The sequence below is a fragment of the Nothobranchius furzeri genome, chromosome 4, assembly GCF_043380555.1.
Source record: "Nothobranchius furzeri strain GRZ-AD chromosome 4, NfurGRZ-RIMD1, whole genome shotgun sequence".
NCBI lineage: Eukaryota > Metazoa > Chordata > Actinopteri > Cyprinodontiformes > Nothobranchiidae > Nothobranchius > Nothobranchius furzeri.
In genome coordinates this window covers 65998892-66143070 of record NC_091744.1, presented here as the reverse complement: position 1 = coordinate 66143070, position 144179 = coordinate 65998892, and the positions used below count along the sequence as shown (strand labels likewise).

General features: G+C 41.7%; 6 protein-coding genes and 4 non-coding genes across 18 annotated transcripts in view; 2 read left to right on the top strand and 8 right to left on the bottom strand.

Moving 5' to 3' along the window:
- Positions 1–21664, bottom strand: part of megf11 (multiple EGF-like-domains 11) — a 128970-nt gene extending 107306 nt beyond the window's left edge. For all 6 annotated transcript variants that reach the window (XM_015964392.3, XM_015964394.3, XM_015964397.3 and 3 more), the window contains exon 1: positions 21487–21664. The gene's annotated coding sequence lies outside the window, so the exon portion shown is untranslated. The remainder of the gene's footprint in view (positions 1–21486) is intronic.
- A 22599-nt stretch (positions 21665–44263) lies between these two features.
- On the top strand, positions 44264–66545 carry map2k1 (mitogen-activated protein kinase kinase 1). The gene is made up of 11 exons (XM_015964390.3): positions 44264–44497; positions 60619–60829; positions 62383–62529; positions 64597–64674; positions 64820–64871; positions 65045–65169; positions 65484–65691; positions 65763–65827; positions 65891–65949; positions 66017–66062; positions 66130–66545. The coding sequence occupies exons 1-11, from the start codon at positions 44415–44417 to the stop codon at positions 66241–66243; spliced, it is 1188 nt and encodes a 395-aa protein (XP_015819876.1). The 5' UTR covers positions 44264–44414; the 3' UTR covers positions 66244–66545.
- On the bottom strand, positions 66543–69786 carry rpl4 (ribosomal protein L4). Its single transcript, XM_015964391.3, has 10 exons — positions 69456–69786; positions 68759–68930; positions 68561–68667; positions 68224–68362; positions 67850–67974; positions 67580–67709; positions 67331–67487; positions 67056–67139; positions 66761–66881; positions 66543–66680 (listed from the first exon to the last, which is right to left on the bottom strand). Exons 1-10 carry the CDS (start codon positions 69456–69458, stop codon positions 66591–66593), a joined length of 1128 nt encoding a protein of 375 aa, XP_015819877.1. The 5' UTR covers positions 69459–69786; the 3' UTR covers positions 66543–66590.
- Positions 66954–67021, bottom strand: LOC129153700 (small nucleolar RNA SNORD18). Its single transcript, XR_008559675.1, has one exon. It is a non-coding gene; the product is annotated as a small nucleolar RNA SNORD18 (small nucleolar RNA).
- LOC129153698 (small nucleolar RNA SNORD18) lies at positions 67207–67277 on the bottom strand. Its single transcript, XR_008559673.1, has one exon. It is a non-coding gene; the product is annotated as a small nucleolar RNA SNORD18 (small nucleolar RNA).
- On the bottom strand, positions 68046–68145 carry LOC129153701 (small nucleolar RNA SNORD16). The gene has a single exon (XR_008559676.1). It is a non-coding gene; the product is annotated as a small nucleolar RNA SNORD16 (small nucleolar RNA).
- Positions 68422–68520, bottom strand: LOC129153702 (small nucleolar RNA SNORD16). The gene has a single exon (XR_008559677.1). It is a non-coding gene; the product is annotated as a small nucleolar RNA SNORD16 (small nucleolar RNA).
- A 203-nt stretch (positions 69787–69989) lies between the features above and the next one.
- Positions 69990–74450, top strand: zwilch (zwilch kinetochore protein). The gene is made up of 18 exons (XM_015964389.3): positions 69990–70194; positions 70313–70355; positions 70433–70525; positions 70620–70744; positions 70825–71015; positions 71091–71170; positions 71247–71402; positions 71498–71569; positions 71636–71729; positions 71802–71854; positions 71947–72049; positions 72147–72226; positions 72329–72485; positions 72577–72605; positions 72696–72832; positions 72923–73018; positions 73708–73823; positions 73910–74450. Exons 1-18 carry the CDS (start codon positions 70145–70147, stop codon positions 73996–73998), a joined length of 1764 nt encoding a protein of 587 aa, XP_015819875.1. The 5' UTR covers positions 69990–70144; the 3' UTR covers positions 73999–74450.
- lctlb (lactase-like b) lies at positions 74210–79966 on the bottom strand. 4 transcript variants are annotated; one of them, XR_008559551.2, is made up of 16 exons: positions 79403–79966; positions 79130–79307; positions 78229–78389; positions 78052–78139; positions 77864–77973; positions 77649–77777; positions 77437–77532; positions 77299–77353; positions 77063–77224; positions 76108–76385; positions 75899–76025; positions 75624–75823; positions 75482–75545; positions 75158–75231; positions 74771–74815; positions 74549–74626 (listed from the first exon to the last, which is right to left on the bottom strand). XR_008559551.2 is itself a non-coding variant. In XM_015964388.3 (15 exons), the coding sequence occupies exons 2-15, from the start codon at positions 79257–79259 to the stop codon at positions 74511–74513; spliced, it is 1761 nt and encodes a 586-aa protein (XP_015819874.1). In that variant the 5' UTR covers positions 79260–79307; positions 79403–79966; the 3' UTR covers positions 74210–74510. The 4 variants fall into 4 exon arrangements, 3 of the variants coding, with proteins under 3 accessions (XP_015819874.1, XP_054588997.1, XP_054588999.1); XM_015964388.3 differs by lacking the exon at positions 75158–75231 and having other exon boundaries at positions 74210–74626; XM_054733024.2 differs by lacking the exon at positions 74771–74815 and having other exon boundaries at positions 74511–74626.
- A 206-nt stretch (positions 79967–80172) lies between these two features.
- snapc5 (small nuclear RNA activating complex, polypeptide 5) lies at positions 80173–82749 on the bottom strand. The gene is made up of 4 exons (XM_054733025.2): positions 82566–82749; positions 82174–82288; positions 81424–81504; positions 80173–80737 (listed from the first exon to the last, which is right to left on the bottom strand). Exons 2-4 carry the CDS (start codon positions 82261–82263, stop codon positions 80552–80554), a joined length of 357 nt encoding a protein of 118 aa, XP_054589000.1. The 5' UTR covers positions 82264–82288; positions 82566–82749; the 3' UTR covers positions 80173–80551.
- Positions 82750–144179: the final 61430 nt, after the last annotated feature.

The window sequence follows — 144179 nt, the reverse complement described above, 5'->3', positions numbered from 1 at the left end:
TTTTGGTCGACATTTTTGGCTGTTTTCTTTTTTTTCTTTTTCTTTTTTTTAGAAGAAAGCTAATTAGTGAAACAAAACCACCTAATGAAGCAAAATAACAGCAGGTTTAATGTCACATAGTTCTGCCTGCTGCTGCTTGGATTAGCGACTGTGTTTAGCCGTATGCTTTTAATAACAAACCGCAGGCGCCACGTTGATGGTCAAATGTGCTGTAGTATCCTCTGCTCTACATCTGTCGTCTCTCCACAGCACAGCTTGGGCCTCCAGCCGGGCTCTTCCGCGCACCAGTAAGGATTCCCACTCAGATAATTGTCCACGCCGTGACTGACTGCAAGTAATGAGAACTGATGGAGAACAGTTGGACATCTTTAGACAGATTAATGTGTGAATACAAGCTTGTTTAACCGTCTGCTCTCTCACATCAGGATGATCTTCAGCGGAGAGCTGAGTGTATTTACCAGCCGGCCAGAGTTTTATCTCTGCATTCTGATTCCACAGCTTCTGCAAAGCTAAGGTCAAACTCAGCAGAAGGAAGGTGTGGACAGGAAAACAAATGGAAGGAGGTAAAAGGGAAGGAGGCACTGAGCAGGCAAGTAAAGTCAAGCTGAGCAGCTAGGGATGAAATGCTGAAACAACAGCACAGCTGCCAGGGCAATTTTACACTCCGATAGCTTCACACCTCAGCCACCAGCCCCTTTCCAACTCTGAACCTTGTGTCTTCTTTGTGTCTTCATTTATTTTGTGTCAGTGTCCAAGATGTGAGAAGCCATGCAGTGAAAAAAAGCCACCCCAAATGTCACATGGCAAGCAGCGTGTGAAGAAAGCGGCGTTAGGGAGGAAGCAAAAAGCCACCGCACCCCGACGCACTTTGCTTTCTCTCAGGACCATCATCTGACATCTCAAAGGACTTCACATCACACTCAGGAAAACGTAAAGAGTGTAATTCCGAAACGCTGCACTGCAGTCAAAAAAGTTTACCTTTTGTTGAAAAAGGGCTTCTCTACCTTGAACACAAGTCCTATCAGAAAAATTTGTGTTGAGTAAAGTTATCTTAGTTAATTTATTTAAACCAAAGAGACAAAGATTTGTTTTCTCTGTTAATTCACTCAAATTAGGAAAAAATAAACAAATTTATAATCAGATTCCAAAAAGACATTGAAGATATTGCCGTTTTGTTGCATCATCCTTCCTTTTTTAAATTTGGGAACTCAGAATACTGATTATTTGTTTTTGAAAAATGAATCCATCTATTGTGACAGAAAACAAGGATTTTGGATGCCCAGCAGCACATCTTCGTCTAATTATTCAACCATGTATTTTTAAGAGATTGTCAGCAGGCCAGGATACATAGAACATGTGCCGTTAATGAAGCTGTTGTGAGTTTAGCAGATTTAGGACTGGAAAGGTCCTAAATCTAAGGTCCTGGTTAAAACCAACTCATCTCCTTATGCTGAGTTTTAAACTAATCGTTTCTTTGCTTCCAACAGGATTTCTTGAGATCAATTTAAATGATTTTAATGAATAATGTTTTAGCTTTTCCAAAGATGTTTCAAAGTATTTCATTAAACTTTGTTTTGGGTGAAAAAAGAGATTGTAATTTACTTATAGCAGTATAGGAAAGTCATCTCATGAGAAGAAATCAAATCTAGTAGAGATCTGTAACGGACCTGAGAAATTCAGTTTTCACCTAATAACTCTTTGGGACTCACCTTGGACACGGGGGGGGGGGGGGGGGGGATTTGCATCTCTGCTTCCACCTGGTACTTTTGTGGGTAATGGCAAAATGTGCATAGTCCATGTATAAAGAAACTTACACTAGATTGTTAAAATACTAAAAGATATCTGTCAAAGTTTGCTATTGTGGATATTTTTTATTGATTACTCTGAAGAAATATAAAGAAATCACGTTTTTGTTAGACATGCATCTGACCACCATCAGCAGACAAGGAGGTCTTGCCCAAGGACACAACCACCAAGGCCGGATTAACCATATGGGCAGCTGGGCAATTGCCCAGGGTCCACGATCTCTAAAGGGCCCAAGGCAGCAAGGGCACGAGCAAAATACTGTAGGCCTATCTGTAATCTCCCGCTTTATATTAAACTAGGGTGACCGTACGTCCGGTTTTCCCCGGACATGTCCACTTTTCACTCTCTGTCCGGGGCGTCCGGACTGGGGGTACTAGAAAATGTCCGGCTTTTCATCCAGGAGCAGAGATCGAATTATGGGGGAGTTGGATATCCTACACATCCAGGGGAGCCAGAAAAAAGTTTTCTACCTATATGACATCATTTATGGACTCTTTTGAGCAGAGAGCACAGAGAGCGGCACAGCGCGTTGTTGCGCAGCGCTCCAGGCAGCTGCTTCCAGCGCACGGTCCATTCTCAAAGTGGCGCAACCAAAAAACTATAATTAGCACACGATCGTTCATGTACGCAAATCTTCTTTATTTTCTGTCTTATTTGCGCCTGAAGCGCTCTGCCACTGCGGAGCACATCACCTGTGCTGCGGTGATTTCACCTCACTGACGCAGCATCGAAAACGCGCTCTCCGCTTTGCAGTCAGGAGATCCCTTTGATCTGCTCAGAAGTAACTGATGAGGTGAAAAAGTAAAGCCTGGTTTATGCTTCTCCGTCAGCTCCGCAAGGGACAGACACGCACGGATTGACGGAAGCATTTTGCTCTCATACTTCTCTGTCTCCTGGGGAGTGTTGCAATGCAATTGCCCGGCAGGACCACAGAGGGCGTAGCGCTGTTCTGTGGTATCCTGTCATGTATCGGTCCAAGATAGTGTGTTTATATTGTGTTTTTTGTGCATATAAGAGACTTTAACATGGACATATTTGTCTCTCATTCTCCCACCGCTTCATGCGCTCCCCACCTCTAAACCCACGTTTCCTGTCATTTCCGTCCACAAATAAAACGCTTGCTGTGCATCTTTTCACTCCTCCAGTCACGGGAGAATTAAACGTTCACATTTTTAGAGTTTTTTTGCGAGGTATTCTTCAAGCTTCTCCGTGTCTGCCGCTAGTTGTCCTCGGCTCTCTTTGCAATGGCGGCGCTGTAAACAACAGCGGCATCCTGACCAATCACAAGCTTGCGTAATCCGTTTTGTTCGACGGATGTTTAAAAAAGTGGGCTCGACTCCGTACGTACTTGCGTGCCCTACGCAAGGACGGATAATGGCGTTGCGTGTCTTCGCACTGACGCAGACGGAGAAGCATAAATCAGGCTTAATCCAGGCAGCAGATTTTCTGGAGAGTTTAGAGGAGATGCAGGAAGATGAGAGACAGACAGGACGGGAAAACAGTTAAATAAAAACAAGAAAACAAAACAAAGTGTTGAAAAGTAAAATGTAGGTGGATTTATCTCCACTACACGTTTTTACCAGTAAAAAACAATAAGTTACACACATGCAATATTTATACATCGGATACAATTCAGATCACCTTCAAAACTCAGTCACACACCCAGGGCCGTTTCAAGACATTTTGGGGGCCAAGGCAAAATTACCCCCCCTCCCCACCAACTAGGCCCCCCAGAAGCCCCTGTGTAATTCATACCCTCTCCAGGAGTATTAGTTATACAGTGTTTATAAAAGCTCCTCAGACATCGCTGACATGTTATCAGATGAAAAACTAAATGATCAGACATGCTGTCTCATCTGCTGCTTTTCTAAACTTGCAAAAAGTAACAAAACCATTTGAAAGCCACTATTTGTGGATTCTCTGAAAGTTTCCATGGAGTGTGTGGCAACTTATTTTATCATTGATCCTATCGTCTAATCTCACAGCTGAAACAAGCTTCCTTAATAATCTGTGCACAGGAAGCTTAACAATGCTGTAGTAAAACAAACTTCTTTCTAAATCCATGCTTTCGTTCTTTTTTAAACACAGAAACTTTATTACCTTTTATTGTTAATAAAACCTTGTTGCAGCACTAAAGCAGAAAAAGTAGATTTTGCAATAAATATGCTAAATATTTACAAATGAATTATTTTGGAGCCCTTTTATTGGCAGAATCTGATATTAATTTAGTTCATACAAAAAAAAATGGGTCCCAACGTGGTTTGAGTGGTGTTGCCATAGTGTGACGTCATAGGCACAGATCCCCTGTCCTCTTGTCGGGAAATGGAAATATGGTGACCCTATATTAAACAAATTGTCCACCCGGGCGTTTGCGCAGCACAGAGGCTCTTCGCTGCCTATGACTTTGAACTTCAGTTGAGAGTCAGTCTCATGCAGACTGACCAATGAGGAGAGGGCCTCAAGTTAAGACCCTCTCCTCATTGGTCAGTCCCCATGAGGTGGGTCAAAGGTTACCCTGAGTGGGTTACGTGATGTCAGGCATTCAAGTATTGAGTATATTTACTGCATATTACAGTAAAATATTCTGTATGTGACCATATTATGGTGATCCTTGGGTCGTGATGATGGGGCCTTTGAATATTGTTGCCCAGGGTACAACAAAGTCTTAATCTGGCCCTGACAACCACTGCAACAAACTGAGCGGGGTGCGAACTTGCAACCTTCTGGTTATGGGTCAGGCACTTAAAGCAACATTAAAGAGTTTTTAACATGCTATTGCTTTCAAAGTGGTCTTGGTGGTTCTTGAACAAGAACGTTGAGCAACTTCCCATGGGACATCCCTCTGCAGCCCTCTGCTGGTCAGAAATTGCACTAAATAAATTTGGTGGTTCAGGCAAGAACAAGTGGGAGGTGTAGCAACAGTCGCTGTGGAGTTTACTGCGGCATTAGCTTGATTAAAGGCTAGCAGTTAGCTTTTTCCAGTTTGTTAAAGAGCAAATTGCAGGTTAGAGACTCCCATGAACCAATATTTAGAGAAACATAATAGAAACTCATTTTAAACAATTTTTTTACACAAACATAAATTATTTAGGCATTTAGAGTCATTTTTGTGAGAAAGTTTTTTTTTTTGGCCAAACCAAGTGACGTCATCTGAGGGAGTCCTGTTAGCTTAATCCAGTGAAAAATATAGATTATAATGCCGGCTCTGACACAGAGGAAACTTTAAATGTTTACAATAATACTCATGATGGACCAAAACCATAAAGTTATGGGTTTGCTGCTCGCCCCAGAGGGCAGAATCAAACCAGAGGGAGAAACGATCGGCCAAAACAGAGAGATTAAGGAGGAGAAGCAGCGGGGGAGCAGCAGGTGTCTGGTGAGTTAACCATGTGCTAACATCACAATATTGTACAGATTACTATCGTGTACCAGACAATTAAAATAGTATCGGTCAGTTAATATAATATTAATACCAATGAGCGTCTGTCAGCTGTCTCATACTCGTTAATATCCGTTCATGTAGCCTATGTAGTTTAGCTTAGAGAGAGGGACGCCTGTGATCCGGTTCTGGAGCTCATGCGGGCTTCTGTGAGCTGGATTTGACCCAAACACGAGCGAGACAGTCGAGCTGGTATTTTTAAAAGCCACGCATCCTCTCCTGGTGGTCCAGGCGGCGGCTGTGATCCGGTTCCGACCCGGAAACCAGCTGACCCGCTGAGCCGCGCGTCTCTTCTGGTGGTCGGTTCTGACCTGGTTCTGACGGTGATCGGAGCTCCAGAAATCCGCATTAAATTTTTTGAACCCGCCACGGGTCTCTGGAGCCCAGTGCGGACCTCCCTGACCCGGTACCAACCGATGTGGGCTACAGAAGTCCATCTTTCAGCTGCACAAAACGCCCTCAGGCACGGAGATAGAGGCGTTGTTTCTCTTATCTGGAAACCCGTGGACTCGATGTCCAGACAGGCTGGAGGTGGTACAGCCTTCACAAACTATAGTTTATCAACATGAACACAATCCAACAATAGTAAACACACACTGACTGGATAACATGACCTCTCTACCCTAAAACTAGCCACTCTCCACACTGAGCTGAGGCAGTGTCGAGCTTCTAACTCCCTTTGGTTATGTCAGAGGTTCAGATTTAGATTTAGAAGCTTTGCTGAGAAAGGACAGTTTTTACTAGAAAAACTCGGTTATGTATTTTAAAACAAAAAATCCACAATAAGCTTTTTAAATAGTATTTTTGGACAGCATTTTATATGAATTAGATAAAAATTAATTTGCTCTTTAAAGAGGAAGAAGTTTGCTTTTTGGTTGGCATCATGGCGGAGACTGGAAGTAGATGGTATTGGTTTATATTGTCAGAAATTAAGAGTTAGGCCGGGGGTCCTGGCACGCTTCAGTGGATTCTCTGCTCCAACACACTTGATTCAGTGGTTGAATCACCTGTGCAGCAGTTCATCAGGCTCTGCAGAAGCCTGTTAATCACGTGCTGATTTAAATCAGGTGTGTTGAAATAGAGTTCAAACTAAAATGAGCTGAATACCAGCCCTCCAGGCCTGGAATTGAATATGGAATGGAAAGCTACCTAAAAAAATATTTTTAATATCCTCCAAAATAAGCAAAAACATTTCAATGTTCAAATGAGATTGTTCATGAACAGAAATATCTGTGCAAAGATCTGATGAAGGTATTTTATGTTGCTTATTTTAGTTCCAGCTTACATGGATGAACCATCTGAATGTTTTCCATAACAAAGCTTTTCCAAGGAAACTTTGTGGAAGCTCTGTGTTGTGTTGGTTAGTTTTTCCTGCCAAAAGCTCAAAAGTCCCTCATATCAGAGGTTTCCTACCTTGGTTTTTACTTCCCTTGACTGTAAATGATTTCAACAAAACTAATTGTCATTTAAAACCCTGACAGAGTGGTGAGAGTCCTTTCTGGACAAATCTCAGTTACAGTTGGGGAGATTTCCTCCGTATAAATTGTCAGCTAGAATGAACTTTGAGGTGAAAGCTCCATCTCCTATGTCTTCTATGAGTAGTGACCACCCACCGCCTCCTTTAGCACATTAACTCTCTGATTCCCTAGTCAATGACCCGAAGTAGAATGACTCACCGTCATGATTACTGAATCTGAAAATGTGCTCTTGTAGCATTTATGATGCAACCAGGTTTGGTTAAAAGGAGAGCTCTATCCACAGGATTTGCATGAGAGAGGGAAGGCCAATATTTTTTTGCCAAGCATGACCTTTTAAATGCCCTTGAATCCACTTGATCTAAATACACCTGCTAAAATTTAATGCATTAAAAAAATGAACAAAGTGCATGCTGCTTTGTTCAGACCGCCTAATGAATACAGAAAAAACAAGCTTTCCCTCATGGACAAGAGAAATGCCTGAATAGACTCAAAATCTAAGCTAGGAGAAACAGCATGTTGACTTTTGTTTATTTAAGCAAGATTCTTACATTAAATATATCCAGAGACAGAGTGAGCTAAAATGTTTACTTTTAAATGATCTTCTTTATCACTGATTTTGAATGGTTTCTAATTATGTGACTTTATGATTATCACTCCTTACTGGTTCAAATAAATAAAAACACACGCTATCAAACATTCTGAATGGGATTTTACTATAGAATTATTACTTACAGGCACTATTACCCTTTTAAATTTACATTTCACAAATGAATTTGTTTTATTTCTCCACTTTCTCTTAATGTCCTAGTTTAAAAGTTGTGTCAGCTTGTTTAAATGTATTTTACGATCTCCACATTCTGTCGACATGCTACGTGTTTGAAAAGTCTAAGTGTTTTAGAACTTTCTGTTTCTTATGAAATATGATTCAAGTCCTAATCAGATTTTCACACAAGTACTAAAAGCAGATATAGAGAACTTAATTATAGAAGGGAGACAAAAATAATGTGCTTTATCAATTATTCACTGAGGGAAATTATCCATTATGTATTTCGGCGTTGAGAGTGTGTACGCTTTTGTTTTTATATGTGGTGGGAATTCTGTGCTGCAATAAAAACTTAAGTGAAAAAACCTGTTTATTGGTTTCTGTACATCTGTTTAGAAGCATTTTAAGGAACCTTTCATACACAACAGCAGTGATCCCTTGATTTGTTCTTTCTGCAAGTTTTCAGGGTAGAATAACAAAAACATTTGGTTTAAAAAATATACATTTTTTAAAGGATAGCTGCAAGATCTGCTTTCTCTCAAGATTTAACTGAAAGTGTTTGTTTTGTATTCAGAGAAGTTAATGTTTCAATTATGTTAAAGTCATCTTGACCCATATTAAGCAGGAAAGGGCCAAGGCGTCTAACACCAGATAGCGACCATTCCGCTTCTTTCTCCAAAATCAAACCCAAGGGTTCCACTTTAGTCCAGTGTTTTCCAACCCTGGTCCTCAGGGCACACTGTCCTGCATGTTTTCCATGTTGCTCTTTTAAATCTGCAGCTGTTGCATTAATGAAAAAGCAATGTTTTCAATGTGATCCTGCTCAGAAACACCTGATTCTTACTGCTGGATTATTTCCTCAGCCTTCATTGTAGCAGGAGCTACTTAACACCAGTTTTAATGAAATCTGCAGAGTTCGAGCAGAGAAACATCTAAAACCAGCAGGACCTAGCACTCGTGATGGTAGAACAACTATAACGCTACAACAGATTTAAACACGCAGCATAAGATTGCACCACTTAGCTCTAATATAACAGATAAATCCACTTTCATTCCCCTCCCTCCTCTTCAACAGTTAGTTTGAAGTTAGCATTCAAGCTAGGTTGGTGTGCTAAGCTGACTGTGCATCATCTTGCACTCGAACTGGGGAGCATTCTTGTTTATTGACAGTTCCTTCTTGTGGATACACAATTGTATTCATCAATGCTTAAGAAGCAGACAGACAGAATGACACCAGCAGGGAAATTTCTCTCCACGTCCTTCAGCAGAAGAAAGGAAGGAGGCGAGCGTACCTGAGCTGTATCATTTTTTATTTGCTCGTGAGTGGCTGAGATAGCTGGGGGCGTGGCCAAGACTCAGCTGCAGTTCAGTGCAGCCACAAAACATTGTACCATTAAAGGCAATCTATGCATCCATCCATCTGTCCATTTTCTTTACCTGCTTATCCACACAAGGTCGTGGGGGGGCTGCTGCCTATCTCCAGCAGTCTGCAGGTGGGATACACCCTGTACAGGTTGCCGGTTCATTGCAGGGCATACTGTGCAAATTTTCATATTTTTAAATCATTTTCTTGAGCCACTTTGTGCTAAAATGACCCTTTACAGCAGGGGTGTCAAATTCAAGTCCTCGAGGGCCGTTATCCTGCATTTTTTGTTGTTTCCCTGTTCCAACAGCTGATTCACCTGTGCAGCAGCTCATCAAGCTCTCCAGAAACCGTTTTATTACCTGCTGATTTGAATCAGGTGTGTTGAAACACGGAAAACACTAAACAATGTGGGATAGCTGCCCTCGAGGACCAGAGCATTGCAAGGTTAATTAAATGTCACTCAAACCCCCATCACCCTGTGTGGCTAGAATACCGTACTTGCAACTTCAGAGTGCTCGTCCAGTCCCTGTTAAACTTAATAAAGTGGAGCTGACATGCCTGGCACTGCAGGCTGCATGTTTTAATTCACAAACACAGCTGATTTGTTTGATTTTGTGATTTATCGCTCCTGTAGAAACTAATGAAGTCTGAGGAGACATTTCAGCTTTCAGATTAAGGTGTTAAAAAGTAAAAAGACAAACTCACAGCAAGGAAATAAGTTTCACTTTTTGTTATACTAAACAGACACTAGGGGTTGCTAAAAGCACACCAAAACTGCTTAGTATCTCTTCATCAATACTGGGTATATCTTAGCCAGCAACGTTGCTGATTTAAAATCAAATTTAGGGCAGACTTTTAACCTGAAGAGGGTGCTGCACTGACAGTTTTAGGCTTAATATTTATATTTTAAGTAAGATGCACTAAAAGCAAAAAATAATTCTACACATTTCTACAACACTAGACACTCATTTTTACAGTTTATAAGCAACAAAGTTGATTTGGGTGACTTCTTCTTTAAGTTATTTTAAGCTTTCTAAACCACATACCCCAGCTTTAATACTATCCAGTTGGCTTAAATTATCTGTATTTGAGCACAAACTATCGAAACTCTTTAGAGGTGGTTTGTATCTTTTTTCATTCTGATGAGGATCACCAACAGGAGTCCAGTCCTGTTACTCCTTAATTAACACAAAATCAGAATTTGACAAATCTCAGTTCTGTGAAGAAAAGGCACATCAGCTGCCATGTCATGCTTTAAGAACTGCAGGATCTAGATTTAAATTTTATTTAAAGACTTATAGGTGAAACTCAAAAAATGTGAAAATCCTGCAAAAGTTTATTTATTTAAGCAATTCTACTTAAAAGGTCAAACTAGACTATGAGAGATTCATTACATGCAAAGCCAGACATTTCTAGTATTTATTTGTTATAATTGTGATGATCATGTTTTACAGTTTCTGAAAACCCCAAATACAAAATCTCTGACAAGGTTGTAAAAAGATTCAAATGTGTCACACTCTAATCAGCTGATTAATCCGAAACACCTGCAAAGGGTCCCTGAGCCTTTGCAAGTTCCATCCATTCATTTTCTTCTGCTTATCCAGAGTCGGTCGTGGGGGCAGCAGCCTAAGTTGAGAGGCCCAGACTTCCCTCTCCCCAGCCACTTGGACCAGGTCTTCTGGGGGAATCTCAAGGTGTTCCCTGGCCAGATGAGAGACATAGACCCTCCAACATGTCCTGGGTATTCCTTTAGGTCTCTTTCCGGTTGGACATGCCCGGAAAACCTCACCAGGGAGGCATCCAGGAGGCATCCTAATCAAATGCCCAAGCCACCTCAACTGGCTCCTCTCAGTCTAAGTTGAACTACTGAAATAAATGGACTTTTGCACAATTTTTTTTTCTTTTTTAAGTTTCACCTGAAGCATTCATTGAAGTACCGTAAATCCTCTAATACAGGCCCGGGTCTGTATTAGAGGATTTACGGTATCTAATTTCTCCCATTTAATTTTTACAACTAAATGAACTGTTAGCTTTATCTGTCACATTCAACGAGTTCTGTTCAGTAATAATTAAGGCTGCCATCTTGAAGGGAGTTGAGTTAAAATGTTAATCAGCCTTAGGTGTAGACTACATCCTGCAATTACTTTCCCAGAATTGCATAAAGTCTAGACATTGGTTCATGATATTTAACTAAAAGGCACACAAGGATGACTCCAACAGTTTATGCCAACTTTGTAAAACTCAGATCTCATGCGATCAGTTGCTGCTCAGTGGCACCAAATGTTAGCTGAATATTTGAAATTGACTGAATTGTAGCCATTTTTGAGCTTGTTGATGCACTGTGGCAGCCATCTTGAACAGGGCTGATTGCAAAAGTGATTAGTAAAATATTTTGCTAATGCAAGCACACAACTTAAAAAAATATACATTTTCCCTTTTAGAGGTTCGATTACACCCAAAATAATATTTTCTTTTTTGTCTGTTTGGTTAGAACTTTTTTTCGTAAAAGCTAGGTTTTGAGGCCCTGTCCACACGTAGCCGGGAATCTGCCAAAACGTAGATATTTTTCTACGTTTTGGCCTGTCATCCACACGAAAACGGAGTTTTTCCACACGAAAACGGATCTTTTTAAAAACTCCGGCCAAAGTGAAGATCTGCGTTTTCTCCGTTTTGGGTGTCTGCGTGTGGACAGACAAAACCGGAGTTTTAAGGTCCGCAACGTCACTTTCCGCGACAAAAAATGCTGACATCACGTGTGTACGACCTGTGTTTACACTAGCCGGCATCTGAAGCCCTCAGAGCTGCGCTCTGTCACTACCCGATCCATCAATTGTCCAAGCGCCTTTTGCTTGTTTGTTTTTGCAAGTGGAATTACTGCTCCTTGCGGAAGACCACAGACGAAGGACGAGGTTAAGCACGGGGGACGTACTGCCGCCTACAGGTCTGGCATGTCCTTAACAACGTATTTATCCGGGTACGTGTGGACAGTTTGTTTTTAAAACGCGGTGGTGTGGATTTGGAGGGGCGGATATTCGTTTTTAAAAAAAAAACGGCTACGTGTAGACTAGGCCTTAGTTTCAGAAGTGTCTTCATCTATATTAGGACTCGTGTAGATGTTGGATGATTTTCTGATCAAATTTCTTCACAGTCAAAATATTTTCAAATGTTTCCTTAAATGCTGTCACCACAATCTTCCCTCAGTTTTTGGAGTCTTTTTCATCCTGACTACACTTTTTTAGCCTCTGCTCTCTCAGCTATCATTTGGCTGCAGCACAGATAACCACCTGATGGGTAAGCCAGGCATTTGTGCCCTAAACTTAACCTTTCAGAGCAGGTTTGAGTGTGAAAGCATCACCTGCAAAGTGCACGAAGAAATGGGATGCTCCACTGGCTGGTGTTTTATTCATGAGTCACCCCTGCTGAGAGGGCTGTTCCTCAGCATCCAAATCCCAACTGTGGTTCAATCTGTGCTCTATTCAGTGTTCTGACTGCTGGCCATTGATCACAACCAAAGGTGCCCGAGTGCTGAATAAGTGCAAGGGCTTTATGAGGGGACTCAGTGGTAGCACAAATATCCATCAGAAGACATTGGAAATGTTCCAGAGTTTTCTCGTCCAAACTGATCAGAGAAGCTGAGCGGAGATGCATCGCTGGCATTTGTTAAACAGAAGCAGCGCAGCATGTGCCTGCGAAGAGACGACAGCATGTTACATGTCAGATATTGATTAACACAGCGATGGTACAGAGTGAAGGCATTTCTCTTTTTGAAACAAATGTGATTCACTTGTGATAAGGTCCTTCTGTGCAAAGTACCAGAGGTGAGATATCACCTTCTAATAGGCATCATAATGGTAATGGACAGTTGAGCACAGTGAATCATTTGTCTACTTTAACCATTCACCACACATCTAAAGCCAAATGTAGCACGACCACTTCACTTTCCTGTCTGCTCGAGTCAGGATGATGATCATCTGTCATTGATCATGTTGTAGCGTAATTGTAAGATGTGAAATGTGAATCCAGACTGCTAACTCTGTGAGCCTATTGAGACATACAAGACAGAATTAGTGGCAGCGGGAGAGTTTTATACACCATCTGTAAGAGTTTGTGGCCTGGAAAGGTGATTTTTGTCAAAAGGCTAGTAATAAAATGTTTTGCCTGTGTGTTCATGAGTGTGTGTGTGTTAATGTTTTTGTATCTCATTAACCACTGGATACATTTGAATGAAATTAACAAAATGTAATAATAAAATTTAACTTACAATTGATTGCCTTTAATGGGTCCGCCTGATACATGATGGCCGCCGCTGTCAGTTGTTATTAGAAAACACAATAATGACTGAAACTCTGTCAATTTTACAGATCCAGAGCCAGTTTTGTGTGGTTTGTGCCCAAAAGTCTTTCGTAGCACACAATTCAAGTGCTAAACTGGCCATATGATATATTCTCTACTCTAACTCTAAAATAATCTTGTTTGATATTAACAAATATCTATAACCATTGGGCGGATTGTAAGTAGAGACATCATTAGATATACATTCAAAACTGAATCATTTTTAGACTCGGCCCAATCTAAGAGAGACCCCAAAGCTAACTGTTACTGAAAAACAAAAACATGGCTACTTCTCTGTTGCTTTTTCTGATTTTGGCAATTTGCAAGTAGCTCAGAGCCATGCACAACACATACTCTGAGAGCTAACAGATCAAGTGGGATCTTATCATATCCCGTGATTTGTGCATACTATTTTGAAGAATTGATGAAAATGACTAAGACTCAGTGAAAAGTTTCTTTACGGTTTGGCTTTTCATCCACGATATACGGCACCAAAGAGGATTTGTTCAAAAACTTCCAAACAAAGTGGAGACTTATGAATTCTCTGTTATCAGCATTTGCTTTTGGATGTAATAATCAGGGTTTTAGTTTCTGAAGTGTGACAAAAATGCTCTGACATCACATGTTTATGCTTACTTGTTTTTACAAGCTCAGTTACTGCTCAATGTAGAAGACCACAAGTGACGTTAAGGACGGTTATTTCCCACTACTTAGGTTCAATCCCAAAATTCCTACTGCACCCTGCAGTCTTCAGCAAAGTGCACTTGGAGTAAGTGTGCAGTAAGGCTTTGAGTGTGTAAGACACATGCATGCAAGTAATTGTCGAATTAGGACAGTGACCATTGCGTCATTGACCATGACGCATGCCAGTTGCTGTTTGTGCAACTTAAAAAAAATCTTTATTAACAATTTTCAAACAAATGACAAAACTTATATTTGCTGCTGTCCACATTCAATCTTAGTCTAAAACATTCAGAGCACGAAAAAATGTCACTGATCGTCTTAAAATGAACTTTGTTTGAAAATACATATTTTCAGAAAAGACACTTGAGCCATCGTTCCACCTTATCAAAACTCCCATGCAGCAATGCACTGTTGGTAATACCCTTTGCACAAGTCCATACAGACTTGGGGAAGTGTGGATTGAGTGCAAAAGGGTGTGGTCACCTTCCGCACTTTTGAAGCGGGACACCGTACGCATTCCCACCTCTGGACTGGAGCGTGCGACTCAAGTGCGTAAGGGTGGAAGTGCAAATATTGGGAATGAGCCTTAGACATTCCACATTTAAGGAATGTTTTTGAGCAAAGATGCCACAGATTTGGGGAATCACTGCCACCCACAGGCTTGGCGTGCCTATGAATGTCGTTGACAACACACAGGATTTTATTTACTGAAAACGAGGTGCTGTGCACCCAAGTTTTTTCCTAGATGGCGGGGGAGGATTCTCAGTTTTGCAAAACACCCTGCTACATGTGTACATGGCCTAAAACTCCTCAACATGAGATGACCTTTGTTTCTAATTCTAGCATTAACGCTGTTGCATGAGATGAATGCCATTAAAAATGCCAGGCCATTATGTTGGTCCTGTTTTAACAATCAGTGTTTTCTAAATTGTCACTGACCATAACTGACTGCCTTCTTTTTACATTAAAATCTAAACAAAATTTTAATTAAATTGAGTGAAAATTTTCCTGTATAGAATGGAGACAACATCAGGTGCTGAAGGCGTTCTTCATCAGTTTATATTGTTGGCAGATCCTATTTGCCACACATTAAAAGTCTTCACTCGGGCTGATGAATCATCTCCTGCAAAACATTTCTTAGAAATTTTATAAAGTGAATCACATCCGGTTACAATCAATTTCTCAACCCTTCAAATATGCTCTTAGTGTCTCTCGGTACCTTCTTAGTGCTGTCAATTTACCATTAAACATTAAATTTCTGCATGTTTCTGACAGGAGTACATTTTAATTTTCCACTTCTACTCAGAATCCCACATTTTCAAGAGAGCTGATTAGCAATGGTCTCTGGGAAGTTTAAATAATTGATAAAATCATTTCTAAACTCAACATTAATTAGCAGTAAACTCATCTGCAAATGCAAAGCAGTGCGTGAACTATAAGCAAAAGGCATACCCAGAGATGGAAAATGGGATTTTGCTGTCTAAGGCACTATGATGAATAATAGCCTTATCAACAAAGCATAACACATCGCAACATGCTGAGATGTTATCATAGCTCATTTCCTCAGCTCATCCTGTATTTGCAGCGGAATATGTGTTGAAGCTCATCTCCTTGCACTGTTACTGACAGCCTACTCGTGTCAAAATACTTTGAGTTTCTAGTGGGGGGTCTTCTCGAGACAAGAATGGAAAAAAGTAGCAGATGTAAGCAGATGCATCAGCAGTATTAGCAAAACGTCATCAAATTCTCACAAGGGACCTGCCTGTCATTAAAACACACATGAAAAGAACTGATCAGTGCATTATTTAAGCATCGTCCCGGTGAGCTGCAGTCCGTGGCTTTTCTGCCCAGGACTGCACCTGAGGGAGGGGGGATTAGCGTTGTTCCACGCTGCAGCCCCTGTATCTGAAATCTGACTGAGCTCATCGTTTCTGCACCTTGCTAAGTGACTGTGGCTGGGTATCAAGCGCAGGCAATCTATTCCTCCGCAGAGTGGTGGCTGACCAGCATCAATGCCATGCATTGTCAAATTATTAATTAAATGCATGCAAGCATAATCAGATGCAGACATGACCAGGCCTCTGGGACGGCAAATGAAGCTGAATCTAAATTGCAAGCGTCCTCTGATTTTTCAATGCCAGCCAGCTCTGCTGTTTAAGCAGCAAAATCTTGTGGCCTTTAGAATTTAGCATCATTTTGCATTCACTCAGCTTTGTTGTGATGCAAAACATGCACAACCACGGCTTTGCTTTGATGAACAATGCTGATAGGAAAAGAACTGTTCATTGTTCCTCAAAAAAATCTCAGTGTTGGGGAGTAACCGTTAGAATTAGAATACTAATTATGAGTAACTGTATTCCATTACAGTTACCATTTTTAAATTTGGTTTTTAGAATACAATTACTTTAGTAATAATTTTGGAATACTTTTGTGTTTTCCACTTTCCACCCGAAAGATGAATAAATGCATTTCGGCAATGTGTGTTTCCTTGTGTAGAATATATGGTCTGGCCCGGTCCACTGACGGCTCTCAGTCATGGGGCGGGATCTATGGTTGTCTATCAAAAACTGTCTCTTCATGCTATTGGATAACAGGCAGTCTGCCTTGGAAGATGATGCAAATACATCCTTTTTCTAAATAAATAAGTACCTCTATCTGCTCTTGAGTCAAATCAAACCCAAGTCAATGTAATTCAAAGTTGATGAAGCTGTTTTAACATGCCGTGGCCGTATTGTACCAGTAAGATCCTGCCCACCAACAGAGTGCTGTGATAATCCCACCAAACCAGTAGAGCTCTGTGATTGGAACACTACGGATGTCAGTCAACAAAGCAGTCCTCCACAGGGACCTAATGGGCCATTCCCATCTGTACCGGGTCGATTCCACACATCCTTGTCTTAAGCCCATGTGGGCTGATTCTACCCACCAATCAATGGCTTGCTCTAATGGAAGGTGTGAATTTGCTGTCAGCAGTGGGTGTGTTGGCCCTGGTCGGCCTGAAGCAGACCCCCTCGAGAAGAGGGCTGAGAATGAGCCTTGGTTGGCCCGGAACAATACCAGGCCACCCAGATATGTAAACAACCTACGCTGCCCGGCCCGGGCCGCCCGGTACAAGTGGGAATGGGGCTTTTTAGTCATGCCCATCAACTTCCCGACCATGGGTCCTCGAAAGAATGAAAAACATTAATGCAAGTCAGTGGGGCTAAAAACGCTATTTTCTAAACGCGTTTGGTATTTGCCATAGATTTCACATATGATGTCCGTGAATTTTAAAGATGCATTTTGATGCCAAGAGCATACTTATTTTCAAAAGGGGGCAAAAGTTATTTTAGTATTTGTGTGAAAATACGTTTAGGACTACAAATGGGCATCACCAAATTGATGTCATTGAACCAGAAACAGAAAAAAGCAGAGGAAAATTTGCTGTCGTGTACTTCAAATCCTTCCTTCAGGGGGAAAGAATCACCATAAATAGATTCTATGGTGACGTCATAAATGCGACGTACTGACATCTCGTTAGCAGTCGTGCTAATTACGAACATTTACAAGCTGCAAAATCTCAACGTATGCGACTGGCATGGTTGAAACACAATCCATTACTTTTCATTTAAACTGAAGTACAACATATGTGCGATCCAGAGCGTGAGGCAAAGCAGATTAGAAAATAGCTATTTTAGCTCCGTTGACTTGGATTCCTTTGTTGTTCTTCCTGGGACCCATGAACTAACCGGAATGAGAGGAGACTTGGGTTCTCTAGTGCATGGTGAAAGAACTACATAAAACATAAAAAAAATTAAATAAACATTGTTTTTCTAAATAAACACACTGTGAATTGGTTGGCAGCTTCTGCAGAATAGTTTCACTTTATTACAGAAACAGATATATAGCCTACTGACGCTTTGATAAATAAAGATTTATTTGTTTTTTCCCAGTCAGTAGAGAATGTTTAGCATAAATATGCACTCTGTTTTCCTGCTGGATTAGCTACCAACTTATATTGTGACATTTAATAGACTTAAATGCTGTTTTTAAAGGGAAGTATTCCAAGCATTTGGAATTCAGTGCCAGAATTAAACAAAGTAATGGAATATTTTACAAAATACATTTACAAGGGATTCTCCCCAACACTATATCTACCTATATAAAATATAAAATACTCTGTCAGTGCGCTCCAGGGCAGCTGTGGCTACATCGTAGCTCATCACCACCAGGGTGTGAATGGGTGAATGACTGATTGTATTGTAAAACACTTGGGGGGGGGGGGGGGGGGTCCAGGACTCTGGAAGGTGCTATATCAAATACAGGCCATATATATATATATATATATGTGTGTGTGTGTGTGTGTGTGTGTGTGTGTGTGTGTGTGTATGTATATATATATATATATATATATATATATATATATATATATATGTGTGTGTGTGTGTGTGTGTGTGTGTGTGTGTGTGTGTGTGTGTATATGTATATATATATACATTTATGTATATATATATATATATATATATATATATATATATATATATGTGTGTGTGTGTGTGTGTATGTATATATATATACATTTATGTATATATATATATATATATATATATATATATATATATATATATATACATACATAAATACACACACACACACACACACATACATATATATATATATATATATATATATATATCGTATTTGTGTGTGTGTGTGTGTGTGTGTGTGTGTGTGTGTGTGTGTGTGTGTGTGTGTGGGTGTGTGTGTGGGTGTGTGTGTGGGTGTGTGTGTGTGTGTGTGTGTGTGTGTGTGTGTGTGTGTGTGTGTGTGTGTGTGTGTTTTCATTCCCTCTCCACAGTTCGAAATGTAAATGCCACATCTTTCAGAAGCAAAGTCTGACTCCAGCCTCCACATTTCATTAACTTTTGTTAATGTAGTTGCTATGGCTCCAGGGTATTTGCTGAATGCTCACTGTACTTTCGCTGAAATAATAAGATCTATCAGTCATTGCGGGGCAAAAACAGCTTCATTTGCAGAATAAAGGTCATTGGAGCTGCTGCTTTTGAGTAACTCTGACAGAAAACAGTGTTCAACACTGTAAACTATAGAAAACTTGGTGCTGAAAGATTACAGCCTATTCAGGTGTTCACATGCAGGATTAAAACTCAGAGTCCGTTGGACAACTTGGTCACAACCTTACTGCGCGTCATTCTGTGCATTCCCATTAACTGCATACTGTCTGAGGAGGAAAATATTTCTGAACATTTTTACGCTTCTAAATTCTTTAAATCATACACGATTAAAGGATTATGGGGCTTTAATTGGTCCAAACCATCAGCTATTCAATCATTGATTACATTTATTGAATAAATAAGGAATCAGTTTGTCATCTGAGTCAAACAGAAATATGGATTTTTTTTTTATTTTATGTATTTTTCACTCATATCTATTCATGTGATGGCTCGATCCAGATCCTGGATTTTTCCCCCTTGTTTCTCATGATAAGGAGTAACAAAAAGCTGTCAGCCGTCTTCAAGTACACTCTTTCATTAATCAGCACTAATTAAACATATCGATTGAGCCCAACATAGGGATCTACAGTTAAAAGGGTTTACAAGGCAGTAAAGTGCACACAACAACAGCAACAAAACTTCAAGAAATTCATGAGTGACCTACATGTCCCCAAAGGATCAATTCCTTTGGAGAAACTTAAAAAATGGAGACAAGGGGGCATCTCTTATTAAATAATATCATAATTTACAATGTGTCAATGGCAAATGTTGTCCTTGGCTCAAGTGAGAGACGAAACCACTCAAGCTGAACAGAGCATCAATTTGTTTTCAGGATTGATGGGAAAAAAATGCTTGAAGTCATTGGCCTAAGCCCTGGCGGAGCACGGTTGGTTTATAGCAACAACCTGCAGATCACATGCTTTGATGGAAAAAACAGCTCTAAAAACTCAATCCTGCACAATCTCCAACCCCACGCCAAACTCTGACAGACTGAATAAAAGCATCCTTTAAGGCAGAGAACTGAGAGGTATTTATCTCCACTAATAAAACAAAAACAATAATTAAAAGAACTAAAGCACTTCTAATCCTTTATCTTATTCAAACTGATATCCAAAGATTAATGTGTGTACTGCTAATTTGGTGAAATTATGTCGGCTAAGGATTAAAAGACATAATCAACTGTGTTTTCAAATTATCAAATTTTTTAAAACTCATTTGTAAAACGAAATGAAAAAAATGACCCATAGAGGGCTTCAAACTGGAAAAAAACCAACTACAAACAATAAATTTGTGTTTATTGGCAACACGCCTGGCAGCTCAAATTAAAACCACATTAAAATGATAAATAAAGAAAATTAGAGTCCACATATACATAAGTCAAAGAGCCCCAAAATAATAGACATTTATAATGGATTTAAAATAATTTCAGCAATTTGACTGCTCAATAAAAAAAATTCACACAACAAACTGTGGTTTTAAGCTGAATATGGTCTCAAATAAGATTTATAGATGTGTTAAGCTACTTATCAGAGAAAGAATAAGATAATATGTCCATTATACTTTTAGAAAATAAGCACAAAAGGAAAGTATAGATATAGTTCAGAAAATAGAATTATACACACACACACACGTGTGTGTGTGTGTGTGTGTGTGTGTGTGTGTGTGTGTGTGTGTGTGTGTGTGTGTGTGTGTGTGTGATGAATGACTTCATGACAAATTGTTATAATGCAGAGAGCCCATGAGCATTAGCAGGGCAAAACAGCAGCATCTTCAGCATGGATCCTGTTGTCACACGCACGCTATAATCTGATTTCACAACTGCAATGAACTAAACTGTTTTTATTTTTTTACATTCAGCAACGAAAATCAGCAGCTTCAATGATTTCATTACATGGTGCGTGTCTGCTCATTGGAGACGGATGCAAGTTTAATTAGCTGGCTCAGCTTGAACTCTGTTGTCATCTAGTGGTTAAAAAACGATATAACATTTGCGAATTTGCACGATCAAAATCCGTACAATCTTTCTTAGAAGGTGATGATTTATCCTAATGTATGTTTAATGCTAAAAATGGGGGTGGTGTGGCTTAAAATGTGTCTCTTTGAATATCAAATATTAAATAGAAAATCCTGTTTTAAAAAAATAATGACAACCCAGGCACCAAACTTCTCAGCTGGGCATCAATAGTGGAAAAAAATAGATGCTGAAGCGGCTGAAATCAATTATGCATCTAGAAAACCCATCTCAAAGCCATCCAAAATCAGTGCATCCGCAAACTAAGATCCATGTGAAATCAACACATGCTGCAGTAGCCGAATATTTACACTCTCCTGGATGAGACAGCCTCTTTTCCTCTGGCACAGAGCGCACGTTTCCAGGGGAAAGACCCGCCAGAAGCCTAATTAAATAGAAAGCGCTATTTGTCACATCAACTAGCAGCAGCTCCCTCTTTATCTCTTTCTTTTTTTCTCCAAATGACTGAGAGACAAGTTGATCCAACAACACAAACAAAAGCTGGAATCGGTTTCAGCAAACGTCCGAAAAGCTGTGTGTCATTAAATCACTCCATGTGTCTGGGGCGATGACAGGACCGCCGCAGCAACGTTTAGTCGAGCCTGAACGAACTCACCCTTCGGGAGGAACGGGAAAGTGATCACGAGAGAAGATTCAGCTGCTCCTCAGCGTCGTCCGCCTCAGAAAGTGAGAAACTCGGGTAGTTTGTGGAGTTCGGTTCGTGCAGAAGTCAAGTGAGAGTGAGGAAGCAGCGCGGCTTCCTCACTCTTCCTCCGTCTCCTCTCCATCCTCTCCGCGGGGGGAAGCGCGGCCCACTTTAAACTCTGTTGACGTCATGGGTGCTGATGCTGCCCCCCCTCCCCCCCACTCCCTTACCTACCTCCATCCCCTGTCCCCTAAACCCCCACCACCAAAATAAAGATAAAATAATTCTAAAGGAAGATAATCTGAACATAATTTTAAAGTATCTTTAATCTCAGTAAAGATATTGATGTGCTTTTCTGCATGACTGAAACACTCAATGATATGAGATGAATGTGGACAAATTGCCTGGAAAGGCTTAATTATTATAATTAAATGCCATATATTTCTGCAAGGATGCACACAGAGAGAAAGTTACAGCTCACCTGTACTGACACGACTCCTTTTCCCCTGACAGATTTATGCTTGCATTTACAGATGAGTGTACGTGATGCGATAGAGAAAAAAGCAAGCACTCTCTAATCTTAACATGTGCAGAATCAGTACACGGTCTTATGGAGAACAATCTCATTTTGAAGGTTTGACAAAACTCACAAGATTGATTTTCCACTTGGAAGATTTGAAAACTCTCACCTGAATAAGCTGTTTTTTTTTCCTTCTTCCTTTTCTTTCTCTGACATTTAAAAGCAGGATGTATTTGTGAGAGAGATCAGAAAGACAAAACTAGATAAATGTTCTTTCCTTTTTCTTTTATAGAACAGTTACCCAGCAAGTTCAGTGATGCAAAAACTAAAGTTGGCATGTTTTGGGATGTTTTACACCCCTCTGTAACCATCATCACTCACTCTGCACCAGATCTTTGCTTAAACGTCGGCTAAGCTGTTGAAGTAAGACCCACTTATTTCTTCACAAAATGCCGTAAAAACCACTGACATTATACGACTTTTTTCTCTTAAGGTTATATGGTCGATGAAAAATACGTCCATGAAGTTCTTTGCACTGAAGCCCTCTCAAATAAAGCAGTATTATTATTCTTGACAGTTCTAGCACCTTCCAGAATGAGTCGCTTCAGAGATCTGTCAACGCCCACCCACCCCCCACACAGGCTGTTATAAGCTGAGAAGCTCCTTATATTAGATATTAAGGAGAGGCTCAGAGTAGAGCCATTGCTCCTCCAGCAGCAGCTCTCTTGCACATGAGAGGTGTTATCGCTTGTGATGTCACAAATGGGGACTTTTTGAAACAGCTTGTTTTAGGCATTATCATTCCCAAAACTAAACACTGACAGAAAATGGATGGAATTGGCTTTTTTCCCACTTCTAGAGTCTTTATAGAGGCAGTAAAGACCCGTATGGCAGCACAAAAGGATACATAGGAGGAGTTTGGCATAAAATGTCATGTCATTTCATTACTAATTATTGGAGTTCCATCTTCAACTTGTTAACATAACAATAAGGCCTAGTCCACACGTAGCCGGGTTTTTTAAAACGAATATCCGCCCCTCCAAAAACTTGCATCCACACCACCTCGTTAAGAAAAAAACTCTGTCCACACATACCCAGATAAATACGTTGTTAAGGACATGCCAGACCTGTAGACGGCAGTACTTCCCCCGTTCTTAACCTCGTCCTTCATCTGTGGTCTTCTGCAAGGAGCAGTAATTCCGCTTGCAAAAACAAACAAGCAAAAAGCGCTTGGACAATTGATAAAGCGAGCGCAGCTCTGAGGGCATCCATGCTGTCGGCTAGTGTAAACACAGGTCGCACACGTGATGTCAGCATTTTTTTGTCGCAAAAAGTGACGTTGCGGACCTTAAAACTCCGGTTTTCTCAGTTCACACGCAGACACCCAAAACAGAGAAAACGCAGATCTTCACTTTGGCCGGAGTTTTTAAAAAGATCAGTTTTCGTGTGAAAAAACTCCGTTTTCGTGTGGATGACAGGCCTAAACGTAGAAAAATATCTACGTTTTGGCAGATCCCTGGCTACGTGTGGACAGGGCCTAAGTTTCCTGCTTCTCCTTCCTACTGGTTGAAAGCAGAATTACACCCATTGGAAACAACCCTGCTGTACCCCCTAATGCAAAGGTGTCAAATTCTGGTTCTGGTGAGACGGTGTCCAGCACGTTTTAGTTTTGTCTGTTTCAACACACCTGATTCCAATCAGCAGGTGGTTAACAGGCTTCTGCAGACCTTGATGAGCAGCTGCATAGGTGACTCAACCACTGAATCAAGAGCGTTGGAGCAGATAAACCACAAACTCTATTGTTTTAATTGTAATGACCGTACTTTATAAAACTGGGATGAAACATTCTAATGTGAAAATTATTCCCAGCCAGGCAACGGGTAGTCCTATCTCACACATTCATGAACTTAGGCCTCGCCTCCAAACTCCCAAAGTCCCTCTCAAACAGGCTTGAAGGAAACCTCAGGGTGCTCCTCAAGAGCTCCATCACCTCCTGGAGGAGAAAACATGATCCACTGTCAGAGTCCATACCACCCAACAGATTTCAGCAACATTAGGGAAACGTGCACAATAATGGGCGAATGCTTTCAGCGTTGTGGTTTTACAGATATGATAGCCATAAAAGAAGCACATGTAATGCAGAGAAAGTGTCCTTACTGTAGAGAATGACGATAATGGGAGGTCATTCTTGAAGTAGTGATGAAGCAACATGTTACTGTTTTTTTCATGCCTTCAAAAATCAGAGTGCTGCCTGTTACGCTGTGGTTCAAACCCAATTACTCAGCTTAGAGAAAACCAAAACATCCTTAGATATGACTAAAAAAGACAAAGTACTTAAAGTTTACTGTCAAATATGTGCTTGTAGCTGATGTTATGAGATATATTTATATGGAAATAACTCCACAAGATGCAAAAGTGTGATTGGTGTTTATGCCCAAACTCATTTGTTGCTACTTTTATTATTAAGTTGGTTGTAGAATAGAATAGAATAGAATAGAATAGAATAGAATAGAATAGAATACCATCTTGACTGTCATTGACAGTTTTGGTGGTTGGAAACTGGTTAATAGTTCATGTTTTCTGTGTGATTAAATGATGTAAATACCCACACGATACAAAATCATGTTACTAACTCTTACTAACTATAATAATAAAGCACCTGCTTGTGAAGTAAAATAAATAATATTCCAATCAGGATGCACATCATGTTATACTTGCCCTGCATGTTTATTATGCACCTGAGCGTTCCAGTGCGGTCCACCTCATTAAAGCAAACCTGCTGTGTCTCCAACACCAAAACATGTTGTGTTCCGTCATTTATGGGCAGTTATTCTGGCCAGACTGTAAGACTTTTCTTTTGCAGACTTTATCCAGAACGCGTTCTGAGCCACATTCAGGAATTGAACTCCTTTGTGGATTGCTGTTGGCCGTGCTCCAGATGAACTACATCTGCCCAAAACTTGCTTTTACTTCTGTCTTTGCTTATTGAGTTATCTCACAGAAACAGAAGGCTGCAGCTCCACCTTCTCATCGCCTCTGGCATGTGGGTATTATACCCTGCATAAAACATGCATCTTCATTCACACAAATCAAATTATGGAAGAATGTTCACCTAACATTATTTGGAATAAACTGACCATTATTTAAATATTTTTGCATGATTTTAAAGCCCATTAATGATAAGAAGGTTTGATTTAACATAATCAACAAGAGAGATTAAAAAAAACTAACAGATGCAAGTTTTAAATATTTGAAGATGAAACACCAGATTCAGAAGTGCTTTTTATATTCATAACTGAATAAAAAAACAGGTTGCTTTGGAGGAGTGGCATTTGTTGTGGAAAATCCAGTTAAATCAATTTTATTGTGTTTAACAGGCACATGAATATTAACTATCCTCATTGCTTCCGATTCAGGTGAGAAATACACTTTTTAAATTTAAAAGTAAGCTTAGAGCAACAATAAAATACAGAAAATATTTTTTTAAACTCACATAGATTTTAGCCCAAATAGTTTAAAAGATGCATGAGTTCCGATGTCTCCCTCCACAGCATTTCCATCCTATGTTTGAATATCTATCTTAGACAAATTAGATGTTTGGGTCCCTGACCGCTAGCCTTTCTTCTTCTCCATCGGAGCAACTGGTTGCTGTTATCTGCTGCTTCAGAAGCCGCTTCTGTGGCCGGCCCATGGTCCCCGAATCCCCAAATCTCCAAACAAAGTAGGGGTGGATGAAGGAACAAACCCACAGAATATAACAAGGCGCCGCACATTCTGGTTTTCCAGCACCGCTGCAGGTCCTACATGAGTGAATCTGAGTCTGAGCCTTTCATTTCTCGTTTGTTATCTCTTCATGGAGCTGTGGTGCATGGAAAGATGAATGAATAATCTCTGTCGTTCTGTTAAAGGGAGGTTCTTATCTAGTCAGGTGAGTGTAGGACTACATGAACAAACAGAAAATAAACTAAAGGGCAAAATATAGACTTTGACAGTTTGCATTGCTTTATTTATTTCTTAAATTCACTTGTCTCATGTGAAAACTTTATTGATTGGCTGGGATCTAAAAGAGTCAACAACTGTGATTCTGGATGATACACAGACCGCATGGTTCAGCATTGGTCCTGATGGAGATTGCTGAACACACGCTACTCCTCCAAAGCTCAAGATCACTTGGAAATGTCTCTGTTTTACAAAGAAAGGTGCATTTCAGGTACTTCACAAGCAACTGTATCCATTTCACAAACAATTTTTAAATGAAGGTCTAATTTGTGCAGTAGTTTGAGTCTTCAATTAAGTCTTTCAATTTCATAGCTTTTTTTTTTTGCAGAATCAGTTTTTCAATTGACTAAAAATGCAACACAATGGTTCTGTGGTGTGAGATGTTTAATAAAATGCTGCGGCTTTAGCAGCACATGCATTACTCCTGGCAGTCAGGGAAGGCTGCATTACAGCCAGTATTTAATATGAAACAGTGCAAAATGTCTATTTCCAGCACTTTTCATAAACGTGCATTTGCAAGTCATTTTACTGATAAATAACAACACCTTCTTCTTCAGCTTTGCTTTCTCACACAAAGGTTTACATTTTTACTGTCCATTTATTGCATCCAGAACTGGATACAAAGAGCGAAGACTTCCTGCAAAATGACTCCTCCTTTATCTTATTTCACTTTAATTCTACATATCCAAACAACACTGTCACAGATACAGTGGGGCTTAGCTGTAAGCTTTAACTCATGCCTGTTTTTTAGTAGTGCATATTTTGGCACACAGTGTGATACACAAGTTGAAATCTGAGTTATTTTTAGTCAAACTAAGGAAGCTTGTTAGAAGTCCAACAAACTTTTGTTGTTTTTTCCACCCACTATACACTGATTCAGCATTTACAGAGTTATATTATTGAGTTTCAGCCTAAACAGCATCCAGGACATTGATGCTTCTTGATGATCTCATATGGTGCTGAAGCTGAGTTTGGGGAAATCTGGGGGTAATAATAACCTCTGAATGGGATGTTTTCTGAATTCAGGTGCTCTTTGTGTCTAATTAAGCAGATGCATTAACAGAACTGTGGGCAAATCAGATATGAGGATGATGATGAGGATGATGATGAGGAGGACGATGATGATGATGATGATGATCTTATACTTCTTACATTTGAGAAACTATTTATATATCCAACAAATAATTCATGTGTTTACTAAGGCTATATTTTCATGAATTAATGTGAAGGAATACATGTAATTTTACATTTCTACTATATTACTTTGTTTTATTAGTTTTTTTATGGGTATTTTTGACAAATTACTGGTTCCCATTGGTTTTTTGGCGTTAAATTTTCCAGCTTCTCATCCCACCGAGTGTCTCCACGTGTCAATATTTCTCTCAGGTCGCGCTAGGCCATTCCAATAGTGCATATTTTGTTGTTGACAAGAAATAAATGACAACAATCAAACATATGTTTGATTTGACTTTTAGTTCTGAACATTCAAATCATGTTCTTGTAAAAACTCCGAAAGTTAGCAAAAGAAAATCTGTTTGTTTCATGCTAGGAGGCCTGAATAGTCAGGACTTACAATTCACGAGGCCCCAGTGCTCAAGATAGGACACAACCAATCTGGTTTTCTGTCAGTCCTGGTTTATGAAGAAAAAGATGATTTTGGCAGCACAATGCCTTTGGTAAACCAGGCACGGATCTCTGGCCTTGTGTCTGTCAGGAGAAATCTGCCGGGACTACAGGGCAGATTGTAAAAACGGCAGCTGTTTTCAATTTCAGTCAGATATCTAATCTGCATGGTACAGTTAGACTGACATCATTCATCATAGTGGGACTGTAGGGCGATAACATTCACAGATAGTCAAGTTTAATTCCTCTATTGAGGGCAAAGTGGGTAATCATGTCCACTTGTTGTTTATTCCCAAGAATATTACAGATCTGCAGCGTTGTCGAACAGTTGTTTAATGAAGAGATTTTACTGCCTCGGCTGCATGAAGAGGGTGCAATTTAGATAATCGTGATCGTAATAATGGTAATTTTTTGAAAACCTCACGAAAGGAAAAACAAAATAACCACCAAGAATTATAACAAGTTGAAATCATTAGTGTTCTTAATACATCCATCCTGTTCCTTATGGATATATTATAATCCAGTTTCAGGAGCCAAGAATATTGAGTTGTTGTTATTTTAAACGTGCTAATAAAACATTGTTTGCTGCTCTACTACCTTCTTCCAGAGGCCGAAATACAAAACAATCAAATAATCATAATCAAACAGAAAACCAGAAAAGCAGCTACACTTTGATTCATGTGTTCGAGATCAGACTTAAAGTCTTTACACCAGTGCCCTGCAAAAGAAAACATCATGTGCAGTGTTTCCCCTAGGAGTTTTTCCAGCTGTGGTGGTGGTGGTGGTGGGGGGGGGGGGGGGCATTATTTTAAATCTGAAATTGATATGAATTGATCAGAAGTTGCAATGTATATTGTTTATTTGAAAACTGTTTACAGAGCAGCCTCAGAATTGAGATTAAATATTTTTTATCATAATAGTAAAGGAACTATTACAGAACAAGTTTTTCAATAAAATCAGAACATTAATATTTAAGTGCATGAATTAATACATTTGAACTCATGCAGTAGAAACTAGAAAATATGAAATACTAGAACCAGACAACTTTTTTTTTATTTGATTAAACTGATTTTTTCCTAACGTTGTTGGCATTTTTCCCACACACAGTTAAACAAAACAATGTTGATTAAGGTGTGCGTGTGTGTGTGTGTGTGAGAGAGAGAGAGAGAGAGAGAGAGAGAGAGAGAGAGAGAGAGAGAGAGAGAGAGAGAGAGAGAGAGAGAGAGAGAGAGAGAGAGAGAGAGAGAGAGTTGAAATAATAAAAAAAACAACTGGAGCGGAGGCAGTGACTGATACAAGCATGAGCCATTTTCAGCTATGTCTTGTCAAATGCATCACGTACGTTACGAAAAAAGTTACGTTAAATATTCAACCGAAAAAGAGGCGAGCTGAGGAAAACCTAGGGAGTACTGAAGAAACGTGAGCAACAGCGAAGCAAGCACAGAGAGATCCGTTACTGTCTGTGTGTGTGCGTGGGTAGGAGCAGAGTTTTGTGTGAAGGGAGGGGTGGGTTCTCCACATGACTGGCCAATCACAGAGCGTGAAGGCAGTCAGTTACCCAATGAGGATTTTTCTTCAGCACAATTACAGATATTTACGAGTTTCATGCTCATATTCGTCAAAAATGCTTTATCCGTTTCAAACGAGTATCCGGCTCATTCCTAGCTGTAACCACCCTGCCCTGCCTCCTCCTGCTTGCTGCCTGCCAGCTGTGATCACAAGCAACAACCAGGGCCGGATTATCATTGAAGAGGCCCCTGGGCTCCTTCCTCCTCTTGTCTCCTGTCTCCTTCGTAACCTTGACTCTTGTTTCCTTATTCCTCTTGTCTCCTGTCTCCTTCCTCATCTTCTCTCCTGTTTCGTTCCTCATCTTGTCTCCTGTCTCCTTCCTCCTGTAACGTGAGGAAATATGGGTTTTCTGTGCAAAAGGTTATACTTTGCCCAGCTGGGTTAAGAGCTGGGTCGCTGAGAACTTTCACCCACAGATTAAGACCTGAACGCCAGCGAGTCTGGGAGAAACCATAACATCTGAACACCTGCAGTGCCAGAAGATGTGTTCCCATGGAAGCTAGTCATAATAGAGTCTTACGCTTCCTTTGTTTATTAATGCTAAATAATCATTTTACCATTTTACTCATTATAAATGTGTTTTAATCAAATGAATGATTATTATGCTTTGGTTAATCATAGCTATAATGAATCCATACTTAATTAAATAATGTTTGAGGATGTTTGGTAATGACCTTCACACACACAAACACTCACTCAAACACTCACACACACACTCTCTCACAGTAAACTCCAAAACACATTTGCTGACGCACAAGTTTTGCTTTGAGAAGAGAAAGGCTTTTGGTAAGTTTCAGTTCATGATTCAGTTCGTGTTTGACAACCAAAGAGGGAGGACTTGTGAACAACGTCAACGGGGAACGGGGCTGCGGCTCCCCCCCCCCCCCCCCCCCACGCTGTTCCTGCCAAGCCAGACAGGAATAGTTGAATTGCAACCGCTAACGCAGACTCGTCCAGAGTCTTTTGATTTCTGAGTAATTAAACTTAAGAAAGCGCATCTGCAAACGCGTTATCATCAACGTGTACCAGGGGGCATCTCTGGACCGGATCGGTGGACACCTTCGTCTTCTCTGCCAGCCGAGGTGACTTGGATGAAACATCGTCCTTTGACGTTCCGGATCTGAACGAGGGTCCTCGTATGGTGAGGCAGTCCACGATAGATAGCGTTGATGCATCTTTTCCAACAAAACCTAAGTTTATTCAAACCATCACTTTTCACTCAGACACCTGTTTCTTCCTGAAGCAAAATCAGATGCACACACGCATTCATCTCACCTTATTCTCAATTTTCACTACATTTTGCACACACGCATCCATAATCACATCATTCTCAATCTTCAGCACATTCAACACAAGGTCTATTTGAGCAAGTTCAAATATCAACTGTTAAAGATTGTTCAACAAAGTTGATTGTTGTTTCCAGAGGTGGAAAGTAACGAATTACATTTACTCACGTTACTGTAATTGAGTAGCTTTTTTGTAAATTTATACTTTTTAAGTCGTTTTTAAAATCTGTACTTTTACTTTTACTTGAGTAAGTTTTTAAAAAAGAATTGTAATTCGCTACATTTTAAATCATATCCGTTACTGAGTAAAAATAAATTGTAGGCTTAATAAATTAAAAATATTACGTGCAGCAGCGTCGGAACAGAAAGAGACACCTGCATGAGCACCACGTCTAAACCAGGGAGGGGGGGCTACACGCTTTATGATGAGGACAAACAGCCATTTTTACCGCAGTTTTGCTCAAAAACAAAAGTTCTGTGATCCACTCGCTGTTTACCTCCTCTCTCCCTCCTCTCCTGTGGGTTGGAACCCGCACCTTCGCGCACCGGTGTGACGTCATCAGAATTCTGCTCGGTTCGGCAACCAGACTCGGTTCCGTGTTTGAAATGTGTTTCCTTACCACGCACGGAAGCGGCAAAATTACGTTTAGCGCTCCTACGAAGCGGATTCTCAGCGCTCTGCTCATAAAACGGAAGACCTGCAGGCCTCTGTGAGTTAATCCTGATACTGTTCAGGTGTAAACATTGTGCTCATCCCTGTGTTTGAACTCGGAAGATGCTCCTTGATGCCACAGATATGTTATGATTTAGCTTGTTTCTTTATTTTACTCCAGAATAAGAGATTAAATTATTACAAAAGCAGTTCAGTGTAGTTAAATTAGTCATTCAAATGATTCTAACATACTGCAGTGTGTGTGTGTGTGTGTGTGTGTGTGTGTGTGTGTGTGTGTGTGTGTGTGTGTGTGTGTGTGTGTGTGTGTGTGTGTGTGTGTAGGACTGCATAAGACAGCATGGCTTCATCAAATCCATGCATCCAATATCTTGGCTGAAGTAATGGCTCAGGAAAATAACTTGTATTTAATAAACAATGATGTCTCTGCATTGTTTATGATAATGTTTTATCTTATATTGGACCTATTTTTGGTCTGGGAGGTGTAACATATCATGATACAAGCCTTTTAAAACATGTTAAAGTGTTACAAGAGGAGATAAATGCATGAATTTGAAGTTCATGTTTGGAGACCAACCTTCACAGTTTGGAGGCTCAGGCTGGTGAGGAGACACCGTTAGTTCTAGTAACACCTGGGCTCCCAAGGCCTATTCTGACAGGATGTACGTTACGGGACCCTTAAGGATTCCAGTTGGATGATTGGAGGATTAATTAGGAGGATTGGAATGAACAAACTGATTTCAGTGGTGAAGGGTTAAAGGTATTGGCTCGGCATTAAAATTGTAAAAATGCAAAATAACTACACTTTATTATCTATATAAACATGTACTGGGTCCAGTTTTTTATTTTATTAAGGACTTTTGTCATAAATCATTACAGAAAATCCAAATCCTCTCCTCCAGACAGTGAAGAACTGTGTTTTGCATACATCACTCCAGCACGTAAAACAAGCTAGCTGCTGATGCTAATATTGTGAATCACTGTTATTTGTTTACTTTCATGCTCGTAATTATTACGTAAAATTGCGTTTACAGCTGCAGCAAAAGGTCTGAGCCATGTGTCTGTGTCCTACACGCATTTTTAAATAACAGGTCTGATCTAAAATAATAACCTACATCTATAAATCCATCTAGAACCGCACCGCTACTTCTGGACTCCAGACGAGTCCCGTTAGCATGACTGCAGCAAAACTAACCGTGTTTGCTCCGGTAAGGAAAGAACAAGTCCTTTGGGAAAGCTACGACACACACACACACACACACACACACACACACACACACACACACACGCACGCACGCACTCTCTCACACACACACACACACACACACACACACACACACACACTTACACACACAGATATAATCTAAAAGATGATCTCTATATTTCAACATTAGAACCTCCATGACATCCTGGATTAGTGCAAACAACGAGTTGAGCTAAGGAGTTACTCCAGCATCAGGAAGATTTATTCTGGTAAATTATAGGTTCATTATTTTCCAGAGTTATGTCAATAAATACACACAGCAGTAAAACTGTAGATTACTGAACTATATTGGGACACATGATGGAGCTAAAACCAGCTGAAAACTTGCCAGCTTAGAGCTCCCAGTGGAGCATAGAAATGAAATATTTAAGAAAAGTAAACAAACTGTACCAATTTTGGTTCTGAAGATGAACAGAATCCTCCTCTATGTCCAAATCGGGTCGCAGGTCTTCTGAGTCAAACTGTCTAAAACATGTCTGCACCTCTGGTAGTGATATCCAGCTGGCGGGGTCGGAGTTCGGTTGAACTTCTCCAGTAATCTAATATCCGTTCTCGTCGCCGTATCCCAGAGAAAAAACAAATCTGATGGACTAGTAGAGGCTTCAGAAGCTACATCTGATTGATGACACAATGTTCTCTGCTATAACGCTAACGCAGAAACACCGGAGCCAGGCGTTGTTTACCACAGCTGTTTCAGCAGAGCTCCATGTGAAACGTCACCAGCTGCCCAGGGCTTAGACCGGAAGTTAGTTTCTGTTTTTCCTGCGCCAGTCACAAACATCAGATTTTCTTCCAATTCCAGCCGTCAAAATCCAAAAACCTTTTTCATCTGAGATTTTAATACACGTTTACACGTGCTGTTCAAACAAATTTTGCCTCTGGCCGATATCTTTAAATGAGTGAGTGAACCCACTACCAAAGATGAACTCTGCTAACTTTAAAAATCAGCTGCTCTAAATAAGCATTCAGGGAAAAGTCATGGGCTTGTGACTATAACCTAATTTATGCTACTAGTTTGCAGTGTAACTGCCTTTGTACTTCAGTATGCATAGTTGTTCATTTAATTAAAAAAACGGCCACTTTGACATTTATACCCCATTGCCTTTTTTTTAACTATTCAGAAGAGCCCGTCCTTGCACAGTCAAAAAAGTAAGTAAGTAACTTTTACTCTGACTACATTTGAAATAAGCTACTTTTTACTTTTACTTGAGTACATTTTGAGGCAGGTAATTTTACTTGTAATTGAGTAAAATTTCATGAAAGTAATTATACTTGTACTTAAGTACAACATTTTAGTACTCTTTCCACCTCTGGTTGTTTCCTATGCTTGTCATTTCAAAATCATTAGTTTAATTTGAAGAATTAAATCTTTTAACTTTCAAACTTGTCTCTTCATTGAACTGAAACACAGACCCACGGATATTATCGACAGTTTATCAATGAAAACAACCTTTGAGTCTTCTTAAACTATAAAATATGTAGGATGGTTCCTCTTTCATAAAAGAGCATAAACCATTACTCTACATATTTAAAAGAGCCTAATCAGGTTCACTACACTCCTCTTGACTCCTGTCTCCTTCTTCCTCTTGTCTCCTGTTTCCTTCATCCTCTTGCCTCCTGTTTCCTTCCTCCTCTTGTCTCCTGTTTCCTTCCTCCTCTTGTCTACTGTTTCCTTCCTCATCTTGTCTACTGTCTACTTCCTCCTCTTGTCTCCTGTTTCCTTCCTCCTCTTGTCTCCGGTCTCCGTCCTTGTCTTGTCTCCTGTTTCCTTACTCGTCTTGTCTCCTGTCTCCTTCCTCCTCTTGTCTCCTGTTTCCTTTCTCCTCTTGTCTCCTGTCTCCTTCCTCCTCTTGACTCCTGTCTCCTTCCTCCTCTTGTCTCCTGTCTCCTTCCTCCTCTTGACTCCTGTCTCCTTCCTCCTCTTGTCTCCTGTTTCCTTCCTCCTCTTGTCTCCTGTCTCATTCCTCCTCTTGTCTCCTTCTCCTTCCTCTTCTTGTCTACTTTTTCCTTCCTCATCTTGTCTCCTGTCTCCTTCCTCCTTTTGACTCATGTCTCCTTCCTCCTCTTGTCTCCTGTTTCTTTTCTTATCTTGTCTGCTTTCTCCTTCATCATCTTGTCTCCTGTCTCCTTCTTCCTCTTGACTCCTGTTTCCTTCATCATCTTGTCTCCTGTCTCCTCCCTCATCTTGTCTCATGTTTCCTTCCTTGTCTTGTCTTCTGTCTCCTTCCTCCTCTTGTCTTCTGTCTCCTTCTTCCTATTTTCTCTTTCCTTCTCTTGTCTCCTGTTTCCTTCCTCCTCTTGTCTTCTGTCTCCTTCCTTCACTTGTCTCCTGTCTCCGTCCTCCTCTTGTCTCCTGTTTCCTTCCTCTTCTTGTCTCCTGTCTCCTTCCTCATCTCGTCTCCTGTCTCCTTCCTCCTCTTGTCTCCTGTTTCCTTCCTCCTCTTGTCTCCTGTCTCCTTCCTCCTCTGTCAGGCTCTGTCTCATTAGATTGGTATGACTAAAGTTTGTACTCAATGAAATTCTTACATTAAACCATGTTGAAAAGGTAAGAAAAGGATCCGATTAAATCATTTCCCCCTCATTTACAATCAGTACAGCGCAGTGCGCATGGCTCTGGGGTTAATCACGTTTAATTGTTTCTCTTTGCAAAAATCTTCACAAGAGGGCAAAACAGTTAAATGGCAAGTTACAAGTGTTTCCATTTGACTGTTTATTTTGACGGATAAACTCAAGGATGTTGGTTGTCTTGACAGAATTACCCCGACGCACACTGATGCGCACACAGATGAGCTGACATTTTAATAGTTACACACATCGCGGAGGTAACTAAATCAGTCAAGAAAAGATTCCCATCAGAACATCAGAGCTGTATACTGGACACTGTGCTCAGCACACACGGTGGACAGTGAGCTGAAGATCTGTAGAGGGGTTCGCAGCGCAGCACAGAGCCACGGTGCATGCGGTAAGATTTCCTCTCACTGAAGTGGTCTGGAAACCCTGTCTCTCTGAGGGATCTTTCACTTGGAAAAATGTTCTCTGATTATGAAACTTTGGCTGAATAGTGCTTGTTCCCGTCTCCAATGACACATTCAGGCTGTCTGAGGCAGAATAGCCTCTTCAGCTCAGAAAGCACCTGTAGAGACATTTGATCATGCACAAAGTTTATGCGGAGCAGAAGTGGTCGGGCCACGGCAGGTGAAATGTTCCTAGCCTACATGAACTGAAACTGTTTAATTGTAACATTAATATGTTACTGGACAAGCTGGTCTGGTTGGTTAGACAAGTGTTTGAAGTGGAAAACACACACACACACACACACACACACACACCAATTAAAATAATGGTGATAGCGTGGACTAGAAGCCAGGTGATGGTTTATGTATTTAAATGATGATCCGGCTGCTGTAAAATGTAATCTCCATCCACATCCAGACAGAATTATCCTCTATTCTGTCTCTATTTTCTCTGCTCTTGTCGGGGCTGACGAAGCTGATGGTGCGGTACCCTTATGAACGAGTCCTACATTTTGTTTTATCATGTTTTTACCTTGTGATTAACTTTTTATCTTGTTTTTAGAATTTTTGAGGAAATTCTGTTCGTTTTGTCTTGTTAAGCACTTTGGTCAGCTTTTATGCTGTTATAAAGTGCTATATAAATAAAGTTGACTTGACTTGACTTGACTTGACTACATTGAGAGATACATATAAGAAGTGCAGGTAGAGTTAGAAAAATCCACAGGGCCACAAACACATTAGGGAAGATGGACTGTAGACTATTTTTTAGCCTGAAAACGATCATGGTTCTATTTATATTACTGCTGCACAAAAATAAAATAAAATAAAATAAAAGACTGCTGCTTGCGCGGACCCCCTTGTGGCTGTGGGCCCTTGGGCCTGTGCCCAGTTTGCCCATATTATAATCCGGCATTGGCAACAACAAAGTAGTTCCCGCTGCTTCTTCGGGAAACAGCTAAAAAAAATAGATAAATAAAAAATAAAATCTATATAACGGGATCTTGCAGGCATGGCACTGGGATTTCAGCCGTGGCAGGCCGCCACGGCTACGCCTAAGTAAGGAAAACACTGTGTCTGCATGACATTTTAAAGGAAATAGGCTCTTGGAATAAAACCAACACCATACATTTCACTTACACGTCTGTAAGAAGCAGCATGGAAGGATCTTATTGATTATTGTTGGTTGTTTTAAATATTTACAAGTCCGATTTTCTCTAACTATAATTCTTGTGGAAATCCAACCCTCTTTTTCTACTGGTTGGATTCTAGAAACCACAGATAAACAATAAAATAATAAATGTAATTCCTTTGAACTGACGTGGGCTGTCTATAAGGATGTCAAAAGTAAAAAAGGGAAGTCTTGAAGTCAGAAATGTGTTGCTGCAGATGAAATCAGACTCTGAATCTTTAATGGCTTTGAGCTCAAATAAATAAATCAGAAGCAGAGGATGTCCAGAAGCGTACCCTGGTTGACTGGGAAGATGATGATTATATTAAATGACGAAAAGATTTTTAAAATGTGATGGAATAAAATTTCAAGTCTGCTACAAGTCTGTTAAGAGAAAAACAGCAGGAGTTTCAGATGTGAGAAGACAAAAAAAAAAGGAATAAATGTTAACATTTTCCACTAAGACTTGGTTTTTTATCCATTTTCATCTTCATTTCCTGCTTTGTGTTGGATTATTGATTTATTTCATCACTTCTTCAGCTTTGTGACAGAAAAAAACTAATATTTTAAAAGTATAAAGAGAAATAAAACTTGATCTGTAAAAACAATAAAACGCAACATTCAGGCAGCAACGCTAACGGTTCAGTTTTAGTTTGAGAGCCAAGCTGCACTGCAGGAACATTTTGCTGATGGTGCAACTATGTGTAAAATTATAACTGTCAGAATTAGAAAATATCCTCATGTGTGATAAAGCTGATTTGGGGGAATGGGTGATTCTGCAACTTTCTGTTTGTAAACATTGGGAAAATAAAATGCAATAAACGGTTTCTAAAAGGATGCTAGGTCAAATTTATAGAAGTTTTTCTTTTTTTTGTGAAACTTATTTAAAACGTGTCATTTTAGTTTGTTTTAGCTGAATGTGAGCTGCAGAAGCATGAGATCATCTCCATCCTGGTTATAAAACACCTGGTTCTGGTCTCTCATTGGAAACATCACATAAAAACATATTAAGGTTTGATTTTTTTTTACAAATATTCATTTGACTTTGAGATCAAGTGTTTCCAGTTGTTCATCTTCAGGCTTCAGTTGTGGTGAAATTTAGGCCTGATTAATAGAAAAGATTAAACAGATGTAAAAACACTGATACTGTCCTGATTAGAACCTGTCAAATTAAAATGCATCAAACAAAACCATGTATTTAATGTACAATGAAAATTATGCATTTTGTGTTATTTAGAGAACTTTCATTGTGCATGGTAAAATTATGGCATGGCAGCTTTATTTGTAGGGCACATTTCATAATCAGAAGCCATTCAATGTGCTTTTCAGGAGCAAGAACATACAACATTAAAATCTACGGGACACCCTAAAACAGCAGATTTTAAAATCTGATGTAAAATACACAAATACAATTAGATGTAAGAATAAGATAAAAAGGCTAAATTAAAGGGTGAGCAGTTATAGTGCAGAAGATGCAGCATAAGAAATATTCATTCAATGTCTGATTAATATGTAAAAGTTACAAGTGTTGGGGCACAATTTAGGTCATAAGGAAGCCGATTCCATCTGTGTGCAGCTTACAGCTAAAAGCAGCTTCTTCTTGTTTGGTTCTGACCCGGGGTTCCCCTATTTCACACTGACAGCTTCAACGGCGCAGAATGGCAGTTGAAAGTTGCTGCTTCGAATAGAATCCCATCATAGTCTATGGAGTGTTTCAAACCCGCCGCAGCAATTTTCAGGTGCGTCTCAAAAGCAGCACGCTGCACAGGTAAAGATAGCACCAGGATCTATTTTTGCCACAAGTAAATTCTGGGACACGCCAATATCCACGGTTATCATATAGCTGGACAGGAAATCACACATGGTTTAGTGTAAATTCCCTGGTAATTTTCAAAATAAAAGCACTGCATCCATGCAATTTCATATATGTGAAGCTTATGTGTGACCCAACGACTTATTTGCTCCCCGTATCATTCGGGAAGTGCAGTGATGTGTTTTTCATGGCTTTAGTCTTGGTAGTGGAGAGGAACAACATCTTATATGACATCAAACAGCGAAATCAAATGTGATTTCCTTCTGTTTGGTTTAATGGTGGACTGCATAAACAAATTGCAACCTTAGAAGTCTCCAGGGATCTTGTGATCTTGTGAGTCAAGCCAGGAGGATGGCAGAAGTCTTGCGGGATTTTGTGATCTTGTGGATCCAGTGAGGAGCTTAGCGAGGAAGATGTTCCACGGCCAAGACTCTCCCAGTTTGTAATGGACCGCATTGAAGTTCACGGGTAAAACGTTCCGCACAGCTTGATGCTTCCAGAGTGAAACCCGGGTAAGGATCTCAGAGCCCTTCTGGGCGTATATAATGGAAGGAGATTCGACATGTATTTTGGTTCTATGCCATGTGGTGATTTATAAACTAGTTGAAACACTTTGACATTGATCCGTAGCAGTGGCGGCTGGTGAAAAATATTTTTGGTGGGGCTGTGCTATTTTTTATTTTTAAACAAACTTGTGCTTTCTGAGCTTTGTGCACAACTCCACTATTTCCTGAATTAAGCACAGCTCTTTTATTTCCTGTCTTACATCATTGGACCAACTGATTAATCCAGGTGTGTCTGACTATTGGCAAACTGCCTTGCGGACCAAGGTTGAAAAATACTGCATTAAATTGCACATAAAATAACATGACCATAAATGGTAAATAGGCAATGCAAGAGGCAAGTAACAAAAACATTTTGTTTAATTTCAACATTTGAGTGAACACAAAAAATTATGAGTAGGTCACTGTTACAGTAATGGTAGTAAACACTACTTAGACAAAATGCCAGAAATTTACACGGTTAAATATTTCTGGAGTGTTGTGCCAAGGTCAACTTTATACAAAGATCAAGTGGATGCATTTGTGTGTGTGTGATACCTCATTTGTACAGAAATTTTGCCCTTCTGTCCTTCTGAGTGGCAAAGCTCTCGATGACCTTTTTATTGAAGTCAGGAATGTTTGTGACAAGCTTTTTTCCCATGGAGAGCATGGCAAGAGCATTCAGCCCATCCTGTGTCGTGGTGTTCCTCAGGAAAGTCTTAATCCTCTTTAAAGTAGATAAATAAAAAAACAACAGATAAGTACATAGGAAACACTTTCATAGGAAATAATGTCATCAGTACCCTCTTACAAATGTCATATTTCCCACTTTTTGGGACAATAAAACATTTCTGATTCTCAATCAGATGTTTTTACATTTGAGGTAAAAACATCTAATTGAGAATCAGAAATGTTTTATTGTCCCAAAAGCTGGGAAATTTGTTTGCTGCAGCAGATGTGTAACAAGTAAAATGGAATCAGATTGATGTATGTACAAATTTACATGAAATACACATTTACATGATTAAATATGTATAATAAGTATGTGTGTTGAAATGAGTTTTTACAGTTATTGCACATTAAACAATGTACATGTTATTAAACAAATTTCCCGGTTTGTGGGACAACCAAGGATTTCTGATTCTGACTGTCTTGTTCACAGAAATGTAATGTACAGCTTACCTCTGCACCCAGCTGCTGTTGTTCTCCCTGGCCAAACGTCCTCCGTTTCCCTCGTCGAGCTGCATGGCAATGTTAGCTTTGCCTAGCATGGCTAGCTTCACCGTGTTGTGCATGTGTGCCCGGGATGACTCGTGTTTCTTCACCTTTAGTCGAGACTCTCCGAGTTCTACCGAACACCAACGAAAGCCTTTGGCGGTAGCTCTATCGCCCATCATGCTTCTGAAACAACGTTGACGCTGATTGGATACATTCCAATTCCTACCGTTTGATTTTCTTGTCAGCAATTGGCCGACTGGTCCCGTTCTGTTTGGGCGATTGAAACACAGCCCACAGCCTTTCTGTCGCCTCCACAGCTCGGCAGAGAGCTTCTGACCAATATATATATATATATATATATATATATATATATATATATATATATATATATATATATATATATATATATATATATATGATTTGTTTTTGTTACAAAACACACAATTAACTTAGAATATGTGATTATTGTTAATTTTATTTATTTTTTTAAATAAAAATTAAAAACACTGGGGAAAACTGGGAGGGCGGCGCCCTATCGCCCTCTACTGGCCAGCCGCCACTGATCTGTAGTTTATTGGTAACCAGCGTAGAGATTTAGGATTAGCAATGATGTGCTTAGATCTCTTGGTTCTTTTTAAGGCTCTAGCAGCAGAATTCTGAATGAGCTGCAGTTGCTTCACAGCAAGACCAGACAGAAGATCATTGCAATAGTCCAGCCTGCTGAAGATGAATGCATGAGTGCTCCAGATATGGTCTGAACATGAGTACAAGGGACATAATGTATAAAAGAAAATTGAAAAACCTGTACATGTATAAAACAAACTAAAACATCACAAATCAGACTCCAGAATCTGATGGCTGAAGGGTAAAATCTGTTTTTAAAGATGTTTTTCTGATCCTGAACCTTCTATAGAGCTCCGGACGTCACGTGACTCTCAGAGAGTAGACGCCATGTTGGCAGGCAACAAATGTAAACAAACTGAACGGGATCGGCTTGGATTTTAATTTGTCGGAGTTGACTTCACACTTTAAAACCGAAGAAATCGTTTTATATAGTCAGAACATGTCCGACCCTTACCGTGCCCCTGGGATACTTTTTTAAAACACCAGAAGCCGTTGGAGCGGACTTCTTACCGGACCTGGCCGGGGAACCCCTTGGGATTCCCCCGCAGGAGCTGGCCCAAGCGGCTGGGGAGAGGGAAGTCTGGGCCTCTCAACGCTACTGCCCCCGCAATCCGACTCCGGATAAGCGGATGAAAATGGATGGACAAATAACAGATTTACACGTAAGTAGTTTAAACAGAGTGCTGTGCTGTTTGAATGTACTGAACGCCAAGAGAAATCACTAGTTTGATTTTTTTCCGTGAAAAAAATAAATATGTCGGGCAGGAGCGTCTCAGGATCTGTCTGAGAGCTGTCTCGGTGAGACAGATAATAGCAATCCAAAGTGCTTTTTATGTGTGATCTGACAATTGATCAACCATTGCTTAAAAATTAAATACAGCTTAGCCGGTTAATTCCTGTGATCATAAAACACGTAAACAGTAGCATGCAGAAACACAAGGCAACGTTTTACTTGATGTTTACTTGCTGCTATGAGTAATAAGACAGAAAAAGCCACGCCAAAATAAGTTTAAGAAGCCCACTAAGAATCGTAATAAAAGCATTTAAAATAAATACCATACACAGTTGAGGAAACGTTGGTTTAAGTACCTGATATGAAGTGGTCGCTGAATAAGCGAAAACCTTTACTCTCTGGGTCCCACAGTTTCATTTTCGCCCGGTCACTAGCTCGTTTTATTACAATGATCCAACGTTTGTGGCGCTCCAGATATTGGGGAATCCTGTAGATGGCTCATTCCTTATGTCGTCCACGTCTGTTCTGCATCCTGGGGCACAACAGGAATCTACCATATTTCCCGTTTGATTGAGTTTTCTGACAATAACAAATAGTCCAGCTGCCGTTTCGATTTGAACTGTTGCATGCCGGGAGAAGTGACATCAACTCCCGGAGCTCTATAGGAAGGTTGAAGTGTCTCTGAGAAGCATGTGAGAGGTCAGACAGGGATTTTTTTTAACGTGGTGAAGCAGCAAGAGCTGGCATTGAGCTGACTCTGTCACTCCCTGTAGGTCTTTCCCTCCTGCTGCGGTGCAGCCATACCACACTGTGGTACAGTACACCATTAGCCTTTCTAGCTGATGGAAGATCAGCAGCAGTTTGACCACCAGGTTGTTTTTCCTCCACAATTTGAGAAAACGGATTCTCTGCTGAGCTTTTTTGACAACCCCTGTCATGTTTGTGGCTCATGTTGGATTATCAGAAATGCGCACCCCCTGACGAAGAGGATTCTCTCAACACAGTCCTTGTTAAAGGAGCTCCTGAAGTTCTGCACTCTGTCTTTTGTTTCACTGATGTTCAGCCACTGGTTGTTCCCTGAGTTTTACACAGAGGCTCTGAACCTCCTCCCCTGTATGCCGCGTGGTCTCCGTCTTTCTAAAGACGACATAGCAGGCCGACATACCTCCTTAGTGAAGCCAATTTAAGGTCAGGCACATCCCAGAGCAGCTCAGTGTTGCTGCAGAACTTAATTTAAATGTACATTTATGTTCCTAAATAGCATCACCATAAAAAATGCTCTAAAGAATTATTTGACAAAAATGTATTTTTATTTACCAGTTTTGAGTATTTGATACTTGGTCAGTTCAATGATTTGTTTGATTAACTAGTTATATGTCTGGCACTTTTAAACTGTATTCAACTGATCTTATTGTAGACACATTTTAGCATGCAAATAAAGTGGAAAATGTTTAGATATCGGCCATGAAAATCAACCCAAAAAATTGGCAGCACATATGGGCCATCGGCTGATCGTGACCTCAACGTATCGGCATCGGTTTTGGCAATCAAAAAAACAATACTGGTTGGCCTTTAGTCCCGACCCAAGGCAACAATGAACGTGTACAGCACAGTCATATGGTGCCCTCCATGAATTATGGAATGATTAAATCGATATGGTTTGAGATTTAAATGGCTATGATAAACTGTATTTAGCCATTTGTTGGTTTAGCTTTGATGGCATTGTCATTTTCATAGTTTCAAATCTTTTCTTGCTCTTTAACATTTGGAGTCTTTCTCTATGATTAAAACTGTGACGATTATATACAGAATGTTGAAAGATCAATAAACAAACAGTCAACTGAACCAGATGTGGTGGTGTGTGGTGAAATACCTACAACAGGAATGGAATACAGAAAGAACACAACTCTGGGTTCACCAATGCTCTCTTAAGCAATATTTTTCATCCTTTCATGTGTCAAATATAAAAACCTCTGTCAGCATGTTTTTTAACATGAATGGTGCGTTTAAAGCTTCTTTTGTTTTTACTTTGAAATAAAAGTAGGACAACCAAATGAATGACTTGTTTTCACCACTTATATTCTGGAGAGGTGACACTGTGCTTATAACAAAACTATCATTCATTCATAAAATCTTTAAGCCACTGCTGCATTGTGGTGCTATTTTGTATGCAGACAAAAGAAGTCCAATGTCCCAAAAACTTGAGTGTTTCATTTGTTTGTCTGATTTGAGAAGCAATAATTATCCATCTTTGTTTGGTTTCCTGCTGTTTCTCCTGCGCTGGTAAAAATAAAAATAGGTGCACACCAGCGCATGATGCTGGTCCAATATCATTTATAGAAAGAAGGCCCAGAGTTCTTCCTGGCTGACCTGACTTCTAATGATAAAACAAACAAAAATGAAATAATTGTTACCACTAAACTTTGCAAGGCATCCAAAAATATAAAGAAAGCAAATAACTCATTTTAAAAATCTGAATAACAATTAAAGGATAAATAGCTCTACGGGGCTCTTTACACTGGATTTACTGACAGTATGTGGAGCTGACTCTACAAGGCGGAGGTTTATCAGAAATGAATGTCCAGGTCTGTCCTCTTGGACGTTCTCATCTCCGTGGTGAACTCAGCTACCACCAGCAGAGGGCGCCCTGCACCACGTCTATCCACGCTGTCCGGAAGACCTGTGTAATTTTTTTTTTTTTTACCTGCGTAAATATTGTCGTGCTGTTTCTACTCAGTCACGTCCATCCGCTCAGCACATCAGCAGCTTCAGTTCATGACAGCTCTGGTTCTTCTAGCCACGGATTGTGACTCCACAGCTCCTTCTCTCTACTGCTGCCTCTCCTGCTCAACAACATGCAGAAAAGGAGGAAACCAGAACCGATCCAGCTGAACCCGATTCCTGATGGGAACGCTGTCAACGGAACCGGAGCCTCTGAGTGAGTGATGCTTAGGTTCTCATCCAAAATCTGCATCATCTGCGTTAGATTCAGGAGAACGGATGGGTGTGTGTCTGTGCGTCAGTTATGAGACTGCACCAGGTGTGTGTGTGTGTGTGTGGTGTGTGTGTGTGTGTGTGTGTGTGTGTGTGTGTGTGTGTGTGTGTGTGTGTGTGTGTGTGTGTGTGTGTGTGTGTGTGTGTGTGTGTGTGTGTGTGTGGACCGATTATAAACATTGCTGATTATAGGGAGCCGTCACTTCCACACCATGGGTCCCCGGAGGAACGAAAAAATGAATGCAAATCAATGGGGCTTAAAACGCTATTTTTTAATTCCGCTTGTTTTTAGCCATGGCTTTCACATATGATGTCCGTGAATTTTAAAGACGCGTTTTGATACCAAGGACGTGTTTATTTTCGAACAGAGGGAAACGATATTTTAGTTTTTGTGTGAAAAGAAGTCCAGGACTACAAATGCGATTCATGAAAGTGACGTCATCGAACCAGACACTGACAAAACTGAAGGAACATGGCTGTAAATTCATCAAACTTCCCACAGGAAGAAAGAACCATCATAAATCTGGTCATGTAGTTAGTAGCAGCTATTTTGGGAGAGGAGATAATGTGGTGACGTCACATATGCGACGTACCGATTTCTAGTTTGTAGTCATGCATTTACAAGCTAATAAATCTCTAAGTACGTGACTGGCATGGTCAAAACACCCACCATTAGTTTTCATTTAAATTGCAGTACAACATATGTGTGATCCAGGGTGTAAGACAAAGCGGATTAGAAAATAGCGTTTTTAGCCCCGTTGACTTGCATTCATTTTTTCGTTCTTCCGGGGACCCATGATGCGGAAGTGACTTAAGCTCCCTATAGATACATCCTTAGATAAATAGTAATATTATATTTACCTAAATGAAGAAATTATTGATTTTTCTAACTAAACTTTGGTGATTTTTGCTCCATCTGTTGAATAGTCTGATTATATATATATATATATATATATAGATAGATAGATAGATAGATAGATAGATAGATAGATAGATAGATAGATAGATAGATAGATAGATAGATAGATAGATAGATAGAGATTATTATTGTCACTAATAATATATTTATTATTTGTTCTTAATATTAGATTCAAATCAATTTTTAACATTGCTACACATGTTTTTAAAAAACTCAATATTTGCTTAACTTTATCAGCAATCTTAAGTTAATACATAATAAAGGTTGAATTTTCAGATATCTGCAGGTGATAATCCAGAATTCTTAATTCCTTAATTTAACTGAAAATGTACAGATTCAGTTGTTTCAGAACCTGCAGTTAATCTGACATTTCCAGATATTATCAATAATTTATTAAATGTTTGTTTTTGTCATAACTTCATTTTAACCCTTTGATGCATAATGGTCACTACAGTGGACAGGTACTCAAAATTGTTATTTATTTGTTTTTGCTATTAAGCACAACTGTTGAAGACTTTATTGCATTTGAGCCCCTCCGTTTGGACTTCAGTAAGCCAAGCCAACATATTTCATGCTCAGAATGCATGCTGCCCACTGAAGTGGACATGTAATAAATTATTTGTAAATTATAAAATTTTACAAAAAATATTTGTTGAAATTTGTTTCATTCACACCTAAAGACGAATGAAAAAAATTGTTTAAAAAATCATGGTTGAAGATTTCATAATTCATGCATCAAAGGGTTAATTTTGTTGCGTGATTGGATCAAAGTGCAATAAACCTCCTTTATAAGTAGCTTCATGCTCACTGTGCAGCAAAGCAGAATGCTAAATAATCATTTGTTCATTAATTGGTGCAGCAGCTTTCTTCCACCACTTTCTAGGGGGCTAAAACAATGTAACAGAGATATAAACTTGTTGTGACATTGTGCTAAAGTCTAGTTTTGTTCTGTGGAGACAAGCACAGTCATTCTTACTGGATCAGCTGAGAGGAGAATTGCATAACATCAGCCAAAGTGAGAACTGCTTCTGTAAAGTGTTGTTGAGGCACAATATTTCATTGTTCCATCATTAGATCACACATGTGGAGGCCATCTGTGGACTCTGCTGTGAATATTTAAAAATGCAATAAGCTAAAATCAAACTGCATTAGATAGAAATAAAAACGTGACAGTTCTGAGAGGTATAATTCAGAATAGATGCAAATCAGACATCTGTTTGACGATTTCAGCAAGGCTGGATTTAAATAAAACCAATCTAGTTAACTAACTATTAAATCTATTGTGCAACAGAAACTGATGATGGTGACATAATATTTGTTGAGGCGTTCACATTCCTCCTGCTGCTCTAGGGCAGGCTGCAATGGGACAAGGGGCAGACGAGGCAACAATGATGATTCAGAGATTTGGAATCTTTTCTCTGTTTAAACTCCACTGTTGTGCCCTGTGATAAATCTGTTGACAAAAGTTTGATAAACTGGTTCTTTATCCTACAAAAGAGCAGTCTTAGCCTTCTAAAGCTTTGAGGCATAGTTTTTTTTATTTTGAAAAGTGTTTCTTGTAAAAAACTGATACATTTTACTACTCAAATGTAGCAAGTGCCTTGAATGAGCGTCATTCAAAGGGATTGTATTTATGATCTTCTGGATGGATGAGCTAACGGCTAGGCTAAACACAGCCAAGACCAACGTGTGTTGCAGCTTTTTTAAAGCTGCTGTAAAGTTTAGAACACTGGAGCAGGTTAGCAGTTTCTTTAGCAGTTCGTATGCCAAATTTTGACAAGAAAAATTATGAATTTTCCGAATGGATCCACACCCAAAGACATTTTGACACATTAAAACAAGTCATTTTACAAACCTTTGTGCTACCAAAAATTGGAGGGTGAAATGAAGTAGAAAAAGGACAAGGATGGTATTTATAGTCTGGATAAACATATCCTGAAATGTGAGTGGTGCTCCAACATTCTTCTTTGTATGCAGCAATAGCAGTAGCTCATGATAACGTTAGCTGTAGCTCAGAATCAAGTTAACAGTAATAGCATTAGCAGTGGCTCAGGGTAGTGTTAGCAATAGCTCAGCATAGCTCAGGGTAGCACTAGCAGTAGCTCAGGGTAGTGTTAGCAATAGCTCAGCATAGCTCAGGGTAGCACTAGCAGTAGCTCAGGGTAGTGTTAGCAACAGCTCAGCATAGCTCAGGGTAGCATTAGCTGTAGCTCAGGATAGCGTTTGTGGTAGCTCAGGGTAGCATTAGCAGTAGCTGAGGACAATAATAGCAGTAGCTCGGTCGAGAGTTAAGAGTAGCTCTGGCTAGCCTTTGGGCTATAGCGTTGTTCAGCAGTAAGTATTACTGCGACCAATGTTAAAATGCTGAAGGGGGTTGGAACAATGGAATTTAATGAAGGGTGTGTGTCTCTGCTTATAACATGTTCAACCAGCTTTTTGCAGAACAAATATTTTCTCTGTGACCATATAGCATTACTAATTTGCATAGGATAGCAGATTGAAGATGGTACAGACCTTTTGATATAGTACATTTGATAATCTGTCAACAACAAATAAAATGTAGGACACCTTTAATGTTCTCCAGCAGGAAGTGCTTCATTACGCTGCTTCTGGGGATATTTAGGCTACCGTAAATCCTCTAATACAGGCTGGTATTCAATTAAAGGCCGGGTCTCCAATTTTGGCCGGTGTCGGAGTCGGCGGAGGTGAATAATGGCCGGTTTCTTATTGTGGCCGGGTGGAATGTGGTAACAAGCAAGTACGGGGCGGTTGTGTCATCGTCTCACTTTTGATTTGCCAGTGATAGACCGCGAGGATAACTTTAACCGTGCAGAGGCAAAGAGGAGGCGAAAATTTGATATCAAGTTCAAAGAGAATGTGCGCTGCAGAATACTGGGGAGCAATAGGGGTTGTATGAACTAGTCGACTTCACTATAGTGACTTTTTATGCCTGTCGTTGACTAGTCGCTGTCATGTGATAATGACCGGCAAGATGCAGCCCTCGGAAAAGACAGCAGCCTGCTGTCAGCAGGTGACAAGCTCCTGCGCTCGGGTGGGCAACGCGCTCTGCCAGAGCGTCGGTACTGACACGCGATCGTTCATGTCGGTTCATTTCCTTTAATGTTTTCTGTCTTTTATTTGCGCCTGATGTGTTTCGCTGCTGTGGAGCGGGTCACATCACCTTGTCCTCCGACGCACTGATCACTGATGCGGCCGCCAAGCAGCGAGCACTCCGCTGTTTTTGCGGTCGGTAATCTGCCTCCTGAGCACGGCCACAGTAACAATCAGGTGTTGCCAAATTATTTAACACGCGATCGTTCATGTCGGTTCATTTCCTTTGATGTTTTCTGTCTTTTATTTGCGCCTGATGCGTTTCGCTGTGGAGCGGGGCGCATCAACTTGTCATCCGGTGACGCACCAATCACTGATGCGGCCGGCAAGCAGCGAGCACTCCGCTGTTTTTGCGGTCGGTAGATCTTTTAGAACTGCAGTTCAAAGGTAACTCATAAGGTGAATATATATGAACCCAGGTAGCAGTTTCTCTTTAGGATTGAGAGGAGATGCAGGAAGATAATAAACAGGCAGGACAGAAAAATAGTCAAATAAAAACAAGTTAGTTTTTGTACCTGGTGGTTGCAACAAACAAACACCATTGAATGTAATCAGAAGTGAGGAACAGAAAATGAAATCATTATTTTAATGTTTAGAGCAGCAGGAACTCTGAGAGGCTGCAGGCGCATCAGTGAGTTTGTGGCCGCTGCGCAGGGGGAGGGGGGAGAGGGCTGAAGCAGAAACTACCGTTGTTAAAAGAAATGTGTTTAACTTTGAAAATGTATCCTAAATAAAACATAATTCCATGTTTTAAAAACATATATATATTTTGATTATATATTTATATATTTATAAATAAGTATATATATATATGTATATATATATATATATATATGTATATATATATATAATTACAAAACTGAAAAAATGGAAGGTTTTATGAAATCAAGTTACATAAAACTGTGTGACATTTTGGAGGTTGAAGCTGTGTTTTTAAACATTAACATTAGCAAAATACTTCTTGTTCTTACTAGCCGTTAGCTGCTAAAGGACAAAGGTAAATCAGGAAGCTATCTCTTTTTATAACTTTATTAGAAACAAAATTCTAAATGACCCTTTTAGCTTTTTTTATTTCTCAGTAAAAAGGAAATGTTTGTTAATGAGACTTTAGAGATGACGACTTCCCCAAGAGGAGGGGTTTAAGTATCTCGGGATCTTGTTCACAAGTGAGGGAAAGATGGAGTGCAGGATTGATAGGCGGATTGGTGCTGCGTCTGCAGTGATGAGGGCACTGTACTGGACTGTCGTGGTGAAGAGAGAGAGCTAGTGAAGATTTATGTTCCTGCCCTCACCTATGGTCACAAGCTTTGGGTAGTGAACAAAAGAATGGGATTGCCGATACAAGCAGCTGAAATGAGTTTTCTCTGCAGAGTTGCTGGGCTCTCCCTTAGGGATAAGGTGAGAAGCTCAGTTATCCGTGAGGGGCTCGTTATACGGGAGGTGGCTCAGGCATCTAGTTAGGATGCCTCCTGGACGCCTGTGAGGTTTTCAAGTCACATCAAACTGGGAAGAGGCCTAAAGAAAGACCCAGGACACACTGGAGGGATTGTGTTTCTCAGCTGGCCAGGGAATGCCTTGGGATTCCCCCAGAGGAGCTGGTCCAAGTGGCTGGGGAGAGGGAGGTCTGGGCCTCTCTTCCTAGGCTACTGCCATTGTGACCTGACCCCGGATAAGCTGATGAAAATGGATGGATGCATATATGTTTATATTCAATAGTAAATAGTCGTAGGGAATCACTTCACTGAATTTGAAGGTTTTAATCTAAACAGGCGTTAACCTTTTTAAAAATATTTATGCTGCAACAAAAGCCTCTAAAATAGCAGCATTCAGAAGACTTCTACTCTTTGAAACAATGATTTGTGCATATAAATGTGGCAGTGTGAGCGTCCTGTCACTGTGTCCCGATTGATCATGCGCCCTGGCTACTTGGCCAAGGAGATGTCCCTTTGGCTGACTGGTAAGTGCGCATGACTCTCACCCGGGAGTCTGGGGATTGAATCCCACCCGGGCCCTCGTTTCTCCATCTTGCCACATTAAGCAGGAATTTTCATTGTCAGTGTAAATGTTTTTTTAACTGTCAGGTTTGATTGTGTTTTGACGATTTACTGAATTCATTGTTTTCGTCTGTGACGATGCATTGAATGTTATCATGTTTTGAGCAGCTCCAGATCGGTATGCATTAAATCTACTCTCTTCATCTCATCTCCTCCTCCAGTGTCAACACTTATCAACCACACCGAATAAAAAATGAATAATTGATGCTCTGATATCCAGCTTCAGCTTTGTTTGTAAGTCCTTTGAAGAAGGAAAACTTTTTATGCTTCCACCAAAATATTAAATTAGTACTGAAGAAGTTGGAATCTAAAACCATGAAGTTGTGTGATATTTTTAATATAGGACAGAAATGTTTAACCATTTAACTTTCACTTGCCCATGAAAAAATTCAATGACAGAAATTAGCTTTTTGCTATTTTTTAATTCCCTTGGTGCGTTAAGGGGTACAAAAGTATGTCAGATAATAATAATAAATGTAAATATATATGCAATAATTGTAAGATAAAATTAATTAATAAAACTTACCTTTTTGCTTGAACATCTCTATTTGTTAGAAAGATTTTATTTTATTAGTTTATTTTTCTGTTAAATTCAGCCATGCTTAAAAAAACTAAAGGGACTACAATGTGCTCTACCTCATTAGTTTACCTTCTCATTAAAGGACTAAAAACACAGTTTTTACCCCCTAAAAGGACATATATTTGTGTAATTTGCAAATAGAAGTACAGAGTGGTTTAGTTGTCTCTTTACTGTTGATTTTTCCTCTGTGCAGTGGTGTATGCTCTTCTAACATGAATATGTAATCGTGTAAATAAGGATCAGATTATCTGTGTATATGTGCTGCTGAGGAGAGCAATGCTACAAATCCTGCTTTTTCGCTTTTTTTCCTTCAATTTCTTGTCAGTGAAGAACACTCATTTCCACTAAAAGGTGCTCAAAAGTTGCAGCGTTCCATTACAATTTACACAATTCAGATTATTTTAAGCTGAGAAACATTGAAGCTTTGGTTCAATTTTAGATGCGTGATCTCACGCATTATCACAAGATCTCAAAGAGTGTGATGTAAATGTTTCTCAGCTACTTTACCTTTTCTTGAAAATGTACTGCATATTCAATTCAGTTCAGCCAATATTAGTCTCTTGTTAAAACCAGGCAAAGACCTTGCATTTCCTACCAGCTATCGCCCAATTTCTCTTATTAATGTTGATCTCAAAAAAATTTGTAAAGCCCTGGCAAAAAGATTAGAGAAGGTAACCCCCTTCATAATACATCCTGACCAAACTGGTTTCATTAAGGGTAGACAATCATCCACAAACTCACGTAGATTACTTAATTTGATAGATTTCTCTTACAGTAGAAACATAGAAACTAGTATATTATCTCTAGAAGCAGGCTTTTGATAAAGTTAACTGGAAGTTCTTATTTGCAACTTTACATAAATTTGGTTTTGGGAACTTCTTCATAAACTGGCTACAAACATTATACAGTTCACCAACAGCACGTGTCAGGACGAACGACCAAATATCAGCTAGCTTCTGTCTTCAGAGGGGGACCAGGCAGGGATGCCCACTCTCCCCCTCACTGTTTGCTATTTTTATCGAAACACTAGCGGCAGCAATTAGGTAACTAACAGATATTAAAGGGATAGAATGTAAGAAAAAGAACATAAGATCATTCTTTATGCAGATGATGTTTTACTCTTTCTCCAGAATTCTCAATCCTCTCCCTCCCATTCAATAGAACTGATAAACTCTTTTTCAAAAGTTTCAGATTACTCTATAAACTGGTTAAAATCCACAGTTCTACCAATTAATTTCTCTTTTGTCAATTTGCTTAATACACAATTGGAGTCAGGGAATATCACATAACTGGTAATTAATGTCTCTCCCAAGTTAGCAGATCTAACCAAACTAAACTACATCCCACTTTTAAAGAAAGTGGAAGATGATCTTGCAAGATAGAAATCCTTACCGATATCACTCATGGGGAGGGTTGCTACAATTAAAATGATGGTCTTACCCAGAATAAATTACTTATTCTCCATGATCCCAAACAAACCACCAGCTGACTGGTTTAAATGTCTGGACTCCTCAATTACTAAATTCCTTTGGCAGGATAAACCTCCACGAATTAGCTTAAAAACGCTTCAGAAGACCAAAGACAGAGGAGGACTGGATTTACCTAACTTGTATTATTATTTCTTAGCCAACAGGCTGCAATATATACCAAGATGGTTACAAGATAACCCACTAGATGAGTCTTGGTTAGACATAGAACAGACACTTTACAATACGATAGACCTTTCAGACTTACCATTTATTAGCTCAAGCGTAAGAAAACATGAAGGCTTCACAAGTATTAGTATCAGCACCTCTCTGACAGCATGGTGGGAGTATCTAAAAATGACAGAGTCTTCACTAGTACCATGCAGATGCACACATATCTGGAATAATCCTGACATTTTGCAAAATAACCAAATGGTGAACCTTCCGAACTGGAAAAATAAAGGAATCCTATACCTGGAACAAATATATGAAGGATTGGACTTCATCCCACTTAATCAAATAGTCTCCCAATTTGGAATGGATAAGAATAGCGTTTTAGAATATCACCAAATTAAATCTGTAGTCAAACAAAAATTTAAGCTCAATAAAATAGAATTACAAACACCACCAAGGGTATTTGACTTCTATAATCTCAAACCCCCCAAACTACTGTCTAATGTATATAAGACACTGTCCAAAATAGACGATAAAATTGTAATCCCTATTGAAAAATGGGAGGTGAATCTATCAGTTAGCTTCGACCAGAACTTCTGGTCCCAAACTTGTTTAAAAACTTTTAAAATGATCAGACATCCCAATTTACAATTAATTCAGTACAAATTTCTACAAAGAGTACAATATACAGGTCATCGGATGTTCAAGATGGGCTTTGTGTCATCTGACACATGTACACACTGCACAAACAACATTCCTGACAATTACATTCACACACTGTGGTCCTGTCCACCTGTCCAGGAATTTTGGGGTAGCAGTAGCTCAACAGGTTGAGCGGGTTGTCCAGTAATCGGAAGGTTGCAGGTTCGATCCCGGCTCCGGACAGAGAATTCTGCTGTTGTGTCCTTGGGCAAGACACTTAACCCACTCTGCCTGCTGGTGGTGGTCGGAGGGACCGGTGGCGCCTGTGCTCGGCAGCCTCGCCTCTGTCAGTGCACCCCAGGGCAGCTGTGGCTACATTGTATTTAGCTCATCACTATCAGTGTGTGAATGTGGGTGTGAATGGATGAATGATACACTGTAGTGTAAAGCGCTTTGGAGTCCTTACTCCTATACAAGTGCGGGTCATTCATTCATTCATTTAGAGTATGTGAGGATCTGTCAAAATGTCTGAAATGTCATATCCCAACTTCCCCCCCTCTTTGTTTACTGGGAAACCTGGACGATGTCCCGATTGAAACATCTTTGGTTCACGTGGTTCTGACTGCCATATGCATCGCTAAGAAAACTATCCTCTTGAATTGGAAAAATAGAGAGACTCTCTGCATTAACAAGTATAGAAATCTTTTGTTAGATCATATTACACTTGATTTAGCATCTGCTTCCACTTCAAATCAATCTCTCTGGGCTCCTTAGATCGGTTCCTTCACATAGCGATGATGGGGACCATTGATATTGTCCTGCGGGATGATGTGGGTGGGGGGGGTGGAGGGTCTGAGTTTGGAGTATCCGGATGTTCCCTGGAGGTGGGTTCACTGGGGGTGTCTGGGACTGGGGGGCCGTTGCCCCCCTCTGGAGGTGCTTGGGTTGCCTTGGGGGGTGGACTACTGGCGGTTGTGAGTGGGGCCCCTTGGAGGTATTGGTGGCGGCCATGGGTCACTGCCTGGCAGCTGCATTGCCCCTGGGCGAGTCTGGGTGGGGGCCTGGCGGCTCGGGGTGTGAGGGTGGCCGGCCCCGTGTGGGGATCTGGGCGGGGCCTTGGGGGTCGGGTCCTGACATGTATGCTGCCGGGAAGAAGGCAGGAACATGCAGCAGTGTCTGGCCCGGGTTCAGGGGCCTCGGGTAGACCTTGGCTCCTCTGCTGTCCTACCACAGGGGAGGGGGAGGTCCAGGAGGGGGAGGACCCAACCTTACCTGGATGTCCTATGTCTTATATATTCTGGAAGTTGTGCAAATGCAGGGATGGGCATAGATATTCTGCTGGGATGGGGCTGGGTTGGTGCCCTCGGGCTCCGTGAGGCTCTGCAATGCTGCTGCTTTGGGCCCTGGCAGGATGGGCTGGGGTCTCCATGCCCTGGGTGGCAATTTGAAAACAGAGGTGCCTATTAGGGCCAGTGGGGGAGCTGGCTCCCTGGAGGGCTAAGCCCAACCAGCCATTCCTCCCCATCCCCGCATATTTCTCTCCTCCTGCTCCCTCACATCATCACTCAAACATGCACATAGGACCTTGGGGGGTAGACAAGTCAGGGAGTGCGGGTATGGACCCCATTTTCGCATTCCTGTGGCAACCTGCTCCCCAATTTTATTTGCTCCTTATACATTTCCACCGACGACATTCCACGCAAACACACACTTAGGGCCTTGGGAGTGAGCACATTCAACGGCACTTGGCAGGTGGATTTCTCAGCCTCCTCCTGAGTGCCGGTGCCCACTTCCAATTTTAAACTGCACTTAGACACCGAGGGCTGTGGGTGCAAGTGGGGTGGTGCGGTGGCATCAGCTGGCATAGGCCAGACAATGCCCGCACTGCCCGCTCACCACAGCCATGGAATACACCTCATCAACACACAACACTATATTGGAGCAGGCGGAGGGAGACTAGGGGTCTTAGCACACCTCTGTTGTTGCTTGGCTTCCTGGGGCTGGAGGCTAGGAGGGAGATCTGGCCATCTGGTTGGGGTCTGGGGTGGTTGGTTGCTGTGCTCAGCGTTGGGCAGGGGAGCCTGCTCATCAGCACCCCAGCAGAAAGGGTCAAACTCTGGTAACCGGTGATAGTTGAACCCAATGTGCAGCAGTACCGGGACCAGAGTGAATAGGGTGTGTATGGGGAGCATGAGTGGGTGTCCGGCGTGCATTTTTGTAAATCTTGGGTTGTATGTGCATGTGTGAGCATGAGGGAGGGAGTGTGTGACTGTGTTTGTGTATGACTGTATATGTCATGTGGGGCCTTTGACTCCTCTCTTCTCATGGGACTTCTTTTGATTATATAGATCTTCGTATCCCCTCCCCCTCCCACACCTGGTGTGGGGTGTGGTGCCTTGATCTGCCTGAGTGTTCGTGGCTCCCGGGTCAGGGGGTTTAAGATTTTTGGCGTCTGCCTGATCAATCCCGGTGGTTGCCTGGTGGGGTCTGGGTCCCTGGGCTCTGCTGGGTCCCCGGCGGGGGTGGTCTCCCCTAGGTCCCGGGTCGCTGGGTCCCGGGCTCGGCCGGCTAGGGGGTGGGAGGCTGCGCGCGGGCCTGTGGGCTTGCCGCTGATATCTCCCGGGACTCTGCCGGCTGCTGGTTGTGGCCCCCGGAGCGATCCTCTGTGCCTCTCGAGGGGGGCGGGGGCCTTTCTGGTTGCGGTCTCCTTGGGGTTCCTGTGTTCTGGGGCAGCGCCTGGATCTCTGGGACTTGGAGCTCCCCCCGTCTCCTACACATCTTTGGGGCAGATCTGTGGTCCCTCACACTCCCTATTGGACGCTCCTGTAGAGAAACCTTACATAAACAAGCGCGTGTACAAACACAGGTGCTCACATGGTGCTCTCAAAAGTATGGGCTTGGACACGTTCAACACATGTCTTAAGGCTGTCATTGCCACTAAATGCACTATGATTTATTATAGTGTGATTGTCCAGTTAAACAATGTTGATTTTATATTTCATCATCAGGTTGACGCAGTGATAGCTTGCTCCTGATGTATTGTTGTGTGTCTCATTTTTTTCTGTTCTTTCTCTTTCTACAGGTTTAGAAGCAAACTCTTGTTCATTGTTGTTTATTTTTGTAGAACCCCCCCCCCCCCCCCCTCTCTCTCTCTCTCTCCCCACCTTTTGTCTTTTCCTTTCTCTTTCACCTCTGACTCCGTGTCTGGTCGGAATTACAAAGCATTCAAAAACAACAACAATAAAGTTTTAAGTATCAGGCGTGACATTAAAAGCAGAAGCTTTTATGCTCCACCCGAGAGTAAATCTGTAAGGCTTGTTACCAGCATTCAGACATCAATTCTGTTTGCTTCACAGCCAGACAGGACATGGTAAAAAAAAAATATATATATATATATATATATATATATAATAAAAGAGAAAATGTACTGCATAATGCATGTTTTATTATATCTGAACTTGTTTAGTTTATGATAAAAATCAACTGACAAAAAAAAAAAGACAGACAGCTTGTTCCATCCATCCATCCATCCAGCCATCCATCCATCCGGGGTCGGGTTACGGACGCAGTAAGCAGGGAGGCCCAGACTTCCCTCTCCCCAGCCACTTGGACGAGCTCCTCATTGGAATATTTGTCTTAATGAATGCTGTCACTATTAGGCAAGTGTCTTTTATAATGACTGTGAAAAAGCTTCATCCAATCAAATGACCTTTTAGTGAAAGGAGACCATTTCACTATTTGGTGAAAATAAATCACAGCCAAACACTCTTGCTTTGTGAGGTGACTGGAATCGTTCAAATTGGACCACAAAATACCAGCCAAGAATGGAAAGTTAGCATAAAGTTAGGGATGTTCCATATTGGCTTTATTACCGATATGTGATGATACTGTCTGACTCTTAATTTCAGATACAGACATAAACTAATACCGATATATGTTGTGTGTCCCTCATTATAAAAAAAAGATTAATTAAAACATTTTAGGTTAGTAATATCGCATGCATGCATAAATTTCAAACATTTTTTGTGTAAAATGACAATAACTTAAATTTAAAGAGCCCCCAAATCAACTTTTTGGCTGATAAACTATATAAATGTGTGTCTAATAGTGCTGTAGACATGTGTAGTCTATAATTTGGCACTTTATTGCATCTTAGTTAAAATAAATAAATAAATAAATCTGCCTAAAACTGTCAGTGCTGTGCCTTCTTTTGAATTTGAATTAAAATTTAAATCTGCCATTGCTATTGGCTAAGAGGTACCCTATGACATTAGCTGGTACCATATGATGTCACAAAGCCGCTGTGAGCCTGTGTGTGTATTTGTTAGCGGCTCCGCCCAATCGGTCTGCCAGGCAACGCCGCCTTCTGGTAGGGAGTGACTTGCACTTTAAATTAGTAACAGGAAAAATACCATATTTGTTTTATCTCCAACAGCAGCTGCGCCACGCCTGAAATTCTAGAGCCACGGCTAGACACACACCACCAAAACATTCCATGCACTATTACCCCCTTGCCCTGCACGGCGACACATGGCACCAAAACGGTCCGTGAGTGTACACCCCCCATGGCCCGCCATGACTGGAAACTTTTCTAGAGGAAACACTGGTATTGTGTTTATTTTTTATTTTTCAGTATGTTGCGGTTATGGAAATAAAACCTTTTTAAAGATCTTCAGATAATAAAAGCAAGCCATGGGTGAAGGTTCTTGGTTTTGTTTTAGTCGTCTGCTAGCTGTCTAGTTAGCTACGTGCTGTGAAGACGGCGTACGTTCACTACATGGGATAAATTGTTACTTCACAATTTGTGCAAAATAAACTCAATTATCTCAAAAGCTTTACCTCAGATCTGTTATTTGACATTTGGAGAAAGGGGGGAAGTAGCTGAAGAGTTTGATGTATATGTGTATGGTATGTAAAGTTGTCATTAAACAACTCAAAACTGATCCAATATTTAACAATATTAAATTTTAATGCTGATATTATTAGTAGATCAATATAATCAAACATCCTTAACCAACAGGAATTCCCAAGTTTATAATGTAAGAAAAGATGCACCAATTGCAATCTTATACCTGTAATGATAACATTTTTAGGTATATAATTAATTGCTTTGTTATGTATTCAATACATCATTTGAAAAAATATGTTTTCTGCTGGTTATTTAAAGTCTGTTGTATTCCATATGGATACAAATGGTTGTATCAACACTAAATACCATTTCCTCCTACCTCTTCTGCTGGATGTCCTTGGATATTTTTACAGACGTAGAACAAAAGGTCAGCATCGTGTACACTTTTTCTTGCACCTGAAGAGGAAGGACCACACAGACCCTCCTATCACAGCCCATCCTACATGTTTTTGTGGAGTCTGTTTCAGGTTGCTCCTCTCCTCTGTGCCTTCTGCAACCCCTCCTTCACCTCCTCTTATCGATGAAATGCCCACGCCACCCACATCCAGCGGAAACTCAGTGCTCTGTTTCCATGGATATGCAGGCTTGCTGTCAACAATAAAAAGCACTTAACCCTATTTTTGCTGAGTGAAGTAAAGTGTGCAATTCTCTGCTCCAGCTGCTCTGCAGCTACTCATAATTTAATGCAAAAAAAAAAACCTGATGAAAAATCATCATTTCACCATTTAAGGCTTCTGTAATGCAAATGTGACTAAATAGAAATCCCCCCTGTGGAAATTGTGGTTTTAGCAGGTACAAATGGGAACATTTGACTTATTTTTGCTTTTTTATTGTCTTTAGAGGATTAAACTGGTAGAAACTTAGGCTGGCTTTAGTGTTTTCAAGTGATTCTGTTGTAGATGTTGGAAAAGCAGGACAGCAGATGCTACACCATTATTAACTTCCTAATGAAATACATTTCCATGACAACAGTAGTGAGGCACAGTGGTGAGGCAGTACTTGAGAGGAACTTGAAGCTCCCTGATTGTGAGATCTGAAAGAGAACATTAAATCACAGCAGGTGGCCTTTTGTGTTTCTGTCAAGGTTACTTGTTTTGTTCCCGGATGAGCATGCAGTAGTGCCTGTTATCAGCATCTTGGTGACCATGGTAAAATATTCTATACAACAGCTTTGGATTGCTCCAATGAGGTGTTTTGTGATTACCTGCATTTTGACTTGATTTCATTCAAAAAGAGCGAACAAATTTGATGGTGGCCTTGCATCTCATTGAAACAATGCATCAATTCTCCTGAAGATATTCAAACAAAAGCTATTACCTATACCTGCTACTTTTGTATTGTGGTATGCATTCATTGCACTGAACCTGGATCCATCCATCCACTGTCATCTGCTTATCCAGAGCCGGTCATGGGGGGCAGCGGCCTAAGTCGAGAGGCCCAGACTTCCCTCTCCCCAGCCACTTGGGCCAGCTCTTCCGGGGGAAGCGTTCCGTGGCCAGCCGAGAGACATAGTCCCTCCAGTGTGTCCTGGGTCTTCCGTTAGGTCTCCTCTCGGTTGGATGTGCCCAGAAAACCTCATCAGGGAGGCATCCTAACTAGATGCCCGAGCCACCTCAACTGGCTCCTGTCAATGTGGAGGAGAAGCAGGTCTACTCCGAGCCCCTCCTGGATGACTGAGCTTCTCACCCTATAGAGCCCAGCCACCCTGCGGAGAAAACTCATTTTGGCCTCTTGTATCCATGATCTCATTCTTTCAGTCGTGCCCATAGGTGAGAGTAAGAACGTAGATCGACTTTTTTTGAGGTGGAACAGCAGTGCTGTTCACAAAGTTAAAGGAAGCATCCTGACAAATCACAGACTTGCGGCCTCAGATGCTTTTGACAGATAGTGAGAAAAGTGGGTTCTACTTCGTTCGTCCTTGCATGCCTGTTGGAGAGCCCTTGGGACGACAGTTAATGGTGTTGCGGGTCTTGCAGCCGACGTAGACGGAGAAGTAAAAACTAGCTCAAGCGGTTAAAATCAGTTATAAAAAGGAAAGTTTGATTTGTGTTGAATTTGTTTGATATTCCAGAAATAGTTTTTGTTGATTGTGGAAGGCTGCTTCTGTCTGATTTGTCCACATCCTTCACTGAAGGCAGCAGCAATGGAGAAATTATACAAAATTGCTAAACTACCTGCCTGTCTCTCTCTTTTACCTTATTCGGTGCAAGAACAAACCTGGAAGCGCTGCAGAAGAAGTTGGAGGAGCTGGAGTTGGATGAGCAGCAAAGAAAACGCTTGGAGGCCTTTCTGACACAGAAGCAGAAGGTGGGGGAGCTGAAGGACGATGACTTTGAGAAGATCTGTGAGCTGGGTGCAGGCAACGGAGGCGTCGTGTTTAAGGTCTCACACCGACCCTCGGGGCTGATCATGGCGAGGAAGGTAAGCTGTGAGGGTGAAACATGATGGTTACCATCAAGAACTTAGATGTTGTATTTTTAATCATTTCCATGGTTCTGCTCAACGAGTGATCAGTGAATGGGTATTTGTATAAATCAGCGATATTCAATACTATCGGCATACCATTAATATTGTCCGATGTTGGCATTAATAACAATAAAGCTGCTTTCCAGAGTTTTCCTCTTTCAGAAATGATGTATGATTTGTCGGAAATCCATAAAAGTGATTATCTTATCATGTACTGTGATATAATATAAGCAATACGTCTTTTTTTTTTTTTGCTAAGCACGCCCCCTGAGCATGAAACTGAGCGCCGACCAGAACTAACCAATAGCGTTAGACTACCGCATTTATGCTTCACATTTAAGGAATACCTCGGCTGATGCAGAGTTGATGAACTTTTCACGGACAAGAAAGTCTCTAAAATATAAATATATGAAAAAACAACATGTCATGAGAAAAATACTCATAAAACAACGTGTTTTATCTCTGTCGGCCTTGATGCACATTTATAAACAGAAACGTGAAGTCGCCATCTTAAAAAACAGAGGAACAGCGGTTTTGTGTGATACGCTTTTTAGCCATTAGATGGCGCCATCGGATAAATGGTAAATGGCCTGTATTTGATATAGCGCCTTCTAGAGTCTTGGAACCCCCCAAGGCACTTTATAACACAATCAGTCATTCACCCATTCACACACACCTTCACACACTGGTGGTGATGAGCTATGATGTAACCACAGCTGCCCTGGGGCACACTGACAGAGGCGAGGCTGCCGAACACTGGTGCCACCGGTCCCTCCGACCACCACCAGCAGGCAAGCTGGGTTAACTGTCTTGCCCAAGGACACAACGACAGCGACAGACTGAGCGGGGCTTGAACCTGCAACCTTCCGATTACGGGGCGAGCACTTAACTCCTGTGCCACCATCGCCCCGAGAGAAATACTCTGGAAAGAAGCTTTAAAATGTAACTTTATTGATATTGATTTTTACTCATTAATGACACATTTATCATGCACTTATCGTACCTCAAACTCTTCTCTAACCCAAACTCTCTCAAGGGAGCTAATTGTCTAATTCAGATTGAAGTAGTTGTCGAATTTTGCACAGATGTTTGCATTTTAAGTCTGGCTGATTGGCGATGGGACGTTAGTTACCTAAAATGATTTAGTTTCTCTTTATTTTTTATGAGGGAGGCTGCAGCATATATTGGTATTGGTTTAAATCGTATCAGAAATTAAGAGTCAGGCTATATCGGTTATCAATAAAAAAGCCAATACCGAACATCCATAGTACAAATGCATCGCTACATGAAAGGATAGGTTACCAGAGTTGGTCAGATGAAAACCCAAACATGTTACGTTTGTAAGATTGGAATCAAAGTGCTCCTTTTTTAAGAGTAAATATGCAAACTAAATGTGCTAGTTGTGATACACTTACCCACACTTGGCTTAAACATTTGAACCAATGCAACACAATGCTCAAAGGATTTTAGTGTGTATGAATAACGCATGGAGGTCTGATGTGTTCCAGCTGATCCATCTGGAGATTAAACCAGCCATCAGGAACCAGATCATTCGGGAGCTGCAGGTTCTACATGAGTGTAACTCTCCATACATAGTGGGCTTCTATGGTGCTTTTTACAGCGATGGAGAAATCAGCATCTGCATGGAGAACATGGTATATACCTCTTTATGTTTCACTAGGCACTTCTGAGTATTTAAGTCAATATTGTTGTTTTTTACATTCATGTCCAGCCACATTGGCAGGGACGAAATTTTGATTTCAGAAGTGGGGGGGACACACCCGGCTTGTGCGGATTTGGGGTGGGGGTGTTATGTAAAGACCCTTTGACACGTCACATGCCCATCTCAATAATTTTTCCATCCTCAATATATATATATATATATATATATATATATATATATATATATATATATCAAAGTTAAAAAATGTACAACTCTATTATCATTAATATTTATTATCATTATTGAAGTGCAGTTTTGGCTGTTGACAATGGATAGGCCATTGTATTTATTGTTTTGGGTCTTTTTTTATTGTTTTTGGTGCAACATTTTCTAACAGGGAGTGAGATTCTTTTTTTTATTTAATTTTTGTTTGTTATTTTTATTCATTTAGAAGTTCTGGTTCTGGACATTTCAATGTTAAATGAAGGTTTATTTGTTGCATTTTAAAGGGTGTACTTGCATTATTATGATATATTAACATTATATTAGTGGTTATTTTGGTCTAGATAATGTTGACAATGATATCGTTTATCATCAACAATTTTTTTGGACAAAATATCATCCAGCAAAATTTGTTACTTTCCCAGGCCTAGTCAAAAGTATAAAAAGTATTTATACATAAACGGTCCCTCCTGAGATCTGGCCGTTTGTTCATTTGCTGTGTTAGAGGACATGCTGAACTAATGTTTTACACATGATCATCACCCTAACATTTGTCACAATGATCAATTTTATGTCTATCGTATCTTCATTATTTCAACCTCACCTGTGAGCCTCCAGCCTCTGCTCCATCTCCTCCAGGCTCTCGTCCTCCATCTCCTCCAGCCTCTCCTGCTGTACCTTCACCGGTCTCTCCTCCTGCATCTCTGTCAGTCACCTGAAAAAAAGATGCATGAACTATAAACAGTGGGAGATTTTGGAATGGAACAAACAGAAATATTTACAGGATGGTTCTAGTATGATTCACAATTATTATTAATATAATGTGTAAATTATTCATTACCAATTTGAGTGTATAAAAACATATTAAATATGTTTTTTCCCTTAAACGTGTTTAAACAGTTGTTGCATTTCAACACACAAAAAATAAATGGAAAAAATAAGATAAATCTAATGAAAAGTGTACATCTTTGACATTAAGCTTAAAAAAATCTGTTGACGATGATAATACTGTTCATTTTTCAGAGCTTTTTAATGTGAAAATATACATTGCAATAGATAAGTTTACAATAAAGTTAAATGATAAAAGTTTTGAAGTTACACTTCTACTACTACTACTACTAGTAATAATAATTATGATAATAATAATTATGATAATAATAATAATAATAATAATAATAATACGAATAAATTGTGTCTGAGGAGTCAGTTATGTGGAGGAGATGAGTTTGTAAAAGTTAGTTTTGAGTATGTTTGTGAAGGAGGAGGTGAGTCTGAGCTTAATGCAGGGGTGTCACATGTTCCAACTTACGTCTAGACTTTGAAAGAAGTCTCTTATATCCACTTTTCGTTTTCTTGACATGCTGCCTCCTGGCTGTGCATAACTACCAAAGACTCACAAATGAACACTTATTCAAATGTTATGTAATGGAAGCTGAGCTGAGCTCTGATATTACACAGCGTCTAGTTGACGATGTGACTCAGTACCGGTGTTCCCTAGCGGCTCCAAACTAGCAAAACAACGTGAGCACGTTCTGACTGTTTCCAACTTGAGTGACAGCAGCAACAGCCAATAATACGTTAGCAAGTATCAGCAGAGCCAATAGATTAGCTTTTGGGTGGGTCTAATAGGAAACCGGTTTCCGTTTCGGTCCTAGTGCTCAACCAAATCCATTTAATGGAGCGTAATATTGTTTTTTGACGGAAAAAAGTGAAGGGGACCGAAACTGCCTTTTGAAAAAGTGGGGGGGACATGTCCCACCCGTCCCCCCCCAAAATTACGTCCCAGCACATTGGTATAAATTCACTTCTCTATGTTTTCCTTTCCTGCTGGCTGTAGGATGGGGGCTCTCTGGACCAGTCTCTGAAGAAAGCAGGCAAGATCCCAGAACAGATCCTTGGCAAAGTCAGCATAGCTGTGAGTACTTCCAACGCCTTTCCCACCTCTGGATTTATTTTAAAGTTAATAAATAAAAGTTCTAACTGATCAGTACAAACTTGTGAGTGATTTTGTTTTGCGGAACTGAACAATCAGTCCTGTTTGCTGTGTTTTTACATTAAAGGTCATTAAGGGGCTTTCTTACCTGCGGGAGAAGCACAAGATCATGCACAGAGGTTGGTCACTGTTTAGTTTACCACCATGTTTTCAAAACAAGTATTTTGTTATTATTTATGAATACTCTTTGAAGGCAGAGATAAATTTGATTAATTCTGCTCTCTATTGCCCTCTGCTGACCACTTTCTCCTCACTTTCTGTTTTCCTTAAACTCTGCATGATCCTTTTGCAGATGTCAAGCCCTCCAACATCCTGGTGAATTCCCGCGGTGAGATCAAGCTGTGTGACTTCGGAGTGAGCGGGCAGCTCATAGACTCCATGGCCAACTCCTTTGTGGGCACTCGCTCTTACATGTCGGTGAGTCACTCAGGTACAAATGATAAAGGGTTTTAAATTGCTGCTAGATCTATCTAAAGCATGGGTCTGCAACCTGCAGCAATGGCTCTTAATTACTTAGCTAGAAATGATAAGACAGACAAAATTGTGGAACCCTTTCGGGGGTTCACAGAGTCCAAGTTGGGAACCGCTGATCTAAAGGTTGTGACTCCTAACAAGTTTTGCGCTGATGGACTGAGGGGGAAAACAACTCTGAATTTGGATCTACCTTTGCATCAAGTTGATGCAGAAGCCAAGAATTGTTGCAATAACTGATCTCATTTGGTGTTTTGCAGCCAGAGCGTCTGCAAGGCACTCACTACTCTGTTCAGTCAGACATCTGGAGCATGGGTCTGTCTCTCGTCGAGATGGCTATTGGACGCTTTCCAATCCCTCCGCCTGATTCTAAAGAGCTGGAACAGATTTTTGGATATCTGGTGGAAGGGGAGGCAGCCGCCAGCGAGTCCTCCCCCAAACCAAGACCACCTGGGCGGCCAGGCAGCTGTAAGTCAGAGATGTTGCTGCAGGATTGTTTCTACTACTCACAATAATTTATCTTTCTATTACTCTCCCAGCCTTTGGTTCTAACAGTAGACCCCCAATGGCCATATTTGAGCTACTTGATTACATCGTCAATGAGGTAAGTTCACAGGTGGGCATTGATTTGCATTCATTGTAACTCATTTGTACTTTTTACTTCCAGCCTCCGCCCAAGCTGCCTGGGATATTTAGCACCGAATTCCAAGACTTTGTTAATAAATGGTGAGGCAGTTTGACCACATGGATTTTGTTTTTAAACCCACGCATGCTGAGTCCGTTTCTCTTACAGCTTGATCAAAAACCCAGCAGAGAGGGCAGATTTGAAGCAGCTGATGGTATGTGTTCATCCTACTGCTTTTGTCTGATCAGAAAGTCACATTTAACCAACTGTTGTCATTTTAGGTCCATCCTTTTATCAAAAATTCAGAGGCTGAGGAGGTGGACTTTGCAGGCTGGCTGTGCAGCACCATTGGACTCAGCCAACCAGCAACACCTACCCACGGAACCACAATGTGAGACCTGCTCAACCGAGTGCAAAGCCATGTTTATTTTGAATGTTTTGTACTGCTGGTTTAAGTGTTCCCCCAATAACTAGTTTTATGTCAAGTGTACAAACTCAAATGCCAAGTTAAAGAATTAAATATTTTGAGGCTACGTTGCAGGCCTGCTTGAAAAGCCATGTTTTTCTAATGAATCAATAGAAATGCTGCTAAACCTGTGCTTTATTTTCCCTTCACCCCCTTCTAGAGCACGCAACTTGTTTGATATTCGCTTTATGTGAAATTATTCTTGTGAATAAAACAAAAACTCCAGACTCATGTTTGAACAACTGATTTATTCATTGAACTCCAGTCTCTTTAGATTTATGCTTTAGGCTTTGCAGGTTCTGCCTTCTTTGCAGGTTCTGCCTTCTTTGCAGGCCTCTTCTTGGGCTTCAGCATTTTAGCCTTGATCTACAGACACAAGAAAAGGCACCGTCAACCACCAGTCTCCTGATTTTAGATGCTGAGATGGTTTCAAACTATGAACTTACAGCAGGATCATGCTGCAGGATGGCATGACGTCTTGCCGTCTTAGCGTAGGGATTCAGTTTGAGCATGATCTTCAGATTCTTAAGAGGATTCTTCTTAAGAACTCTGCGGTTGATCTTCTTGCTGTAATGACAAGAGAAAGAAAATTCGATGTAAAGAACTGCTTAACCGTTTTAGCTGAGATATTGCTCTGCGTTGCTCAGGACTTCCATAATAATCAGGTTTCAGAAACACGGACCTGAAGTGGAACATCATCATAGCCCATAAAGTTCAGGGAGGACCAAGAAAAGTACATACTTGGGTGCACGAAGAGCTTTCTGGATCTCCTCACTCTTCAAAATCCTGCTCAAATCTGTGTTTGTCATCTTGTGCATGGGAAGTCTGAAATTAAAGCATTAATTAATAACAATTCATAAATAAAATAGACTTGATCTAGTTTATTCTGCATCAACTCAGAACTTCAGTAAATATCACAAAATTCAAAAACACGGACCATGAAGTGGAAGCTCATCACTGTGGCTTGCTAGAACATTAAGTATGTGCAGCACTTTAGACGTTTGTTTAATATTCACCTGTAGTCGACCTTCAGGGAGGAGGGTTTACGCCAGGTGCCGTACAGCTCATCCAGCTTACGGAAAGCACTTTCAGTCCAGATGCAGAACCGTCCGACGTGACCGCCAGGAGCAAGTCGCAGGAGGTTCAGTTTGTTCACGTTCTGCAGGGTGATGCCTGCGCAACACAACACAGCACTTGTAAGATAAGAACTACATGAGGACAATGGTGCAGCATCAGTTTGCATATAATACTGCGATGCAACTCACCTGGAATATTTCTGAAGGCTTTGGTTAAACCAGCGTCTTGGTTATAGACGATGCATGGCCCTTTGCGTTGGATTCGTCTGCGGTTCCTCATTTTACCCTTACCGGCACGCATGCGCTGAGAGGCGTAGACCTGACAACACAATTCATTTAGATCATGAGCTGCACAGAAAATTATACAAGGAGCCCAACATGATTCACTGCCACGTTTAATAAAATCTGCTTTAAAGTAGCAACACTGAACAACTCAACCGCACGCTAAACTTTAATTACCTTCTTGATGTCATTCCAGGCTTTAAGCTTCTTGAGGAGCAGCACGGCCTCCTTTGTCTTCTTGTAGCCCTCAACTTTGTCCTCGACCACCAGTGGGACCTCAGGGATCTCCTCAATACGATGTCCTTTAAAACAACAGATTTATGTGATTCAGATTTCTCCACAAAAGCTGTTGAAGGGATTTATCACTTCAGTCTGCTCAGAATAAAACACACATCAAAACTCTGCGACAGCTTAATGACAGAAGGCAACTGTCACTGTTCACAGGATCAGACGCAAATTACACCATCATAGCAAGGACACAAGAGCGTTGTGGTTAATATTTCTACCGTGTCAGATATTCTGCAAATTGTGCATCATTTTTTTTAGCTTACCCTTAGACATCACAAGTGCAGGAATGGCAGATGCAGCCAGGGCAGAGCAGATGGCATAGCGCTTCTGGGGCGTGTTAATCCTGCGGTGCCAGCGGCGCCAGGTTTTAGTGGGGGCAAACATGCGACCACCACGACACATCTAAATGGAGGTCAAGGAGATCTGACACTCAAGTAAGGAATAGTTGATTATCTTTTACCTGCTCAGATTCAATGTTCATCAACCAGCTGTGCCAGCATATGACAGTAGGCAATCTGTCACTGAACACAGAGTCAGACGCAAATTACACCATCACTGCAAGTCTAAATGTTTGTTATATTGGTGCAAAGCAAAAGATACATTTCCAAAAGCACCCTGGCCAGAACGATGAGTGCCACCACCTCGAACACGAGGTATACGGGCAACAGCTCTTCCTGTTCCCCATGACTCTGCACTGGTCTGATGTCCTGAAATAAACACAAACAAGAACACACTACAATTAGAATGATGAATGCAACGGGACTGCTTAAACCTTCTCGATCTGGCAAACGGTCTTACCTGCCAGTTCGCTGACAGCATAAGGCTGGCGACTGTTCTTGCGCATGTTGGTGTGAACAAAATTCACCACATCAGGGCGAATGGGGGCCCTGAACACTGCAGGCATGACGACATTTTTGCTCAAGGACTCTCCTTTCTCGGAGTACACCGAGATGAGAGGTCGGGCACAGGCCTGAAGATGTAAAATTAACATTTAAAGAAAGATCTGTTGCGAAACCAGTGTATCTAAAATGATTAATGCTTTTATTCATTGACCATGCATTATGGGCGATGATAGAATCCAAGCCGGTCTGATTAATAAAGCTTCGGTTTTATGAATGACTGGCTTACCTTGGCAGGTTCGTGCTACTACCGGGGCATCGTTAGCTTTTAGCATTAACATGCATCAGAATATTATAAGACGAGCAAATATTCTAAAACGTATAGAGTAGATCGGTCATCTCAAATTCCTGGCCAACAATAACAAATACATCAGCTTGGTGAACTACCTCTCAAGACACCAGTACACGTGTAACTAGGCTGGACAACTCGTCTAAAATGGCTCCTCGTGTTAGCTCTGCTAGCCAGTAGCGTTAGCTGGTTTAAAATAGCTTATATTTACAAATGGTGTACCACATTGCCTATGCCGTACAAGTATGAACGTGATATTTCAGGTATTATACAACACTTCATGAGTAAAACATGTGAGAATTCTCACCATTTTCGATGTATTTTTTCGGCTCGCCGGGAACCACGCTCCTCACGCTATGGCGGCCACAGTGAAAAAGGAAGTTCGTGAGTCACCCACGATACTTTATGCCTCCGCCTTAAAATGCACCACTTCCGTTAATAATAATCCGATTATTATTTTATAGTGATATTGTAGCAATGCAAACTAAAACGGTCTAACATTAGCTGTAACCATAAACACAAACTACGCTAAAATAACTCAGAAAACTAAGAGAATAGTAAAAACTGTTTGCCGGGTCTGGAACTATTTTCTTTCATGGCGCAACATATTTTAGCAGAACGGAAATACCGAACTACTTTCTTTCTTTAAAGTTCGATGTTTGTTTTTATTAAACATTACTTTTTGTTTTTAGCACAAAAATGTTATTTTCTTATTCTTATCAGCCAATTCGAGTAATCAAAAATGTTCGTAATACACAAAATAAAACGTGAAGCGCTTTTTCCAATGAAATTCCCAGTCCAGAAGGGGGCGGTAATGCGCATTAAATGGTTTTAAATGACCTGCGACCCTATGTCGTCACTGAATGAGCGCGCGAGTATCAAAATCTATAAACAACAGCTTGTGTTAGCATTTACGGTCAGCCTTTTCTACCTGTCTTATATAATTTTGTCGTCATACGTTTGTCTGTAAACCTGAGATCCGACTCTAATCTCGGAATGGGTTCCAACGTGATTTCTGGTGTCAAGGAGTTTTTCAATGTTCTACGGTGAGTTTTATTTATGTGTAGCCTTTGTAATATATATTTAGTTAACATCACATTAATATGTTTATAGCTAATGAAAGATTCTTTGCTCCATTTTCGTCCTTTGCTGTGTTGTTTCAAGGTGTCTTCTGGAGGAAGAAAACATGGATTCGTGTATATACGGGGTAAATTAATCTCACGTTTTATTAAAACGTCTTCGGTTTGTGTTGTCATAATTAAACATACGTATGTTGTCTTTTAGGAGGACATCCAGATAATAAAGATGAATGGAAGCAAAGTTGCTCCAGTGAATTTGTACTGTGACAACCAGAAAGTTTTTGTCTGCGAAAAGGCTGTAAGTAATTTTAAAACAGTTACATTTTATAACAGAACCAGCTCTTTTTATAAGCATTTTGGTAACAAAAGAGGTTACCTTTAAATGTCACCAGGTTCTAAAAGTAAGGGAATCTGATGATGAGCAAGTGGAGGATACATCTAACTGTGATGATGACGCTGCTGGTGATGTTCTCCAGCCAGAACAAGGACCCCAACCACTTACAATCACGAAAGCAAGGTGACCTATTACAAGATGTCTTAAATTGATTTCAAGTGGGATGATGTCATCATTATAACCAGTTTTTCCTCATCCTCTAGACAGCTGCTTTCATGGTACACATTATCTCAAAATGCTGGCGTTTTAGTCGTGGACAACGGTTTAGTTTTACATCCTCTCTGGGTGCGATGCGACATGTCTGATCCTGCTGGAACTGCTTGGTTTGGGGCTGAGCCAGTCTGCATGGGAAGTAAAGTAACTGGTGTTAAATTGTACACGGTTACCTGCAAAGGTACACGTCTCTGAATGTTAAACATTTGTTGTGTAGTTTGGGCATTTCTCTTTATTGGTGTTTATGATTTTTTAGAGTCAACTGTTGACAAAAAGGCTTTCATAACCTTGGAAGAGCTGAAACAGGAACATAAGAAAAGACATCATCCAACATCAGTAAGACTGTGTGTATTATCTTAAGCTAGTCTGCATGTATTGACATTTATTCTTTGTGTCTGTAAATATAATCTAGATGGGGATCAAAGGAAGCGCCAGGTTCAACTTGTATGGCTCCAGTGTTGTTGAAAACACATTCATTGTGTCTCAGAGCAGTGTGACTGTGGATTTCAAGTGGAGCCATGTGGAGCATATCCTCGAGGCTCCTCCTCTGTCTTCTACAGCTACCCTGGTGAGCACCAACCATACACTTTAGATTATTATATAAACAGTTTTTAAAAATAATTATATCTGATTCCTACCATGTTTCTTTTTTTCCATATGCAGAATATCAAAATCGCCAGTGGTGACATGAGAAATCCGATGTTTGAGATGTACAGGGAGCTAGAGTTTCTTCAGGTTTGTGATTCACTGTCATTAAAGAAATGAAATTTTAAAAGACTAATCAGATTGTTGAAATTTCAGACGCTTGCTGATGGTTTAAAAACTGGTGAGACTGAGTGGATGGAGCCTTTGGAAAACACATCTGCTGTTGATCTGACTAAGGCCTACATCCAAGGTAACTGTACAGTAAAATCAACTTAATACTGCAAAAAAGTTAGCAGGTAGTTCATCCGTCTCATTCTTTTAGAACTTCAGAACATGGTACAAACAATTCAGGATCAGGCTGCGAAAACCCCAGAGGTACGATGCTTAAAACAAGAGCTTTAACACTAATATCTTTCACTAGATGAACAGAACTCACTGACTGTGTTTGTGTTGTTTGGTTTTTAAAGACAACAAAGTTGAAGTCTGAGTCTGATCCTCCTATTTTCAACTCTTTCGTGGAAAGAGGCAATTTGGATTTTGTGGAGCAGCTGTGGATCAGATTAAGGAAAAGTACGTTTTTTATGTGTTACTTTTGGAAAAGTAGGCCTTATTTGGCACATTGCTATCATCCCTTTGCATCCATTTTGGTTTCTTTTTGTTAATGCAGGCGTGACATCATACCAGGACGTCAGAGACAGTTTGAAGTTAGTGATCGAAGCTCTACGATATGGGGACATAAAACCCTGGGTATGAAAAGAGGCCAATATATAAAAAATAACTACTCATCTCAAACTAAAGATTTCTGATTTAATTTAGGTTTTTCTTTCTTTTTTTTTTGCCGTCTTGTAGATTCACAGAGACAGCAGCAGCTCTCTCAGTAAGCTCATCCTTCAGTCGTACCACCAGCAGATCGATCATGTGTCTCTCTCAGGTGCCACCCCCATCACCATGCTGCTGGAGATGGGTCTGGATAAGATGAGAAAAGATTACATCAACTACCTGATTGGTAACTTTTTTCTCATCTACTCGATTTGTGTGTATCAGTTACACACGGTTCACTTGCTCTTTGTGCTGACCTGCATTTGTTTATTTCTCAGGTGAAGAATTGACGACCTTAAACCGCTTGGTGAGCTTGCAGTATTTCACCTTTCTTAACACGGTCTCAGCATAAATACAAAAAAAAAGTACATTTTGGTGTAATTGTTTTGCTCTGCAGAACCACTACCTGAGCACAGAGGCTGATCTGCAGGAACAAGTAATCCGGCTTAGAAAACTGCACCATCTGCTGGAGATCGTTGTAAGCTGCCGAACGTTCCTGACTCTGCCTTACGACCGCCTCTTCCTCCTTACACAGTCAGTCTCTTTTTCCAAAGATTTATAAGCATGCAGAATGCACCCTCTAGCCTACAATTTTGAACAATTATCCCTTTATTTGTGTTGCAGATCATGTTTGGATCACTACAAGACATCAGCATATGATGAGGAACATGAGTTCAAACTCCAGATCAAACCAGCTCTGATCAGCCATTTGTATCAGAGGTAACAAAACTTTTTGTTCAAGTGCAAGTAGAGCAATAATAGTTATTATTATAACACATATTTGCAGAATTAATATTAATAAAAATGTCCTGCATCCAATTGCAACTCACTTGAAATTTATATTATCTATCTATCTATCTATCTATCTATCTATCTATCTATCTATCTGTCTGTCTGTCTGTCTGTCTGTCTGTCTGTCTGTCTGTCTGTCTGTCTGTCTGTCTGTCTGTCTGTCTGTCTGTCTGTCTGTCTGTCTGTCTGTCTGTCATCTCATTAATGTAAACTCTGCAATGATCAACATCTCTCTAAAACACTGATCGATGTGAAAGATGACTAGTTAAACTTGTATATCTAAATACATGAAATGTGTAAAATGTGAAAACAAAAGGAAATACCTGACAGTAATGTAGTTTATGAAGCTCATATGGGAAAAAGTCAGAAAGTTTTCAAATGGACAAGTGGAAAAGGTTTATGCTGGAATTAAAATTTACATAAAAATCTTATTTTAAGAAGTAAATGGAAAATGTAGACATTATTTTTGTAGAGAAAAAGAATGAAGCAGAGCAATTTTTTCATTGAAGGTTAATCTTAGTCATAAACTAAATACTTTTGCGTCTTTTTAACCTTTTGCTGAAATGAGCCAGTTGTCCTTCTTAGCTTGCATTTGTGTTAATGCATCGTTTCTACAGCGAACACCCAATGATGTGGGGGGTTGAAGTGTCCAGCGGCCAAGGTCCTCGTGAGGTTCGGACGTCCTTACAGCTCAGTAACAGACCACTGGTGGATCACGTCACCTTTAAAACAGGTGGTTTTTTTAAATATTCGAATAAAAGAACACTAGTGGTAACTGAACCAGTGAAGCACATCTGACTTTAATCTTGTCGGTTTTAGATTACCCAAGTGAAGCGATCAACGGGGACATGGAGGAGCCGGCTTTTTTTTCCACGGTGGTGTGCTGCAGCCTCGTCAGCTTTGTATGAATTTACAAAGCACAAAACAACTGAACAACAAAGTAGATGTTTGTTTTTAATATTCTTAATAGTATTGAACATTGTTTGAAATATTAACAGTTCAATCCAGATGGACTGAAATCATTCCAACGAGCCTGGAGCGACCCCAGCTGGATCGATGTGTTTTTAAGTGTTTTCAGTGAAGAGTTTCTGTTTTGTAGGTGATGAAGTTTTTTTCCAATTCATCTATCACATTTTATTTATTTAGAAAGCTAAACTCTGTTTCATTTAGACTGTAGATTACATGGTTGCATAGCAGTTCCCCACGTCAGAACAAAATAAAAGCAGAAAAGGTCATTTTGCATGTTGCAGCTGAACTAAAACAACAAAACACTGTAAAGTCATCAGATTAGTGGTTTAAATTCACTTCAGAAATGTATTCATCCTTTCACAAATACTATTAAAGAAATGTTGCAATTCCACTGCATCCATGTGAGTTTGTACAAACTATGATTGTAAACACACACACACACACACACTTTCTAGTTTCTTCTTCTCAGCAGGAACATAAGGAAGATGGCGCTGAGCAGAATACAGAGTGTGCACACGGTGGGAACAACGATCTCGGTCACCATCTCCATGTGGCTGGTCAGCGGATCTGCAAAACACATTTAAACTCATTAAAAACAAACATGCAGTGCAAACAGTTTATAAAGCTAGCGTTAGCGCTGAAGCACAGCACTCAAAGGGTTAACATTTCTCACCTAAATCTGATTTATTGTGATCACAAGCAATTCCTTACCATGTATAAGTCTTAGAATATTGGCAGCAGTACTCCGCTGTTCCTCTAATGAAAGAAGAGAAAGTACTCAGAAGGGATTAGCGGCAATTTAACCCTTTGAGGACTGCATGCAGCTAGTGGGAATGGGTCAGGAAGCAGCGGCATTTATGCAAGCAACAAAATGATGCGTTGTTAGAAAGCATAGCTCAAGCTGATGGCATTATATCATCCTGATATGAAATATGTTTGTCAAAAATACATACTCGATCAGATCTCAGCGTGCATGTGAGAAAAACCATGGCAATTGGTGTTTAGTTGCAAAAACGTCAGTCTGTTATTCAGATTTCTGACGACACAATCAAAAACAAACAAAAATAAAAACCAATGGCACTCATGTCATGCATGTACCCTGAAGTTCTAGACTTCATCATGCAAAGGCCAAACCTTTGGCATCTCTGCATGTTCCTTGGATTCTCTTCTAGCTGGAGGGGCAAACAAAGAAGATATCTCAGATATTCTGCAGGTTTAGAATTTCCATCAGTCTTGTCACTGATAATTAGTTAAAATGTGCTCTGAAGGGTTTAAGCAACATAAACACACATTTTAGTCCAATTATAATTGTTGTAATAATTGTTTTTATATTTGGGCCAGAATCTTAATTTGTTTACCCCAGCTAGTTGTTTACCTTTAGTAACTGACAACCCTCATCAGACGGGATAATGATAAACTAACCTGCAGCTAGCAGCTGGTTGCTGGAAGAGCAGGTCTCCACAGACTTTCTCCTCCAGTTTTCAACCTGTGCACATTTACAAATCAATCAGAAACACCCAGAAACCTGGGAGGTGTGCATGTTCAGTCAGACGGGATTGCCCACCTCCCTCTGATTTGGAAATCCATTTGAGCTGATGATGCGCTTGTAAAACTGAACAGAAGCTTTGGGGTAACGAGGCTTGTTTTTACTCCTGAAGTCCACGTAGTACAAGCCGAACCTTTCCGAGTACCCTTCATCCCACTCAAACTTGTCCAGCAGAGACCATGCAGTGTATCCCTTCACATTCACTCCATCTCTGATGGCTGAGAGACACAGAGAGGAACATGGTTAAATGCTTCTCATTATTGCTGTTATTTATTATTTGTTGGCTCTTTCACCTTTTAGCATTTCATTGATGTAGTCTTGAAAATACTGTATCCTCCACTCATCACAGAGCTCCGTGCACAACATCTTCTCAGAGACTCCGTTCTCGGTCACGTAAATCATTGGGTTTCCATACTGAGTCTGAAGGAGGAAAAGAGTGATGCACATTAACTAGAGCTGGTCTATCTCAGGAACGTGTCTGCTCAGTGCAACAGCGAGTCACCTTGACAAAATTCAGCAGGCGTCTGAAACCCCAGGGTACGGAGTAGAGCCACTCTGATCCAGGATCAGGCCAACGCGGATCAACCAGCTCAGCAAGGTCACGGTCAGCGAAGTAGCTACTGCCACTGCGGCCCGATGGGTTGTTCTTATGGGTGATGTAACGAGTGGTGAAATGACCAATGCCCAGGAAGTCGCAGGTCCCTTTGATGTAGCTCTTCTCCTGTGGCGAAAAGGTGGGCAGCCGAGATGTCCCCAGGCCCTGCTGCACACTCTTGCTTCCTGTACACGGGTACAATAGTGGGTTAATGAATTCAGACATAGATAACTTTATCATCTTTCAAATTATGTCAGAAATGGGAGAATGGAACTATCTGCAAATTTCTGACTGCTAGGAAAATAGTGAAAACAGAAGGGGGCTCGGGGTACATCCCTGTGGAGAGTCGGTGGAAGAGAAGATGCCATGAATCTTCACAGATCCGGAAGTAAAAAACCCAGCTGCCCATTGACGGTTTTAGTCATAGCAATAGAATAGAAACATCCAAAATGTGCAGTTTGACATTGGGACACCAGGAAACTGAGTGTAGGCTGGAAGCTTTCTGCTGTGGGTCAAAGATATAAGAAAGTCTTTGCTGTGGGTCAGACCCAGTCGTTACAGGAATTTCGCAACAATTGGACAATAGTCCTGTCTTTTGCAACTGAATGTTTTTTTTGCACTGGGACAATCCAAGCTGACAGGAACCATAGTTGGAACCAGTTCTGAAAATTTTTCTGGTCCAGCTGATTTTTTGAGTTTATCCTCTGCATCATCCTCTTTACGTTGCACTAAACAGGTCCTTCCCCTTGTGGGACGATAAACTGGGTACTGAGAGAGGAATCTGATGACTCAAAGCAGTCATCCAAAGCATCAGGCAGCATTGAGGGCCTGGTAATTCATTTTAATCCAAAATGAAACTCACCAACAAAGTCCTTCATCACTTGGGGGTAATCTCCGTGGAAGATTGGTGTGGCAAACCAGCCCAGGTTGAACTGGACGTATCTCTCAGCTGCTTCGATGTCCTTCTGATTGCTGATGTCCACCGGCTCACCCCAGTCCCCCGACAGAGAGATGCCAATGAAACCTGCAGACCAGCAGTGCAGCTTTTAAATCCACTCTGCAGACTAAATGTAAAACTATTTGCATTTATTTCCAAACCTTTTTGCCTTCCTCTCCACTGAGTATCATAAGTGTGCCAAACTTTAGCGTGGGCCTGTATGGAAAACATTCAGTTTACTCCACAAGACTACTTTTTCTGTTAGGTTTTGATAGTTATACATATGTGTAGTCTTCTACCTTTATTATGTGATGTGCAGCTCTATAAGCCCCTGCTCCTTTCAGCCTCAGCCCAGGAGCATGCTCGCCTGTCTCATAGCCCTCAACCACTACAGACTGCATTAAAGAGGAGACATTTTGGATTTAAGATGTGCAAAATCCCTCATAAAGTCCACAAAAGTGTCCATTGTTAGCTATGTGTAAAAACAAGTGAATGCTTCTGGCAAACATACCCATGGATTGTTAAAAGTAATCCAGTACTTCACTCGGTTACCAAATTTCTCAAAACAAAGGTTGGCGAACTCATTAAAATGACTGATCATACTTATGTTCTGCCATCCACCATATTTCTCCTGTAAAACCTAATAAAAAAGTAAAGATTTCCAGAAGTTATGGTCTAAATCATCAAGGTTAAACTTAGGGATGGTCGGTTAATATTAGTACCAACCTGAGGAAGATCCCAGTGATACAGGGTCACGATGGGAGTGATTTTATTCTCCATTAAGGTGTCGATCAGCTCATCGTAGTACTGTATTCCCTTTTCATTTACATGGTCAGCTGCAAAACGGTTTTATTGGCGTGTTTAAACCTTAGAAGTAAAGTGGGATGGATCAGATTTTTACAGCAGCCACTCACACTTGATGCCAGTCGGTATGATCCTGGGCCAGGAGATGGAAAAACGATAGTGATTAAGCTTCAGCTCCTTCATTAGAGAAACATCATCCTGAAGATAAAATGCATTGAGCAGAGTGAAATATTTAGATTTATCTGCTCATCGTCTGCTTCTGAGCATTGCTCTTTCAGACATCAAACCTTAAATTTGTAGTAGCCTTCACACGAAGAATCCCCCGTCTCATTCTGCTGGATTTTGCCCTTTCTGTGACTGAACACATCCCAGATACTCAGTCCTTTTCCATCTTGGTCCCATGCTCCTTCTGTCTGATAGGCTGAACCTCCGGCACCCCACGAAAATCCTAAGGAACCCAACAATCAGCTCTGTTAGCTCCTCACAGAATCGTTTAGGTCTTTTGAAGTGAAGTTCTATGGAAAGGTGATGAGTGACTAGAACATTATCTAACTAATTTGATCTTATCTGCTGTAGATAGAAACTTTGAACAACTTCTGTTTGGAGAAAGATCAGTGGTAACGCTTTCACAGTAGGACTAAGACTAAAGTAGACTGCTGCTCCCCCCAAAATGTCAAAGTTTATTGTGAACGCTATTTTATAAACCTCTACACGGAGGTGGAAAGAGTACAAATATTTCCTACTTACGTACGAGTACAAATACTTTGATCATTTTTTACTCAAGTACAAGTAAAAGTACTTGCCTAAATTTTTACTCAAGTAAAAAGCATAGTAAATATAATGTACTCAAAGTAAAAGTTAGTTACATTTTTGTCAGCGCAAGGATGGCTACACACACCACACACACACACACACACACACACACACACACACACACACACACACACACACACACACACACACACACACACACACACACACACACACACACACACACACGGTGTCCAGTTGGACTGAACTGTTTCTTTAATCTAAGGCTGTTCAAAAAGCTCTGCAACAACTAAGTCTTCATACCTTTTTCACGTCACCCTTTCTCAAAAGTTCTAAACTATTGTTTTAATAGGTTTTCTTTTTAGTTACATATGATTAAAATATTTAAATCTCTAAAAGACGATAAGAAGAAAGTACCAGCTGGAAAAGTGCCATAATAGAAGGAGCCGTAGTTGTTCTTTGTCCAGTCGAAGTCCTCAGCCGCAGACAGACACAGCACCAACACAAGCACATGGCACACACTGACTGCACAGCGGGGCAGCATCATACTCCTGAGCCTGCAACACCACTTCTGTCCTGATCTGCTCACTGATGTCTGAAAAGAGACAAGAATCACTCAGTACCCATACTTACTCACAATATCAAGATGTAGCAAAACACAAAGATGCATTTAAATAACAGAGGAAAAACCTCTCAGTGGCAACAAACTGTCATCAAGCAGTCTCGAAGCATCCAGAGTGATAGACTATGGGGGGTCTCACATCCCTAATGCAAAGCCAAATGCCTCTTTTCAGAGTCAATGGGGTGTAAGCTCATGTTGCTGAGGCAAACAGATCCTATACAAATGGTGGTTTCACTGCTGTAAGCAAAGCTAATGTTAGGAAGGTTGATACGTTTACAGTGAAGCCTTCCACATGAATGAACAGAAATGAAAATAAGTCATCTTTCTCATCTGGTAGTAATAGAAAATTAAATGCTAATTTATGCTTAATGTGACTTAAGATATGGTAACCCTAAGTAACAGGTTGATATACAGCAAAAACAAACAGCCCAGTCTCATGTTTGGCCTAAAGAAAAATTATATATATATATGTGCGTGTGTGTGTGTGTAAATATTTGCTCTCTTTAGTTACCTGCAAACCTTATGCCAAATGCATCTGTTGCAGTCCCTCAAGCTAAGCCTGTATCTATGGGGAAACAGACGTCTCCTGGACCAGCAGAAGGAAAAGAATCTAGAAATATCTAATGATTAATGTTCCTCGCCCCTGATGTGGCACTCTTTTTTTATTTAATGGAACATTTGCACTGCATTACTCATTGGCTTAGGTCAGGTGAGGTGAATTAATAACAATACTTCAATTTAATATTGAATAAAGAAATCAGAAGCCCTGATTGTGTTCTGAGAAACCTGCTAGCTTTAAAATTAAAACGATACACTGGAGTAATCAGTCAACAGCAGCTAATGCAAAACATTTATTGTGTGCTTTCCATTCCCATTGCTTTCATAAGTTCTTTTATGGCCCAGCCATACATTTCCATTAGACAGCTTCAACACTGGCTTTCTAACTCACAAGTAAAATATTATTTTCTTTTGTCTTTCATAATGGACTAAATGTGGAAGGAGCTACAGAAAAAGCACCTAGTAATACTGCATTCCAGTGTGATGTTTCACACAAGACTAACACAGTGAAATAGCATGATATGTACTAAATCCACACACTGTTGCACTCTAATTCTTACTCCTTTCAAATAAATTAAATCTATTCTAATTCAAATTACAAATAAACTTCAAACAGAGTTTGTATTCTCCTTCACTGGTGCTAATACATCTTATAGTTCTCAATAATCATCCTCATCCTCCTCAGGATCAAACTCAAGCTCATGGTCATCTTCATCATATTCATTTTCATCATCATCTTCTTCTTCATCCTCCTCCTCTTCTTCCTCCATGTCAATGTCTGCAGCAGAATTCAACAGCAGCTTGGTTCGATTGATCTCGCTCTCATCGTCAGGATTAATGTTAACCTGGAATAATTGGAATAGAATCATGTTAATGATAAGTAAAGTCATCGCGTATTATTAACCTCCTGAGACACAAGCTTTAGCTTGATGCCCATTTTTATTTTCACATTGCTTTCTGGGATTAGTGGGACTTCTTAAATGTAAAAAATGGACACCGCTTTGGAATAATTAGAAGTTTCAAAAAATCGAATCTACCATAACAATAACTTCTCATGTAAGGAAACAGGGTCTCTGGAGGTTAAAGAGCAGAAAGTATTACATGGAAAACAGCTAAACTCAGCGGGAGAGACTCTCAGTGAGCCATTGTCTGTTTATTGCTAATGTTTGGAAATGTTTTTTTTTATTTGACATAAAACTGATCAATTTGCATCTTGTATATACATAGACAATGTAAGCAGTGGGAAACAGTGTAGAAGAGAAGAGACGAAATTAACCGAAAAATAAAATTACTTACACTTTCCAAAGCAAATCCAACAAATAAATTATTGGTAGTTAAATTACTGTATCCAGAGCTCAAATTATATACCTATTTCAGCTTCATTAACAAACGAGTACTATCATTCAACCGTTTTGACCTAAACGAAAAGTTAAAACACATTTGCCTAATAAACCTTGACTTGATGAATGCACCATGAGTCTTTATGTAGTCAGTATGAGTGAAACAGTGAGATCTGAAGTTTGTAATCTACCTCGGGTTCCGGGCTTAAGCGCTGGGAGGCTCCTTCTTCCGTCTGAGCATTTATTATTGACTTCAAGGCTCCTTCTTCAAACTGAAATACAGAATGATGACTGTAAGAAGCTCAAGTTTGTTGTAAAATATGAGCATTGTTGACTCACCTTTTTAGCTTAGCTTTGAATTGATTTACTATGATTTACTTGCTTATATTTTACAACAGTATTGTTATATATCTGTTTTTATATTGCTTTACTATTTTTACAATTATATTGATCACTATTTATTTATCTTTATATTACCTCTTGTAATCCTATTCTTTTACTTATTCGAATACTTTACAGTGTTTCCTCTGCGGGAGCCCTCTGCCTCAGGACTGATGGCTGGCGGCAGCAGCCTGGGTGCTCTCCAGGTGGTGCTTGGGTACAGGTGGGGGCCCTCACCCTCCCTCCTTCCTCTGGGCGCCTTGTGTTTTGCCCTGGCTGATGCCATGGATCTGCTACTGTTGGGGAAGGCGGCTTCCCTGATGGCATTTTCTTAGGTACCTGACTCATTTGAGCTCAGCCCAATGTTTGCTTATGCTCTCAAGTGTGTTGTGTGCATGTGTGTGTGTGCGTCTCACTGGGGTGGGGAGGGAGGGTGTTAACTGTCAATGACATTTGTGAGATATGTGGGGTCTTTTTAATTTGTAATGCACTTTGAGTTACATTTTTTGTATGAAAAGCGCTTTATGAAGTTTGATTGATTGATTGAATCATGAAAGCACCTTCAAGCGGTTGAGTTGGTCTTGTAACATCACTTTGATTTTGAGGAGAGTCTCCTCTTCTTTTTTCAGCTCCTGCAAACGACTGTGCATGTTTCCTGGTTCTGTCAAACCATTCCTACAGACCAAGACAGCAAAAGTACAAAAGAAAACAAAAACAGATGTAAATGTTTCATTATTGTTGTTCATCCCTACTGGTAGTCTATTGAATAACATTTCGTCTTCATTACAAATTCAACAACCATGCTGCGTTAAAAGTAGCGCTGCATTTTTGTTAAGAGTAACAGTAAATTACAAATAACAAAAAATAAAGTGAAAAAATAATTCGGTTTTTGTAAACAGCGGTGAATAGAACTGTTTCGTTTTAGCCGTATCCTTAAAAACTGTTTATTTACCCAAATGCGGAGAAGAACGAAGTTTAGGAGCTTAACTTAAGTAATTTAATTCCGCTTAAGCTTCATATCAGCTTTAAAAATCGGCGATATGCTGAATAATGTGTCTTTCTTGGATACCGAGCTGGTTGTTGTGCTACAGCTAAAGCTAAAGTTGTGTTCCTGTCATTGTTATGTCGTCATATCCGGATCTGAGGTGCTTTCAATTGCCGTCGAAAAACCTAGATTTATCATCTCTGAATTTATCATAGAGTCCTATCCGGATTGGGTGTTTTGTGTAACTGCATTGTCATAACTACCAAAAAATATTCAATGTAGTTCTTTCATAGCATCAATAACTGATTAAGCAATTTGTAAAATTGAAGTTCCAACATTTCTAAGAAATCTACATATAAGTTATGTTAGTAAATTAACTGAAGGTAAAATTTCCGAAAGCTACTAAAGGCATCAAACATTTTCCATGTGTGGACTTTGATGACATCTAGCGGCGTGTTGGTGGTCATTGTTGCAGATGGTTTCAGACAGACCGAAAGAAAACCCTGTGTCAAGCAGTAAAATAACCACCGAATTAAAAGAAAGACTGAAAAATGTCTGATTAATTTAGACTGAACTGAACAATAGTGTAGCTGATTTCAGTGGTAATATCTCCACTCTGTTTCTGGAAGAAAGGTTTGAAGTGGCAGGTGTTGACTTTATGGCTAAGGAGGCCTAATTACTACCATATGTATTTTGTGGTATTTGTCTTTCTTTTTAAGCACCGGGTCACAATATCAACTACCTTACAAGGCTGTATATGGTGGTGTAAATTTGCCCAATGTGATGACTAATAATAGCTGTTTTCACCTGAAGAAGACGAGCAAAAAAAATAAAATAAAACGATCACATTATTGCAAAAATGTTGCAGGTATACTTTTCCACAAAGTTTAAAGTTATAAAGAAGTGGTATTCCTATACAAAATGCTCCATAGATTGTGAATGAATCTGGACCTTCATTGCTTACCCAAGAGTTTGACCTTCCCCTCAAGCAAATATTCAGCCGTGTTGCACATTAATTTCAACGCATTAAGGTCCCACTAAATCCTCCAAATCCTCCACAAAAACAGTGAAAAGCAGCACGTGAAATTGATAACAATAACAGTGGGAACCAAAATAAATCCCACATGGAACCTATTGATGTGAACTGGATCTGCAACAGCTCTTAATCAGTCTTCCAAAATGTTTGAAGAGCCCATTAAGTTCTTCATAGGATTTCTTCACTAAGTCCATCCAGATGTGTGTGTTCATAATCATACAGCACACATGCATGACTGGAGACACAGGAGACCAGCCTTTAGAGGGGACATACCCGTCTCTGCTTTCACACATGAAAAGAGAAATGCCGTGGGATGTAGATTCCTCATATCTCCTAATTTTCCATGTTTTTCATGTGTTTTGTAGTTTTACATTCTTTGGATGTTTGGAACAGGGATGGGGTTTACAGTGGGGGGACATCACCATGGTTAAACTTGAGGACAAGAGACCACGTAGCAAGTCTGGAATCATTATTGATTTATTTATATTTTGCTTCTAATGCCACAAAAGTTGATGTAATCCTTGAATCTTGAGCAACGACTCATCAGGCTTTCATCAGTCCTTTGAAGATGTTATTTTGCAGTAACCATTTTCAAATAAATGTTTTTTGCAGTTTCTTAAAGGTGCTATGTGTAAAAATCAGTGCTTTAGGTGGGCTGGTACGTGCCGGTATGCAGTTTGTCTCAAGCGTACCAAGACTTTTTTCTATAGGGTACAGAGAGTATGGGTAGTTTTTGCACTCATCAGCAGAAATCGCAGAGATGTCTGAAAAAATTACCTGTCCATCTTCTAGTAGACACCAGCTATCCACAGTCCCCATCAGCGCTACCCCTCCTATTAGCAGAAGAGGATGCATTCTTTCCAAATGCGCCAAGGGCGCACTTCACTGCCGTGATGCAGGAGAGCCCAAACTAAAGTTTATGGACTCTGCTTCCTCACTGGAAGACATGCCGGTGGGTTTGAGAAAGTCTTCGAAGTACTCTATCCACCAATCCATGACAGCCCGAGTATAGGTTAGTAGCCCCCATCCCAGTATAAACAGCGTTGTTTGGCTGCTTTCCCCTCCTGAGGCGCTGTATGGTGGACCGGAATCTCTTCAAAGCCATATGGAAGTCTTGCTCCATGATCTCACTGAACTCCTTTCACACCTGTGTTTTTGCCAGCGTGTGAACATGTGTGTGAATGGGTGAATGACTGTGTGTTGTAAAGCACCTTGGAGGGTTCCAGAACTCTTGAAGGCGCTATTTCAAATACAGGCCATTTACCATTTGCTTCTGCAACCACTCAAGTCGTATTCCGCTTGCACTGTTAGTACCCATCAGCTGCCTCTGGAGTCCCACAGGCCAAAAATAACCAATAGGAGTTTTTCTTCAGCTTGACAGCATCCCTAACCGCCAGTGCCCTCCAGCTGGTTCGGGGATTGTGGCAACAACAGACACCAATGACCTTGCAGCTGCAACTCCAGTCACTCAATATTAGATCAATACCTTGTAACTGTCTTTTGTTCTTTAAACAACTCTGGAGCTTTTTGCTGGCCGGTGCTGCAACGTTAGCTTGCAGGAAACACGGCTACCTCACACTCACTGATGGTAAACATCAGCTATGTCCCTCCTTCCCTTATTTTGAAAAGAGAAAAACTGACAATCCCCCCAAACCAGCTGAGAATCAACTATGTTTCAGTAGAACCTTCCTTTCAACATGATTGAGACATTAGACAGTTTTTGGATTATTCCACTGTAATTCTTACACACTGCACCTTTAAGCCTCAAATCATCCACAAAAAGGAAATTAGATTCAAGCAAAGCCAGTGTTATGTCTATACAATTCAGAAAAAGGAAAAAAAAAGCAGTTGGGGTTTAACATTCTTAATCACTACATTAAGAGGTCTTAATATTGGAAACCTAATGAACTGAAGCACTTTTGAAAAGTGGGTCAAAATGTATCAACAGCATGGTACATAAAAAGTGATCCAGCACATGATTCCTTCAAGTTAGTGCTACAGAAAGGGTTTTCTAACTCTTTATTCTGAGATGCACTTATAAATAATGACACAAATGCGATAGACATCCAAGATACTATTTATCTTCTTCAAGTCCATCTTAAAATCAGATTAAATCTGTTAATTCATTTTCTACAAAAATTGACTTTAGTTGTGTGATTAATGCAAAGATGATACATAAACAGCTTCATGCTTCAGTAAAAGAAAACTTTAGACAATGTTGCACAAAAACTTTTCTAATGATGAAACAATTCAACAACTTAACCTGTAAAGCTTCTGTAATGAAGGATACGTCACACTTGTCATCAAGATTTTTGTTGTTTGATGAAGCAAAGTCAAGATTAGAACTTTGCAACAGTCTAGAGAAGCCTTCAAAGTTTTATGGGTCAGATGAAAAGGAGCTCAGAGGCTCGTGGTCCGATATCGCAGCTGCCAGTTTCTCATCTCAGACGGGAGAAGTCCCAATGTGGCATCAGGGTTTTACTTGGAGCTTGTTTCTCCAGCTTGGAGGTGGTTAAAACTAGACAGTTATCATTATTGTGCTCCTTGAGAGACAGACAGTTGCTTTCTCCTTGTCATCAGGCAGACTGGGTTGCAGACTGGGTTGCAGTTTCTCCTAAGTCAGAGTCCTCTCCTGGCAGGGTTAAACCTCATGCTGAGGCCTCGGTGGCAGCTGAGGCTGCAGCCCAGCATCTGTGCTTGGGTTGTGAGAGGTTATCCGCTATGCTTGTGCAGTGTTTGTCGGAGCTCCTGGCATCTGTGGAGTGCATAACTCAGAAAGAAATGAATAGGGGGGATGAGGACGAGGGGGCGACCTTTGAATGCTGCCATCAAGAAATTATGATTCATTTATTAAAGGCTTACTATGCAACTTTTTTCAAATTTTAGATAATTTTCTTGAGCCAGTATGTGCTAAAATGACCCTTTACAGCAGGGGTATTCAATTCTGGGCCTGGAGGGCCGGTATTCAACATGTTTTAGTGGTTTCTCTGCTACAGCGCACTTGATTCAGTGGTCGAATCAACCAATCAACCAATCAACCAACCAACCAATCAATCAATCAATCAATCAATCAATCAATCAATCAATCAATCAATCAATCAATCAATCAATCGACCAATCAATCGATCAATCAATCAATCAATCAATCAATCAATCAATCAATCAATCAATCAATCAATCAATCAATCAATCAATCAATCAACCAAAGCTTTATTTATAAAGCACCTTCCGCAACCCTGTCAGGAAGCCACAAGCGCTGAACATGGTTCAGTTGAAGGTAAATATATTGAATAAATCAAAAATAAAAGCAATTCAAATTACAAAATACAAATTACAAAATAGGTGAAACATTCTGGTACAGGACAAATGTGTAAAACAATGGATAGAGTGAACCAATGAAAACTGAGAAGTAAATTCAACATAAAAGAGGGCCAAATTCAAACATGTTCAGGAAACGCCAAGCGGAGGAGGTGTGTTTTTAGGCGACTCTTAAAGACTGGCAGAGATGGGGACAGCCTAACTTAGGGTGGCAACTGGTTCCAGAGTGTTGGTGCTAGGACTGAGAAAGCCTGGTCCCCGCGAGTACGACACCTAGAACGAGGGACAGCGAGCAGGCCTTGGTCAGAGGAGTGCAGAGCGTGTGATGGGGAATGTCTGTTCAGGAGTGTGGCTAGATAGGGGGGACCACCGCCCTGGAAGAAATGATAAACAAAGATGAGGATTTTGAATTGTGAGCGATAGCAAACCGGAAGCCAGTGCAGGGAGGCCAGAACCGGACTGATGTGGTCCTGTTTCCTGGTCCCAGTCAGGTCCCAGTCAGGAATCACTCGTGCAGCAGCTCATCAGCCCCTGCAGTATGGCGCGGTATGGGGGCCAAAATTAAGACTACTGCCCGAGACATGCTAATGGCTAGCCTCTCCGATGCTAATGCCAACCTATCAATGCTAATGGTCTGTCGAGGAGGTAGGAAATCCAGCTAGTGGCCAGCCTAGGCACGCTTATGGCTAGCCTCTCCGATGCTAACGCCAGCCTATCCATGCTAATGGTCCGTCGAGGAGGTAGGAAATCCAGCTAGTGGCAAGCCTCTCCAATGCTAACACCAGCCCGTCCAGGCTAACGCTAGCCTATCCATGCTAATAGACAGCAGAGGGAGTGTGAGATCCAGTCAATGACCAGCCGAGGGCAGCAAGTCCCTAGCATATATAGTAGTGACGCTGGTAAAGGTGCTACTTCTCAGTAAGCAGCGCCAGCCTCTCAGTTACCGGCACCAGCTTATCATTACTCAGATCAGAAGTTTGCTTCGGAACTTCTATAGCCTCCTGCTGCTGGGCAGTAGTCTTAATTTTGGCCCCCATACCGCACCATACTGCAGAAGCCTGTTAATCACCTTCTTGTTGGAATCAGGTGTGCTGAAACAGTTAAAACTAAAACGTGCTGGGCCAGTCCCTGTTGGACTTAACAAAGCGGAGCTGACATGTTTCAGGTCATGAACATAGCTAATTTGTTTGATTTAGTGGTGAATCACTCCACTAAGGAAGGCTGGGAGATGTTTCAGCTGTTAGATGAAGGTGTTAAAAAGTGTAATGCACAGCAACAAATTAGGTTTCTCTTTTGGTTTTACTAATGGACACTAGTGGGTGCTAAAAGAAATCCAAAACTGCTTAGTATCCATTTAATAGAAGTAGTAAAACATAGAGGGCAAACAAGCCAGTTCTCTTTACTTACTGCTCCTTTGTCACATAATGACCTGGTTTGATTTTGGTTTTGGCCATGAGGTTTTACTCTGAGGAGCTGGCATCAGTTTGAGGACAACCCTAAAAAGACTTGAACAAGAAAATAAAACCAGCCTTTGCGCAACATTTTTACTTTTACCTGCAAATAAATGCCATTATTCATTGTCAATTTTATCAGCTTTTTATTTGGTGTTACTGGTCTTTAATTTTTTGGAAGTAGACATCACAAAAGTACATTCAGTCAGTATGTGTGCACTCAAACTCCGAACAAAGTCACTATTTTCCTCACGTCTTTTGTAGGAGGGACAGGCTGGGATGAGTCAGAGTAACCTTACACAGAGCGAGGCCAAAGAAAGAGGATTTTAATGATTGTAAAGTGGGGCGAGAGTTGAAAGTAAGTGGTGACGAGTCACTGGATTCCATGAGTCACTCGAGAATCCTGCTTTCTCTTGAGACTAGAAAAAAAAGCAGCCTGACTTATTTGTTTTCAGCACAGCAACACGCCTAATAATGTTTTACTCCTAAATGAATTTGTGCGCGTTTGTCTGCTGTTACCCACTGACTTTAGCAGGTCAGGCCTTTCACGGAGGGTGAAGGGAAGTATGTGGGTGGCAGCTTGGGGACGTTTCCTCCTGAACGCTACAGCGACAGGAGTATTGGCTTGCACATGTGGAGATGGTAGAACCTTTGTTTCCACAGACCTACCAAAACCTTTACATTTCCTGTCCAGAACTCCCACACACACATACTCAGGAAATTTGGCACGCACACACAGCAGGATAAAGGTTTCAGAGAAAATGAATTGCTATCTACACAGATTTCTGCACGTACACAGTCAGATGCAGTGGCGGTTCTACATGGAATTACTCCCTGGGCGAGCCCCCCCACCCCCACCCCACCTGCACGCACACGCGCATGTTTTCTACAAACAGGCATGTTTTATTAGAACAACTATTGAACATTCATTTTTCTAAGTTGCACATATTTACATTAAAGAGCAAGTCACTCCAAATCAACATTTTTTTCCTGATAAACTATATAAATGAGTGTCTGATCGTGCTACAGACACGTGTAGTCAATAATTTGGCACTTTAGTGCATCTTAGTTAAAATTTAAATGTTCTGCCTAAAACTGTCAGTGTTTCACCGTCGTCAGGTAAAAACTCAGCACTGCATTTGAATTTAAATCTGCCGTCGCTATTGGCTAAGAGGTACACTATGATGTTAGATGGTACATTATGATGGTACAATGTCGTAAGTGTGTGTATTTGTTAGTGGCTCCACCCTCTCGGTCTGCTAGGCAACAGCATTTGTTGCATTTTTCAAACAGGAAGTGGGAGTTGAGTAAGAATCTGGTAGGGGGTGACTTGCTATGAAGTTGTCAGAATGTAACGCAATATACATGATACACTGTATCAAAATATATAGAATCAAATATACAAAAACAAACAATAACTAAATATTAAGAATATATGAACATAATATATAATAAATATTCTAAATAGCAAAAATATTTCACACATAACAAACTAAAGATAATCACTACAGCATTGCACTTAGCACAGAAAACACAAACTAAAATTAAAACCTAACCTTGATGCAAAGTCATCAATAATGTCATCATATGAAATCTGCTCCCCTACTGAGTGATTGATACTAATCAGAGCCAGATTAGTGAGCCGCCCCTGAAACATAAGTGACCTCAGGTATGACTTGATCAAGTTTTGAAAAGCTCCTCTCAGCTTGAGCCACAGTGACTGGCAGAGCAGTCCAAAAGTTGGGGTAGATCTCCAATAGATCTTTATCATGATCCATAATATTTTAGAATTGCCTCTGAAATTGTAATTTAAACTGACATAAAAAAACTGTAGACTACCAAAAATGCCAACTTTTACAGAACAAATCATGTAAAAATAATCAGTGCAGCCATCTGCAATAAATAAACAGGATAGTTAGTGGTGACTGGGGAGTTTTCTTCTGCTTGTAGAGTTGTTTTATTTATTATTATGTGAACTTGATCAACATGTGTTTGTTGTTGTTCAGGCAGGCCACAGGCTGCAGCGAGCATTTAACAAATCCTAATTTGAATCTGTAAAAAACGATTCAAGGAATTGTTTCGAACCATTTGAATATCCTTGAACCGTCACCTTATCGTGGTGGAGGAGTTTGAGTGCCCTAATGATCCTAGGAGCTATGTTGTCTGGGGCACTTAGTGCCCCTGGTAGGGTCTCCCATGACAAATTGGTCTTAGGTGAAGGGTGAGACAAAGAACGGTTCGAAGGATCTTTCATGGCGGTTAAAATGAAGAGTCGGAGTACCCGGCCCGGAGGGTTACCGGGGTCCCACCCTGGAGCCAGGCCTGGGGTTGGGGCCCGTGAGCGAGCGCCTGGTGGCCGGGCTTTCGCCCATGGGGCCCGGCCGGGCCCAGCCCGAACCGGATACATGGGCTCGTCCAACTGTGGACCCACCACCCGCAGGAGGAACATGAAGGGTCCGGTGCAATGCGAATCGGGTGGCAGACCAAGGCGGGAGCCTTGGCGGTCCAATCCCCGGACAAGAAAACTAGTTTTTGGGACATGGAACGTCACCTCGCTGGCGGGGAAGGAGCCGGAGCTTGTGGCAGAGGTTGAGCGGTACCGGCTAGATATAGTCGGACTCACCTCGACACATTGCATTGGCTCTGGAACCCGAGACCTGGAGAGGGGTTGGACACTCTACTTTGCTGGAGTTGCTCCGGGTGAGAGGCGGAGGGCTGGGGTTGGCTTTTTGTTAGCTCCGAGACTCTCTGCCTGTGTGTTGGGGTTTACCCCGGGGGACAAGAGGGTAGCTTCCTTGCGCCTTCGGGTCGGGGAACGGGTCCTGACTGTTGTTTGTGCTTATGGGCCAAATATCAGTTCAGAGTACCCACCCTTTTTGGAGTCCCTGGGACGAGTGCTAGATAGTGCTCCATCAGGGGACTCCATTGTCCTGCTGGGGGACTTCAATGCTCACGTGGGCAATGACAGCTTGACCTGGAGGGGTGTGATTGGGAGGAACGGCCCACCTAATCTGAACTCGAGCGGTGTTTTGTTATTGGACTTCTGTGCAAGCCGCAGTTTGGCCATAACGAACACCATGTTCGAACATAAGGATGCCCACCGGTACACTTGGTACCAGGGCAGCCTAGGTCACAGGTCGATGATAGATTTTGTAGTCGTATCATCTGACCTGCGGCCGTATGTTTTGGACACCCGAGTGAAGAGAGGGGCGGAGCTGTCAACTGATCACCACCTGGTGGTGAGTTGGATCAGATGGCAAGGGAACATGCCGCGTAGACCTGGCAGACCCAAACGCATAGTGAGGGTCTGCTGGGAACGCCTGGCAGAAGAACCTGTCAAGACGGTCTTCAACTCCCACCTCCGGCAGAGCTTTGACCACGTCCCGAGAGCAGTGGGGGACATTGAGTCCGAGTGGGCCTTGTTCCACTCTGCGATTGTCGAGGCGGCTGTTGCTAGCTGTGGCCGTAAGGTGGCCGGTGCCAGTCGTGGTGGCAACCCCCGTACCCGCTGGTGGACACCAGAGGTTCGGGGAGCCGTCAGGCTGAAGAAGGAGGCCTACAGGGCGTGGCTGGTCTGTGGGTCTCCGGAGGCAGCAGACAGGTACCGGATAGCCAAGCGGGGTGCAGCAGTGGCAGTTGCCGAGGCAAAATCTCGGGCGTGGGAGGAGTTTGGTGAGGCCATGGAGAAAGACTATCGATCGGCTCCAAAGAGGTTCTGGCAAACTGTCCAGCGCCTCAGGAGAGGAAGGCAGCAACTCGCTCACACTGTTTACAGTGGGGATGGGGAGCTGCTGACGTCAACTGAGGCTATAGTCGGACGGTGGAAGGAATACTTTGAGGAGCTCCTCAATCCCACCAATGCGCATTCCGAGGAGGAACCAGAGCTGGGAGGCCTGGGGATGGACTGTCCGATCTCGGGGGCAGAAGTTGCTGAGGTAGTCAAACAACTACACAGCGGCGGAGCCCCGGGGGCGGATGAGGTTCGTCCTGGGTATCTCAAGGCTATGGATGTTGTAGGGCTGTCATGGTTGACACGTCTCTACAACATTGCGTGGTCATCGGGGGCAGTTCCTAGGGAGTGGCAGACCGGGGTGGTGGTCCCCATCTTTAAGAAGGGTGACCTGAGGGTGTGTTCCAACTATAGGGGGATCACACTCCTCAGCCTCCCTGGAAAGGTCTACGCCAAGGTACTGGAGAGGAGGGTCCGATCGATAGTTGAATCTCAGATAGAGGAGGAGCAATGTGGTTTTCGTCCTGGCCGTGGAACTGTGGACCAGCTCTATACCCTTGCAAGGGTGATGGAGGGGGCATGGGAGTTTGCCCAACCAATCCACATGTGTTTTGTGGATTTGGAGAAGGCTTATGACCGTGTCCCCAGGGGCACCCTGTGGGGGACACTCCAGGAGTATGGGGTGGGTGGCTTTCTGTTAAGGGCCATTCAGTCCCTTTACCAGAGGAGCGTGAGTTTGGTCCGCATAGCCGGTAGTAAGTCGGACCTGTTCCCAGTGAGGGTTGGACTCCGCCAGGGCTGCCCTTTGTCACCGGTTCTGTTCATCACTTTTATGGACAGAATTTCTAGACGCAGCCGTGGTGTGGAGTGTGTCGAGTTTGGTGGCAGGAGAATCTCGTCTCTGCTTTTTGCGGATGATGTGGTCCTCCTAGCTTCATCCAGCTCTGACCTTCAGCTCTTGCTGGGTAGGTTCGCGGCCGAATGTGAAGCGGCTGGGATGAGGATCAGCACCTCCAAATCTGAGACCATGGTTCTCGACCGGAAAAGGGTGGCTTGCCACCTCCGGGTCGGGGGAGAGGTCCTACCTCAAGTGGAGGAGTTTAAGTATCTCGGGGTCTTGTTCACGAGTGAGGGTAGGAGGGATCGGGAGATCGACAGGCGGATTGGTTCGGCGTCTGCAGTGATGCGGACGCTGAGCCGATCTGTCGTGGGGAAGAGGGAGCTGAGCCAGAAAGCCAGGCTCTCGATTTACCGGTCGATCTACGTCCCAATCCTCACCTATGGTCATGAGCTTTGGGTAATGACCGAAAGAACGAGATCGCGGATACAAGCGGCCGAAATGAGTTTCCTCCGTAGGGTGGCCGGGCTCAGCCTTAGAGATAGGGTGAGGAGCTCGGACATTCGGGAGGGACTCGGAGTAGAACCGCTGCTCCTCCGGATCGAAAGGAGCCAGTTGAGGTGGTTTGGGCATCTGGTCAGGATGCCTCCTGGACGCCTCCCCGGGGAGGTGTTTTGGGCATGTCCTGCCGGCAGAAGGCCCCCGGGTCGACCCAGGACACGTTGGAGAGGTTACATCTCCAATCTGGTCCGGGAACGCCTTGGGGTCCTGCCGGAGGAGCTGGTGGACAAGGCCGGGGAGAGGACGGCCTGGAGCTCCCTAGTTGGGATGCTGCCCCCGCGACCCGGACCCGGATAAGCGGAGGAAGACGAGACGAGACGAGAGACATTTGAATATTCGTTTCAGTATTTCAGCCCTATTAGCTCTGTTAGCAATTAGTTGACCGAATTTAACCGTTAAAATCCCAGTTAACTGGTTCAAAAAACTGAAAACATGCATCATGAGAGCGTACATACCTTTATTTTCCTCCTCTTTTTTCTTTTTTTTTTTTTCCTGAATTGGGCACCTGGTGGTTTTAGCCTTTTTATGTACATCTCTTCTGTTTGGCTCTTGACTCAGTAAGTTTCCTTTAGTCAGGACTAAACAATTCGACCTTGATGGGTGGGTGACCACAAAATCATTTTGTTTTTCCTTTTTTTATTTGGCCATTTCACACAATTCAGAAAAACCTGAAAGAATGATAGGCCTGTGTTTATGATATTATGAATGAAATGTGCGTTAAATTGAAGAACATCAAGATGTGATTGACTTTAGCCATGTTAATACAGTTGATTCAGCCCCTACCCGCTCATTTCATTTGGGAAAGACCCAGAGGTGAATTCTCCCGCCGCACCCCTCCTCTTCCTCTTATTCTTACACGCACGGTGCACATGAACATTCTCAGTCAGCAGGAGCGCCTGCAGCTGCAGGGGGCGCCAACTTGCTGTTTCCAATCCAGACTCTGTGATATGACAGATAGAATAGAAAACCTCGGTGCAGCGCAGATTTCTTTCTTTTTTATTTTTTTACTCAGCGCTTGTGCGCCCCTTTTGTGTCATGAAAAAATGCCGCAACGGGCAACTGCCCTGTCTGCCCGTGCCTAAAACCGCTACTGGTCAGATGTATATGAAGGCTGTTATGGAGAACAAGGTGAAGCTGTGAAAGGTCTCTGATTAATCCAAGTGTGCACAAATAAAAGAATCATTCAGTCATGGTAAAACGTACGTGCTATTTTGGGTTAATACATTGATTAAATCTAACTAGGTGTCAAAATTAGCTAAAAAAGCCATCACATTTTGAACACATGAGGGATCTTATTAATCTTTTTGACAAAAAGTGTAAAAATGCAGACATTTGTTTGGAAAACAAAGAACAGCAGACAATTTATGTTATTTCAAAACAACGTGTATTTATCTTCTGTACAATCACATCAGTAATATCACTGGGGGAAATTTGAGCAAGTTTTCCTTGTCAGCGTTGCTTTCATTCAATAGCATTTGCAAACAATGCCATCCTGAATCAATATTACGACCGTTTTAAGTGTGTAAGAGTTAAAAATAATTATCCCCTTAAGCTTTTTAGATACACGTAGATTCCTGAATTGCCTCTGTTTGAGCAATCTGATACCTGACAGGACCCATCAGCTAATGACTTATCAAGGGCAGCCAAGATACCACAGTCTTGAAATAACTTCAATGTGCAAAATTTCACAGCAGTTCATGTGACTTTTACACCTGCTGTCAAAATTTCATCACACATTACCCATGTTTGACCCATTACAAGTGTAGTTGTCACAGGTAGGAAAATGTTGCACCTCTCTTGAAGCACCCACATCTGTGTGGGTTACCAGGTGGTTCTTTCAACCACATGGCAGACTCTGGCTGTGTCTGAAATGCTCACTCATTCACTTTATAGTGCACCATTTCCTGGAGACATTTCATCCAAATGTCTTCAACTCTAAGTAGGTAAGATCTGACATCTATAACATGACTCCATAATAACTTCATTTTAGGGGTGTGTCCAGGCCTTTTAAAACAGGGTGGCCCAGGTGGGGCACCTGTTTATGCATGGGTGGTACCAATGGCCATGCTCCTTATTTATTTATTTATTTATTTATTTTTGGTGTGTGTGTGTGTGTGTGTGTGTGTGTGGGGGGGGGGGGGGGGTGTCACTCCTCACAAAATAAATTTTCTTCTTTAAGCTGTTGTGGTGGTTAGCAAACCAGTTCTTGGTGCATTACGGCCACCAATTGGAGTGGAGTGGGCCTGGGACTCTAAATACCATTTATTTCCATCATCTATTGCTTTTCTTTACTCGCTCATCCACACAGGGTCGCGGGGGGACCAGCGGTGTTCGGGCAAGCAGGGTAAACCCTGGACAGATCGCCAGTCCATCACAGGGAAACACATAGACACATGGGACAAACAACCAACTAAGCACGCACACACTCACACCTAAAAACAATTTAGAGAGACCAATCAATCCAGTCATATGTTTGGACTGTGGAAGGAATCCAGAGTACCCAGAGAGAACCCATGCATGCACAGGGAGAACATGCTAACTTCTTGCTTTAGTTCCCAGGCCAGGAAGTTAACCCAGGACCTCCTTGCTGCAAAGCAAAAGCACTAACAACTGCGTCACTGTGCGGCCCTACCATTTGTGTCAATATAAAAAAATAATAAATAATAGCAATGATAATACAGAAATGTTATGTTGGCCAGGGTTAGAAACCAATGGTAAAGAAATATGCTGCCGCCTTTATTTCAAATGTATGTTTTATCTATTACCAATAAAAATAAATCATAGCTAAAATTTTACACATTTACATTGCCAAGTGGCACTCATTTACATGTTAGTAAAATGTAGAAAAATAGTAACCCACTCCACATTTAAACATTTTGGACCGTATCAGATGTTCCCCAAGGAAATTTGGTCAATGACCCAGAGAGGATGATTGATAATACTGTTAATCACCAGATTAACCGCAGCACTGCAGTGTGACCCGCAGTGTGGTTTTTGTCTATCAACACTAGTGTGTGTGTGTGCGTGTGTGTGTGTGTGTGTGTGTGTGTGTGTGTGTGTGTGTGTGTGTGTGTGTGTGTGTGTGTGTGTGTGAGAGAGAGAGAGAGAGAGAGAAAGAGAGAGAGAATTTGTTAAACACAGTGAGCACTGAAAAATTCTTTTTTTCGGGTACAGTTGCCACTCTTGAATCTGAAGCAAACCTCCATATAAGCTTGTGTGCTTTTTACATTCAGATTTGATTAGATTTGATCTGCCTTTGTTTGACAGTGCTGATGTAATCAAAAATATATTTCATGACCCATCGACAAAAGGGAAGGCAGGCAATTGTGCTCTTGCCTGCATCTGTTTCAGTGTGCTCATTTGTCTGTTTAGCATGTGTGTAATGTGCTACTACAACATGAAATTAAAGTTTAAAAGGTGTGGGACACTGAAAAACCATTTTTAAATGTTTATTTATGATTAACTTGTCACTGTGAGTTCATCCTGCAGACTGAACATGAAAATAGCCTCCTTCACCTATCTCCTGCATTAGCTTCTGATAGAAAATAGACGGTGAAAATCTAGGATTAGAAAAGCCTGACAGATCTACATCACACTGTCACTTAACATTCATGGACTCACTAACGAGGAAGGCTGTTGTTGGTTTAGCATCAGGGAAATAGCAGAGAACATCTCAGCTAGAAACTAACCATTAGCAACTCCTCCACATGGCAGAACTCATTCAAGCTTTTGTTATTTGTGGAGATAAAACATCATCATTGCAGAGCAAACAGAGTCAGTGGTAGAGTTACATTGCTGTTAGCCAATCAGAGGTGAGATGTCCAAATATCCTAAAGTAACAGTCCTAATCCTGTTGTCTGGAGCTCTCCTCTGATCTGGCAATCTTCGGGTGTTTTTCAAGGTCAAGGTGCCTTGCTCACGAGGACAATGTCCTTCACTGGTCAAAGAAAATTGAACAGACTTGTGTCATGTGACCGCGGCTTTCTGCGCCCGATAGCTAAAACTAGTTGACTTGCATTTAAACTGGAAATTTGCTCCTGAAGTAGCTGCTGGCTCCTGATCTGCCATCCTTTTGAAAATACCGCTCTGTATTCTGGGAATTGTTTGACCAACGAGAGGCAACAAGGCACCTTCTATGTTTCCTTGGTAAGTTAGCTAAACACTTAACAAACAAAGAACAGACGCCTGCATAAAACATGAACAATGGAATATGAGCACTAGCACCAAGCAGAAAACAACAGCTTGTTTCTCATTTGAACCTACTTTGGTTTGGTCTGGAATGATGAGTGGGAGTTTGTAGATAAATCTGAAGAAAATCTCCCCATCAAAGCTGAATTTTATAAGCTAATTGACCACCCATATACAGCATTCATGTTTCAGGGCCTCTCTCTAGAGAGTAGGAAACCCAGAGCTATACAACACCTCCAACCAGACTCGGACTGTAACATGATTAATTACATTTTCCTGTTTTCTTCTTTTTTTTCCTCTCTATTTCACACACTCTTTCAATCTCCTGAGCCTTGTGTGTTGGTTTGAGTTGTTAACCTCCCCTGGTACTCTAAGTTAAACATCCTTGTAACGTCAGACCAGCCAGGAGGAAATCCACAGTGTTTTTCTTTTGGGCTCTTGTTTTCTTTTTGCTTTCTGTAATGATTCATTATTAGCAGGTCTCCAGGCTCATTTTTCTCATTTAAGAAACCTTCTCAGTCTCAGGTATCCAGCTGCCTGGCCACAGATGTGGTGAACTACGTTTTAGAGTAAGGTCAAAATAAACAGAACTGCCTGAACCTATCCATCATAACAGGAATAGATTCCTCTTTTGTTAAATATGACTTGGTAAAAGTGAAGATTCTGGTTTTAAAGGTTGTGATGACATCTGTTTAAGCAGTTTCAGTGAAATAGGTGGCACGACCCCATCAGCATTATCAGGAAATAGTTAAATACATTTTTTTGTTTTATAAGATTTGAGTTAGATTAAAATTAACCATGTCCTCCTTTCTTGTCTGTGGATGATGAGAGCCCAAACTGTTTTTTTTATCATTTTCACCAAAGCAAACATTTACATTTAAACATTTAAACATTTTTTGTGAACTAATTTGTGTAACTAATATGTAACATTTCCCTTTCTTTACTAATTACTTTACAATTCCACGTGCTTGCCTACGGGTATCAAAGGATTTGGATAGTATTGACGTCATGAGAATTTATAGTGGGTCTCTAGGTGCTACCATCTGTTACCTCCTCTGTTACTTGAAGGTGTGGGGTACATTTGCAGTGGTCAGTGGTAGCTCAGAGAAGTCAGCTGGAGCAGGGAATGGGAGAAGACAGCAGGTTTTGGAGTCTTATTTCCTGATATTTGGACATCTCGCTTCAGATTGGATAACAGCAACATGACTCTACCACTCACTTAGTTTGCTCTGTGACATATATGTTTTATCTGCACAAATAACACAAGCCAGGAGGAGCTTCTGCCGTGTGGTTGAGTTGCTAATGCTAACGGTTAGCTTCTACTAGTCGACACAGTCTCTGCCGTTTCCTGGACACTAAACCAACAACAGCCTTCCCCATTTTGAGTCAAGATGAGTGAGTCCATGAATGTTAAGTGACAGTGTGACGTAGATCTGTCAGGGTTTTCTAATCCTAGAGTTTCACCGTTGTAGCGTTATTAAGATCCTATTGTCTGCCCTTAACAGCTGCCCCTTCACACAGTAACATCGCCAAGGTCGGATGCTGGTTTCAGTATGTTTACATTCCAGGAGAAGAGACAGAAGAAGAGAAGAAGAACACTTTCCATTAATTAATCAAAGTACTTTATTCGTGATAAAGCTAATCAGAGCATATGTTGATCATTAATAATCAGGTGAATGATCTGTGGAATAAAGATGTCATGAGTTATGTGTTTAATGAATAAACAGGACTGCACCAGACAGACTGATCTGCATTGACATGGAAACGCATGACACATTGTTTTCAACCAATCAGAACTTTCGTCTGTGGTAAGAGAGAATCTGGGTTGTTTAATGAATTTGTCCAATCCGGTTTACTAAGATTTGTAAACAACTAGTGGATATAAAACAAGGCAATGCCATTTTATACTCAGTTCCATTTTAACCTCAGCTCTGTTCGATCTGAGCTCCAAAGGAGTTACATCATACTCTCAACGTAGTTTTCAACCAGCTCTCGATCCATCACCGCCAAAAGAGAAGTACAGCCTGGCCAGATGCACTTTCTTCTTTAAGCTGAGAACTGTCAAGCTGGAGATTTCCGTCATTTGAACAACAAGACGACGTTCCTTCAAAATAAGAGTGAACTCGCTGACGCCTGCCGTGCTACCGGAGTCGACCCACAGACGGGCTTTGTAGTGCTGCGACCGCTGTTCCACCAGCTCCAGTACATCCGAAGGTCCGAGGACCTGGCATTTCCTGATCTACACGGGAGGCTCCACAGGGTACATGGTTACGGCAAAATGGCGCTCATGTCATCAGCTTCTGAAGCCTCGTGGTAGCCTAGTCATAACAACCAGATTCGCTACGCCAGCCTAGAGATTCTGAACAAAGCTCACACCCACACACCAACACTATAACATTCAAATCCATATGCATTCATCATTGAGATAGTCCTGGTAGAATTTATAATTATAGAAATTAAAGATTCTTAAACGATCCCAACTCTCTCTTTTCTTGTCTCTCAGTCAATACAAAGTGTTTAAGTAAACTCCCTGATGATAAAAACAACCACTTCTGATTATAATATTTAGATCTAATTGCAGTGTATAAATATACAAACTACAGATCACTACACCGTCTATTTTCTGTCAGAAGCTAATGCAGGAGATAGATGTAGGAGACTATTTTCATGTTGAACCTGCATGAAAAACTCAGAGTGACCAATTATACTGTAATTTCTGGACTATAGAGCGCACCTCAATATAAGCCGCAAAGGTTTTCCACACACACACACACGCTGCACTCAAATACAAGCCGCGGCATAGCAGCAGCCTCATGCAGGTCTCCGGCTCACAGTGCATGTACGGCCATAACATAAGATAATTAGACAGAAAGACGCTACACAGAGTTTTTTCGTTGTTTTTTTATTTCAACAAAATGGATTTTAAACACGGGTGAACGTGCCTGCAAGTTTAGAAAAGAAAACAGCACTGATAGCATTCATATTTCTGGAGAGTTATAAAATAAAAACAGAACTGACACGTTATTACCAGTAAGTTGCATGCATGTTTAGAAGAAAAGAAAAGCGCTGACACAGCATTAATAAGCCCTGGATGATTAGAAAATAAAAACTGCACACAAAACATGCCTGGTTAGTAAATAAAACACACTTGCCTACCAGAAAAAGTCATTCGCTCTCATCTTCCTCTTGCGCACTAAAGCCATTAAAGTCCTCTTCTTCAGTGTCGGAGTTGAACAGCCTCAGAAGAGCTTCGTCACATACCTTTTCTGTGGCGATGTCAGTGTCGCTGTCCGTGCTGCTGTCATCATCCCCGGGTGAAGCTGGTTTGAATGAGTTCTTCCCGCTGCCGTCTCCAGCGCCGAACCATGGATTCATTCATTCATGTCAAGCTTACATGCCTCAGCACTGTTTCCCTCCTTTACTGTCAGATCGATGGCCTTCAACTTAAATGTGGCAACATATGAACTCATACATGTACTGTAGTTACCATGATGAGGGGTTATGGATTTGAAAAAAAATCTGTGTTGTGCCGGCTGCTTGCATGTGCTAAATTAAAATGAGCACTTTCTTCGATTTCCTCTTTTTGCTACCACCTGTTTCACTTTCTGCTAAAGCGCCCCCTGGCAGGTGAAGGAAAATCTTCAGTAAAGCCGCACCTCATTATAAGCCCCATGGTTCAAAGCGTGGGAAAAAAGTAGCGGCTGTTGTAGCCGAAAAGGTCAAGAGGTCATCTACAAGAAGTATTGAGCTGAATTGCGAGTCTTCACAGAAAACCCACACGGCTTATAGCCCGGAAAATACGGTAATCAGAAATATTCGTTAAAATGTTTTTTCAGTGTTTCATGCCTTTAAGCAGTTTTCAAATGTATACTAAGCAGTTTTGGATTACTTTTAGCACCGCTTAGTAAAAGTGAAAGTAAAACCCCTCTCCTCGCTGTGCGTTTGTGCTGAAATGTCTCGGCAGCCTTCATTATTTGCTGCTGCGGCACCTAGACTCTGGAACTCTCTCCTCCTGAGCCTGAGATCAGTGGACTCAGTGGTCTCCTTTAAGAAGCAGCTGAATACTCACTTGCTCAAGCTGTTTTTGTATGACCTTCACCACCACCCTCTCCTTATTCTGCTCTTTCCACCTTTCCCAGGATCCACTGATTTCCCTCTTTCATATTATTTTCCCCTTCCCCCTTCCTTACATTTTAATTACTTTTTTCTCATTTTAACCATATTTTTCAAATAAAAAAAATGTATATATACTTTTGAAATTTTGAATTTTTTTGTCCTAGTGAAGCACCTTGTGATTTATAAAATGAGAGGTGCTATGTAAAAGATAATTTTCTTTCTTTCTTTCTTTCTTTCTTTCTTTCTTTCTTTCTTTCTTTCTTTCTTTCTTTCTTTCTTTCTTTCTTTCTTATTATCCAATGGAACAAATCATCACTAAATCAAACAAATCAGCTATGTTCACGAATAAAACGTGCTGGAAGCAGACTCCAGCGTTAGCATGTCAGCTCCACTTTACTAAATCCAACAGGGAATGGACCGGCAACTCTGGAATTTCAAGTGCGGTATCCTGGCCACAAGGGTGGTGCGGTGTGTGTGACATTTCATTAATCCTGTAAAGGGCAATTTTAGCACAAACTGGCTCAAGAAAAATATTTAAAAATATGAAAAGGCTTGAAACCAGCTATAAGAACCAAGTTTGTTCATAAATAAACTCCAAAATAAGTTATTGAAATGCAAATTGCTAATGAATTGTAAGCCCTACAGCCCGACAGTGATGAAAATAATTTATTTAGGAACTTCCATTGAACATTTGTTTACAAGGACACTTTGATTGGCCAATGCATGAGCATCTCTGATCTGAAGGAACACCATCTTGTTTGATATTCTGAGTGCATCAACTGAGACACTCCAGGCATGTGACCTTCCAAGTTCTCACCTGTTTGCTGCAATATGATGGGTAAATCTGGGTGCTTATATTATGATAAGACTGAGGGTTTCATCCTTCTGCTGCATCAGCAATTAGAGAAACGTCACCAAAAAGTATGGAAAAGTCCTCGTTGTTATGTCTGATGGAGGGATTTTCTAATAAAACTAATTGTATGTTGGGATGCTTGCTGGGTTAGATTTGCTGCTTTATTGTAGGCAGGTAAACACTTTTATTTTCTAATTGTTTGTTGTAACTAAATCAAAAAAAATAGTCATTGTATTTTAGAAGGCAATGTTGATTTTGATTGGTTTCCAACTCCACTCCAATTCCTTTTACTGGTTTTGTGAAATATGTTATTTTATATTCACAACCAGAGTTTTGAGTTGCACTCAGACAATTTGAAGTTTTTATAGAAGCCCACTGAATTCTCCATTTCATTAAACAGACCTTCCACTGTGCCATAATTGATGTCATTCTACTATTTCCTGCCATTTTCCAGGGGAGTCTTGTTCCACATCTACAAAGTGTTTGGCCAAATTTCTCCGTGATTAATTCTTTTACACTTCATTTGAATCATTCATCAGAAATCCAATGAATCATGAAACGTTGGCTGACTACTGTCCAAAAAAATCTTACTGCAGCTAAAGAAAAGCAAGCTCCTCTCCACTATAGGAGCTGGTGACATTCAGTAATGCAAAGAAAGCAAAAATGTTCATTTACCCAACAATCCTAAAGATTATTTTTATTAAATTTCCATTTGGCACTTTAATCACACAACTGTCAACAGCTCACTGGTAGGACTTATTGTAAAAGTCTGCGAATACTGATTTCTGGATTACTATGTTTGACTCTGATCAGATTTGGATTAGGCTTCTGGATTTCAAGTTACAAGCAGTGTTTGTGTAAAGTTGACCAGCTCTTCACCCCAATTTTATGCATGCATACTCACGATGCAAACACCAGAGAAGAAAGCCAACAGCTTTAGCAAGAATGTTGCCAAGAGCTTCACTTTTTCTCGTAGAGTTTACGTGTGCATAGTTAGGTTTAAGTTTTGTGTGACAGAATCTAGTTTATTAATTTGAATAAATATGTGCATAAATCCCAGTTATCCACTGGGGTCGCAGGGGGTTGGTACCCATCTCCAGCAGTCTTTGGGCAAGCAGGCGGGGTACACCAAGGACAGGTTGCAAATCCATCGCAGGGCAACACAAAGACACACAACCATGCAAGCACACACTCACAACGACAACTTTAGAATGACAATCAACCTGATAGTCATAATTTTGGACTGTGGAAGGAAGCCGGAGTTCCCGGAGAGAACCCACACGTGCACATGGAGAACATGCAAACTCCTTACAGAGAGACCCCAGGCTGGGACTTGAACCGAGAACCTTCTTCTTGCAAGACAACAGCGTTGACCACTTCACCACTGTGCAGCTTAAATAAAACCTAGTGACAAAATGTACAAATAAAACATTTTTGAATTTACAGGTCATAGAGAGATACAATACAGATTTTTGTTTTGACTCAGGATCTACTCATGACTTAGGGTTATATTGGAGGGCCATGGAGGCGTTCTGGAGGGGCTGTCAGGGGTGTTGCTAAGCAACTGACCAACATGGCGTAATGAACGTAGTGCTCAGGAGCTGTCTGCTCAGTGTCCCAGGTCCTGACAAGAACAGACAGGCTGGCCTGGGATGGCCTGCATGAAGCTGCCACCACGGCCACCTGCTCACAGCAATCATCACCAGCGCTGGGGCCAGCCACCGATACAGCATACAGACCCAATTAAGAGCTCTGCATGTACCCCTCCAGCCAGCCATTACTAACACTGCTGCAAGTCTGACAAGGCTGCCTTTTTTCCCCTCAGCCAATCTCTAATTAACACCATTGGCAGCAGTGAGGCCGGGCAGTGTGGAGTTGCTGAAAGGGGCTGGGACTCTGTTTGGGTAATCAGCTTAAATACAGGTTTATTTCCTGTCCCCCTGTGCCTCGCTACTTCCAGCAGAGATTGCATTCTTTTATCTGTTTATCTCCAATTTCCTCTGACTTGTAACATGTCTCTCAGACACACTGTCACTTCCACTTAAAGGCCAGAGAGGCCAGTGCTGCAGTCGGATGGTTTCAGGGCAGCGATCAGAGTTGGCTTTCGCATTCCGCTCTGTTCCAATGTCCTTTCTCTGCACTCTCACCGACGCAAACATCTGTAATTTTATCATCAGTCATTTTGTGTTTAATAAACTGGGTGTTTTTTGTGGGATACATAAAAATATGTTTATTTTGCAGAGTGAAATTGGAGTTTTATTAGCTGAAATGAAAAAAGTAATAAAATGATGACATGAAATGACCTTATTATCTGAGCAGGACTAATAGAGCCGAGTGTTCCAGCAGAGAGCAGAGGAGGCTGAGGAATTTCCTTTCACTTAGGAGGTGTTATTGTTGGAGCGCTGTGCAGAGCCGCTGGATGAAATTTTTTCTCAGTTTGGGACCATCTACTGATACCAGGATACCTCTCCTGATTGTTTTGACCTGCAGCTCAAATAGAGATTTATTTATCTGTTGTTTAATGCAAGCATACTATAGCACTCGTCTATGTTGCTAAATATGTGTTATTACAGGAGAACAGCAGTTTTTTGTTTTTCACAACTTTTTAAAGCTGGACTTGTCTTCTGTGACTAACTGGACTTTATTATATACAAATATTTAATACCTGTTATTTACAACAAGGTTGAATGTTTTTTTTTTCTGGAAGTTTTGTTGTGTTTCTGTCTCAGAAATGTAAGTAGTCAATGTGCAGGATGATGCATCATCGGTGTAAAGTCCTTGAAAAAATAAATGTTATTTAATTTTAGAAGTTTAGCAAGAAACCAAACAGAGCATTTTAAAAATATGATTAAATTGTTTCAACAAAATTAATTTCCTAGATTTTCTTTTCACCTTTAACAGAAACTGTTTTAACGATTAGATGATACCAGAGGACATGGTTAGTGTCTTGTTCCCACCAAATGCCTGCTGATATGGAGCTTGATCCTCTTGATCCTGAACACTGCAGGCTTTGTGTAAAAGGAACTAATGGGTAGTTCAAATACTACCCAGCAGAGGCTGCTATTCATCACACAGGCCTTTACTCTGTTTAGAAATATATGATAGGTACAATTTAGCATGTCATATTTTGAATTTCAATAATGCTTGACAGTTTTTTTCTTGTGTTGCATTCAGGGTAAAAGTGTGCAACTGACTAAACGAGAAGCTTGTTTGAACTATTTATATATATCCATCCATCCATCCATCCATCATCTGAACCCGCTTGTCCACGCAGAGTCGCGGCGGTGCTGGTGCCTATCTCTAGCAGTCAACGAGAAAACAGGTGGGGTACAGAGACAAACAACCATGACAAACACACACTCACACGTAAGGACAATTTAGACAGACCGATTAACCTGACAGTCATGTTTTTGGACTGTGGGAGGAACCTGTAGTACAGAGAGAACTGCATGCACAGGGACAACATGCAAACTCCTTGCAGAAAGACCCCAGGACCTTCTTGCTGCAAGGCAACATTGCTAACCACTGCATTACTGTGCAGCCTATTTTTATATATACACACCTACAGGCTTTTTAGATTTCCAAATTAATTAATTAATTAATTACTATGTTCTCAGTGAATTGGGAGAAGGGCAATTCACTTCTAAGTACATCAGAAAGGCCTGGAGATCAGTGTGTCAAGTGAGAATTATTTTATCTGATGGGCTACTGTTGCAATTTTAATAATGTTTGGCACCAAGCTCCACTATACATGGAAACTTACGTTCAGGACAAAGCTTGTTCTGGTAGAAATGTTATTTTAGTGCAACACTTTCAACAAGTGCGAGGTTGAGGTTGGGCTCATTTTAGCACCAGTTTTAGTTGCATCTAAATCTAAAATGAAAAACAAAAGTGACGGTTACCAGTCATCATCTCCTCCCCTCTAAGCTCTGCACCATGACCAAAGATCTCCATTCACTGTTTACAAATATGCTGCGATGAATGAAATGCAGCGCCCAGTCCCCCAGCCAGGCTGCTAAGTGAAAAGGAGGTGACAGAGGGGAGGAATGATAAAAGACGACTGTCACTTTTCAGTTTGCCCTATGTCTGCTCTAGTGGACCTGGTCTCCTGAGCTCTAATCACACTTTGCCATACCGTCTGTCTGTCCATGAGGCCAGGCCTACTCTGGGTGAAATTTCAGCACTGGTATGAAGGAATGGTTCATGGAGTTTAGCACCTTCTCCAATCTAGGCGAAAATAAATGGCTTCGCCTAATGCTCTAATTGGTGGCAGTTTGATGATCAAGTATCACAGGCCTTCAGGGATGAAGCGCCGAACTGTTTAGCTAGAGCTCCATGAAAGAGCCAGTCTTTGCCTGTTTCTAAGTAAGAGGGGAAAAAACACTCAGTAGTATGTGGTCTGTCAGTCTCTTTTTTCCATGAAGTCAAAGTAAAACATTTGACATTTTACGTTAAGCCCGGCTACTGATCTTCCCACCTCAAATCCCTCCCCTTGGCAGGGATCACTGCACGGATTGTGAGTCCAATAAGTACTTTAAAACGGTTCAGCTTCTGTCTCACTTGATTTCTTTGAGTGGTTTGGAATGCGACCGTCTTTCCCTCAATATAGTCCCACCATACGTTGTACAGTTTAAAAGGCTCACTAGAAAACTGTGAGGCATTTCAGCCATAGGTTCTTGCATGAGTTAGACTCATGTTGATCTAATGCAGCAACAGAGAAGCAGAAGCCAGTTTCTCACTGTGTTGCCACCAGGGATGTAAGAAAACATTGATGCACTGAAATGTCTTATTATTCCGTGTAATTATTCTGAAATGATGTATAAAACCAGTATATCAACATTTTATTAAGAATTTACTTGCAAACAATTACTGTTTCGTGTGTGTGTGTGTGTGTGGGGGGGGGGGGGGGGGGGGGGGGATTCACACTCTGACCGCTAGGTGGCAGCAGTTGCACTGCCTTCGTTCTGACGGAACAAGATCTCTTGTTAACGCTGGATGTGTCTTGGAAGCATTTGGCCTGACTTTTCCAATTAAAGTCAATTATAAAAATCGCTAATACTGTCTGGTTCTTAGTGTCACAATTCATATTGTCCCAACGGTATTGTGAAATATATTGTATCGCCAGAATCTTGCCAATACACACCCCTGGTTGCCACTGTTGGAGTCAAATTTCAAACTCTTTGACAGCAGTAGCTCAGAAGTAGAGCGGTTGTCCTGCACAAGCATTTGTGTCTGATGAGTTGGGAGGCGACGCTCTGGCACAGCGCGTCGCTTTCCAACGCCCGCGGTAAAACAGATATTTCACCCTAACCCTAACCCACATTTAACCTCTAGCCTTTTGCAATTTAACCTTCCCCTCACCCCCATCCTAACCTTAATCCACTTGCGCATGCAAATGTTTGTTTCTTGTTGTATTGTTCCTCTCAAACACAGTTAACAGGAAATTTTGAAAGAGATACTCCAACCAGTCGCCTCCCGACGTTTGGAAACAAACGCTTGGTCACCCTTTGTCAATTTTAGCCGCTTCAGGTGTGAGAATGTGTTGAGCAATCGGAAGTTTGCAGATTCGATCCCAGCTCCCTCCAGAGAATGCCATCATTGTGTCCCTGGGCAAGCCACATAACCTACCTTGCCTGCTGGTGGTGGTCAAAGGGACCGGTGGTGCCAGTGCATGACAGGCCTTGCCTCTCTCAGCATACCCCAGGGCAGCTGTGGCTACATCGTAGCTCACATCACCAGTGTGTGAATGTGTGAGTGAATGGGTGGACGACTGACTGTGTTGTGAAGTGCCTTGGGGGGTTGTAGAAACCTAAGGAGGTGCCATACAAATACAGGCGTTTACCATCCACACACTAATGATTATGGAAACATTTCTATGATATTCAGAGCATTTAAAAGACATGAATGCAGTCTATTACTGTACTCAGCATTTCTAGAATATTATATGAAGTAACACCTTTGCATGCAGAGTGGAGACCGGTGTTAGAGTAGCACGAGTGTGTTTTTGTGCTGCATGCCTTACGGCTGAAGTACATCACTTTCCATCACTTTCCCAGGTTAGCCCTGAGTAAGTCTTTAGGCTGGCCTGCTGTTTACAATACCTCCCCTTCAGCCTGCTGCTTCTCAATGAAATTTCTATTTATAGAGGCTGCTGGCGTGCAGGGAGTCATCTGCTTGTTCTGAATGAGGTCTGCAGGTTTTGACAAGGTTAGCTGGATTAAAGCACCGGAGGTCGGTAGAAGGACAGTTCACAGAGGCTGGTTATGGGGAGAGATGACTGCTTGCCTTTATTGTATGTAATGGTCAGCGTTAGGTTAAATACCGGGCATGTGATGAAGCAGTTAGCCAAACATTTACTCTAAACCCAAACTCCAGTTATATCCCTTTCATGTGGCATTTGTGCATGTTTTTCACTTACGCTGACACCAAGAGTGTGTGTACTGTGCTGATGACGGGAAGTAAGTACAAAGTAAGGACTGTTGAAGTCAGTCAATGGGGTCATGGATGTAAGATGGTCTCACAGTCCTGCCCATAGCTGACTCAGCCAACAGCTATAGTCAGCCATAGATGTTTGTAAATCAAATTTCCGGGAAAGGAAGATTTTTATAAAATGTTTTCTCTGATGCGTTTGGATTATTTGGTGCTTGATGATGTTTCCAGGACGTTAGTTCTGCAGCCCACTTGTTCTGAGCCATTGTGCTGTTGGCCTCTCTTTGAACCTGGACAGCTACAAGCACAGCCAAGCACATTTTATCAGAGGTAGTTTGTTCAAGGCCAAACTTTTCTGCAGACTGTTGGCTGCCACAACCAGATAGCAAGAGGAGGCACGTGAATACAGCTCAGTTACTTCAACCTCAACCCTCTAAACAAACCTGAGCAGGAACAACAACATATACAGATGTTTAGATTTTAATAACTAGCTATTCATTCACACCAACAAGTGCATTAATACAACAACCCCCCACTGGCAGGCAGCTCACCAGTAACACTTATTAGAGAGGCAGGAACTTCCTTGGCTGAGATCCTAATTAGAGATGGATAATAACTATTTATTATTAGATGTCAGTGTGATAGTGTCCTTTAGAATAAATGTACTGCAACAACATGCTCAAAGTTTAGTTACTTTCACAAACTTTTCATAGGATTGGGTTCAAGTATTTCCACATATCTTGAGAAAATGGATGTTTCTAAAAAAAAAATCTGAAATTTTCTCCAAAAAATTTTGCCCTGCCTGGCAAACATGAATGTTTAAAGTTATGTTCTCTCGGTGTCTCTTATTCTCAGGGTTTTCCTCCCAAAGTTGAAAAACAGGTTGATTTAATCGGAAATTCTCAGCTGATCATGGGGTTGAGATGCAGTGGCGCCCCCAGTGGCGCCCCCAACTGGCCACCCTTATAACTTTTATAGGGGTGGCCAGTTGGGGCCAGAGAAAATTTTGGGGTGACGCACCAGATTGGTCCGTGTGGTAACATCAAGAAAGTTTAGACTGTTACGATGCACTGCATGCTCCTTTATTCTTTTACATAAAAATATGCATCCAACACACTTATCTCAAGTTAGAAGAACACGAGTTTTTCAGAAAAAAGACATTTCAAGCAGTTATTTGGAAAATTTAAAATTTATTGAATACACTTTTTGAACACTAATTGCTTCACCTTAAAATCCACAAAAACTACAGGTATTTAAACTTGTTTTGAAAATGGTGAGCAGGAGAAACATATATACTTTAAAAAAATCAGATTATTTATTTAGTCTTTAACTGTATATTTTTTATTGGGGTTTACATTTATGTCTGATTGAATAATGTGAATTTATAGTTTGTGTGAACTGATTTGATTCATTAAAGAACATCGGCCTTTTCTGGTGTAGCCAGTGGGGTGGCCAGCAATTTTCTAGGGGGTGGCCCTGGCCACTCCTGGGCACCCCTTGGGGGCACCATTGTTGAGATGTTCTTCTCATTTGTATTTTTGTCTCTGTCTCTGTGGTGCACCTGCCTCAGGTGATTCTTCTCTGTTGTGCCCCTGGAGTTAGGAGACAGCTGAGCACATGCCTCCCAGATTCAGCAATACAAATGAAAACATGCTGTGTCTAGTCACGCACAAAGTCACAGTTGAATTTCAAATTCACATAGATTTAGAATTTATTCTTTTACATAAAAAATATTTGAAATTTCAGAATTTCAAATTCACATGGATTCAGAATTTATTAATCCTTTAAATAGGGTCTGCTGGGAACATCTGGCAGAGTCTCCTGTCAGAAGGAGCTTCAATTCCCACCTCCGACAGAACTTCCAAAATGTTCCGGGGTACGCTGGGGACGTTGAGTCTGAATGGACCCTGTTCCGTGCCTCCATTGTTGAGGTGGCCGACCGGAGCTGTGGTCGCAGGATCGTCGGTGCCTGTCGTGGTGGCAACCCCTGAACCCGCTGGTGGACACCGGCGGTTAGGGATGCTGTCAAGCTGAAGAAAGAGTCCTATCAGGTCTTTTTGGCCTGTAGGACTCCAGAGGCAGCTGACGTGTACCGGCAGTCCAAGCGGAACGTGGCTCGGGTGGTCGCCAAGGCAAAAACCCGGTGTAACGTGGTAAAACCCGGTAAACATGGGAGGAGTTTGGTGAGACCATGGAGCAAGACTTCCGTGTGGCTTTGAGGAGATTCTGGTCTACCATCCGGCGCCTCGGGGGTGTGTGGTGGGGTGGTGGTGGTGGTGGGGGGGCAGTGTGCTACCAACACTATCTACAGGGGGGACGGTGTGCTGCTGACCACTACTCAGGACGTTGAGGATCGGTGGGCAGACTACTTCTAAGACCTCCTCAATCCCACCGACACGTCTTCCAGTGAGTAAACAGAGTCTGGGGACTTTGGGTTGGCCTCTCAAATCTCTGGTGCTGAGGTCACTGAGGTGGTTAAAAAGCTCCTCTGTGGCAAGGCTCTGGGGGTGGATGAGATCCGCCCGGAGTTCCTTGAGGCTCTGGATGTTGTGGGGCTGTGTTGGCTGACGTGGCTCTGCAATATCGTGTGGACATCGGGGGCATTCCCACTGGACTGGCAGACCGGGGTGGTGGTCCCCTTATTTAAAAGGGGGACCGCAGGGTGTGTTCCAACTACAGGGAGATCACACTCCTGAGCCTTCCTGGTAAGGTCTATTCAGGGGTTCTGGAGAGGTGGGCCCATCAGATTGTTGAACCTCAGATTTAGGAGGAGCAATGTGGTTTTCGTAATGGCCGTGGAACACTGGACCAGCTCTACACCATTAGGGGGATCCTGGAGGGTGCGTGGGACTTGCCCAACCAATCTACATGTTTTTTGTGGATTTGGAGAAGGCGTTTCACCGCGTCCCTCGGGGGGCCCTGTGGGGGGTACCAGGTTCTCTGATAAGGGCTGTTAGGTCCCTGTATGGCTGGTATCAGAGCTTGGTCCGCATTGCCAGCAGTAAGTCGGGCTCGTTCCCAGTGAGAGCTGGACTCCGCCAAGGCTGCCCTTTGTCACCAATTCTGTTCATAACCTTTATGGACACGATTTCTAGGCACAGCCAAGGTATGGAGGGCATCCGTTTTGGTGGCCTGAGGATCAGGTCTCTGCTTTTTGCAGATGACGTGGTCCTTTTGGCTTCATCAGAACGTGATCTTCAGCTTTTGCTGGAATGGTTCGCAGCAGAGTGTGAAGCAGCTGGGATGAGAATCAGCTCCTCTAAATCTGAGACCATGGTCTTGATTCGGAAAAGGATAGAATGCCTTCTCCGGGTCAGGGATGAGGTCCTGCCCCCTAGACCCAGGACACGGTGGAGGGACTATGTCTCTCACCTGGCCAGGGAACGCCTTGGGATTACCCCGGGGGAGCTGGCCCAAGCGGCTGGGGAGAGGTAAGTCTGGGCCTCTCGCCTGAGGCTACTGCCCCCGCGACCCAACTCCGGATAAGCGGATGAAAATGGATGGATGGATGAATGGGCATTTCTTCAGAAAATAGATCAATAATTTAGTTTCAATGATTCAGGAAGTGTGAGCAACATAAAACAACTTTAGGAGGGAAAGCAGTTAAATTACAAACTAATTGAGACATAATTAAATACACTTTGAGTCTGAAGTGCGACAAGAAAATTTGAATGACAATTGCAATTATGTCATGTGACCCATTTCGTTGTCATACATACCAATTAAAATCAAAGATTTATACTTTTTCTCTATTATAAGCATATACTGTATTGCTTTTGTTGCCTCTGTTTCTCCAACTCGGTGCTGATCTTTCTGTCTGTATTTTCTAAAGATCTATAAAATGTACAGTAAAAACAAAGTAATCTATTTAACGTGATCACCTCACAGTTCATAAAGCCAATCAGGATTTTTTTTTTTGTGATTAAAAATCAAAGAAATTGAAAAGATTTTTGTTTTCATTGTGTTGCATCAGTGGTTTCGGTCTGAGGCTGAACATGTAAAATGTCCACCTTGGGTCTAACTAAAAATCTGCATGCTCTCTTATTATTATCTGTGTTCTGTGTTCCTCTCCGCTCTACATTTTCTAAGCAGAGTTCAGCCAAACCTAACCAGAGATCTTTCTCTCTTTAATATCAAAGTGGAGAATGCTGTAGATCTTTGCAAGCTACTGATTTGGTTTCAAAGATTTGCCGGCTATCCCTGAAAAAACAAGGTCAGTGTGTGGTCAGGATAAGCCGTGGTAGAACGAAGTACAAATGAATGCCAGTGTGGTCGTGTTTGAACAGTTCAGCAAGGCTGTAGAGGAAAAACCCTCAAAGCCATCCAAACTTTTAAAGTCAGACACTTTACCCATGATCTTGACTCTGATAGGCAGTCTCTGAGATGTCACATGAGCACTAACTACATACAACGCATAGGCTGGCCTATATTTCTTGAATGCACTGAAGATCAATTACCCCAACTTAAGGTTTTCTACCTATGCACCGTAAAATTTCTACATTAAACACAAAGTTGAGATCCTCCGGTTTTCACACACTCTTATCAGATCAGAGACTATTTGAATCCAAACTTCCATTAAAGTCCCCTGAACCTTAACCCATTTTCCACACTCTAATTTTTCTAACGGTTGAGATAGAAGACTGAGAGCAGAACCGTCAGTTCTGCCCTGCTCATTAGCTCCTGCACCCCCACCCGTGCTGCATTAACTTACTAATGAGGCCAAATTAACAGCAACACTGGCCCTGCTCCAGGTGCAATGTGGGCAGGGCAAGAGCTTGGGGGTGGTACCTGGTGCACTGTGAAGGTTTAAATACAATGTCATAACGACTGAAGGTGTTTAATTTCCCTTTTCGTAGGCAGCAAAGATCAAACACCAATTATTACAAACTGTAAATACAAGTTAAGCCATGATGCACCTAAGGTCACAGTTCAAACTCTTCACACATAATACACATACTTTTAAGATAATGTCTAATTGTTTTAATCCAACCAGAAAACCTGGAAACCCTAGAAAACTGATGCCCCCCCCCCCTTTCAAAGGAAAAGCCTGTGTTAATAAATCAAATTAATGCTCAGTCAAACCAGACATTTATCTTATTTATTCAAGACATAAATGTACAACACAATTAAAATAATACAATCAATGAGTGAAGAAATAATCAGAATAAAAAAATACAAACGTGTTGCTGCTCACCATTAACAAAAGGTTTTATCTCCATAATTTTTTGTGAATACAGCACAGCAATCTGAAATGTTTCTGTTTGTAAATTTTGAGTTAAATGTTTTTGATACATAATGTTATTATTTATTTATTTATTTATTTATGTATTTATTTATTTATTTATTTAAATAAAAATGAATAAAGCAGCAATGCAGTGCATTGCCACAGGCTAAACTCTCAGTTGTTGCACTGTCATTAAAGAATTAGAGCTTTTCTAGACTCTAAAAACCATCTCATTTCACAGTAAACACACTTGAAGTATGCATGTAGCTCAGGAAGCAGAGCGGGTTGTCCAGGTTGCAGGTTTGATCGCAGCTCCCACCAGAGAATGCTGCTGTTGTGTCCTTGGCCAAGACATTTAATCCACTGGTGGTGGTCGGTGGGACCGGTGATGCCACCAGCACAGCTGTGGCTACATCGTAGCTCATCATCACCAGTGTGTGAATGTGTGAGTGAATAAGTGGATGACTGACTGTGTTGTGAAGCACCTTGGGGGGTTGTAGAACCCCAAGAAAACGTTATACAAATACAGGCCATTTACCATTTATCTCTGAATAAAGTTAATTTTTATGGCTATGAATTAAACCTCAGAATAAAATACCTTCATATGCCACATATGAATTTTCGTGAGAAAATAAATCAGTTACATAAAAAAATGGTGATTGACCATCTTTAAAAATATTACAATGGAAAATATATTTCCAAAATTTACTCCAAAATTTTTCTCTTTTTCACTTACTCCATTACAGATAATTTAACCTTTAATGACCCGTGGTGACACTGGTGTCACAACCCATTTCAAACATCTGCTTCTTGAGTCAAATATCCAAGTTTGAAAACCTAAAGAAGAAGAAGAAGAAAATATCATTTCTATAGCGCCCCTCAAGATAAAAATCACGAGGCACTTCACAAAAAAAAAAAGCAAAAATATAAAAAAGAATTTATAAAATGGTTAAAAATATATCTAAAATGAGCAAAAGAAAAAGACAATTGTGATTTAAAAAATGTAAAGGAAGAGGGAGAAAGAATAGGAAAGAGAGAAATCAGTGGATCCTGAGGAACGTGGAATAGGTGGGGAGAGCAGAATAAAGAGAGAGTGGTGAAGAAGGTCATACAAAAGCCAGCTTGAACAAGTGAGTCTTCAGCTGCTTTTTAAAGGAGTCCACTGAGTCCATTGATCTCAGGCTCAGGGGGAGAGAGTTCCAGAGTCTGGGGACCACAGCAGCAAATGATCTGTCACCTTTGGTCTTTAGCCTGGTGCTTTGCACAACCAGTAGGCTTTGCTCACTGGACCTCAGGGACCTGCCGGGGGTGTAGGGACTAAGAAGATCACCAATGTAAGATGGTGCTTGTCCATGTAAGGCCCTATAGACCAGAACCGGGATCTTGAAATGAACCCTGAAGTTGACTGGCAGCCAGTGAAGCTGGAGGAGAAGCGGGGTGATGTGGGTGTGTTTGGAGGACTTGGTCAGAAGCCGAGCACAGGCGTTCTGAACCACCTGTAGACGGTTAAGGGAGGTTTTGCTCAGACACGTGAAAAGAGAGTTACAGTAGTCTAAGTGTGAGGAGATGAAGGTGTGGATAACTGTCTCAAGTTCAGAGCGGGACAGAATGGGAATCAGCTTAGCAATGTTCCTGAGATGGAAGAAGGAAGAGAACAAGAGAACTGACATGAGAATGTTACTGTATGTTCTAAAGTGACATTCAATTCAATTCAATTCTATTCTATTCAAAAATACTTTATTAATCCCAGAGGGAAATTGATTAAATTCTATCCATACATATTTTAAAAATGTTTTTCTTCTTTATTTTAAATAAATGTTTCTAAATTTTGATGCATTTATTCCAATCTGTTTTCTAATTCAAACGGGTTTGGGTTTTAAGAGTTAAAGTTACTGTGGCGGCATCAAATGTCAAACAGAAGTGATGTAATCCAATGTCCTTTTTCCACAGCCATTCACCTGATGTGACCTCTGGCTATATGACAAAGTTGACGCTAATAACACATTCAGGAAACAAGTTTCCAGTTTCTGGCTCACATTAAATCAGCGCCGTGACAGGACAATATGTATTTAGAAAAACATGTAATGGTATAGTTTTAGACATCAGCTGTAGCAAAGACGCCGACCCAGACCAGAGGTGGCAGTGCATCAGGATTTGATTGAACTCTTGTTCTGTGTTAATAATTCTGACTCATGTCAGAAAGGAAATGACTGTACAGATATTTTTAACATTATAAATCTACCCTCTGGATCAGAGACTGTGTCCAATACTGTGAAATTGATGTTTTTGTGTATTAAAATAGCTACACCTCTTTGCCTAGAGTTATAGCAGGCAGAGAACATGCTGGGAAACTCAGGTGTCTTAAGTTCATCTGTGGATGTGGCAGATCTATGAGTTTCTTGTAACAATATTACGTCTGCTTGCACTCTCTTTAGCTGATCAAAAATCTTTAATCTTTTCTCTATGGAGCCAGCTCCATGTACGTTCCATGCATAGACTGTACATACACTGTTCCATGAGACAAATCTTAGTGCACCCATAGATGTGTGTGTGAGTAGCTAAAATATGACGCCTTTATGTGAATAAGATGGAATAAGTATATAAATGTATAAAATAGTATGTTAATAAATAACAGAAAAGTAAATAATAATAATAATAATAATAATAATAAAGATCCAACAGCGTTTGTGGTAGTATTATTTGACGCATAAATTATGATATTGTGCTGTGAATTTAATATATCTATCTAAGTGTGTGTGTGTGTGTGTGTGCGTGTGCGCGCGCGTGTGTGTGTGCGTGTGTGTGTGTGTGTCGAGTCTGACGCAGTGTTGGAAAGTTGTGTGGTTGTGCCGTAGAGGTGTAAAGGTGCAGAAGCAGGTAAAGAGGAAAGGAAAGTACAGATACAGGTTAAAAAAGAAGAAAGAACTAAAAAAAAAGGTGGTAGGGGTGTGAAGTGGTGATGAACAGGTGGTCTTATCATCTAGAAAACGGATTTAGCAGCTGTTTAATCCTGACGTGATCAAACCCAGTGAATCCTGATAAGAATAATAAATGTCTGACCTGATGTTGGGCTAATACAGCCAGTCAGTCACTCCTCGCTCCTTGTAAAGTTTATTGTCCACATAAAGCTTATCCACCGAGATGACAGCTCTCTTCCCATCCTGGATAAACTTTTTACGCAGCGGAAAGAGGACCCGGCGTCGATCCAGAATTTCCTTAGGGAACTGATCGTTAACGCTGAAATCTTTCCCTTTGAGCTCTCTTCCGTGACTTTTAACAAGCTCTTTCTGCTTAAAATGTTCAAATTTAGCCACGATGGGACGAGGTCTTCTGCTGTCTCCTCTTTTAGCTCCAAGGCGATGTACCCGGTGAAATGTGATGTTTTTTACCATTTCTTCGGGTATCTTCATTTGGGTCTGGAGAAAGTTCTTGATTGTATGCTTGCTCCGCCCCTCCCGTCTGCTCTGGCAGGCCTGCGGACACCAGATTATCCCTCATGCTGCGGGCCTGAAGGTCCAAAACCGTCTCCTTTAGAGTTTTGTTGTCCTGGGTGATCCGCGTCATTCCCTCTTCCAGGGAAGAAACGGACTCCCGCGGAGACGCGTTCTCAGCAGCGAGCCGCTCGACCTGCTCCTGACTGAATTCGAGAGATGTTCGGAGGTTTTGAAACTCCTGGTGAAGAACCTCGAGCAGATGAAGTCGCCCCTCAAATCCCAGAAGCCGTTAATCAATAGAAGCTTATGTATTGTCAGCATATACTGTCCAAATATTGATGACCCTCCATTCTTTCATAATTTTTTCTCTGTACTCTCCAAAAACTTGGACTGTCCACTTATACTTGGAGGTGATTTTAATTTTTGGATGAATTCCTTAACAGACAGGCTCAGTACAGCTGGGACTCAGCGCAATTGGCAATCCACTAATATAGTTAAACAGTACATGAGTGATTATGGGCTTTGTGATGCATGGCGATCTCTTCATCCTAACCGTAGAGAGTATACTTTTTTCTCACACGTCCATCACTCTCATTCACGTTTGGATTATTTTCTAGTCAGCAGCTCATTGTTGGCTGACATTTCAGACACTGAGATACACCCAATAGTTGTCAGCGACCATGCTTCGGTCTCATTAACTCTGGTAAATAAGAAGACAATCCCACCAAGCAAAAACTGGAGGTTTAATACATCACTGCTCAAAGATGAAGGTTTTATAGATTTTTTTTAAAAAGGAGTGGGCTTTATATTTAGAACATAATGACCTGCCTGGAACATCAGCATCTATTCTCAGGGAGACAGGAAAGGCAGTGAAATAATCTCTTTCTCATCACATAAGAAAAAAATGGAAAACAATCGTATTCAGGAGTTAGAAGAAATCATTAAGTCTTTAGAGGCATCCACAGAAGAGGAGTTAATGAGCAAATTACGTAAAGCTAAATTAGAACTTCATGGAATTATTGACAAAAAGACAAAATTTTTAGCACAAAGACTACGAATAGAAAACTTTGAACATAGTAATAAATCAGGTACATTTTTGGCTAGCCAGTTAAAATAAATAAAGAGAAAACTACTATATCTGCTGTTAAAGACTCATCCGGAAATATGGTTTATGACCCTGAAAGAATAAACAACACTTTCAGAGACTTTTACCAAACTTTGTACTCACCACAGATAAACCCATCAGTTAACGAGATCGATGAGTTCCTTGACAGGATAACACTTCCTAAATTATCAGACAGCCAAGTTACAGTCCTGGACTCGCCACTAACCTCAGCGGAGCTCCAGGAGGCCCTTAAAACCATGACGAATAGGAAAGCTCCAGGTCCAGACGGGTTCCCAGTAGAGTTCTACAAAGAATTCTGGATCATTCTGGCTCCATCAGAATGGTGAGGGAAATCAAAGAGAGTGGCAGATTACAGCCAAACATGAACTCAGCCAATATTAGTCTCTTGTTAAAACCAGGCAAAGACCCTGCATTTCCTACCAGCTATTGCCCAATTTCCCTTATTAATGTTGATCTCAAAATAATTTGTAAAGCCCTGGCAAAAAGATTAGAGAAGGTAACCCCCTTCATAATACACCCTGACCAAACTGGTTTCATTAAGGGTAGACAGTCATCCACAAACTCACGTAGATTACTTAATTTGATGGATTTCTCTTACAGTAGAAACATAGAAACTAGCATATTATCTCTAGATGCAGAAAAGGCTTTTAATAGAGTTAACTGGAAGTTCTTATTTGCAACTTTACATAAATTTGGCTTTGGGAACTTCTTCATAAACTGGCTACAAACATTATACAGTTGCCAACTGCACGTGTCAGGACGGACAACCAAATATCAGCTAGCTTCTGTCTTCAGAGGGGGACCAGGCAGGGATGCCCACTCTCCCCCTCACTGTTTGCAATCTTTATCGAACCACTAGCGGCAGCAATTAGGCAAACAACAGGTATTAAAGGGATAAAGTGTAAGAAAATAGAACATAAGATAAGTCTTTATGCAGATGATGTTTTGCTCTTTCTCTGGAATTCTCAATTGTCTCTCTCTCATTCAATAGAACTGATAAACTCTTTTTCACAAGTTTCAGATTACTCTATAAACTGGTTAAAATCCACAGTTCTACCAATTAAGTTCTCTTTTGTCAATTTACTTAATACACAATTGGAGTCAGGGAATATCACATACCTGGGAATTAATGTCTCTCCCAAGTTAGCAGATCTAACCAAACTAAACTACATCCCACTTTTAAAGAAAGTGGAAGATGATCTTGCAAGATGGAAATCCTTACCAATATCACTCATGGGGAGAGTTGCTACAATTAAAATGATGGTCTTACCCAGAATAAATTACTTATTTTCAATGATCCCAAACAAACCACCAGCTGACTGGTTTAAATCTCTGGACTCCTCAACTACCAAATTCCTTTGGCAGGATAAACCTCCACGAATTAGCTTAAAAACGCTTCAGATGACCAAAGACAGAGGAGGACTGGATTTACCCAACTTTTATTATTATTTCTTAGCCAACAGGCTGCAATATATACCAAGATGGTTGCAAGATAACCCACTAGATGAGTCCTGGTTAGATATAGAGCAGACACTTTGCAATACGATAGAGCTTTCAGACTTACCATTTATTAGCTCAAGCATAAGGAAACATGAAGGCTTCAAAAGTATTAGTATCAGCACCTCTCTGACAGCATGGTGGGAGTATCTTAAAATGACAGAGTCTTCACTAGTACCATGCAGACGCACACCTATCTGGAATAATCCTGATATTTTGCAAAATAATAAAATGATGAACCTTCCGGACCGGAAAAACAAAGGAATCCTATACCTGGAACACATATATGAAGGATTGGACTTCATCCCCTTTAATAGAATAGTCTCCCAATTTGGAATAGATAAGAATAGGTTTTTAGAATACCACCAAATTAAATCTTTAGGAAAACAAAAATTTAAGCTCAATAAAATAGAATTACAAACACCACTAAGGGTATTAGACTTCTATAATCTCAAACCCCCAAAATTACTGTCTAAAGTATATAAGACACTGTCCAAAATAGATGATAGAATAGTAATCCTTATTGAAAAATGGGAGGTGGATCAATCAGTCAGCTTTGACCAGAACTTCTGGTCCCAAACTTGTTTAAAAACTTTTAAAATGATCAGACACTCCAATTTAAAATTAATTCAGTACAAAATTCTACACAGAGTACACTATACAGGTCATCGGATGTTCAAGATGGGGTTTGTGTCATCTGACACCTGTGCACACTGCACAAACAACGTTCCTGACAATTACATTCATGCACTGTGGTCCTGTCCACCTGTCCAGGAATTTTGGGGTAGATTGTGTGAAGACCTGTCAAAGTCTCTGAAATGTTGTATCCCAACCACCCCCTCTCTTTGTTTACTGGGAAACCTGGACGATGTCCCGATTGAAACATCTTTGGTTCACGTGGTTCTGACTGCCATATGCATCGCTAAGAAAACTATCCTCTTGAATTGGAAAAATAGAGAAACTCTCTGCATTAACCAGTATAGAAATCTTTTGTTAGATCATATAACACTTGATATAGCCTCTGCTTCCACTTCAGATCAATCTCTCTGGGCTCCTTTGATCGGTTCCATCACATAGCGAGGGTGGGGGGCCGTTGATGTTGTCCTGCGGGATGGTGTGTGTGTGTGTGTGTGTGTGTGTGTGTGTGTGGGGGGGGGGGGGGGGGTCGGGTCTGAGTTTGGAGTATCCGGATGTTCCCTGGAAGTGGGTTCACTGGGGGTGTCTGGGACTGTGGGGCCATTGCCCCCCTCTGGAGGTGCTTGGGTTGCCTCGGGGGGTGGACTACTGGCGGTTGTGAGTGGGGCCCCTTGGGGATCTTGGCGGGGGCCTTGGGGGTCGGGTACTGACATGTATGCTGCCGGGAAGAAGGCAGGAACATGCAGCAGTGCCTGGCCCGGGTTCGGGGGCCTCAGGTAGACCTTGGCTCCTCTGCCGTTCCATCACAGGGGAGGGGGAGGTCCAGGAGGGGGAGGACCCAACCTTACCTGGATGTCCCATGTCTTATATATTCTGGAAGTTGTGCAAATGCAGGGATGGGCATAGATATTCTGCTGGGGTGGGGCTGGGTTGGTGCCCTCGGACTCCGTGAGGCTCTGTAATGCTGCTGCTTTGGGCCCTGGCAGGATGGGCTGGGGTCTTCTTGCCCTGGGTGCCATTTTGACAACAGAGGTGCCTATTGGGGCCAGTAGGGGAGCTGGCTCCCTGGAGGGCTAAGCCCAACCAGCCATTCCTCCCCATCCCTGCATGTTTCTCTCCTCCTGCTCCCTCACATCATCACACAAACATACACATAGGACCTTGGGGGGCGGGCAAGTCAGGGCGTGCGGGTATGGACCCCATTTCCGCATTCCTGTAGCAACCTGCCCCCCCAATTTTATTTGCACCTTATACACTTCCACTGACGACTTTCCACACAAACACGCACTTAGGGCCTTGGGAGTGAACACATTCAACAGCATTTGGCAGGGGGATATCTCAGCCTCCTCCTGGGTGCCGGTGCCCACTTCCAATTTTAAACCGCACTTAGACACAGAGGGCTGAGGGTGTAAGTGGGGTGGTGCGGTGGCATCAGCTGGCATAGGCCGGATGATGCCCACACTGCCCGCTCACCACAGCCATGGAATACACCTCATCAACACACAACACTATATTGGAGCAGGCGGAGGGAGACTAGGGGTCTTAGCCACCTCTGTTGTTGCTTGGCTTCCTGGGGCTGGAGGCTAGGAGGGAGATCTGGCCGTCTGGTTGGGGTCTGGGGTGGTAGATTGCTGTGCTCAGCGTTGGGCGGGGGAGCCTGCTCATCAGTACCCCAGCAAAAAAGGTCAAACTCTGGTTACCGGTGATGGTTGTACCCAATGTGCAGCAGTACCGGGACCAGACTGAATAGGGTGTGTATGGGGAGCATGAGTGGGTGTCCGGTGTGCATTTTTGTAAGTCTTTGGTTGTATGTGTATGTGTGAGCATGAGGGAGGGAGTGTGTGACTGTGTTTGTGTATGACTGTATATGTCAGGTGGGGCCTTTGACTCCTCCCCTCTCCTGGAACTTCTTTTGGTGATATAGATCTTTGTCCCCCCTCCCTCTGCCACACCTGGTGTGAGGGGTTGTGCCTTGGTCTGCCTGAGTGTTCATGGCAACCGGGTCTGGGGGTTTAAGATTTTGGCATCTGCCTGATAGATTCCGGTGGCTGCCTGGTGGGGTCTGGGTCCCTGGGCTCTGCTGGGTCCCCGGCGGGGGTGGTCACCCCTGGGTCCCGGGTCGCTGGGTCCCGGGCTCGGCCGGCTAGGGGGTGGGAGGCTGCGGGCGGCCTGAGGGCTTGCCGCTGATGTCTCCCGGAACTCTGCCGGCTGCTGGTTGTGGCTCCCCGGGGCAATCCTCTGTGCCTCTCGAGGGGGGCGGGGGCCTTTCTGGTTGCAGTCTCCTTGGGGTTCCAGTGTTCTGGGGCAGCGCCTGGATCTCTGAGACTTGGAGCTCCCCCCGTCTCCTGCGCATCTTTGGGGGGCAGATCTGTGGTCCCTCACACTCTCTGTTGGACGCTCCTATAGAGAAACCTTACATAAACAAGCGCGTGTACACACACAGGTGCGCACATGGTGCTCTCAAAAGTTTGGGTTTGGGCACGTTAAACACAGGTCTTAAGACTATGGTGGGCACTTAATGCACTGTGATTTACTATCGTGATTCTTCAGTTAAGCAATGTTGATTATATATTTCTTCATCAAGTTGACGCAGTGATAGCTAGATCTTGTTGTATTGTTGTTGTGTCCCATTTTTTTTTTTTTTGCCCTTTTGCTTTTTTTGTCTTTTTCTGCAGGTCTAGAAGCAGACTCTTGTTCATTATGGTTTATTTTTGTGGAACCCCCCCCCCCACCCCCTCCTCTCTCCCCACCTTTTCTTTTCCTTTCTCTTTCACCTCTGTCTCCGTGTCTGGTCGGAATTACAAAGCATTCAAAAACAATAACAATAAAGTTTTAAGTATCAGGCGTGACATTAAAAGCAAACACTTTAATGCTCCACCTGAGAGTAAATCTGTAAGGCTTGTTACCAGCATTCAGACATCAATTCTGCTTGCTTCACAGCCAGACAGGACACGGTAAAAAAAATAATTTAATTAATAAAAAAATTTAAAAAAAAGGAAATGACTGTGCATAACTTTAAGTCTCCTTGTGTTCATACAAATACAAAAACACACTGATTGTGTGCAGAAAGTGTAGCACAACAAACTAAAATGTATTTTTTTTTGATGACTAACAATGGTATTCTTATGTAACTGTGGCTGTTCTTTGTGCTGCACATGTACGGTCTCCTGACCCGGTTTAAACTGGCCTGCAGCCTAGTTGTTGTACAAGTTTCCTCTCTGCATGGATGGTAACAAAACCTCTTGATATGTAAAAATTTATATATTTTTTTTGTTCAGGCATCCCCCCCAGCAAAATAATTATGAAATTGTTTCCCCTAATGAGATACGTTTTTTTTTTACTCAAAACAAATAATGAACAGATTTTTCTCATAATGAAAAGAATGCAATTCATTAGTGGTAAATAAATAAAAAAGTAAATATCTGTCTGTAGATAATTAGTGCAAATCCAACTTTCAGTAAGTGATCCATGCTGAGTTTTGTAATTTTACTGTTTTTTTGTTGTTCTCCAAAGTGTTGTATTTTTTATTTTATGTGCTTTTTGTATTTGATTGACTGGAAAGAGGCTATGCACCCTGCAATTTCTACCCATTCATCACCATTCCACATTGTATGTGTTTATGTCTCTGAAACAGAGGCTCTTGTGTTTGGATAAAGCAAACATACCATCAATTTTGACATGATTATGGGGCATTGAAAGTTTAAAGTTTAAGAAAATATTTCTAAGAATTAGGGTATTTTTTTAATCACTAATTTAAGCCAAAGTGCTGAAAGGACCCTGGACATGCTTTGCTTCCATTTCTGACACAACCTTTAAATGGATGTTAAAGTAACCAGTAGGTAAATTTAATGTGACATCTCCACTGAAAAGCTTCCTCGTGTTGGGAGGGAATGCACTTTTCGGCAGCACTGAAAATATCCCAGCTCTTCAGGCGAAGCTGGGAATCATTCGCTGAGCAAACATTCTTTTGTGTTGCAAAACACGTTTGTTTCGGTTAAACTGAAATTGTGTCACTATGAGTTGCTTTGAACATACTCTCAGGGCCACAGGAAATCTTTTCCCCATGAGCCTTAGCTCCAACCTTTTACTACAGTATATGTACTTGTTTGAAAAAAGCTGTGCATGGGACACTTTTCCCTGCATCAGCAGTTCAGCAGCATTAGGCTTTGATATTTTAATATGACACTGTTGACTCTATCCAAGGCACGGCTTTCACCGTGGATTTAGGGAACATTTTTACTTCACCACAGTCAAATCTCTGGCAGTCATTTCAGTGGAAAGTTGGTACAAATTGTCAAGGAACTTACACAGAATTAAAAGGCTCTCGATCCTGCTGAAAGTTAAAATAATGTTGTTCTGGATAGAATCATCCAATTAGAGTGGGAGAGGTATTATTTTGCTGAGACAAGGATTGGATTTCAAAGACTTGTGTCTGCCAGCCTGCAAACTGATGGCAAGATATCCGGTACTTAGAGTTCAGAGCCGTTCGCAGGCTTCGAGAAAAGCATTTCTGTGTGTGCCTTTGTATGCCTGTATGTTATTTCTTAAATGCTTCATAACTGCATGAAATATTTTATTCACGTTGCTCTGCAGGCATTTATTTTTTCCTTCTTTTGCTGCAACGTGAGCTATTTAGAAAGTTGGAGGGTTTTCCAAATTGCATTCCTCTTATGAAAGTTTTGCCACAAAATCAGCATTGGTGTACGCCACTTACAGGGAGACTGAGCCATTTAGCTTGCTTTTAGCACCCCCATTGTCCTTTTGTAGAACCGAAACAAAATCTATCTCCTCACTGTGCGTTCATCTTTTTACCACCTTAATCCAACAGCTGAAATGTCTCCCCAGCCTTCATTAGTGTCTACAGCAGTGATTCATCCCTAAATAAAACAAATCAGCTGTGTTCGTGATCTAAAACATGCAGGAAATGTGCTGGAACCAGACTGCAGCGCCAGGTATGTCAGCTTAATTTTCTAATTCCCAACAGAGCAGCCCGCCAGTCTGAAGTTGCAAGTGGAATATTCTGGCCACAGGGTGCAATAGGGGCTGGGTAGGCTTTCATTACCCTGTAAAAGGTCATTTTAACACACACTGGCTCAAGAAAATGATTCAAAAATATGAAAAGTTGCAAAGTGCCCCTTTAAATAACAAAAATATTTCATGCAGACATAAATAATTGTTTTGTGGGTGGCAACATTATTTTTTTCCTATCAGTCATTCCAAATATGCGAACACTGCTTCCTGCAGAATACTTCTGATTATTTGAGAGCATGTTTGACCTTCCTCTTGTGTATGACGTGTATAACAGAGAGGAGATACGTCCTGCACTGACACGTTTACAGGACACTCAGCCTGCGGAGTGCTAGAGACGTGGCCCGATCAGGGCAGCAAGGCCGTTTGAGTAATTACAGGTTTCCTGGTGGATATTACCAAAGTTACAGCAATCCCACTCCCACTGTAGTTTAAGCACAGGAAGGGGGGTAAATCTTGACCAAAGAAAAGTACAGGAATGAATAAAATAAACCTTTCACCCCTATTTGGCTCCACATTTCAACAAATACAGCTCTGTATTCTGTGTGTAGTGGTGTTTTGCTTCTGCCAGAAATATGTAGCCCAGTACGGGCACATTTTATTATCCAGCAGGGCTCCTGGTATTTTGGAAATGAGGTAAGCTCAATTACCAACAAAGAGCTCCTCTCACTGGTCTGTCATCACACAGGGTCAGATGGGAGGGAGGGGAGTGGGATCCTTATGCTTGTGCTTTTTTACTGAAAGATTTTGGGCGCTTACACATGTTTCAGCACAGACTGATCCAGGATCAAATTATCATTAACATTTTAATCAACAAATATTTTACAAAGCCACTTTTAGATGTTGAGCACTTATTGAAACCACTGAAACATGGATTATTTCACTTTGATGCTATCTTTGGATTTTTATTGTTTTTTCACATTCGATCAATCCTTCTTTTATTTCAGTTGTTCTAATAGCTGTCTGAGGTGCGGCCAGGAACCGAAGGTTAGACGTAAAGTTTGTCTTGATTCTGGTGAAACAAGAAACACAGCATCAACTGAAAATACAGTTAATGATGGAGCTTAGGATTTATGGTTCCAACTGTGTTGGCTCAAGCAAAACAAATAAAAATGACTAACATCTAAAAAATAAATTTTCTAAATGGAAAAAAAGAAAATATTTTGAAATAGAATATCATCTACTGTAAGGTAGCAGTGCTGTTAATGTTTAAAAGGTTTTACATCATGCTATCATCCAACTGAGCTTGGAATAAAACCTGAACAGAAAAAGCATCAAACTTGCGTTACTTTGTCCGACTTGAATAATAATTTGATCAGAGCTCTTTGCTCTGCTTTCACTGAACAATTCTGATGCTATTTGAACCTAACGTTTGTAGCTCTGTGACGAATATCGTTGCCACCTTAAGCAGGGTCGACCGAAATAGGTTTTCTATTGCCATTTCAGATGCCGGGATGTAGGAGACATGGTCAGCCGATGGCCGATATGTACTGCAGATTTTTATGGGCTAATTTTTGTGGTTTTAATATCTAGACATGTTCCATCTTTTTTCATGCTAAGATGTCACCAATAACATTGGTTGATGCACAAAATGTCTGAAGCTGAATCTGTTTTTAACACCATATTTAACTGTTGAATCTTAACGTTGTGCACTTCTCAGTCTTAAAGTCACCTAGACACCTAAATAAAGTCAGATTGTTTTTATGCAGAGTGAACATAAAAATACATTTAAATTAAATTCTGCAACAGCACGCAAGTTTCCATAGTGATAAGATTTGTTAAATTAGTGTTGGCTTGTGAACACTGTGATCCAGAGGGGTGTGTGTGCATGTTTGTGTGCATGCGTACATGTGTGTGTGCATGCATGTGTGCGTGCGTGTGTTAAGCCTAAGCATAATTTATACTTCTCCATCAGCTCCCTGAGGTAGAGACACGCACGCACGGACAGAGACGTTTTGTTCTCCGACTTCTACATTTCCTGGGAGTGTCACAAAGCAATTACCCGCCAGGACAGCAGAGGGCATAGTGCTGTTCTGTGGTCTCCCATCATTTCTGTCCACGAATAAAACACTTGCTGCATATCTTTGTACTACTTCAGTCACGGGTAAATAAACGTTCATATTTTCAGACATTTTGCTCGATGCATTCTTCAACCTGTTCCGTGTCTGCCACCTAAAATGTCTACTTTTTGAAGCGGTAAAGACGGTGCTGTTGCCAAATTCACAGGGAGCGGTGTCTTGACCAATCACAAGCACACGTTATCCATCTGTTTCGCTGGATAGTTAAAAATGGGAGCATGTCTCTGGCTTCCTCTGTGAGCACGTCGGAGGGCTCTTGCGTCAACGCATAATGGTGTTGCATGTCTCCATCCCGATGCAGATGAAGATGTATAAATTAGGCTTTAGTGTGTGTGTGTGTGTGTGTAGGTGTGTGCATGCATGTGTGTGTGCATGTGTGTGTGTGTGTGCATGCATGTGTGTGCATGCGTGAGTGTGCGTGCGTGAGTTTGCATGCATGGGTGTGTGTGTGTGTGTGTGTGTCAGGGTCGGAGGGCCTCTTGCTGTGGTGACGCAGTAGGCTCCAGAGATGTTTGGGTTCCAGTCTGTCCTAGGAGCCGCCTGACGTCTCCTTGCTTCCTTATCTTAATGAGCATTAACCGTTTCTGCTCTGTGTCAGCACTTCGGCTTCAAGGAAGGGACAGGAAGGGAGAAAGAAAAAGAGCATGGGGGAGTCCGAAAAAGAGACAGTAGAGAAGAGAGATAGGAGGGCTGCTGATAGAAAAATTCCTGACAGCTGATAAGCAGGAGAAGGAGATCCAGTTTACTGCACAGATAGGTTAGGAATGTGTGGCCAGATGATGATGACTGGGCCCATGACTTCACTGCCCCTATCTGAGCCTGCCAGGACACATCAGTGCTGCCTGCTACATGATATCCAGCTCCTGCTTTTCTTTAAAACCAAACTAAGGATTTGATTTTGCTCCTTCATGACCCTTTGTCACAACATCACAAAAGCCATAATTATGTTCCTTTTAGTCCAAAATCACCATTTTCACTACTTTGTCCCTGAAGTCTCTGTAATATTGTATTTATACCTGCTGGCTGTATAATTTTAACATGAGCTGTGCACACCACAAACTTCAGGGTTAGAGCTGCCTTTTTTTTTTGGGAAACAGGAATTTATGTGAATTATTGGCCTGCAGGAACAGAAACAAATTGGACATGAGATGAAATCCAATCCAATCCAGACAGTGTGGAGCTAGCACGGGCAGTCAGAGAGGAGCATTTCAGCTGTGCAACTGAGCTCCTGGCTTTTTCATTTACAATAAATCAAAGTGCGCAGATGCACCCGAAAAAAAAAAAAGAAAAAAGGCCTGTCTCTCAGTGTGAGACAGAGCGTGAGTGTAGGCTCGGGCAGATTGTGTTAGTGGGAGCCAGGGCTGCGTGTGGCTCAGACTCCCGCTCAGCTGTCTCCAGAGGTAATCAAACAAGCCCGTGTGTTGTGTGGTTCATTATTTCGTCAGTCGACTCAGCAACGGGGAACACAGAATACTTGGCCACTTCCAGGGAGTCTCCACTGACCCAGTCAGCCACAACTGTCTCCCTTGAAGTGCTGCTCTTGATTTATTAAAGAACAAAACCCATGCTACATTGTGTTATTTCACTTCTGAGGACTAAAAGTAGAGATAATTATCTCCAAGCTTTTGATCTTCAAGCTTAACTGAGGAGCAGACAGACTATTTCTCCTCAGTCTCTGCTCATATTTCTGCAGTACACATGAGCTGTGTGTGACTGAATCTTTGGATGCCAACGGTTGGGTCTGTTGGGTCAAGGTCTACGTTGTTTGTTATCCTCTGTGAATAAAGTGTCTCATGTTTTGACCTCATCGTCAGACTACCAGTAGACTTACAGTCGGCAGGAAGCTGCAGCACAGATGCACAGCAAGCGGCGCTAAGTATCTGGACTGCAATCATTTCACCTTTCAACTAAAAAGAGAAGTCAGGAAGAGGAGTCATGTAGGGAAGCACGTCCTCCCACGAATTATAAGATTCACTGAATTACAGCTAGAAAAAGTCTATCAGGCAACAAGTTGTTATTCTCTCTCCTACACTACACAAAAAATAATCCACGAGGGATGGCTGTGTGTGTGTGTGTGTGTGTGTGTGTGTGTGTGTGTGCGTGCGCGCGCGTGCTAATGCCAGTGATGGTGCAACAATGGAATTAAAGATGGATAACAGAGATCTAGAAGTATGACATGTTTTCCCATTCTTGCAAATCTCCTTTTTGGAGCGTACAGTGCCTGACAGCAATCTGCCAGCTCAGACGCCAGTCTCCACACTATCATCATGGTGCGATGAGGCAGATAGCACGAGGAGCACTCGCCGCTTCCACAGTATGCAGTCGAGCGTGACGGCATGGGTGGAGTCGAGGGAGGGGGTGTGAGTATTTGAAGATGGCTAGACAGTTTGCAATCACTGTGAAAAACAGACAAGAAACATTCAATCAGTTGGTGAGGAGAAGACATAATGGCACCAGCAGAGCGCCAACAAGGCAAGCCCGCCTGAGGCATAGGTCAGAAATGTTATCACTCATGCAAACTCTTTCTCCATCATCAGGTTAAAGTCTTTGTTTCCTTTGTCTGGGGCCAAAGCAGTGCACCCATTTGTTTGTAGTGGACTAGCAGGTTTAGGTGGAGTATTAAGCCTTTGGCTCCTGTTAGATTTAGACCAAAAGCAAAGGAATGTACTTGTGAAAACTCTGAAGTATTCTGATGTCGGTCTGTTCTCCGTGTTTAGCATCACACTATTGGTGAAGCCAATCACACACGAGTGAGAGCAATTTATGAGTTTTTAAGTTTCTGCATCGGAACTTATTAAATGGCGCCTGTCTAAAACACAAAAGGGCCCTCCAAATAATCAGGCTTCATCTCTAACCTGGAAATCATTTCTGTTGGTTAATGTGAATAAAATTACATTATTGTCAGTTTTTCTGGAAGAAATACAATCAAACCTGAAACATATCACTCAAACCCCTACTTCACACTGGAAGCATCAGCAGTGTGGAACAGCATTACTTCAAATGGCACTTTCACACTGGCATCGGCTCCACTCGACATGGACCAGGTTGGGTGTGTTCTCATTTAGGTAGCCTTCGATTTTCCAGTGCGCAGCCGGACGTCTTTTCAGCCCTCTTCCCGAGGCGGTCTGCCTGGAGTCGAACTGGTCCATTGATGAGCACCATCCCTGCAAACAGTCAACGTTGCATGGACGGGCAGATCATGTCTATATTGAGTCCGTCGGTCTAGACCACATCTGTAGGGCGTCCAAACTAGGTCTTTGCATAGTGGAATTAGGGGGAGCCTCCGAATGGCAGATAGAATCAACCCGCGGGGACTTCCCAAATGCGCAATTCACAATCAGTCTGGGTGCTGTGGAGTTAATGAGCCTCTGAATGAAACGGTTTTTCTCTGTCTCTATCAGTGCGTTTACATGCAGCCAGTAACCCTTTTAAAACCCGAATATTCACAATAACCCGGTTCCGCACGGCCATGTAAACACAGCCAAAAACCCGGATATGCTCATAACCGGGTTTTTAAAAACACGGTTACTACACCTGGGGTAACCCTTTTCTAACCCGAATGTTTGGTCGTGTAAACGCATATCGGGATATCCCCATCAAAGCGTGTGTTCTGGGCATGCTCTGTTCGCAAGGAATCTTGGTCTTTTGAGTAGCGAGACGTCTTGTATACGCCAGAACACAGGAAGTAAACAACAAGTTGGGAGCAACATGGCGAGTCACGGCACAGCACCACACTTTGAGTGACGAGGAAACTAAAGCGCAAACAAACGTGGTCGCTATCTCTTCCGAACTGGGAAACATGTTGTTGTTTTCACGGATACCGGAACAAGAAGAACCGGAAATGAAGCATATTGTGTCTGGACGTAGTCCACACGTCCTGACGCTACCCCAACGTCCGCTTTTTAATCGGATTATGCAAGTTAGGGGTAACTCTTTCTATTTATGCTTGTAAACGGGTTATTCAGATCAACTCAGAAACCCAAATACCGACCTTAACCTGATCATAACCTGGATATTGGCTGCATGTAAACGTAGTCAATGAGCCTCTGAATGAAACTGTTTGTCTCTGTCTCACTGTCTTGAGGAGGAACACACACACAGACACACACACACACACACACACACACACACACACACACACACACACACACACACACACACACACACACACACACACACACACACACACACACACACACACACACACACACACACACACAAACAAACACACACACACACACACACACACACACACACACACACACACACACACACACACACACACACACACACACACAGTGCTGCCAGTCTGCCCGACACAACAAAGCAGAACACAATATCAGAGTCAGAGAGTCTCCAAAAGCAAGACAGCTCAGGCTGCCTTTCTTTAATAATGGAGACACCGCATACTTCTCTGTACTCTTTTTGCCCCGCCCATGCTCGGAGATGCGCCCATGACATCACTGATATCTATTTTTCACACCAATTTTGGAGACTGCCCATGTGCTCAATCACGTCCACATCCCTATTGTGGAACGAATGCGGCCAGGTTGGGGTGGGTGGAGCTGAGTGGAGCCGATGCTTGTGTCTGTGGGGGTGATTCAAACCAGCTTCAATGCGGAAATTTTCAGGCACATCCCAGAAGATAGGATTGGGTTCTATTTTTTGCCATGAGATGCTTCTGGGACATGACAATTTACGCAATTAACATAAGGATAGACAGGAAATCACTCACAGTTTCAGTGAAAAACCTCAGTTAATTTTCAAAATAAAAGACTACCGCAGCGATGCAATTTCATTTCCATGTACTGATAGATTACGTCAAAGCATGTGACCTAGCAGCTTATGTACTTCCAACTTCATTTGAGAAGTGGAGCTGAGCATTTTTATGGCTTTAATCCTGACAATAGAGAGGAACTAGTGGTTGCATGACTTAATTTTTTTTTAAGTCGTCAGTCAAGCAATGAAAATCGAGTCGACTTTGACTAGTCGTTGATGACGTCTGTTGTGTTTAAGAAGTTCTGTAGTAAAGGAGGCAAATTATTACATGCTGTTACACTGTCAGACCAGGGGTGCCGCTAAAGAGGCTGAAGGAGGAACAGGGAAGAAGAAGAAGAGAGAGTGAGTTAATAAGATGGTGTACCGCTGTAAAGCTTGAAATAAAGTGTTGAACCGAGACGTCGCCTCCGCTGCCTGATTACAAACGCAACAAATTGGCGACGAGGATGAGTGCTTCAGTACCGTGCCCACCGCCCTTTTTGCAACATGCGGGTGAGCCGCCGATGCCGTTTACGACGTGGCGCAAATTCTTTGACAACTACATGCTAGTGATAAATGCTACAGGAGACGCGTGGCCGGAGGCGAGACGACGAGCCGTCTTATTACATTGCTTGGGACCAGAGGGACAACGACTGTTCTACACACTGCCGAATCAAGGTACCACGGTTGAAGATGCCATGACAGCGCTTGAAAAACACTTTGTCCCTAAAGTGAATGTAGTGGCATGCAGGCACACATTCAGACAGCGAGTTCAGCGGGCTGATGAAACTGTGACTCAGTATGTTGCCGCCCTCAGAGCGTTAGCTGTGCCATGTGGTTTTGGAACGATGGAATGTGAGATGATTCGGGATCAACTTGTTGCTAATGCTACTCTCAGTGTTGTTAAAGATAAATTGCTGCTGGAGGAGGACCTTACATTGGACAAGGCAGTTACTATTGCATGTCAGGTGGAGGCTGCGGTCAAGAATGCTACACTCCTCTCCGCTACGCCCACGGCTCAGACTGCTGCAGTACAAGCTGTGGAGGTGAAGGACGCACGTCTTCGGGGTAAAAGGGTAGCGCGACCAGCTCAAACTCGGGGACCTACATCTAAAGAATGGCACAAAAAGGCAAGTGATAAAGTGTAACAGCGTCACTGTTTCAGATGTGGATCCGAGAAACACCTGGCTAATGATAAAAGCTGTCCAGCAGCAAAAGTGAAATGTGATAAATGCAGCAAAAATGGACACTTTGCCAGAGTTTGTAAATCAGCTGTAGCAGTGGTCAGGGAAGTAATCGTCCCTGAATTTACAGTTTTATATGTGGATGATCACAAATGGATGAGTGCAGCAGGTGACAAGATTACATGCAAAATGAACATTGAAACACCACAGGGACACTCTCAGGTCCTGGAGTTAATTGTGGATACAGGGGCTTCAGTATCTATCCTTCCAGAAGCCATTTACAAAGAACATTTTGCACCCTGTGCGTTGACTGAACCGAAAGTTAAGCTTGTCACTTATGCAAAAGGTGACTTGCCTGTCATTGGCTGCCTACAGACTTCAGTGAGGGTTGCAAACAATGACAGAAAAGTGCCAGGATCATTCTTCATAGTTAAAGATGGATCACCTTTGCTGGGGTTGGACTTAATTAAAGCACTCAACATTGATATCATTGCTGGAAAAGTTATCAATAAAGGAGAGGATCCTGCAAGAGGATCACCAGCCAGTAAACAAACATGTATGGTGAATAACATTGATTCTTCTTCTTCCCATCACCTTGGAGCTGTTAAAGGGTTCATCCACAAAGTCCAAGTGAACAAGACAGTACCGCCAGTTCGCCAAAAACTGCGGCGCCTACCTCTCAGCATACGTGAGGAGGTTTCAGCTGAATTGAAACGGCTACTCCAAGCAGGCATCATTGAACCAGTGGATGCAGCTGAATGGGTGAGTCCTCTAGTGGTTGGAAGAAAAAGTAAGGGAGGCTTAAGACTTTGTGTGGATCTGTGTGAACCTAACAAGAGTGTGATTATAGACTGTTACCCTCTTCCTCACATGGAGGATTTGTTCGCACAGCTGGCTGGGGCTACACATTTTAGCCAGATTGATTTAAGTTCAGCTTATCACCAACTCACTCTTCACCCTGATAGCCGAAGCCTCACAGCATTCATAACCCATGAAGGACTCTTCCAGTTTACCCGAGTCCCGTTTGGACTTGCTTCAGCCCCCTCTGCCTTCCAAAAGATGATGGAAACAGTCCTAAGAGGCCAGGCAGGAGTACAGAACTACTTGGATGACATAATAGTGTATGGGCATTCCAGAGAAGAGCATGATGAACGGTTACAAGCTGTCCTCCAATGCCTGAAAGATGTTGGTCTGCAGATCAACTTCAATAAAAGTTCATTTGGACAGACATCTATTCCGTTCTTGGGACACATCATCTCTAAGGATGGCCTGAGACCCAGCCCAGACCACCTGACTGCCATTGCCAAAGCTCCTGCACCAAAGGACATGGCTGCCCTTCGTTCCTTCTTAGGCTTGACTTCGTGGTTCAGCAAATTCCTACCGAACTATGCAACTGTGGTGGAACCACTCCGTGAGCTACTTCGGACAAGTCAGGCGGCTGAACTTCAATGGACTGACGCAGCAAACGAAAGCTTCAACAAACTGAAGGAAATGCTACTAAAAAGCCCGGCACTGGCAAACTTCAACCCAAATCGGCCAACGTTCATCACCACTGATGCGTCAGATTATGGTCTTGGAGCTGTTCTGACCCAAACAAACTCAAACAATGAGGAACGGGTTGTTGCTTTTGGTTCCCGCACCCTGTCCCCAGCCGAGAGGAAATATTCAACAATTGAAAAAGAAGCTCTCGCCTGCGTATGGGCCGTCGAAAGATGGAGGACGTACATATGGGGACGCAAGTTTACTCTGAGAACTGATCACCAGGCCCTCACCACCCTGTTAAGTACTAAGGGGATGAACAGAGCTGGCATGAGGATAGCACATTGGTCTGCCAGACTGATGTGTTTCCAGTATGACTTAGAGTACCGTCCAGGAAGCCAAAATATTATAGCTGACTGTATGTCCCGTGTTCCCCTGCATACCACAAACACAAAGGAAGACTCTGAGCAGGACCTAATCACAGAGATTGCTGAAATTTCTCCTCAGCTTAAAGCGCTTCCACTGGCTGACTTCAAAGCAGAATGTGAAGACTGTCCTGAATTAACAAAACTAAGACAGATCATCCTCTCTGGCTGGCCGAAAGTAAGCAAAACCTTACCAGATGATGTCAAACCCTACTTCCTGGTCAGACATGAACTGGCAATGGAGTCACCGCTGATATTTAGAGGAACACGGCTGATCGTTCCCAAATCTCTGCGAGGGAAAGTAGTGCACCTGGCCCATGAAGGACATCAAGGCATGGTCCGTACCAAACAACGCCTGAGAGACCTATATTGGTGGCCACACATGGATGAGCTGGTCCACGATATAGTGTCCACATGCACAACCTGCCAGTCATGTGACAGAACAGCAGCTGCTTCACCTGCACCGTTACAACCCATCAAATTCCCAGAGGGGCCGTTTCAACATGTTGCTGTCGACTTGGTTGGTCCGTTTGAACAAGGAACCTATGACTGCAGGTTTGCCATCACACTAATTGACTATTTCAGTAAGTGGCCGGAAGTCGCATTCACACCAAACGCCTCAACGGCGACAGTAATTGCATTCCTGACTTCTATTTTCGCCCGCGAAGGGAATCCTTATGAAATTACGACTGATAATGGTCCGCAGTTCACCTCCCCTGCGTTTGCTGAGTTTGTTGCTGAAAGAGGCATTAAACACATCAGGACAAGCGTCTATCATCCTCAAGCAAATGGGGGTGTGGAGCGCTTTAATAGAGTACTGAAGGACTCCAAACAGACAGCACAAGCTACTCAGCGACCATGGAAAACTGTGGTCACAGAACTGCTTCAAACTTATCGAGCGACCCCCCATGCTACAACCGGGGAGTCCCCTTTCCACCTCCTCAGAGGAAGAGCCATGCGGACTAAACTCAATATCCTGCCACCACCGAAGGAGGCTGGACAATATGACCACATCAGGTCCAAAGTGACATTGACACAGAAAAGAAGTGCACTTTATACAGACAGGAAGAGAGGTGCTAAACCTACTAAAGTGACTGTGGGTGCTTCAGTGAGAGTACGAAAGCCATTCCATGTGGGAAAAGGAGAGCCACAGTACACCAAGCCGCTGGAGGTACAGCAGCAGACGGGTGAGAGTTCTTTCGTCCTCAGCGATGGGAGAAGATGGAATGCTGCACGCCTCTCACTCGTCCCAGAGAACGCAAAACACACACAAAGAGCTGATACAGAGGCGGAGAATATCAGCTTAAAGAGCATGTCACCCCCAAATCAACTTTTTTTTCTGATAAACTATATAAATGCATGTCTAATCCTGCTGCAGACATGTGTAGTCAATAGTTTTGCACTTTAGTGCACTTTAGTTAAAATTTTAATTTTCTGCCTGAAACTGTCAGTGTTGTTCCGTTGTCAGGTAAAAACTCTTCACTGCATTTGAATTTAAATCTGCCACCGCTATTGGCTAAGAGGTATGCTATGATGTAAACTGGTACATTATGATGTCACAATGTCGTGAGTGTGTGTATTTGTTAGTGGCTCCACCCTCTCGGTCTGCTAGGCAACAGCATTTGTTGCATTTTTCAAACATGACGTGGGTGTGAAGTACGCTTCTTGTAGGGGGTGACTTGCACTTTAACAAAGACAGCTACACGTCCCACGTTGCAGAGGGACAGACAACCACCAAGATGGACAAAAGACTTTATTATGAAGTAGTTCAGAGGTAACAATGAAGGAGAAATATGCAGATGTGAGAAATGACTGTGAATGGAAAGTGTATTTGAGTTTCATTACCTATCTTTAATCCTAGCTGTGACTTTTGATCAGCTGAGAAGAACGCAATGTTTGTTCCTTTGATTCAGGGTTGATCCGGGGTCCGGGTTGTTTTGCCATTACAGTTCTGTATGAGGATATATAAAACTGTTCTGAAGTTACTAATTGCCTCAGGTTTAAAATGCCGTTGAATGTTTCATGTTGTGCTACAAAGGAGTGAATATTATTTTGAGTAAAGGGGGAGATGTTGTGTTTAAGAAGTTCTGTAGTAAAGGAGGCAAATTATTACATGCTGTTACACTGTCAGACCAGGGGTGCCGCTAAAGAGGCTGAAGGAGGAACAGGGAAGAGGAAGAAGAGAGAGTGAGTTAATAAGATGGTGTACCGCTGTAAAGCTTGAAATAAGGTGTTGAACCGAGACGTCGCCTCCGCTGCCTGATTACAAACGCAACAACGTCATACACCTGAAGCAGGTTGGTTCGCTGGAGTTTTTGACAACTGAAATTGCGCCCACATTTTCTAAGTTAAACACATTTCTTTTAACAACGGTAGTTTCTTTTTACTGTTCCCTTGCTTCAGCCCTCTCCCCCCTCCCCCTGCGCAGCGGCCCTCAAACTCACTGATGCGCCTGCAGCCTCTCAGGGTTCCTGCTGCTCTAAACATTGAAAGAATAATTTCATTTTCTGTTCCTCACTTCTGATTACCTTCAATGGTGTCTGTTTGTTGCAACCACCAGGTACAAAAACGAATTTGTTTTTATTTGACTATTTTTCTGTCCTGTCTGTTTATTATCTTCCTGCATCTCCTCTCAGTCCTAAAGAAAAATGGCTACCTGGCTTTATATATATTCACCTTATGAGTTACCTTTGAACTGCAGTTCTAAAAGATCTACCGACCGCAAAAACAGCAGAGTGCTCGCTGGGCGCCGGGCGCACCAGTGAGGTGTGTCACCGGAGGACAAAACAGGTGATGCGCTCCACTCTGCAGCAGCGAAACGCATCAGGCACAAAGAACAGACAGAAAACATAAAAGGAAATGAGCCGACATGAAAGATTGCGTGTTAAATTTGTTTTTGAGGTGGCGACACCTGATTTGATACTGTTACTGTGGCCGTGATCAGGACGCAGATGTCTGGAGCGCGTCAACGATCAGAGCTTTGCATGTGCACGCTGGTTAAGATTAGGATGGGGGTGAGGGGAAGGTTAAATTGCAAGACGGTAAAGGTCACAATTCGGTCAAATGTCCATTTTACCACAGGCGTCAGATACCGACGCTCTGGCACAGCGCGTCGCCTCCCGACACGCAGGGGCTCATCACCTGCTGTCTTTTCCGAGGACTGCATCTTGTCGGTCATTATCACGTGACAGCGACTAGTCGATGAAAGGCATAAAAAGTCATTACAGAACAGTGAAGTCGACTAGTCGACTAGTTGATACAACCCCTAAGAGGAACAGCATATGTGACATCTAACAGAGACATCAAACGTGATTCTTTCTTTTTGGTTTAATGGCAGATGGCATAAGCAAGCCGTGACCTTTGAAGTCTCGAGGGATTTTGTAATCCGTGTGTGTACTGGCACGCAGCTAAACTCGCAAGTAAACCGTTCTGCTGCCGTTCCGTGCCGCTGATGCCTCCGGTGTGAAGTAGGTGTAAAGTGGTCTAGTCTGTGCAAAGTAAGGCTGCACAAAGCTTCATCCACAACAGGTAAGATACTGTTTAGAACTATCCCATGAAAAACCCACTCTATCACTTTAACATGCAACTGGTGAAGCGTTGGAGTATGTTCACATTATCATCATGTTGTGAATCAGCTATTGCAGTAATAATTATAAATGTTTGCTTGGGTAAAACATTCCATGATCCAAATTGCGATTCACGATGAACCAGTCTGAACTTGTTTACAGCCGTCGTGAGAGGAGCCAAAAGAATGCCAGCATTTAATCATAATGTGAGAAAAAATCTGCTGTAATTTGGTCACCGCCACATTTTGTGTGTGTAGAGAGAAAACACGAGGGATATTGAACACCATTTTAATTAAATAGCTAGGATGTTGCTGAGTCTTTTCCCATCTTTTAATGACTAGAATCTCTTTTTTAAACTTTGAATATTGTTTACTCAATAATTAAACTTGAGCCTACACATTAGAAGGGCCTGCTGTGACGCAGGTAACAAGCCACATCCTAAATTTTACACTTGTGTTGAGACTCTTCTGATCCCCCGTGAGCTACGCACTCAGGTTATTGAAAAATTCCACGGAGATCATAAGCTGACATCTGAGTGTAGCCGTAGGAATCCCGGAGCCGGCCCAGAAGTGTAAGTTGAGCTAGAGTCATACCAGGTGCCACTCTCCACCAAGAAGTTCAGAGCAGGAACCATCCAGCTGGTGGCATGCTTCCAGTTTCTGCAGCAAGTCAGGGACTTCCCAGTAAGAGATTTATTCTAATCAGACTTTTAGCATGTGGTCACTGTTGCATGCAACAAAGATGGGATGGTGAAGGTCACACCAAAGACAAGATGAGAAAGCTAATGGGAGTAAATATCAATGCATTACAGACTTATTATAGGCTTGTAAAAATTAATATCCATTCATGTCATCAAAGTTTATTTTAGTTGATCATGACTGTGTGATAGTCACAATTGCCTTCAGTAAAATTGATAAAAACATCTATAAACTGAAAAGATTAATCAATTTAAAGCAATCATTACCATTTGAAATCTCACTAACTGACAGTTCTTTACTATTGGATGACTCCGTCTGTTTGTTCCCTTGGGTTCTCATGAGGGAATAGTTCAAGTTCTATGAATTTCACAGGTATGTTTTAAACTGTAACCATAAAAAGTCATATGTTCTTGTAAATGACTAAATGAAACACTAAACCAGACCGTTTCTACCATCTTCTCTTAAAAACGATTATTCATGAATAGTCACAAAATCAACCTAATCCTTAATTTTAAGTGTTTCTATGAGTGTACTTCCTTTTTTTTTCTTTTGTTTTTTGTGTTGTGCAAAAAGCAATAAAAAGTATAATTGTTCAGAACTCTTCTGCGTTTTATCAATTCTTCCCGTGTTTGTAGAAGATTAATAAAGACAGATACATACATTATAATGAACCTAAATAAAATAAAAGACAACTAACTTATGATTTCAATAATCCTGATAGCGCAGGGATGTCCAGACTTTTCAAAAGAAAGATCAAAACGTCCAAGTTAAACTTCTGCATATGTATATATATATATATATACATATATATATATATATATATATATATATATATATATATATATATATATATATATATATATATATATATATATGCAGAAGTTTAACTTATATTATAACTATATATACTCAAAAAACTGCATATTAGTAAGTGTCGGAGTAAAATGTTAAATGAGTCAATTTACACCAACAGCCTGCTAACGAGATTAAATCCCACCATTCTAGAAATGTATTTGGGGGCCGCAAAAAATCACTCAGAGGGCCACACTTTGGTCATACCTGTTATATAGCTTCATATTTTTATTTCTGTTCTCTGTTACAAGATTAGCTTGCTATATGGTTTTGTGAAATCATATTTTCTTAAAACTTTATGAATTTGATAAATATATATTTTTTGCTTTCTTTTAACTATTTGACTCAAATATGTAAAAAAAATGTTTTCTAGTTTTTTTCTAATTTCTTTGTAAGTCAAAAAGTAGCAGATAAAATTTGATGAAGAAGCTAATTAGCACACACTCAAACCGATCACTATTTTAAACTGTTGTGGTTATGGTCTGCTGCAGATAACTCACGCACATCCTACAAAAATATTGGATGTGCTGAAATTGCCCTTGTTTTTTGGTCAAGTTAAAAAATACTTCCTGTGTTTCAAAGCTCCAAAGGGGTTGAAGGGCCACTTGCGGCCCCAGAGCCGCAGATTTCAGATCCCTATATGTGTTTTTTTAACTAGTGGCGTCTTCACTTCAAATGTCCACAGCATCATTAAAAGTACGACTTTCTTTAACAAACATTTTAAAGTCAGCTTACAGAGCATTGTGCCACATTTGTTTTCTAAAATAAAAACCTTTTTTTTGAAACATTAGTTTGATTCATAACCAGGCTGATTTTTTTGTGTTTGCAAGTTGTCTTCACTGTGGAATAGAAAAGTAAAAAGTTCCAAATATGCAAATTTTTGACATCCAACAAATGTTAGTGTGTGTACAGGTTTTCTTTCTATTTTTCTTACAGCAGAAATGAGGAGATGCAAAAGTTGAATTTCAAACATTGTAATGCCAGATTTTACTGTTATTTAGTTTAAACCTCTGCAGCTGGCATAGAGCACTCAGATTCTATATATTCAGAACTAAAACAGTGGCTCGTTATTTTCCAAAAAGTTGAAATAGTGGTAGTAAAACATTTTCTTTCCCTTTGGAAGTATTGATGTCATAATATCCTCCAGGCATCGTCGTGCATCCCAGCTACATGTTATTCAAACACGATCACCAAGCCCGGCGATCACAGCAACATCTTGTTCTTCATTCCTTTGGTGTGCCATAAAAGGGTGTACAGTGTGTTTGTGTTGGTGTTGGCACAAGTCCCTGTATGTATTTGTGAGTGTTTCTGCCCTTCAGAAAGCACATTTGATCATGATTGTGTAACGCTGCAGCACAGAGGCAGGGAAATCAAAAACAGATGTGGTCTCCCAAGTTAGAGGCATAAACGTGGGAGGGTGAGGATGTGGGGAAGATCAGGGGGTGGGAGTGGTGGTTTGCATGGACAAAACATTCCCCTGTTATTGATTACTGATCTTTTGGTATGTTTAGACTATCAGCAGGGTTCTAACTTATGACAAAATGTTAGAAAAACGACTTTCTCTTGCTTTTCTTTCAGTTTGGTCAGATTTAAAGTAATTTACATGGAAGTTAAATAACATCATCTTTGAGTCTGGATTTCCCACCTGAAGACACAAAAACCCTCTCCTCGTCTTTTCCGTGTAGCACTGGAGGAATTTCGGTTACTGCTCCTGAGAAACAAACAGACACACACACTCAGATTGTCTCAGTGGCACGAAGGAAACAGCACTCTTTTGAGGCATGTTTTATCTCTGGCAGGTCACACAGTGAGGGAGGGAAAGTTTTCTTGTGAAAGTAGGAATGCAAAGTATTCCCCATAATGCCACACTGGCTGCAATTACTGCAGCGCCTGGTGATGGGCCAAGACAATGAGACGACAGCTTGTGGTGTTGAGAGGGGGGAGTGGTTCAACTCCCGTCCCTCGTCTGTGTGATGTGGGCCTGTTGTTGACTTATCTGTGCAGGGACTTTGTTTTTCGACTTCTAAACTGAGGAGTGCATGTTCCAAACTGAGTGTCATCTCATCTGGTATTCAGATCAGTTAGTTGGAAGCTATCAGACTGTTAAGAAATCCACTTTTGTTATGCTATGAGCAAAAACGAGGGGCATTGCAAATGCTTTTTGTGCACACGGCCCGGATAGCCGCTGTATGTTAGAGCAACTTAAATTGATTTTGCTCATTATGCTGACACTTTAATAGTTTGAACTCTATTATCTGACGCACACACAAACACACACACACACACACACACACACACACACACACACACACACACACACACACACACACACACACACACACACACACACACACACACACACGAGAGAGAGAAAAGAGGTGAGATTAACCACGCTGTGGGAGTGTGGGTTGTGGGAAAGAAGTTTGCTGTTGCCAGAGTGTCTGCCTCCCCGGGCCTCGTCCAGTGTCGCCAAGGGCCGTCTGCCCTCCCGCCACTGTTATCAGCTGGCTCAGCAGTGGCAAAGAACTGGCTAAACAAGGCACTGTTTATCTGTGCAGACTGTATTCACTGCACATCCCAGCTGCTGGTCGGCGGCACCACTCAAATCTACCCAGCTCTGTAAAGAAAAGGCCGGCAGACCTGCTCTCAACAACAGAGACCAGACCAGCTGGCTGCAATGACCCAATCCATCCGACGCAACAGATCCAACAAACTCTCCATCCTCTAAGTATTTTTAATGGAATTGCCATCGGAGTGAAAATTTGGATTTTTATTTTGTTAGCTGTCTGTAGATATCCATCCAACGCATGACTAAAAAGTCAGGTTTTAATGTGTTTGATTTACTCTTCCATAACATTTTAACCAATCAGTCAGAAACTAATCTCAGTGCATAAAATGTATCTGACATAATTTTTTCACTTATTCTTCTTCACCCACCTGTCAATTTGTTAGCTATTTCCTAGGATTTAATCAATTAATAGTCAGCTTAACTAAGTGTTGTATAAATACACCTATCATGTAATTTGTATCGCTGTGTTTGTCATGAGTTCTCTGTTCAGTAGAGAACTTGTAGCCA

Coding starts and splice junctions, on each gene's coding strand:
- map2k1 (XM_015964390.3), top strand. CDS start 44,415: ATGCAGAAAAGGAGGAAACCAGAACCGATCCAGCTGAACCCGATTCCT. Junction 65,170..65,483: donor GCACTCGCTCTTACATGTCG/GTGAGTCACTCA, acceptor GGTGTTTTGCAG/CCAGAGCGTCTGCAAGGCAC. Junction 65,828..65,890: donor TTGATTACATCGTCAATGAG/GTAAGTTCACAG, acceptor TTTTACTTCCAG/CCTCCGCCCAAGCTGCCTGG.
- rpl4 (XM_015964391.3), bottom strand. Junction 66,882..67,055: donor AAAGCTCTTCGTGCACCCAA/GTATGTACTTTT, acceptor TTGTCATTACAG/CAAGAAGATCAACCGCAGAG. Junction 66,681..66,760: donor TCCTGCAGCATGATCCTGCT/GTAAGTTCATAG, acceptor TTGTGTCTGTAG/ATCAAGGCTAAAATGCTGAA.
- zwilch (XM_015964389.3), top strand. CDS start 70,145: ATGGGTTCCAACGTGATTTCTGGTGTCAAGGAGTTTTTCAATGTTCTA. Junction 71,171..71,246: donor AAAGACATCATCCAACATCA/GTAAGACTGTGT, acceptor AATATAATCTAG/ATGGGGATCAAAGGAAGCGC. Junction 72,833..72,922: donor CGCCTCTTCCTCCTTACACA/GTCAGTCTCTTT, acceptor TTTGTGTTGCAG/ATCATGTTTGGATCACTACA.
- lctlb (XM_015964388.3), bottom strand. CDS start 79,259: ATGATGCTGCCCCGCTGTGCAGTCAGTGTGTGCCATGTGCTTGTGTTG. Junction 77,778..77,863: donor ATCACTGGGATCTTCCTCAG/GTTGGTACTAAT, acceptor CTTTTTTATTAG/GTTTTACAGGAGAAATATGG. Junction 74,816..75,481: donor CAACCAGCTGCTAGCTGCAG/GTTAGTTTATCA, acceptor TTCTTTCATTAG/AGGAACAGCGGAGTACTGCT.
- snapc5 (XM_054733025.2), bottom strand. CDS start 82,263: ATGCACAGTCGTTTGCAGGAGCTGAAAAAAGAAGAGGAGACTCTCCTC. Junction 81,505..82,173: donor ACCAACTCAACCGCTTGAAG/GTGCTTTCATGA, acceptor TCTGTATTTCAG/TTTGAAGAAGGAGCCTTGAA. Junction 80,738..81,423: donor GCTTAAGCCCGGAACCCGAG/GTAGATTACAAA, acceptor CAATTATTCCAG/GTTAACATTAATCCTGACGA.